Raw genomic sequence first — 144,179 nt, forward strand, 5'->3', positions numbered from 1 at the left:
CATCATCACACATACCATGTTGAACCAAGAAAAGAAAAGCAAGAACTGCTATGCTGTTGTTGGATTCAACACTAGAGACTTCTGGAATCAAATTTACCTAGCAAAGTAAGCTTCTCTCACAGAAATTAGTCAAAGGTTTACTATGACACTTCTAGGTTGTTGGAGAGACATGCTATTTGAAGTAAAAATTTGGTTGCTTCACTCTCCTGTGGTCTGCATAGGACAGAGCACAGCCCAAAGCAGAGAACAATAGGTCCAAAAATCATACAGAAAATCACTATAACTAATGCTGTTATCTATTCAAGGGGAAAAAAAAAAATATATTAGAAAGTTAACAGATTTATTCTGGCAAAGGAAATCTTCTAGCAATACTCACTCGAAGCAAATATTTTGAATCTACTTGGAAGAGAATTTTTGGAATTAGGTAAGATTTATGGGAAGAGGTGACACTGAAAATGAACGTCTTTGCCTTCCGTGGAATCCGTATATATTTTTTTCTCATTGTTACCCTTCCTTATACATTTCTACTTTTCCATTTCTCTTAACTTCGTATTATTTAAGAGGAATCATCACTTTCATCTAGAATTTTCACTTTAAGCCAATGAAAAATCATCTTGAGATTGTTTTGGATCAATGCCACACAGCTGTTAAAAGCCTAGGAGATGCCCCTGTACCCTTCTCCTTTAATGGAGCTTTAAAAATCCCCACTGAGATTAAATAAAACACATTAAAACCAAAACAGTAAGAAAACACTTCCTTGTTTCTTAATTATAACTTGTTTAAGGTATTATCTTTTTAAAAGGCTGTCATGCTATGATTTCATCAGCCAGAAACAAATGGGGCAGGACAGTTGTCTGAGTGCTGGGATTATGAACAACAGTGGTTGTGTTTCACTATGCCATTCCAAGAAGAAACTACCATGAGACTACGCTTTTAGCAATAAGGAGATCTCACAATAATCCTCTACATATTAGGGATGGTCTATCAGTAACGCATACAGAAGACTACTGGCATTTAAGTCTGCATTTTTTAACCCAACAGTCTAATGTATTAGGAGAGTGGCAGATACTGATCTCATAACTAATAATAGCACTGGCTTATCTGAGCCCTCAGATAATTAAAGGCACCACTCTTTCTCTAAACTAGCCTCTTAACTCTTCCACAGACAGCCTACACCAATATTAAGTTTATTTTGCAGTTTATTTTTTTCTCATCCCTAACATCTAAGACAGATTAATCACTATCAATATAACATAATCAATTTAAGTCTAACTTAAGGAGTTAGTCTAACTCCTTACTTATTTTGGGAATACAAATATATCTTTTAAAACTGTTTCACGCATTTAAACTTTTAGTTTACAGAGTTTTTGAAATAACTATAAGGTGAACTTGAATAATACAGTAGTTTTCCTTTCACACAGACAGGTGTTTGCATGACTGCACTGAAGTTGCTAATTCTTTTACAATTGTAACTTAAAGCCTGATCTCTTACTTCTACTAATTTCTTTCATACTGACAAAAAGCCAGCTTATTTTCCCTGTTCCCTTCCATGAAATGAACAACTGTAGTCAAAGAAATTCTGTCATTATTCCTGTGCTGCCACAGACAGTTCAGTTTAAGAAGATATAGCTGTTACCGAAATCAGTGTTGCATAAAATTGCTGACTTATTCACTGCAAGGTGATTTAGAAATCTTTTTTCAAAGAGCTTAAAGATAGCGTACAAGTATTTATATGTAGAAAATAATTTAAGCTACTTGAATTTTACATATTATTTCTGATGATGCACGATGTAGCTAAACAACAACTGCTGTAATTTACATGTGGAACTTTTAACTGAAGAAACTCTAACACCTGCAGAACAGTCAGCTGTTATCACTGCACAGCCACCTATTTCCACTAGAAGGCAATACCAAGGTATTTAAAGGTCAAAATCCCACGAAATTCCAGCAACTCAGATAGATTCTGTAAGTTGATCTGTAAGTTGATCAGTTAATACATAATTATGTAATGAAAAAATGAATAAGAATTTGAGATTTGTTTTTCATTACAGGAACTTCTAGGTCCCACATGGAAGGATTTCACTGCAGTTTTACTTACTCACGCTGACAAGGCAGAAGCAGCTGGATTCAGTGAGGAAGCATACTTGCACAAAGCTTCAAGTACCCTGTTGTCACTACTGAGCTCAGTACAGAATAAATATATTTTCCTAGACAACCAGAAGAGCATAATTAAAGAGGAAAGAACTACTGTCTTAAGAAAGCTTTTAAATTTTATAAGACAAAATAATTCTCGAGTACTACTTAAGCATGACAAGGAACAGAATTAGCTTTCAGGTGATCATTTGTCTATTTTCTACGCTATATAACATCTAATAAAATAGATAAGACAGCAACTTGAATCTTCAAGACCCCTACCAAACACCTCTGAACATACATCTGGAAATCTCTCTTCAGGTTACCAAACTGCATGCCCTTCATAGAGTACCTCACACTACTGAATCCAGAATCCTAGTTTCAACCACGTGAGAACAAGCTAGTACTCAAAATCACGCTCCTAATACGAGTGCAGTCAGTAATAAGATTTTATGCTACACCTTATTATAAATTGCATTTCATACACAACACAGATCTGGAAGGAAAAAAAAAAAAAAAAATCACACTAAAAAAAGCTTTCCAGTATTAAAACTTAAGATTTACCTACTGTAAAGGTGGGTTTTTTTTTTACTTTGATTCAAAGGTTAAAACTGAAATTCTTGAACTTGAAGAATTTTGTTTAATAAGATATTACTGGAGACACAGTTTACAGGCCAGTTAAAATAGCTCCCCATGTGTTTAATGCTATTTAGCACACTTAGAATAATGCGTAGAATAATTAATTTCTGCTGCTTATTCCCAGATACATGAAAAGTTAGCACAGTTAACCGTATAGGCACATACAGAACTCATCTGATAAAGACAACTTAATTTTTTCTTTTGTGTTTGGTTCCTTTTAATCTTATATCATTAGCACTTTGATTTTTTATCTCCCAGCTTACTATATACGTTCAAAGCCTATGAAATCCAGGTAAGTTCCTTACATCAGTGGTTAGAGAAGTGCTTATCATGTGAGTAGTTAGACAGTAAATTAAGTAGTACATGCTGAAACATGTGAAGCATTTCTAAATAGTTACTTTTCAAGTTTTATTGTGAATTTATCTGCAATGGTTATTTTCAGATTATTGAAAGGCAAAAGTTAAAAAGAAGCAACTTAATGATATCACCATAGTAGTTGTGCCTGTTTTAAATACACTATTATGAATAATTCAAATAAAACCTCGAAGAGGGAATTTGTTAAAAAAGATCAAGCATATTTTGAACGAAATATTATTCAAAATGTATATTAAAATGGAAAAAAGATGTGTGTTTTGAACATTGAAAACCAGCTTTTTCACATTTGACTACATTTTCTCAACAATCTATTAGCTACTCATTCTTAATTAGTCATCTCCCTCACTAGGAAGGAACTATCGAGGTTAAAAGATAAAACTTCAAAACTATTTTAGCAAAGCAACATATTTGATACGTCATTTTACATATTCTGGGGTATAAGGGACCATAGTTTAATACTCCTGTTACAACTGTCTGCAGACTACTCAGAAAACACGGCCAAAAACAAAGTTGCAGAAGTTTATAATATATCTGAAAAATGCTTAAGAGGACTGAAACTGTTGAAAGAATGAAAACAGCTGCAGGCTTCCGACCAACTGTTAGCACTGAGTGTAGCACACAAGGAATAGGGCAGAAAGTTTTCCTTATTGAGATGCTCTTGCTTCATGGATCCTCTTAACTTTTCAGTTATCTAGAAAACACGATCATCAGCCTTTAGTCCTTCCATGAATGAGCCTTGGTAATTAACCACTGAGTGGTTAATGACTGCACAGAACACAACCTCAAAGAGGGTCAATATGGAGATGAGTGAATTGTTAGTGTTTCAAGTATAACATTATGCATCTCTGGGAAAGGAATCGAACAAAAAAAAAAAAAAAAAAAAAAGGTATTAGACATGCATTTCAGAGGGTTATATATTCATATTTTTTATTGTGCTCGCATTACTTTCCATTTCAACATCTGAATAAGCAGCTAACAACCATTTATTTAATTCCGCTGTTTGCCATGGTCTCTGCCCTGCAGACTCCTTTTCCTTTCACTTCAAATGGAACTCCTTTGTACGTAGCCACACACTGATCATTGGTATGGAGATCAGGTTGGATTTGCTCCCAAATCTTCTTCTTGGGATTAAGTTCCTTCTCAGGATCTCCTGTTTCAAAACAAAGAATAACCTAATAGCACACAACACATAAGAAACAGCAAGGAGCTCTATGTGAGCACACATTAGTGAGAGCTCACATAGAATCTCTGTACAAATTTTTAACGGAAAGAAATATTACCTGTGAGTCTCAAAACAAAAGCTTTAATTTTAATTAGGGACCGCTTAGAATCTGTCTCCAGATCATCTCTCAAAATGATGGGTCTTTCAGAAGAAAAAGTACTGTAAGTAGCAGACCTTAACTCCTGTCTAAAGAAATCAAACTGTTGCTGGCTGTTGATTTATAAAATTTACCTAAAAGCAAAAGGATTTCTAAGAATTAAGCAGATGCAGACCATAAGAGCATGTAGAACAATATATTGCTTAATAAGACACAGCTTTATCTATACCTTAATTTTAGGAAATAATGTATTTTTAGACCTTATATCAAAGAAATTTGGTAGGTGCCCTCATAGATGAGAAATACATTTAAAAAAAAAAACAAAAACAAAACAAAACAAAAAAAAAGAAACAAGAACACAAGAATCAAACAACCAGTCCTAGATAATATATCCTCTCTGAGATTATCTCAGGGGAGCCAGAAGTTCCTATGGCCAATGACAAGCTCTCTGTGTAAGCATAATGTCAAATACTTCCTTCTTCCACTAATCAGTGTCCCCTGGAAGAGAAAAATCCCATTGCCTAGTACTAGGTGTATGTGGTTAGTTTCTAGTATTCTTCAGTGGCTTCTGACCAACACAAGTATACAAATCACATTAATTCCAACTTCTCTTATTTTCTTCTGATGCAATCTACTCCTGTGCTCAAGTCCTGTAATACTAAGTTACCTCAGCATGTAGACAGCTCTAACTTCTGTAGCTTCTATAAACTGCAACTGTGCAAGAAAAGCACACCAAACTGACTTCTGTACTAAGCAGACTATTGTTGCCTGAGTTTGCTAATTGTATTCCAGTTACTTCTCAACTGTAGTGCATGTAACATTTGAGAGAAAAACAGAATAAATAACCTAAGAGCTTGGAGCTAAATGCGCATTTTCACAAAAATTAAAATTCTGTTCAATATTTAAGTTCACAAAAAAGGACTTAGACCACAGTGAACGCATACAAACTAATAACAATCATTAAGTTTAATATTACACAACCCACTGGGCATTTCCTTCCTTTGTCAAATATAGAAAGTTTTTTTTTCCATTAAGAACAAAATCTGACCTTTACTATAAAAAACATTTTGAATGTTAATAAGTTTATTTGTAATTTCATATCAACTCTTGGAATGTGTGATGAGCACACACTAGATCAGTATAGGCACCAATTGTAAATACTACTCGAGTTTTAAGATGTGCATTTTTCTAAACTTTTTTCTCATTGCATTTTCTTCCCTTCCAAAAATATTCATTAGAATGGTTTCTAAAACTTAAATTTCATCTTGCAATGGCTTAATGAGCTTCACACTATAAAATAAAAAGAACCAAATAAAAGAGCTCAATTCTTGCTGAATGTGTCATCTGGTCTAACAGTTCAAATACTATAGAAGAAATTACCATAATAAGCAAGAAACCTCTTCACACTGTAACAGCTCACCTATGAAATGACCTTATGAAATATTAATACTGCTCACCCTGCTATGGAATATAATCACACAACTGTATCCATATAGAGATAGCATAGTTAAAGAAGCCTACTGAATACAGACTATGCACTGCATTCCAGCTTTAGCACCTTACTTTTTATTTCTAAGAGCTAGATATCGATCAAAATGTTAGATTCTTAGATCAGAACTAATATCAAATAACTTACATAATAACTTGAGGTCCCCGTGGCATTTTTGCATTTAAGAATTTTGCCAAAGCATCAATTATACTGGTACACTGGTACCAGCAAGATTCCTTCATTAGCTTTGAAAGCTCCTGTAACTGCTTTCACACAGCAATTCCTGTGTGGGAGTGCATAGTTTACAGACAAGTGAATGAATAATTTTTCTCAGGCTAATGTGAGTCAGATCTTTTCCACTCCTGTTTGGTATAAATTTGGTAAAGTTCTTAATACAGGAAAGACCCAACAGATCTTGAAGATTCATGTATTAGAGTACAAAATGGTGTTAAAGTTCCACTGAGGACAATGACATTAAGTAAGCCAAGAGTACTTCTCCAGACCACAGCATCATTTTATAATTTTATAAATCTTTCCTCCCCTGAAACACAGAAAATGATTTTAAGAAAATTCTCAAACTTCAAACTAATTGTTAGTTTCTCTAAAGGAACAAGACACTTTCTTTAACAAAAAAATCAACAGGAAAATTAGCTTCTCATTAATACTTTGTATGGTGGAGAAGGTTTATAAAACACATTGATTGCAATGTGCTTGATAGACAGCTGTGTTTTAGCTGCGTTACTGTTGCTGCTGCTCCAGTTGCTTCATAAGCTTTCATACTTCAAACCAGAATCAGATATCCTTACTATTTTCATTTCAATGACTAAGTGTTTACACTTCAAAACTACTCTTAAAAATTACATCAGAACATAAACGATTGCAATTTTAGCAGAGTTACAATCTGTATCAGAATATAAACAATTGCGATTGAGCAGTGATATTAAATGACATCTGACATAGTAGGGTTTATCCATTAGCAGGGTTTACTCTACAGCTTTGAATGGGAGTTCCTACTATTTAGCAACTACTGTAGCCCCTCAAAATTTAGTGCACATTACATGAACCCAGTTTAACCAGTTCCGCATCTGAACTAGCAAGTTTCATGTCTTTCTAAAACAGGCAGCATTTTTCATTTTCGAGATTGATACTCTTAGTAAACAAAGCATACTTCAGATATTTTCAGACATAGCATTAAATCAAAGAAAACTGAGCTTCCCTCCCACTTCCTAAGAAGTTGGATAGAATACTGCTTTCATCATCATCATATGTCAACCAAAATACTTATTTTTAAACAAGCATCAGGTTTAGTAATGAGGATGATATGTTTCTATGTTGAAAACAAATGTTCAATCCTTCACATGTAAAAGAAAAAATATATTTTTGAGCAACAAAGTTATGACACTTTTTCTAGAGGTAGGGCCTGGAGTCAGAAACTTGAGACACTGGGTAAGTTACTTTATATCTCTATGCTTTACATTTGCTAATTGCAACAAGCAAATATGTTTGCTCAAACACATGCAAAACAGAAACACTTGTTAAGACTAACTTTTAATAAACTGAATAATTTTAATACTACAGCACAGCGTCACTTTTAAGAGTATTTCCCTGCATTCTCAAACTTTCAAACTGGTTGAATATTTTCAGTCCTTTATTTACACAATTCTAGCATGCTAATAAAGAGTTTTAATATGACACGTTCTGATTGCTTCAACCAAAATCCAACCAGCTTTGAAATACTGTTCTCTCTACTTTAGAAGTGATGTCACCTTTGCAAAGGTGAACTGCCTCCTATTTCCTTTAATTTCCTTCTTTCCCAAGTACCCACTGCTTACCTGGAAAACCTTCAAAAGTGATTCTGTCTCCAGCTACCGCTCCGGGTGGGGGAGCCAGAATTTCCACTTTTTCTGGGGAGCTGGCACACATCACCATTGCTTGAGATACTACTCCTCTCATCTTTGCAGGCTTCAAGTTACAGAGCAGTACTGCCATCCGATTCTGCATCTTGGGGAAGGAAAAGAGAAGGATGTGAATATTTAAATGCCACATGCTGTGGCATTTTGGGATGGTGGGGAGAGGGAGGAAATGACTAATTTCATTCTAAAAAAAAGAATTACAATGAAGATGCTTCAACTTACACAAGTACGAAACAACAAACGCACAATTTTAATGCCTGCACACCAGCAAGAACATCTAAACTGCTCAAGGGTTAGTTTGTGAGGAATGGTTTCAAGCTACGGCAGGGGAGATTCAGGCTGGACATTAGGAAGTATTACTTTTCATAAAGGGTGGTCAGGCACTGGAATGGACTGCCCAGGGTGGTGGTGGAGTCACCGACCCTGCGGGCATTCAAGGAAAGGCTGAATGTTGTGTTGAGGGACATGGTTTAGTGGGAGCTATTGGGAATAGGTGAACGGTTGGACTGGATGATCTTTTAGGTCTTTTCCAACCTTGGTGATTCTATGATTCTGCATTCGTGTTTTTTTTTTTTTTTTTGCTAATGTTAAAGACTAGTCTCACCTCTTCTTGTTTTTAATTGTACAAATCTTTTAGCAGAATGAAAACACACTCTTATTAACAAACAACAATAAACAGTCAAAGATACTTCAGGAAAGGATGGCTTACGGACAAATATTGTTAGTACCTGATCCAAGGGAACATATTTCACTAAACCACTGACAACGGTCCTTGGGCTCGCTTCTCCAACATCCACCTTTTCAACATACAACGAGTCTGCATCTGGGTGCTTTTCAGCACTAATAATGCAGCCGACACGAAGATCCAGACGAGACACATCTACAGGTTTTGAATCACTACTTCCAGCAGCTGGCTGCTGTTTCTTCTCCTTCTTATCACCTATTGAAATTTAGTTCAAGAAACATTAAAGAAAATAGCATAAAGTTATGTCTGTTACTAATTACAAGGGAAAAGTGAGCTACCATCTCAGAATCAAGCATAAATTCAGTGCAAAGTGCAAATAAGCTGTAAAATTTAGCACCTCTGTTACTAGTTTCCAGAAAATAATCATCTTACATCTTTTCATTTAGATTGTTACTACGAGTTCCACCCTAAGGCAGAGTTGTTTTCTTAATGAAGTCGTTCTGACTTAAAATGTGTAAAGTATCCTCTGCCAAAGGCCACAGTGATAAGACCAAGAGTAGTTTTAATAATTTGTAATTACCATTAAGTTTTGCCTTGGTGTTTCACAAAAAACTCAAAGCTAGAGAAACACAAGTAATAAGGTTACGAGCACTTAACAACTGCTCCTGAGGGTGGGCTGGCTCTAAGTCACTGCAACTGCAGTGTGACAGTTGCAAAGCAACCCTTCCAGATGACCTTAACTGACATTATTTGTTTCACAAATACAAATACATTGTTTCAACTGTAAAGCTTTCACTGCTAACAGCATTTACTCAGTCACAACACAGATGTTTGTTATCACCTACACATACACTGTATACCATAAAACAGAAGTGAGGCAGCATTACACACAACTTCTTAGAAATTTTTGTGACAAGGAAGTTATATCCAGTTTATATAGACTGTCTTGTTTGAACGACATTAACGATTACAATGAACAATGAAACATATGGTATAAAAAAAACATGTAAAAAAGTTGAAATAAGTCTGTTATTCTTACATTCAAGAAAACTTAGCTATCACCATAAGCTAAATTCCCTTCTCTGATGTGAACTAAACTCTCCTTCCTATGAGTGGGGCCAGAGAAGAAAATTACATTATCATGAATCCAGTACAAGGATGAAATTGTATCACGTGCTCAAAGATTTGGGGGAAAAAAAGATTTTTTCTTCATTATTTTTTTGTTTTACTTTTAATTAAGTAATAGCTCTTCAAAACTATTTCAGTTTACGTATGATCAAAAGTGCTAGCATTTACAGCAAAATATAATTATGTGTTACTACAGGGATATGTAATTAAAGATAAATTATGTTTGGTTTTGGGGAGCGGGGCTTGTTTCTCTGTTTATGCGAATATAGTTGGAAGTTCTTAAATAAGGGAGGTCAGTTATATTAAAAGAAATTTGGTGTATCTCACTTCAGTAAGAACTTGCACCTTAACAGCCTTTGTTAGCTACAAGTTCTTCTGATACTTTAAGAGTTAGCACATGACTCTTCTTCATGCGACCATGAGCTGTATATTATTTTTACCACTACCCAGAACAATGTAAAAGCACAAATCAACAATTTTCATGTCTATTGCGATTAAGAAAAAGCAGAATACCTTTTTTTTCTACTTTTTCCTTCTTTTTCTTTTCTTCATCTTCACCTTTAATGTGATCTTTGGAACCAGATGATGCAACTGCTGTGGGTTGTGGAACATCATCTGAAAATGAAGCTGTAGACACAGTTGTACCAGAAGGAACTGCAACCTGTTTTACTAAGAATCAAGAATATATAAATTAGAAGGGGTGCTAAAATTTGGAGCAACACAACATGAAGTTTCCAGTATAAATGAAGTAGAGACGTGAACATTTTGCTTTAAGCACCTAAAAACTCAAAACTACTGAGCAGTCAAGTGCACTACAAATCCAACAACAGAACTCACTGTATATGCGAATCTGATGACTTATTCTGATGACAAGAACGAAGCCTCTGATTATGTATTTTTTTAGATTGGGAAAAATGCTACCCACCCTCCTATTTATCTCATCAGATAAAACAATAGAAACCCATTTCTTCTACCTCACATTCTTCAAAGATCTCATTTAACATATGATTGCACTGTGTACTCATATTAATGACTGACTGACAAAGATGCTGTGTCACTGTAGTTCTGCATCCTGCATACACACTTTTTAAATATTTAATAACTTTTCTGAAGAATTGTGCCCTCTTCAACACAAACGATTTGCACCAATTATTTTTTAAAAAATATCTGAATTTGAGATTTTGTTGCACAGCTACTTGCCATCCAATTACTTCTTGTGGAAAGACAGTATCTCAAAAATCTGATAAATTAAAAGTATTATGGGAGTTTTTTTTAAACATTCTATATTCGTCTACTTTTTTTTTGTTGTTGTTGAAATGCTTCAGACTTGCACAGCTAGAACATACAAATTTAATTCAAAATACTGTATCTGAATTTATTCCTACTAGCTTTTAGGAAAACTAAACTTAAAAAAAAAAAAAAAAAGATGTATGTGAAGCAAAATATTTCCTTATTTTTTACTTTAGTGTAAGCCCATCTTGAAAAACAAGAACTATGCATCTCAGGACTTCACTCTGCAGAGTAAAACAAATTTTGCCAAATAAACCATACCCACTTATGGAGTAACATACAGAATAACAGATCACAGAAATATGAACTAATTATTTGGTTTAGTACATGTGAAGGCTTTATTTTCAAAAGGAGAAAAAGAATACCATGAATTTATAAAACTCAAGACTTTTTGAAAACTCAATGTGTTGTTTTGCAGAAAAAGACTCTGGTTGAATGCCAGCATCTATCCACACTGGCCCACCTTACCCACTGACAGTTTGGGTAAAAATACCAGTACTTGTTTAAGGTTCTATAGAGAGGCTCTATTTCAAAATAATTTTGAATAAAATATGTCGCATATGTAATGCTTCATTTTCACTTCTTCCTTTTTTAATACAGAATTATGGTGTGAGCTGAATTGAGTTGAACAGAAGAATGCAAAGAAAGAAAAACAGTGCTATGAAAGGCAGGTTTTACCAGAGCATTAGTTAAAAATTCAAGACAGTTTCTAATTTTATATTGCCACAGATTTCTAGTAAGTCACTGTCCACCTGTTTGTTGAACAATTACATAATTTTCTATAGGGATTTCAGACAGGCTAAATCAAATATGAGACTATAAAGAAGAGTTGAGCATTCATCAGTTTTCAAAGTATTATAAGTACTTACTGACATCATTCAAGATTGGGACTCATAAAAGGTGATGTTAGAAAAGACCATGCAAGGAGGCAGTTCCACATCTGATAAAGATTTGGCACACACACCTATTACGCTCGCAGCTTACTAAAGCTGTGCAAGTAGGTACCTTGCAATAGACACTGAACCTTGGAAAATTCAGAGTCCGTAAGAGATGCCATAGACACACATACCAAAAGAAAAAGACAGCACAAGACATGGAATCATCTGAATTGGAAGGAACCTATCAAGCCCATTTGGCCAACTCCCCTGCAATGAACAGTGACACCTACAGCTCCATCAGGTTGCTCAGAGCCTCTCCAGCCTGACCTGGGCTGTCTCCGAGAACAGGGCACCCACCATTATCTCTCTGCACAACCTGCTCCAGCATTTCACCATCCTTAACATAAGAAATGCTTTTCTTACATCCAAAAAAAAAAATCTTCCCTTTTAATAGGAAACCATTTCCCCTCATCTTATCACAACACACCCTAAAGAGTTTATTCCCTTCAGGAACTAACTACACATATCTAAGAATTAACTAGAACTTTGTTCCCCAAAGACAGGACTTCTGTCCCCACCTCCATTTCGAATTTCAGCCTGAATCAGCTCCTGTTTCAGCCCTTCGATTTCTTTCTTCAGTTTTGCATTTTCCACACGGAGCTTTTTCTCTTCTCGGAGAGATGCCTGCAAGACTAGAAGTTCACACAATGTTAAAAACAACAACTTTGAATAATTAGCATTTACCACTTGACAAACAGAGGTTTTGTTAAAAAAAACAAAAACAAAAAAACAAACACAACTTGATGTGCCAAGCATCAAAAAACCTTAAAAGAATATATTACTAGCTGTATTTAGGAATCTGCTTTTTCATTGGTTTAAAAAAAAAAAAAATCCACAACACTTATATACTTGAGTTGCCTTTCAACATACTACATTTTCAGTCCCCTAAATTGATTCCTAAGAGGAAATTGCAAGAAATCTACTAAAAGAAGTTTGAACATGTTTGTAATATGGAACATCTTCACTCACTGATGCTCATTTGTATGAACTATCAAATTTGGCACTATGACACACTCAAGAGAATCCCATAGTGGTGAAAAGCAGCAATAGAAGCATGCCAGTGTATGAGTCTCACATCATTCCCAAATGCCTCTCACCCCCCAAAAATGAAAAGTGTCCTATCAAATTACCATAATCTCTTTATGTCATTACTCTTTCATCCATGCTTTTCTATTTCAGAATAAGCAGCTTCAAAAAACTCACAAACGACAAGGCAGTGAGAAGAGGTGCTATGATTATAAGCTTTATCTCTGAGAACTTAAAGGGCTGACAGCATTAATGAAGTTGTTCATGTTCTGTAATTTTTTCCTATGAGCATTTCATTTTAACCATCTGATTAACAAGCTTATTGTAAGACAGAATTCCTTACTAGCTTTCTCCTTGAGCAGGGCAATTTGCTGTTTGAGATATTCAATAACTTGATCAGCCTCTGCACCCTTCTGCTCCAGTCTGTTCAGCACTGCATTGTTAGCTGCCATCTTCATCAAGAAACGGGCTAAAAACCTAAACAAGTAAGAGTTTAAAATTAATTACTTCTTAATTGATAATTAATGTCCCATCTCTTACCACAAGAAGCACTTCTAAAATCCGTTGCTAAGTAAAGAAATCTGCAATTTAAACAAAACAGGCTTCTATCACCTGAAGCAAAGCTCAAACAAAAAGCAAAATTAATGTTTGACAGCTGCTGTTAAATATTACAGAAGCAACTTTTCTTCCTACTGCAGAAAACATTTTCTTGCCTCATAAAGCAGGTAAAATTCTCATAAAAATTTGCAAAACTCTCCAATAAGCTGATTCAGAATGTACTGAATTCTTTATACACTGTGGATACACATACATTAAGGAATTACTTATTTTTAAGCAGAATTCATCAGCATTTATACTCATCTCTGATTAATGCAACTTCTACTGCAGGTTTCTAGCTTCAGTTTTTATTTTAGCACTGATTTTGTTAGCCTCATTTTGTTTCCACTGAAATGGAAGGCCAGGCACCCGGGTAACAAATTCAAGGAACAGGAAATACAAAACAACAGTTAAGTGTAAAAACAAATAAATGCTGCCTAATTTTCCTTCAGGACACACAACTTTTTTTATTGGCTTTCACTACTGCTCCAGAAACAAGCAATGCCTTGTGTGAAATCCTAATTTGTTGAACTCTACCAAGTATGGTCCACTTCTTTCCTTGTGCCATTTGCATCTAAATATAAAGACTCAAATATGATAAACAGCATGATGAAACACAGACACTCATATCTGCAGCAGACTGTGCTTTTACCCTCTGTCCAGTACCTGCAGGATAAAATATTCTGTATTGACAACAATTATCTACAAATCAACCAAGAAAACATTCTAAGTGGAAGAAAAAGATGCCTTGTCGATTTTCACAAGTAACAGTAATATAATTCCTGTGAATTTGCCCATCAAATGCAAAGAGGGAAGACCTAGTAAGAAAACAGTGATCTATATCACTGCATTGGCTCCCAAACCTTTACCAAAGCCCGTAAAAGTTTTTTCTCATATCAAATTGGCAAGAAAGGATCCCATTTTATTGTGAGATTGCTCTGGCACTGCGACTTAAGACTGTTTTTAACATATGAATACTCCCTGCTGGAATTTGCAACAGAAGCCACAGGGCTGACAGAACAACTTAAAAATAACTCAAAGGTAAACAGGCACAAACACTTTTCATACCATTAATGCAGCACTTTAGCTGTATTCTCACTGGCAGCTTAACATTTCATGCCCTATCTACAACTACATAACAACCCAGAGCTATATAGCAGCTATACAGCACTCTTCCCCCTTTTTTTTTTTGAGCAAACTACCAAAGGCGACACTGAATTGGTATCCAGTAGTGAAATTAAAGTTTCTCAATGTAAAATTCACAAAGACAAAGAGACTGCAGTCTAAGCAGATGGTACATGGGTTTTAGTCTTCCTGCAAGTGATGAATGAATTTCCTTCTTTGTAATCTTATGCAATGCAAGCTTGTTTTACACAAACCTATCTCATAAGACAAAAGTATTATTGTCATTCCACTCTCTGCCTGTCCACAAGAGATTTCTTTTTTAAAAGCAAGAAAAACTTATGGAGAAAGAAGCAGTAAGGACCATCTCCTCAGGACAAGTGAAGTAATTTTAATATTCAAACTCATCTCGGCATTGAGAAAATATTTTTTCCATGTGCAACATACAGGATCCATTATTTTTGAGGTCTAACAGAAAACCAGGCACTTAAAAGTGACTCCAATAAGTTACTGATTTAGATGTCAACTGGAAATAAACATAAAAATATTATAGCACAACACAGCACAGTACAAAGCCTGGGGTATTACTGTCAGCATACCAATAAGCTCTCTCGCAAACTACACGCTCTCTCAAGGGAACACAATACTAACAGGGGAAACTCAGCCAACAACAACAGAGATGCTACTAAAACTTCAAAGTGAATGGAATTGGTACATTTTACAGGCTTTAGCCAAGTTGGCTAATGAACTGAAGATCTGGAAATAAAGTTACCTGATTACAATGGGTAGACATTTTCCCACTTGTCAAATAAATTTCCGTAGACCTATATTGCAATAACACAAGCAATAGGTATTTCCGATACTAACATAAAGAGCCAACAGGCCGAAATGAAGTGCTGTGCAGGCACGTGAACGCATAAAGCAGTGTGATAAAACTGTATCCAAAAAGGGCACAATTTGGTTTCTTTAAGATCCACCCTTGCTATAAAACAAAGCACATTAAAATTGTTACTATTGGAACAATCCAAGTTTACACTCTGCAGTCTGTTCTTTCCCCATCCCTTATTTCCTTCGCCCTCTGTTACTCCGTCCGTCCCAGAAGAAAAATGATTGGTGATGTACGAACTATAAGAAAATTGAACAATATAGCACAAAGAAAAGAATCTTAACTTCTTACAGATAGATTTTCATTTGATTATTTGATGTTTGTGTTACAGAAACATTCCAGAGCCAACTGAAAGTAAAGTCACTTCTTACAGTTGTGCCTTACGAGCTACTTTCCTTACCCTGAGCTAGGGTAAAACAGTTGAGAAAAATAAGTCCTGAGTAGCTATAGCAATGGGACAAACCTTCTGACAAGTGTAGCTGCCTAGAATTACCTGGGTTTACTGAGCTAAGAGAAACTGCTTAACCTCAAAGCTCTGATTCCTACTTTTTTTTTTTTTTTTACCTGCAAGATCTTCAGTGCTGCCTCCAAACCAACAGTTTCCCAGTAATGGAACTCATTGATCAAATGAAATATGTAACTTCACAAGTAAGTGTAAGGGTTGTATCAGTATGAAAAGACTGTTTAATTTCTCATCATTCTATTTCCTGACTTTAAAGCACTGTCTATCTTTCTACTTCAACAGAAAGCACTGCTCTTCGTGGTCTCCGAAGTATCTGCAGTCCCCTAGTAATAATAAAACAGGTATCTGTTTTCCAAAAACAGCCAATGCAGAAGGTTCCCAAAAGTGGAAGGCTGTCTACCATAAATCAATATTACCCATATAGCACAAACTACCCCCAAATGTCAATGTTTTATGCTAGTTTATCAGAATTGGTTTAGACATCAGACTACATTCAGATTAAAAAATGAAGAGACCGATAGGGGACTAAAAATCTAAACTTTGTCTTACTCTTCAGTGTTATCTGTTTCCTAAAGAAACAAAAAGCCAAATCCCCCATAAAATTAATGACAAGATTTAGAACAAACTAAAAATTGTTTTTGGAATCTATCCATGGTCCAAACATGGAACCAATTACTTTTTGCTATTGGAAAAGCAATCATTTAACCAAAAAACAGGAATTGGAAGCCAACGGACTCCCAAAACCTACAATAATTAGCTCCAAGCATTCCATTTTCCAGCTGCAAGTTGTGGGTTTTTTTTTTTAAAGCCAGTATTTTAAAGCTCTCAGCTTATCTTGCAATGGTTTTTAATGTCAGCACACAAAGAAAGATTACTAACTATATGAGATCTGAACTACAGGCTGCTGCTCCCTGTGCATGCACCAAGCATATCTGTAATGGCAAAATAGCTTTTATTTTACCATTTTGAAGTCAGTAAGCTTCACATATCTTAACAGGCATTTTATTTCTCACTCTTTCCTACAGGCCTTGGTGCAACACAACCAAACGCATTCCATTGACACTTGGGCATATGTTGAGACAAATGTCAAATTCTGCCACAAATAACGTGAAAACAAAATCATCCTAACTGCCTGCTTCTCACCTCTTCCTCTCCCTTACCTACACTCACCTGCAGGCAATCAGAGGCTGAACTTGCAGAGCTCACTGAGCCAGGCTCCAAAGCATTCCTGCCAGAGCTGAGCCTTGAGCAATGCTGTTGTGCCATTGGGTAAGAGGGACGCAAGAAATGAGAAACTGCTGTATAACAGCTGCTGGGAGAGAAGTTCAGCTGGTCATTGGTGTGAAACCGTGACAAACAAAAAACAACTGTTGATGGAAACAAGTTTGCTTTTTGGTTGAAATGCTCTATTCATATTAAAGTTTGTCATTACAAAGCAGAACCTGTAGGATCAACGTTATTCTAAGAGTTACCAACAACACAAAGGTAACAATTTCTCCAAAGCAAAATATGCTTAGGGCAATTTTTCTTCTTCAGCTTTTGATCTTGAGTTTCAAGTAGTTCTCAAACGAAATTGCTTTGTTTCTTTCATGAGATGTCTCAAGATGCACCAAGGGTTCCAGCTCGTATTGCAACACATTCTACTTTCTGTAAAAGACAAGTATCAACAACCTTTTTGTTTCTGCAAAAAGTGTGTTCAAAGACTTCTCTCTGAGCATCTTTTTCTGAAAGGGTCATTTCTGGCAGACAATCTTACAAAAACTCATAAATGTAACAGAACATGCCAGCTGTTTGCCAGATTCTGCTTTCCTGTGCTTTGCACTTCCATGAACTGTCAGGACACACAGCAAAGCAGACTTAAGAGCCTCACATCACATCTTTTCATTCTGCAAACCGAGGAACAGTAGTGATCAGATCGAAACAGGAGAGTGAAGGTATGCTATCTTCTGCTCAATTGAAAGATCACCGCAATAAAGATGTTCCTGAGAGAAAAAAAAGAGCTTCATTTTCAGGACAAATTTAAGTTCTTCAACAACACAAGTAGGCTATGGCTGATTACTTCTGACATCAAATCTTCATTTTCACTTGAACACCTCCATACCTCAGTCACAGAAGTACAGAGTATGTGCAGCAGTCCAACTTGTCACTGAGGAGGCAATATGCTATTGCATTTAGTTGCACATATGTAGCGATACACTTCTATTGCTTGGACATTTTGGAAACTATATTCAGTAAGTTTCAAGCATATGCCTATTGCTACCATTCAATTCTCTTCTCAAGAAGTTGGATCTTGAATGAGATTCTTATTTTTGTTACACACTGAGAAATGCAGCAATGCCTTTCACACCCAAGCATTCCTTCTCGGGAAAGGCAGCTGTAAAGGAGAAAGATTTTTAGGCGTCAAGAGGCAGAGAGGAATCAGAATTAATTATCTGAAACCACTATGATCACACACTTTCATCCATAGAAAAATTTAATTCCTCAGTCGCAAACTAAAGCGGAACAAAAAGTCATTCACAGAGCTTACAAACCAGAAGTTTTAAAAAAAATCTGCTTTTCAAGTCTCTATGCAAATTAAATACAATTTTTGTATTGCTTGCAATTACTGAATGATCAAAATGATCAAAACTCATTTCTTAGTTCTAATACAATAGAACAGTTGTTTTTTACAACAGTTACAATAGTTCTAATAACACACCCTATTACACTTAAACATAATTTCACCTACATTGAAAAGACAAGTTCATATTAAGGTTTAATCCACCCATCTTTCCGAAATGTTAGCTCTGCAAGGAAAGAACACAGGTTTTCTGAGTCTCACATTGTCAAATTTTGCAAGACTAAAAACATGCTTTGAAATCCCAAACTAAACATGCAAACAACCAAAAAGTACATCTGCACCCATGCTTTTCTTCATATACAGCAAAGGAAACATACAGAAAGTATTTCTGGCAGAATGATGGCAAGCTCTTGAATAGCAACAACTAACAACGACTACATTTAAAATAAAGCTGGACTGTTTACGATGCCAACATTTTGAGCATTATTCATCATTTCAGCATAACACTTCAAAAATCAGGGCACAATTACTAAATCACAACAGAAGCTCATTTTTGGCTCACTGTAGTAGATCAGCGATCACCCACCAGGTACTAGAAAGAAGCATAAAACATCAAATGAAACTTTAATTATTGTCTTACATTTTGCTAAAAGAAAAAATGCTGCTTTTGATATGATAAACATGGAATTACAGCCTTAGTCATAAAAAAAATGCTGTAAAGCAAGGAAATAAAAAGTCCTGCAGACTTAGTACAAACGGACTTAAGAATTCTATTTTCTTTGTTCCAGCCGACAAGCAATTGGTTCATCTGGAGCTTTAAACACTTGAATAGTCCAACCATTGTTATTATTGCTGCTGTTATTTTTGGAGCACTTAAGTACACTTTTTACAGTATTCATAAACTATAAACAAATGTGTAGCCCATACTGAAAGCAAATTGCCAAGCAGCAAATTGTAAGGCATAGTCGTAGATTTCTGCCATATGTTATTTCAACTCACATTTTTGCACTGAGACTCAGAATAATTACTTTGCACATTTCCAAACAACTAACATGTCTAACACCATCCATCCACGAAGCAGTGCCAGCCCTACCAAATGATTTGCCGGCTCTGGAGAACACAGTTCAACTCTGATGGCCGCCAGATAAATCAGGCTCAATCTCAGCTGCAGACAGGTCCTCGAGTAGTCCTAAGAGCTTACTCCTCCCTATTTTAAAGGGCTGGAAAGAGTAAAAACACACAGATCCAAACCTTTGCATACTGAAAAACACAGTATGAAAAAGATGTACTATATTCCATCCCATTAAATATATATAAGAAGCTCAACCACTGGTATCAATTTTGAGGCAAGTTATTCAAGATTATTTTTAAATATGAAGACAAGTCACTCTTGAAAGAGAAGGATGTACCAAAGACATGGGTGAGTCACTGCATCAGTGAGACAAACAGAACCTAAACTATCAGAGGGAATGCATGACAATCTGTCAATTATTTGTTATTACAGACATAAGCAAAAGGATGAAATCCTTCCTTCAAGTGCATGACACCAAGCTTAATGTGAATTCAAGTGAGTCTTTCAGATCTGTATAGTACAGATAGTTAGAAATAAAAGACATTCCGGTATTTCACTCAAGTTCTCATTTTGACATAAAGTAGATGCTACAACATATTAATTAACTGCATCACATCTTAATACTCCACAGCTGGAGCACTAAAGGTTTAAGCAAAGTAAAGAGTAGCTGCAATTTCATTTATATCCTGTGCAAAATACTACTGGCAGGTTCCAGCTCCAAGTGATCTTTGTGAGCACTCATGTTTGAGCAGGCACCCCAAGGATTAAACAAAGCAGAGACATAATTACCAGGAGCAGGTTTGACTGTCCAGGTTAGGACAAAAATCATGAGATATGAACATCATTTGCAACAAAATTCTTCACAGCTACCAAAAACTTTTCAGTAACAATAAAGACTGCATACAAAGTTAAATGCAGATTAATTTCCTAAGCAGAATGGCCAGTAATTCTTGGGTTGCTCAAGAAAAGCAACTTATCTGCACTGCTTGAATTAAGCTCCAACAAATTACGCGTCCACTACATCTGCCAGGCCCCCTGGAAGTTCACCAGAGATTCATCTGGCTGTGCTTTACAGCACAGTCTGAAATTTAAGGAGCAGCTTCTATGCCAGAACAGCTGGACAACCTCATGTATTTTTTCAGCAGTCTCTCTTTTGGATCTTGCTGCATTAATGCTTTAATAGCACTATAAGAATCATACAGTAAACGATCACCACGTGCAGAAGGAATTCTTACATAACTCCTGCAATGGAAAAGATACAACACATACAACTTGATACCTTGTTTCTTGGGCTATAAGCACTGAACTCCAAACCCCAAATGCATCCAACTCCTTGGAACAAAAAGCTTCCATCCAGCTCTTTCACATTTCTTTTACTTTTATTTATTTATAAAAGCTTAGTTTTCCAAAGCACCGTGTATCCAATGGATACCACTGTACTAAAATAAATAAAAAGTAGCTGCTACATATGTCTCAAAATATCCCCATAAAACTTCCTTGACGGGTGATGGATTTCATAATTACACACACATATGCTTATACATTCAGAAATATAAGTGGACTCAGCTGCATCTGAGCAAGTCTGCAGGGTCAGCATATGCCACAGAAGAACTCCAAGAATCTGTACTGTTGCTCATCCTCAAGGGTTTTATGGGGGAGTGAAAGCTTTAGATTACTGTCATAACTAGAGGGTAAACTATCCATAAATCAGACAGACTGCACTGTATTTCTGGATCTTCTGCCACCTGTTGATCTTGGATATTTTTATTGTTTTCTGTAACTTTATACTAAAAAAGTGACTGTCCACACTGCTCGCCTAAGAACATGCAGAGCAATCATAATAAGGTAACGAAGAAATATTTACCCCTCTCCCATGTTTGTTTGAAAACATACATTTTTAAAACACCTCTCAAAATCCCTTCTTTCTTTTGGGTCAGCCTGGGCAATACATGGCAAAAACCTTAGCCGCCAAAAAGTCAATTTAAAGACAGCCTTTCCTACCAAGTCTGGAGAGTTTGGAAAAAGAAGCAATGTATTCACTGTTTGCAAGGGGTGCAAAGCCATTGTATTGATTGGATAATAAACAGGACGATTGACTCTTTTCAATTTAGAATCATGAAATGTCAATTCTCAAGTCTCCTAATGTCAGAAAGCCGCCTGCTAGTTACCTTACAAAGTTCAACTGCAACAACAGGGAATCCTTGAAGTCTTTACTTCTACTTCAGTATTAGCTTCTCACTGGATAGAATTAGTATCTCATAGCAGTGCGAAGACAAAGCAGGATTTAACCATTCCACAAATGGAAGCACGGAGGTTAAAAATAATCATTATTCACTCACAAAAGCATTCAGCACACATACAGATGTACAGCAAGAGGATCAGAGCTCTCAAACTACAACTGCATCAACAATTGCTTGTATTTACTGAAGCAGAAACTCCAGCTATTCTTTTATGTGAGCCAAATAAAAGCTGAAGGAAATTAAACTTGAAAGTGTGCATGTATGTGTGTGTATGTCTGTGTTATCAATGCAAGAACGATGGCAAACATTTAATAGGGAGCAACAAAGCTGCCTTGAAACAGAAAAGCAGTCAGTCCTTATGGACCTTTGAACTTAGTCACAGAATCGTATTTACCTAAGCTAAAACTTCCCACACATGTGACTTTCCCATTTCATTCATCACACAAATAACTGCACTTTCCAGAGTTGAATTTCATCACTTACTACAGCAGAACAGTATTTTAATGAAAATCCTTCATAAAGATACAAACTTAACCAGTGCAGAGAAAAAATAATTATTCAGCTGTGGAGTGAAAAGCCTAAATTAACTTTCAAATCTAAAGTGGGTTGACAGCCACTAATCCTCAACAGCCAGAAGCAGTTACATGTCACTTGAAAAGCATGTTGCAATAGTATATACCACCTCATATTCAGGACATCAGAGCCAAAAGACAGGTCTCTCCCTTTAATCACATACAGAGGGAGTTACAATTGCTAGCAATTACCTCCAACAAACTACCAGGTCTCATAGCTACCTAACTATGCTCCCTTTTGGATCAACTGTTTTAACTTTGGGGTGGTAGAAATCTATAGAGTTTTTTCTCTACAGGAATAAAAAAAGAAGCTGAAAGAAAAAGGTTTTCAGAAGATTTCCATCTGTGCAAACGAAGGCTTTTCTATTCTTAGCACAAAAAACCACCAAACTTTTGAAGTAAAGATGTACAACAACTATCAATTTGCAAAAGAAGGCCAGGAAATAACAATAGAGAAGATACTTGAAATCAGAAATGCAGCTTTGCTGCCACTGAGGTACAAAAAACAGTGGGACAGCATTGTCTTACTACACAGCTACATTACATCTACTACTGCTTTCAAATAAAATGTTACAGAAAGATGCCTGTATCCAAAAAAGTAACCAACACTTTCTCTTGTTCACCAAATACTTACATTTAAGTTTTTTATTTTTAAAATGAGAATCATTTAATTCCTATCAACAGAGAGCCACTGTTCAGACCTTATATGCTTATTTTCTAAACCACATCAGCTGCCAAAACTGATAAATTAAACGTAAACACAATGAAAACAAAAGGTATTTTTAAATGTATTATAAAGCATTTGGATGCGGTGCTCAGGGACATGATTTAGCAGCGAGTTGTTAGATTTAGGGTAGTACAGTTAGGTTCTAGTTGGACTTTATTATCTTGAAGGTCTTTTCCAACCTGAGCAATTCTGTGATTCTATTTGACTTGCTAGTCGCTCTAGCTGGCCTTCCTATATCACCAAAAGGGCCATCCTGAACCACGCCCAAGCAACTATATTCCTCCAGGCACAGTTCACACCAACAGAGTCACTACTCAGTCCATAGTATGTCAATCAAGGTCGACTTCCAAATCATGTTATCTATAAATATTTAAGCACCATTTAAGAAAAAGCACAGCAAAAATTGCATCTTTTCACAGTACCAAGTAAGCTGGCTTGAAAAGACTGCCTTCTAAGAGGATCAGAGCTCTTAAAACTTAGGGAATGCAAGTTATTTTTTCTGCTCTAAACATAGACCTGTGCAGAGCAAGAACAAAGAAAAACATTTTGTATTCATCTTGGACATAAAAAGCAACTACACCAGCTACTAAGACTGGCAGCATACAAGAGTAAAACCCTTGAAGTAGCTATTGGGGACTGGCAGCTTTTCACCTACGGAGTCGACACATCTTATTTCCATAGTTTACTATTGAGCTAATTATGCTTTCATTGTAACCCAAATTAATCTACTGAAAAAACAACCATTTCAAATAATTATTTTAAAATCAAATAACCTGTCATAAGAATTTCAAAAGATGTAAATTGGCAAGAAAGTTCTCAGTAAAATATCATTCTAGAGAAAGTAAAGGTTATTCATGCAAAGGAAAAAAACTCTTCCCAAGTTCTTATCATTAGTGTTATTTTATAGATGGTCGTATGGATGTGAAATTACTTACCCACTGAGATGTAGCAGGGTAATTCAACCCCTAAGAACAGATTAATTTCCCTGATGCACAATTCAGTGTCATATCCTAGTTGGCAGTGGTGACTTCCTCAACATGTGACTGTTACCAATTACCAGACCACTTCACACAGAAGGTTTCAAAGCTTACAGGAGAACGAGCAAGAACGCAAACTTACAGCCTTAACTCCAGAGCAGCTGCTACTCAGCCAAACGTAGCCCCTTTCACATGCCATGAGCAAACATGCACACTCCTGAGGGAATAACAGTCCCTAGCTGCCCCAGCCCACTGAGCTGCTGAGATGATTTGCTCACTTATCTTCTGAGTCTGAAATACGATGCCACTACAAAGCTGTACATTAAAACGTAATTGAGAAACACTCTGGGACATAAACTAGATCCAATAGCCATGGATGGTTTCCGAGAGGGTCCCGAAGTAAGAGCCTAATCTTTAAACTATCAATCCATACACGGTCAATTCTATGTTGGGAAAGCTCCTGATGAGAAGGAAATGGAAATAAAAGTCTTCTGTAATGGAAAATCTTATGCCAAAAAATCACACCAAATGATCTCAAGAAGAGATTTGTGAACACAAGGCAGTTTCTAGGGATGTTTTATGCATTGCCAACTGCTTTCAAATGTAAAAAGCATCTCAGAATCTGTCTGCCTTCAGATAATTAGGATATGAGACAACACACCAGGGAAGCAGTTATGAGAGGAATTCAATTTCCCTCTAATCCAACACAGAATCTCTAGTAGGCTTTATTCCCCAGCATTCTGTGGGAAGAAAAATAGGTTTTTATACATGAAGTGCATTTTACTAACGATCAGTAAATACAATATGGATGGCTTTCAGCATCAATCCTAGTTAAGCTTCCCTGCTGGTTTTTTTGGAGCCAAAGGCCAGTTTCTAGGCTGTCTAGCTATATGGAGTTGGCATAAGAACTTGAAAATTTTATACGAAGATGTGGAGTGTAACAAAATGCAAGAACTAAGTTAACAGAAAGTTGTTCTTTCCTGGAATTTTTCTTTGCTCAGTACCTTTTTCAGATAGAAGTTCCCTGAAATTAGCATGAAATTTCATTAGAGCACCAACAATTATTCTCTTCAAAAATCGCAAACACCAACAAGCAATTACAGCTGCTGTTACAAACCTTCACCAATGAGTTGAAACATTAAAACAGAAAAAGCTTCAGACTATCGTAAGGCTCAAATCGCAAACATTTTTTAAAAGAAACCTCATCCTTCAACTCCATAGGCAGAGACAACACCCTTGTTAATTCACTTTTCCATTACCTCAATCAATAATGTTCAAGTTAAGTACAGACACTAAAGATTTTCTCAGTTGCCCTAGACAAAATTAAAAAACAAAAAACAAAAAAAAAAACCTACTTTTAAGAGGATACAACTAACAATATGCCAACAAAAAAGAATAAAACAAAGAAAAAACAACCCCCAAGCACCAAAGTAAAACATGGGAAAGTGCTCCTGTTCCAGATTTCAAAGAACTACTTAATCAAGACAGTGACCTATCATCCCAACTACCTTCATCTCCCTATACCTGTCCTCATCCCATATTAGGGAGCACAGAAGAATCATTAGATCACAACCTAAAAAAAAATCAAATAAAAAAACATGATTAAGCAGCTGGTGAAGGGCCATATATAACCAGCCCTGGGAACACAGGTGGAAACAATTCACCTGTGCTACCGGAAGGGGCAGACCCTGGCTCACCCCACCTAACCTCATTTAAGGGCTGGCAGCCACAGGGGAAACTTTTATTATTATTATTATTATTATTATTATTATTATTATTATTATTATTATTATTATTATTATTATTACTTGGAGATTGCCTTTTTTAGAGTGTTTGGTGAGCCCTAGTTCTTAGAAAGGGGGTAAGTAGTTCCTTCTTTATTGCTAAATTTTAGTTGCTATCTTTATTAGGTTTAAACCAACTACATTTCCTACCACCTATCCTTACAGGGGGTGGGATTTGTTGAGTTACAGAAGAACAAAGTCAAGGACATTCAAGAGAAATACACATAATCCAGCAACAAATTCCTTAATGGTAAGATATCACCACTAATAATCTTAATATTAGCCTATTAGAATCTTGAAGTAAATTAGCTACCACAGAAAGTTAATTAGTTATAAAGAAACAAATTGAATTGCTCTTTTTAGCTTTTCGTTTGAATCACTTGATCTAGCCTGTTCATTAAAACATACTGAAAAACTGAAATTGTATGTACAAACTAGTGATACAAAAGTAAGAGGATGCTAAAATCTGGAATAGCCATTGTGTGTTTGCCTTAATAAGTATGCCGCTTTTAAGACTCTGAATTCTGCTATCAGGACTGCCAGCAATTGACATACCTAAAGCTACGGTGATAACCGATCATAAACTTCTAACCCTGTTGTATTATAAGTATTTGTCAGAAGCAGTGTGCCTGGATTTTTCTGATATAAGTTTAAATGCGTATACTTATATTCAAAAGAACACAGAAACAATCTCAAATACTGGGAGCTATCAAGCTATTCATGCAAACTATCACACTTGAATTATAATGATGAAGGGCTTTCTCTCATTCTGTTTATCAGATGTAGTTCATTGACTGGAATTGGAAAGGAAACATTTTTCAAGGGGGAAATATGTGCTTGAAAAATGCTTTGTACCTCTTACATACTCCACCATTAAATGTATTTAAGGCTCAGTCACCAGCTGGTTAGTTAATATAATACCACACCACAAACATATTAGAGGAGTACAAGCTCTTCTCTGGAAATTTATTCCCTTAATGTGCTCCTTTCCATCAGTTTAAAAAACAAAAATCTGCTCAAGCTTGTAAGTTCTCTAAAAAAGAAGATAGGAGATGTGAGGAAGTAAAGGCAAGACAAGCAGAAAAGCTTTCTAGCTGTGTCTTATCACAGTCAAAATGTCCCAGCTGCTAAGAGGCTTCCCAAGTGACATGCACATTGTACTCATGCATACCCGAGACTCCCCACAATTGCCACAGATGTGCTTTTGCTCAGATTCTCCTATACTTTAACTTCTAAAAGATACTTCAAAGGAGATCAAAAAGCTTGGAAGAAGTGAAGTTGTTTAGTCTACAGAAGATAGATGGGAGGCTTGGTCTCATTCTTCAAACACAAAGGAAGTTGGTATGAGAACAGGACTAAACTGTTCACCAGGTCTACTGCAGACAGGAAAAAGCAAAGAAGACTTAAGTTAGACATTTGGAAAACTTTCAAGTAAGAGCAAGGGACTGAACAGATTGCCTATGTAAGTTGTGGAATTTCCATCATCAGAGAGTTTTAAAAACAGGTTAGGCATGTAAGTATAACTTGTAGATGAGAATGAGTTTGGCATCTTCTGCTCCCCTTCTGCTAAGGTCTTTTCATTACATCTAGCATTAGAAAAAAAAATATTTTCCTCATTTTATATCCCAGTGTTTTAACTTCTAAAAATATGCAGCAAAATCTACCTTTGTAATTGTGGTATCTTCCTGTATTCAGGTATAATAACTTGGAAGGTCAAAACACAGCAAAGGTTTTCTAACTGTGAAAAACAGGAAAAAAAAAATCACCTGTGAAATACAACATCAACATGTTACTTTCATATTCTGGAGAAATTGGTATATAAATTAATTTGCAAATGCATGATGTTGGTGAGCAGACTACAACACCCTTTCGAGTAGGACAGGACAGGCCCTGCTGTGGGAGGCCACCATCCCATACCCCCAGGGCTGAGCCTGAAGTATCCTGCAGCCACTGAGAGCAAAAAAAAGACTAGCCTAAACACTCCTTATAGGGCTTTTGTTATTTGCCTGACATGCACACAGAGAAGGCACATGCTCCAGTGCAAGGTCAGCACCACACACAGAAGTCTAATGATGGATGCAGCTTAAAATAGACTAAACTCCTTAAAGCACCAAAGAGACATGCTTATTCAACAGGTATTTCATTCCAGAAAGTCCTTTTCTTATAATTAAGCTTCTCTTACTGAGAGAAACTTGTTAGGAAGTTCATATTAGAGCTGTGTCAGCTTTACAGCTTAATGTGATCTTTTCTTTCTTCTATCACATTTTCCCAATACATGAGCAGGAGCTAGTGTGTGTAGCCAGTCTGTTACCACTTCTATCACAGAGCACAGCTTTTAGCTACAGTTCTACCATCTTTGCTTTCTTCCCAGAGTTTTATCAGGATTTCTTTAAAAGGGCAGCATTCAAAGGGAAGGGTATAAGTAAAATGTCACACATCACTGGAATCTTCCTTGCTACTTTTTTTTTTTTTTTTTTTTTTTTTTTAAGAATCACCCTATCTCTCTTGCCAGCTTCTAGACCAACAGAAGACAGCCTTACCATACTAATGAGACTACATAGTATTTACTTTGTATTAGAAAAATATATGCTGTTGATGGATGACACACCAAGCTCCTAATTTGGGTTCTTTTGTATGAGTTTTATAAGTCTAAAATAGCAGCAGGTAAGTTACAGTGCTCATACTGATTCTAACTAAATGCATAATTGTCAATGCACATCTCAAGTCCTAATGCAGCAGCCAATTTGTTTTTCAAAAGAAAAGAAAAGTGGGACAACTGATGAATTACTGATCTATAGCCACCAAGCCTACCCAGTAATTCTTGTTTATTTTTTTTTTTTTCTTAAAAGAAAAGCAGCTTTACATCCATTAAAACAAAAAGTTCAGAAAGCTGCTTTGAGAAACATCCAAACCCTTCTGAGACTGTATTCAGTAATGAGTAAAGATGGCTTTTACTGCACTGGAGGGAGAAAAAGAAAAGCTTAAAAAAAAAAAAAAAGTGCTATCAAAGGAACATTCTGCTACTATTTAATACTAAGGTAACCATGGAGATGGAATCTAAACATTCATTTCCCCAAACCCAAAGGGCAAGTATGACAGGAAATCTAACAAGGAAAATGTATCTTCGTGATGGTAATAAGAACCATACAGGTAACTGTTTTGAAGGAAAACTAAACAGGTTACCAGGGTTTCTCTGCAGGACTGCAGTCACAGAACTCATATCAGCTGAAGAAACTAGAGATGCTATTTACTTTGCTCATGTCTGATGTTCATAGCAGCTGTCTCCTATGCTGGCCATTCGTTTTATCTGTGTTGCCTAGCATTTGAAATTCTTTATGTTTCAGAAAACACTTCTACAGAAAGAGACAAATGTGAATGAAATCTGTACATGATAGTTGTTATATGAAACCAAAAACTCCTGATTAGAAAAGCTCAAAAACAAGACACATCAGATTCTTGTTGCTCCACACTTGATAATTCCTTCTCCTGAGTGAGCTTTATGCTTGCTTCTACTATATATTTTTCACTGTGCTTTTAGGCATTTATAATGCTCTTTCCATTCTCTGAAGTTAGACTAAGTCCTCCAATTAATAGAGAATTTACTGTACATCAACTGCTCAGTGTCATTGAGTATTTAACTCTCCAAAATCAATACAATTTCTACAGTGTACTGAGAATATGACACATCTTCCACTAGCAACACAACACAGTGGTTGACCCAAAAAAACCAAAACAGCAAAAACAAACAAACAAAAACAAAAAAACAAACAAACAAAAAAAAAACAAACAAAAAAACTAGTGAATGTAGTGAGCTCTAAAACAGGATGAAACAAAAGCCAGAATGAAAACAAAAAAAATTTCTTCCTTGTGTGAAGTTCAAATGCATGATGAAGTAGGAACTACTAATGGCCAAGAAACTCAAAGGAAATCTGTTGGAAGACCCACACTTAGGGCTAGTATCCTTATGACAATTACTTTTTACCTAGGAGAGATTTGGTCCATGTATACCTAGGATAAAACTCATCTCCTATTTTGCAATGTATTACGCTATTTTCTTAAAAATTTAAGATCTATTCCTCACTCTGATACCATTACTGAGTTCTTGTCCTCCAGAATATACAAAATACTTTTATGACTTTCTAAGGGCTTTTTTTTTTTCCCAGAAAGGACTGCATTAATATGACAAAAGAAACAAAACCAAAAAACTCCACAAACTAAACTTGCTCAAGTTAGTTGTAAGAGTAATTTTGACTTAATTCACTCTGTCTTCAACATCTTGCACTTTAGGATTCAATGCTGACAAAACATTGAAGCAATTCAACAACGTACTTCTCAGAATCATTTCAAGTCAGGATTACCATAACAAGAACATAGTGTTAATTTGGGATGGGATGAGAGAGGAACATAATATGACAAAGATCCTTTAGGCTGAATATGTAAGAAAACACTCTACCAATTGATAAGATCTGTCTAAGGGGAATTTGTTACTAAGACCCACAGATTATTATAACACCATATCCCTTTCAATAATATTTGACATTAAAAAGCAGTTTTAGGATTTTGGCTTTGTTTATACAGATTTGTGGTTTATTTTCCAACAGATCTTTCAAATAAGGTATATCACTTGAATGTAACCAGAACAAATGAATGAAGAAGACATATGAAAAAAATCATGGAATGGATTGAAAAAGACCACAGTGATCATCAAGTTTCAACCCCCTGCTATGCACAGGGTCACCAGCCACCAGAACAGGCTGTCCAGCCTGGCCTTGAATGCCTCCAGGGATGGGGCATCCACAACCTCCTTGGGCAACCTGTTCCAGTGTGTCACCACCCTTTATGTGAAGAATTTTCTCCTAATATCTAACCTAAATCTCCCCTGTCTCAGTTTAAAACCACTCCCCCCCGTCCTATCACTATCCACCGTTGTAAACAGCCATTACCCTGCTGAGATGCTATATTTGATCACTGCTTTGAACTACTACAGAGTTCACATCAAGTACTCTGAATTACACATATTAGTGAACCACAACAGGAGTATTTAAAAAATCTGAGTTAAAGGAATAGAAAGAGCGGGATATGCAAGGACAACTTTGCAGCTATTTTGCAAAATGAAGAAAATACCACTGCAAATCAACAAATTTAGCAGAAACATGGTTACTGGCAAGCTAGCTCAAGGTGTATGGTATTTCAGTAATTCTGCCATGTAACACTAGTAGTGTGCTGCTGCTGTAACGTAACAAGCAATAAATCATAAGCTTATCCTTCTTACCCGCTCCATGCTACCTCATGCAGAATCAGGAGCTGCCGGTTAAATCCTGCAACTATCTTTACTGAGGACAGTTTGCTGCTATACTACTTTTCATTCGCTGAAATCTCCACTCAAACACCGTGAACCTCATTTGGCAAACCAGCTCCTCTGCAAAGCTTAGCAGGCGCTTTCTGGCCTCCAGGCCCTCACAGCCTTTCCTTCAGCTGCCTCACGCCGCCACTCCAGTGGGCGGGCTGACGGGGGGACACCTCACGCTGCGGACGAACCGCTTCACCTGCGTGCTCCCTCCCTACGGACCACGGCATCCGGACCCGCAAGGCCACGCTCCCGCGCACGTGAAGCCCCGACACCATCTCCCTGCCTCGAACCCTCGTCCCTCTCCGCAGCACACCGCCCGAGATGGCCTCTCCCAGCCCCGCCAAGCAGCCACTCACATCAACCGGGCCGCCGCCGCCGCCGCGCTCCTCGCCTCGCGCACGGAGGAAGCCCGCTGGGACTGCCTTAGAGAGCGCCTGAAGCCGCCCGGCAGAAGCCTCGCGCCCCACCCCAACCGAGCATTGCTTTGGAAGCCCTCCCCATAACTCAACACGGTGAAGGAAAAAAAGAAAAAGTGGTTCTTTGTGTTGTTTGTTTTTTTTTTCAGGCCTAAATAAGAGGAAAACTCAGGCACCTCTCAGGGAGCCTCTGGGCGGGGGCCTGCGGGGCCGGCGGGCGGGAATTACGTCAGGGAGGGCGCCGCCCGCTGAGGTACCCGTGTTGCGTGCTGAGGTTCCCGCCCTGCACGAGCCCCGACTCTGCCCACACGGCTCTGCCCGAGCAGGCAGCTGCACGCCGGGCTCTTGAGGGAACGGCTCAGGGTGTGGGGCTGGGGGACGTTCTTCGGTGGCCGCTAGTGACGGGCGGAGCTGAGAGAGGGCCGTCAGGTGCCCGCCAGGTGTGTGAGCAGCGGCCCGATCAGGGGGTGCTGGGGCCGTCCGCGTGCACCGCCTCGGGGCTCCACTGCAGGCAGGGCTCTCATCTGTGGGGCCCGGTGGGGCCTGAAGCATGCCTGGCGTTACCGGTGTTTCTAGCCCTCCTGTAGCAAGCTTATTGAAATCAATATCGCTTTTATTCGGGTTAATTCCTAAACGCCCGTGTATACTTCTCAATATTGCTGCTCAGCACAAGAAAGATATCGAGGACCTGGAGCGTGTCCAAAAAAAAGTTGTGAGGGGTGTGGAGTGTGAGTCTTACAGGGAGTGGCTGAGGGAGCTGAGATTGTTTAGTCTGGAAAAGGGGAGGCTCAGGGGAGGCCTTATAGCTCTCCACATCTTCCTGAGGGGAGGCTGTGGTAAGGTGGGTGTCTGCTTCTTCTCCCATGTAACCAGTGATAGGAAGAGAGGAAAGGGCCTCAGGTTGTGCCGGAAGAGGTTCACGTTGAATATTAGGAAAAGCTTCTCAGAGTGGTCAGGCATTTGAGCAGGCTGCCCACGGGAGCGGTGGAGTCACTGGCCTTAGAGGTGTTGGTACTTAGGGACATGGTTTTGTGGGCAGTATTGGTATTAGCTGAGTGGCTGGACATCTTAGAGGCCTTTTCTGACCTTAATGATTCTATGATAGTGCGTAATTGAAATTGTAGCAAGCCCCATCTTTGTGAAGAGAGGGATGGTAAAGTGAATTATGCTGTTAAACAGATGAACAGGTCAGGATTAGGAGAAACAAATTTCTCAAATATTGCTCATATAGAACATCTTTTTAATGTTTACTTATGTCTCTGTTTCTCTTGAGTGAGGTGGTGCTTGAATATCACTGATTGGGAAAGAAATTATTACTTAAAATTGTTGTGAAACAACTCTCCAAATGTTTATCAGTCACTTGCGTCAAAATCACCAAGCCACTTACTTTTTTCCCCTCAAAATTTGCATATTTGTTGCAGGTAAGGTTGGAGCCTTGCCAGAATGCTTTTTTTTTTTTTTTTTTTTTTTTTTGCATTAGCTGTTGGTCTCAAATTGAGTAACAGTATAATAATGAAAATTCTGACTATTTATACTATTTATAATTATATAAATAGGTCTGCTGAATTGCTGTAGGTGGAATCTGAATCCAAGTTTTGAGGCTAGTTGTGCCCACGCTTAGGGTGGTGATCCTGGAAATGTCATGGTTTAGCGGGCATGGTGGTGATGAGTTGATGGTTGCAATAGGTGATCACAGAATCACAGAATCACAGAATTGTAGGGGTTGGAAGGGACCTCCAGAGATCATCGAGTCCAACCCCCCTGCCAAAGCAGGTTCCCTACACCAGGTAAGGTGTACCACTTTTACCACTTAGTAATCTTTTCCAACCTTAATGATTCTGTGATTCTGTAACTACCTTTTATGTACAGACTTCATTAGTCAGCCCCAAATATCTATTTTAGGGGACAAGAAAGATCTAAGCATGCTAACTGCTCAGTAGCTTTTTGCACTTGACTCTGTTATTTCTTATTTGTAGGTGGAATACCTCTTAAAAAAGTGTCACAGTAGTTAGGAAATTTTGTAAACAAAAGCATGTTGTTATACCACTGGAGAATATGTCCAATAACATGCAGTGTTGCTTACATTTAGAATCATGGGCAGTCTTTCAGAATGTCTTTCTGTACAACCGTGCTGTTTGCAGTGAATGTTTGTTATGCAAATGAAAAAAAAAAATGTGGTGAACTAAATTTAAAATTTAAAAATAAAGCCGATAAGTGAATATTTTTGTTTATTTAAGACTTTGTGTGCTATGAAGCAAACTGGGTCTCTGGTCGTTGTTGTTATCCTAACAAACTCTTGCTTAGGTATTAAGAGTTACCACAAAAGATATTTTCTTTTTATAAAATGGCCTATTTCATTGCAAATACTGGTGTTTAGTGAAAAGCAGTATAAGTATAGTATGTTCACCTGCTTTCTTGAAATTGTCTTGATTGTTTTAAAAATAATTCAGTAACAGTACTGATTTTAATTACATTTTAATTCTGAAAAACTATGTTAATAAGGCAAGGATTGTGAATACCCATGTTCTGGGAAGGCATTTAGGTAACTTGACATTCCAAATTGCAAAGAGTTATTAACCTGAGTTATTGCTGCATCATAAATACGATTCACAGGATGAATTCATTCAGGTTGGTGTGTCTGTACATGCAGTGCTTCCTTCTGAGCATCAAATGGCTGTGTGTGGCTGACTTGATTGCCTTCTGTTTGAGTGGAAAAATGATGGCTAGTGTTAAACTCTGAATAGAAATGTTTTCTTAGAGCAGTTTGTGTTTAGAGAGACAACAGAGGAGCTTTTTGGATGAACGGCTACCTTTCATATTTTATTTCTTAACGTTTGATATGGGAAGATGGTTAAATAAATGATTAGTGAAATAGTTCTAATCTGAATGTGGACTAGATACTTGCAGAGATCTATTTGCGGTGGGTTTTGCTGGGAACGTTAGTTAGTGTTTCTGTGTATCTTAAAGCTTTCTGAGGGAGATTTGGATGTGAGGAGTGAGCTGAGGAGGGTTATTCAGAAGTATGATGCAAAACAGGCCGCTTCTGTACTTCTAATCGTTGTGCCAGACCTCTTTCGCAGATGTGGCACATTGTCTCTCATATACTCAGTAAATGGTGCTTTGGAAAGGACTCGGTAATTCTACATGACGCTAATAAGACAAGTCATCACTTCCTCCTCCATCCTCACTGTTTTGGATTATCAGAATTGAATTTCCAGAATTCAGTCCTAGAATTGAATTTGCCTTAACTGTTCCTATTGTCAATTTAAAATAATAAACATTTTTTTCCTTTTCTCTTGTTACTTTGCAGTAATAAGAAGGCTCTGCAGAATATAATTCATTCTTATAATGTATAAAATTAATGCAATGCATGTCTTTTCTGTGTAGGAGAGATGAACTTCTGTGAACTGTTATACCCTAAACACAAGGGGAATGTGTAGTGCTCTGTATTTTTCTACCAGATTTTTTTAGTGAAAATTTTTTTAAAAACTCAGGTGAATTTTTAAGATGTGCTTAACATTTATGTTTGAGTTTAGAAATGTCTGTGAAGGCATTAGAATACTTTAGTTGAAAAGAGCTTTTAACTTGAGCTGTAACTGGTGGCCATTCTTAAAGTTGGTGGAAGGACTGAGCTTTAGTTTTGGACTTACTTGATTTAGTTACTCAGTCCTTGGAGTCTATGGAAATGGAGAGTTAAGGACAAGAGATCTGACCTTAACTGTAATAAAGTTATATGTTGACAGAACTAGCTCTTTTCCAGCATCAGAGATAATTTCTTTCATTCATTTTGGGGAGTCAACAGAATTCACTCTGTAACAGGAGGACTTGTTTTAATGCATACCTCTAAAACTGATGATTCCTTTTAGTAGCTGTCAGGGACACTGTCTGTTTTTCTCATTTCTTCTGGTCTGTTCGTTGGTTCCCACCCGAACAAAGTGAGCAATAGGTGTGCAGCTGTCTAGTTGAAAACATTGCATGTGATCTAATTCATCTTTGTACTCACAGTGCATCTAGAACACAAGAAAAGCTTGATCTCTTTAAAAGGTTATTGGATTTTTGATATTTAGCAATTTTTTTGTTAAAACTTCTTTCCAAATATCAGCTGCAAGCGGATGTAATGTATTACTCCACATCTCCACAGTGAAAATGAAAACATCTCTCATCTGAGTAAACATATTAAATATTTACACATATAATCCATCACAATGTTTGGCACAAGTTTACTCCTTCCATGCACCCCTCTGCCCAGACTGTAGTTATGTTAATGTTTCTTTATTTTAAAACAGTTATTGGAGGACTCGTGCCAAAGAAGGTTATAATTCGCTTTCCAAATCCAATTTTTTTCTTCTTGGTTAATAAGTATTTTCTTTCTGAAGCCAGGTAGTTCTTTCTGGCAAACACGATGTTTTTACAGGAATCTGAACCTTGGGTTATTGTAAAGACGCAGTGAAAGCTTCTCCACTGGAACTTGCTGCACACCCATAAATCTTTGTGCTTCCATTCAGTCCAGTCTATGTCTTTCCAGTGATATATTCTACCTGTTAGTTGCTTTTTGAGAATCATAAAATAAATCACCTCCCTAAAACACTAAACATTCATAAGATATGAAGACATTATATCTTTACAAAGATTTTTGATCACAAAAATACTACTATACAAAATCTGTGCCGTTTTTGTATTTTTTTGTCGTTGTTTGTTTTGAAGTTTGATGCCTTGATGCATTCATTCATATTGTTTATGTCAGTATCTGTTAGAAGCTAAAGGACCGTTTCTCACATCTTTGTTTCTAAAGGAGAAATGCCACATGCACACAGATGAAAGCTGTCTTGTATTTGTTTTGTATCTTAAATCAAACTGTATAATTAAAAACAGAAGGTACACTTTGTAATTTCCAGTTGTATAGACTCAGTAAATACGTCTGTTGTATAAGGATCTCTGTGCAACCCATTATGGGAACAGAATCTCAGCTAAGATTCTTAAAAGTGAGTTTTACTGGGAATTTTGTGCAGAGAACAAGGTTGTGATGTTGACCAAAAGGCTGATATAACAGCACTATTTAGCTTCATTACTGATCAGTCTAATTTTTCAATCTTTTCTTATTATTTCTTGAAGCTCCTATGGTGGTAAAAGATTTATCACGTCTGGTTTGAAAGAATTATGTTGCTTTTATGCTACAACTTTTCCCTGCTATTTTTTTTTATGGGCTTTGAATCCTGCAGGTTCCTCCTCTTCTCCAATTTTCCTGGTGCAACTCTATACATGTTTCTCTGCTTAGAAGCTTATAAAGACCTTTTTCTAACTGATGAGCGAGTTGGATATGCTTTCTGCATTAGATGGTGGGCTCTTGCTGTTGATTACATGCACAGAGGCCTCTGGAGGTGAAGCTAGCTCAATGGTAGCCTTCTGCATAAGCTTTTTCTGTTCTGTGGTCTCGTGTTAGTGGGCATGCTTCTCTGTCACAACTTGCAGACCAGAGCTCACTGAAAAGTGAGCTTGGCTTTTTCATCTCTGATTATGGGTGTGCTCTTATACACAAGTATGTTGCGCCCCAATATTCTGTAAATTGCTTCCTTAATTTGTTAGTCAGTGTGGGAGCGAGTAGTACCTGTGGGTAGGAAAGAAATATTAGTAGGACAGAAGACTGTTACTTTGCAGCTTAGACTATTAGAAATGCTATAGTATGTAGATGCTGGATTATCACACAAGCAACGGCAATCTTGATTTGTGGCCTGCTGGTACAAGGTGGTACTTTAGAGGAATGTTTTCTCTTCAGTGTGGTTACTGGTTTTTAAGTACAGAACCTTTATATTGCAGTATTGCTCTGAAGATTGTCTGTGTTAAAGAGTTTGTCTGCTGCTAAACCCAGTTTTGACTGTTAAGTCTTTAAAACTCATTCTATTTTCATGTTTAAATGTAATGTTTATGATGCACCAGCACTGTGTTATTAATATGATGTTAATTATGCAAAAATATCCAGTTTCCCCTTACTGAGGCAGAAAAAAATGTAAGTGCATTATTTAATAAGCAACTCATAAGATGATTACAAGAATGTGTATTGTTTGTGTGTAAACTTTTTATCTATGCTTTCTTTTTAAGGAACACGGCCTGCTTGGAAGAGCTTAAGATTGTGCAGAGAAATGTTTCCTTTAAGAGATACTGAGATGGGTGCTTCCACCTTCTTTGCCTCAGCTCTTCCACATGATGTTTGTGGAAGTAATGGCCTTCCTCTGACACCCAACTCCATCAAAATTTTAGGGAGGTTTCAAATCCTTAAAACAATCACCCATCCTAGGCTTTGCCAGTACGTTGATATTACCAGAGGTAAACATGGTGAGTATCTGTTTAATAAGGATATTTAATGTTTGGTTATTGTTATAATCTCGTGAAAAAATATCTGAAGATGACCGAGCAGAATATTGCCTTTATAGCACCTGTTAAGAAGGTTGCTGGTTTGCAGATTCAAAATAACTGCACACTGTTCTGTAACTGGTGATCTTGGTGCCTTTGTTTCTTCTTTGCAGAGTCGAGGCAGAGGCTCATCGTGTTTTCTTTTGTTATGCATCATGCTAACTGATAAAAGCTAAAAATTCTGGTACTCGGTTGTTGCACCATGACTTTGAAATACATCTCTTTTTTTTTTATGCCAAGCTCCTGTGCTGTGTTTGTGTGATCAGTTTCATATGATGGTTAGATCTCTTGTACGTTTGTAGCTGTTCTAGCTGTCTCAGTCTCAGCTTTCTTTTCCTTAGTGTCTCAGCTTCCTTTCTTTTTTTTTTTCTTTTGATTTCTAGCTGTTTTAAGATCTCTCCCACTAAAAATTACTTTATTCTAGTACGGAGGATTTCTTTTTAATAGCTGTTGTTATATGTATTTTTAGCTGAAATAAGGCTTCAGTTGTTTTTCCTGTTCCACATGATCTCATTGGGCAAGCTCAGTGGGACAACAGCACTTAATTTCCACAAAAAGTCTGCACCTTTCGGTAACACCTGTGACCGAATTCATATAGTTGCCAGTCTCAGCTGTTAAACCAACAGTGGTCCAATGTAAAAGTGCACTGTGTGAACTTATGAGACAGTTTAACTGATCAAACAAAGTAGAACAGGTAATGTATTTTCCTTTAGAGTGCAAAAAGATAGGATGTTTCAGATTTTTAGAGAATTGTGATAATGCCAAGTAAACGTGTTGTGAAGTGTTCCGAGGGGCTGTGAGGAAGGGAGCATGCAGAAGTTCTTTTAGTATGTTTTCATTTGCTCTGAAACTCACAGATTTTTAGATTTCTGTAGCCAGGAGATCTAGCAAGATTGTTTATTTTATCTTAATTTTGCTAGTACCTCTCAAAACAGAAAATGGGATTTACTTATTGTAGTGTTCAAGGTGAGAGATTAAGAAACATTAGCCACCATAAGCATTAGATACAAGAGATATATAAGCAAACTTGGCCGGTTTGACAGTGAAGACACATGAAGGTTTGAGTGTATGGAAATATAAAGGAAAATACTCGATAACTAAAGCAGTTTGCAGAAAAGCAAGTAAAACGTTTAACTGTGAAGCCGCTGTAGTGATTAGAATAACAAGTATCAAAGATACGGCTTTTCTTGCAAACATACTAACATTGATGGGAAATCTTATTCTTCTGATACTGACAGAATTCTTGTTATCCTATGTGTAGTGATTTGATGTTATTTTTCTTCAAAATGTCAGTTATGACTTGCGTGCCTTGAAGTACTTTCTATCTTTGTTACTGTAAGTCTGGTAAGACTACTTATGTTTGGGATAGTTACTTTGGTTTGGTTTTGAATTTGAAAGTTCACTTCTAGCTGTTCTGTGAGTAGCAAAAGCAAAACCTTCCTCCCCTGTGCACTCTCCTGTACCATCATCTTCCTTTTATATTTGCTAGCTTTAGTGTGACAATAGCTTTCAGTGTCCAGAATATGCGCTGTTTTTCTAGGCAAGAAAAACTACAGCTGGCAATGTGTTAGCTGGTCGATCAGGTGAGATTCCCGTGCTCTTTTGAATCCTTTTCCTCTTCTTTTCCTCAAAGTTGATGTTACTTTAAATCTCTCTCTTGTCACCCTGACTGGAGATTTCTGCAAACATGTGGATGCTAATCTTTGAAACCTCTGTTAGCCAAATCTGACTGTCACTGGCTGAAAGGTTTTATAAAATTCTATACTTCTGTGTAAAAAAAAAAAAAAAAGTGGAAAAAAAAAAAAGTGAAAAAGTGTTTCGGTGAGGTTGTCTGCTGTATTTCATAAATGAAAATGGTTGTGATGTACACAACTAGTACATAGCAGCTCAATATGTGTAATTTTATGCACAGTGTATGTCAAAATAGTGTAATGTCTGCCAAGTGGGTACTGAGAGGTCTGAACTCGGATACTTACATACTTTTTCTTTTTTTCCTATTAGAGAGACTTGTTGTGGCTGCTGAACACTGTGAAAATAGTCTGGAAGATTTGCTACGAGAGGGAAAACCAGTCAGGTAAGGTGTCAAGTTAAACTTCTCAAAGTTTGACATATCTATGGCAAATTCCTGGCCTTTTTTTTTTTTTTTTTTTTTTTTTTTTTTTTTATTAATTTAAACTATTTGCTGGTTTGCATCAATTGTATTCTCGTAGAGCTCAGTGTATAAACATTGTTTATCAGATGAACGCATGCCTGGAGTGCACATTTCTGTACAGTTCAAGAAGCTAGAGGAGTTATGGGGGTTATATTGCAATGGAAATACTTTGCAACTCAATCTACTTGTAATAGTAGTTTTGGATTTTCTTTTTTAGAACACAGTCAGACCTCTTTGGGGTCAGTATCTTCCTAATAACTATTTTGAATTTTTTTTGTGTCCCTGATGATGAAATTCTGCTTTCACTAGAAGGGAGAGAATTTGATGCATGCAGACATCTGTTAACTTATTAACTAGAGACTGGACAGGATATAAGATACCTATGCCAGACTGTTAATAAGCAGTTTTAATTTGGGCTGATATAGCCACTCCACCAAGACTTTGGTCCAAAATTAAGAGCACTAGCTTTCATGCTAGAATGTGTAGAATAGTTGAGCTTTATCTTTAAAGAAGCAAACATAATAAACAGAATGCTAACAATGTTTTTAAGCAGAGGTAAATCTAAATATAAAATGCTCTGTTGCCAGTATGTTAGCTTTTGGTGAACAACAGCTTGAATGTCATTCTGTGTTGCAGAGGAATGTTAGACGAATATGGCTTCTATTTTCTTTTTTCAGATAGAGAGGTATTTAAAGATGATGTGTAAAGGGCTTTTCATGTGTGATATAAATTGCAGCCCTTCACACGGTTTTGCATCAGGTTCTTATTGTGCGAAGTTCCAGAAATAGTGAAAGCATCAGAAGCTCTTTTCTTCCCAGTTCTCACACTGGCTTTTGAACATGTGTGTCTTGGTGTCGGATGAGAAGCAGCTCAGTCTGTCTGCTGTCTCTTGACTGTTTTTGTAGCTATTTCAGTTTTCTTTGAATTGCTTGATACAATTCATACGTATGTTTTGTTGCTATGGAGGGGAAAAGTTCTCTCTCAAAATTCTATAAATGAATCTTCATCACACAATGGTTGTGTTCTGTATGCATATCTGTCATGCCCCTCTGTATCAGCTGTGTTTTGTGGCATCCTGAAAGGTCTTTGAGATATTTTTAGGTGGGTTGTCGAGGTACACAGGTTGTTGTTTTGGCATGCCAAGATAAGGTATTTAGTCTGTTATAGTTATCTTGGCTATTTTGGCTGTTGTTCTGTTGAGAAGATGCATAAAGCCTGGCATTACCTTTTCCTTTAGACTTGATATAGTAGAAGATATAGTCTATACATCAGTATAGACTCTCTGATCTTTGTTTCTATGAGTCAGCTAGGATTTTTTCAGGAAGTTGTGACACTTGAGGCATTGGGTTAACATATAGCCTTTATGTATGTTCCTAACTTTCAGACATCAGTGATTTATCTACTGTAGATAATAGCCTTTGTGATAGTACATAAGAGATAAATTATGTTCACTAAAAAATGAAGTTTCTTGCAAGGCTGACATTTGCCCCCTTCCTGAAAGCACTCAAGGCCAGGCTGGAGGGGGGTTTGAGCAACCTGGTCCAGTGGGAAGTGTCCTTGCCTGCAGCAGGGGGGTTGGAACTTAAGGGTCCATTCCAACCTAAACTGTTCTGTGATTCTGTGGTTTTCCCTCTATCTTTTTTCTTTTTTTTCTTAAATTAAAACAGACCTTTTTTGTTTCTTTTGTGAGACCTATAAATTTCTGGAAACAACTTGGATAGACTAATTCCCAGTTACTGGTTATCTGAACTGTCAGTATTAATTACCTTTGGAGGGAAGTATTTGACTTCTTCTATGTGTTTTGATTGCATTTGTCAGTGATGGCCAAGCTGGTTACACATCCGGACTTGATATGTATGCTATTGCAATTAATTTTATAAGTTGTTTATGGAATGTGAAAAGCTGCTCTTCTGCTCCCTAGATTAATTCTCCTTATGCTTGCCAGTAACTTAAGTCCTTTGCACCTGTACCACAAGCTGATGTAAAATCAGCAGGAAATCTTCTATTGTGCTAGTGCAGAAGTTTAAGACGTGATGTTATGGACTGTCCATCTTGGAAAACAGGCCATACAGCTGTCTGGTAGTTATTTGCAGCTAATCTTGTCTGAAGTCATGCATCAAGTGTAGCACACATTCACTAATATATGAATTATAGTTAAAGAAAAAAAATATATATATAGCTGAGTAATTAACCTCAGAGTTTTATCAGCTTTTCCAGTTCTAGTGAGTCATGTGCACATAGGGGCCAAATACTGGAAATCAGAAATACTCTAACATCACCATCAACATAACCTGCTCTGTTGCTGGGCAGTAGGTTTTATTTCTGAGCATATCACCAAAAGTTTCTAGAATCTGGATTTGTGATATACTCAGGAATTCAGTCTTAATACTGTGGCAGCACACTCCAGAACTTGCAGTGATGATTTGCAATTGTCCTTAAAATTAATGTGCTCAACTTCACTTGCAAAATGTAGTGCTAGTAAGTATTTGATAACTGATAGCTGGATAACTTTCTTTTCTGAGTGGTGGGATCCTAAAAGTAGCACGTGCTGTGGTTGCATCTATCATCCAAATTTCAGTAACTCTCCAGTGGATGAAATGAGTAGAGTTCTTGTGATTCTTCTTGTATGTAACCAGATGCAGAAGAGGAATTTAGCAGTTCTTCAGTGTCTTCCATGTTTCTTTGTTTTTCTGAGGGTGGCCACATGGACATTGTTCCCTTCTTGTTTATTCCTAATTTAATATCCTGTTTGTTTTTATTGTGGGTCAGAGAAAGTAAGTACTTAATTTTAGCTAGAAACAGTCATTATTCAAAAACTAGCTCTCAGACATATGTTGAGGAGTCTTATTTTCTTAAGGAGCTAGGAACTCATGTACATAGCAAAGCACAATAGTAAATATCTAATTTAAACATGTAGTAGTTTAGTGCTGTTTGGAGATTTGAAAATGTGTCTTAAAGTCTGGCTGACTTCCTCTGTGTCTCCTTGTGCATGCAAGGATTTATTGTAAATGAATTGAACATAAGTCACAAAAAGTCACGAAGAATTAAACTGTTGTACTTAAGAAGTTTCACTAAGGGTAGTTTTCAAGTTTGTGGAAGCCAAAACTTTACTAGATTTGCTAAGTTACTAGTTCTTTTAGCCCTGGTGATACCACGAACCAGAATGTAGCATGTGAATTTATTTTTAAGATTCTCTGTCTTTTAAACACATTTAAAACTATACCCGTGGGATACCTTTGCCAGACAGTGTTAAAGGAATTATTTTCTCTGCTTCTGTGCTGTTAGAAGAAGACTTGGGAGTTTTGCCTTTTCAGTCACACTTGAAGTGCGTTCATTCTTTCAGGAAGCTGGTCTGCACTTGTACTCATAATAATAAAAATGCCAGCAAATAGTGACATTCGGCAGACTTGGCACCTACAGCTGAGTTTCTGAATTGGCTTTCAATTTGTGGCTTGGGCAGCCTATGCTTATTCCTTTCTTCAGTAAAATATAGTCGTATGTTTTGCAAGTTAGGGTTTTCAGAAATTGCTAGTGAACCATCAGAGATGCAAGGTATGGTGTTTCATGCATACAACTTTTGATTGGATGCAGGCTGTGTCCACAGCTGTTTACTAGTTTGGAGAAAACATGAGCTGAGTGATGCGGATGATTACATTTTATTTGACTGTATTGTCTGCCCATCGATTAAATTTTGTTATGCTGTCTTTGCTGTTAATGTACTTTTGGCAAACTTGAAGTGAAGCTATGTAATAGAAGGTAGTGGTAAATGCAGAGCATGGGGAAAGCAGTTCTTGAGTAGCCAGGGATTCCTCAAAAATTTTGTAAGTCAGGTGCAAATCATCAAAAGGCTGATGGTCTTACATGATTTGACTTGAAGAGCTGCGTATGAGCAGAACTTCAAGGGCAGAGTGCATTCTGCTTTGAATCAAGTCTGTGCTGGAATTTTGCATGAGAAATCCATATGTCGTAATGAGGTTGCATTTAGCAAGGATAAACGGTCAAGCAGTAAAATAGAGTGGCATTAATAAATAAACTTATTTAGAATTAGTTTTTTTTCCAAAGCATGTGTGAGAATCTGATTTTGGGTGTTTAGTGGCTGTTGTTTGCCTGTCGTTTCTTGCCAATGGTTTCTTTCCAAAACTATACTGAAAGATTAGATGTTAGTCCTGACTCGTTTGTGTGTTATTCAATGCTGCTTTTCTCAACATAAGAACGTTTTGATTTCTGTAAGTATGAGGGTTGCTCTGAAAGTAATGCCTTCCAGTTTATGATGCCCTACAACATTAAAGGTGGATGACAGCAGTAGAGGTTGAACCTTCCCACCAATAATCCATTACTTCTTGTTGCTGTGCAATAGATGGCAGCAAAGGGGGCAGTCTTACAGAATGGCAGCTGATGTGGAAGTGTGTATGGAGCAAAGGTGTGAGACTGAATTCCTGTATATGGAAAAAAATTGCACCCACTGACATTCATCGATACTTGCTGAACACTTATGGAGATGAAACAGTGGATGTGAGCCCAGCAATGGCATGGGTGGTTAATATCAGTTGTGGCAACAGCAGTGTGAAAGGTAAGCCACCTTCTGGATGGCCATGCATGTTTTGTGAATGCAACATGCACGCTCTTTTTGTCACGTGCAAAAATGCACAGCTAACTGTGGTGCCTGTGTTGTAAAATAGTGTTTTGTAGCTGAGAAACTACTCTTTCAGCATGACTACAGACAGCCCAGTCCTTCTGTCTGACAGCTTCTGTTAAATGAATTTCTTCTACATTCAGCTGCATCCATCTCTATCTGTCCTTTTGATGACATTTTTAGTTTTAGTTAAAAGGCAGTTTGATACAAGTTGTATGCTAATTAGTACATTTATAGCCTTTAGTCACAGGCATCTGGTTTGGCTACGTGCGAGTTTAGTGTTACCTCTCGATAGGTGTTTCCTGCCTGTTGCAGTGATGCAGACTGCACTATAGATCAAAGTGATGCACTTCTAATGCCTTGAGGAATATTAGTTGCTAGCTACGAAATTTCTAACAGCACCATTGCTTATTGGCCTAGTTGTGAAGTCCCTTTGATCACCTGCATTTGGAGACTGTTCTTCAGTTGGAACTTTCTGTTCTGTTTCACTTTTGCATAGCATCTGTACCATTGATGTAAGGATCCAAACTCTTTTGAGCTAACTACTAAAATGTATCTGACTTCTAACCTTAAGATATTTAGATTAAAAAAACAAAAACAAGAAAACTGAACTGTTAGAAAAGCACTTGCAAGATCTACTGGTTTTCAGGAAATGTCTGGCTTTAAGAGGAAACCTGTGCACTGCTGCCATTTTGGTTCATAGGTTTAAAAATTCTGTTGCACCGTTATAAAATGTTTATCTCTGTATTCTTGTTTATTTAAATTAGGAATGTGGCTTGTTGCTGATGCTTGATGTCATCCTGCAAAGAAAGCTAAAGTGCAGGCAGAGAGATTTGTTAAGAGATTGCTTTGATGCAGTTTTATAAGGATTTGTGTGCTTTTCCTGCTATCCAGTAACTCTTACAAAGAAAGCATGTTTGGTTATTGTTGTACAGTATTGATACTTACTGGAACAAGTGGTTGTATACAAAGTGTCATTTGAAATTACTACAGCTTCTTGAACTAGGTTATGTTCAAGAGGACTATTTTGTTCACAGAAGCTGAATTCTTTAAGAGAAGTCAATTCCTTAATTGTTATGTTTTTGAAGAGGAGGAATGCTTGCTTTTTTGTGTCTTGAGCATTTTGAGATTGTTCTTTTGGCTTGTCGTGCACTGTGCAGTGATATGGGGCGAGTTTAATCTCAAAACAAAGGAGAACATAGATGGATTTTTTTGGGGAACAGAGAAGATAGTATTGGGAATCCCAATGTTACTAACATTTTCTCTTACTGTTTAGTACGGTCAAAGCCGTACTTTATTATATGTGATCTCTGAATTCAAGTGATATTTTAATGGTGCCCTGCTTTGGATGCCTGGGAGCAAAAGCTCTATTTCCAGGAGCTCATCTGTTCTGCTCTCTTCCAGCACAGTGAAGAACGCAGCATCTGTCCAAGCTGGGAAAGGTTCAAAGATAAGGAAAATGCTGGATTGTGCAGTACCTGTTTGTTCTGTGATTAATTCATCTGTGGCTGCCAGGAGTGACTGAAACTTGTGCAATTTAATGATGAAAATATAAAGGCGGACGTGAATTCTTTCCTGACTACTATCAGAAATATTTGCAGTCTGCAAAATAAATCATTCAGATTTAAACTGTGTGAAAGGAAATCTTCAGAGACCTACGTATGATGACAGTGAAAAAATAAGATAAGCACTGGAGGCATATATCTTTATTTAGGGTATGGTTAGCTATTTGCTTCCTGCCGGTGCAAAATTTCCAGCAAATCCTGAGCAGACAATCATTTTATTTTCTAGTGAGTTTTTCTACCCTTAAAATTTGATCAAACATGATAATACATACGAGTCAGCTTTTACTGTTTTACTTGGGACATGTTTAAAGTAGTAAAATACTTGGTTTTGCTTTTCTTTATGGAGAAAAAGCATTACAATCTTGCATTAAACACAATTCAGTCAACAAAATTCCTTATTTTTTGGCTCTAAACTTCTGTTATATTCAACAAATTATTTGTGAACTGGCGGAAATTACCAGGTTTATTTCTTCAAACACCTAAAAGCTTCCTTAAATATTCCTCAGCTGCCTTACTAAAACTGAAAAGAACATTTAGCACTGTAAAATAAGTGTTACAGTCCACAGTGTATGTTGTGCATACGTATGCTCTTATGAGCAAAGAAGCTGACTTGCAAGCAAGTTTGCTGAAGGGCAAGGCTTTTGTGTTGCTGTTTTTTTTGTTTGTTTGGTTGGTTGGTTTTGCTTTACTTTTAAAACTTGAAATGCTTCAGGTAGACTTGAAACTGTGTGTCTTTTTCGCACTTAATTCAGCCCATGCATTTGCTATAACCCAGAGACTGTATATGTAACATAGAAATGAAAGCCCCTGGTCAAAGACTCAACCAAAAGTACCATAGTTTTAAATTTTATTTTTGTGAAGAAAGCTCCCCCTTAGTGATTATATCTCAATCCCTCTGCTCACAGCTGAGAGTCTGACAAGACCTACAGTCTTTTAATAATGTGATTGCAGAGTTTTTGCTACTGGCAAACGTAGATGATGACCCACTCCTTTTTGGAATAAAAACTTCTGTGGAAATCCCACTGTGACATTAATCTTTATGAGAGATAATCTTCACAGCCCTAATAAAATCACAGTTATCCTTATAAGATGGATATAGGCTTATGGATTCTGGTTTATGAGAGTTGGCTTCTGCCTGGATAGAGGCAGGGGTGACAGAAGACTCTTCTGTCATCTTTTTGAGCTATAGAGGGGCAGGGTGAAAAAAAGCTGCTTTGGTGTCTGAAAGTAGCTTACCTTTAAGACATAATCTCTTGTTTTATTAAAACAGGGCTTCAAGCATAGCATCTAAAGTCACCTGCTGATATAGTTCTTTCACATATATGTGTCTGTGTCTTTTCATTGAGAGAATGCTTTCCTTCTGTCTTTGGTCTACAGAAGGAAGCTGCACTCAGTTAACTGTAGAGTGGAATGGCAGATCTGATTATATTCTGCCATCCACCCTGCTTCCCTTTCTTCCTGGCAAAGACAATGTTAGCTAATTCTGTGCAATGTTTTCTGTTACTGGAGGAAAGGAAGAAGCAGGGATTGAATTAATCTGCTGTATCCTGTCAGCAAACCTTTGAAAAGCACTGATTTTAAGTGACTGATGTAAATGTTACGGACACTTAGTGACTTTACAGAATTGCAGTTGAACAAGTAACATAGTAGTTTACATTCTAAGAGCAACACTGGAACCTTTGAGTAACTTTTTGGATATTAATTGAGTGGACTAACAGCACAGGATGGGCAGTTCTTGTTGATTACTCTGGTTTCCGACAGCTCTGGTGATTCAGCTAGAAATTGATTCCTGGAAATTGGTTAGTCTTTATTTTTGTTTCTTAGCACAGATTAAGCAATTGGTAAGGCTATCATTTGGCTGGAAATGTAGGCATAGTGGAATTTCTTATATTCTTAAAATGCTTACAGAGTATGAATGTGGTGACTATAAAAATAATTTTATATTCTTCCTTTTGTAGGAGCATTTTAAATGTATAACACAGCATTGTTGTAGTTGTCATTATGTAGTCACGTAAACTGTGTGACTTTCTTAAATCATGAATATATTTGGGAGACAGAAGAAGAACGGTTTTTCTTGAAATTTCATCTTCGTGAATACATCACTTTCTATTAGAAGAGTCTTGAAATTCTCTGGTAGTAGAAAATGGTAGTAGACCAAATTTTTGTCTTTTAGGTGAATGCACTACTAATGTGGGTTGAGATCAGCAGCTCAAAATAAGATTTTTGCCTGGGGAGCACATTGACTGGTGCCTGGATTTGATAGGCTAACATGCTAGCTTCAGCTATCGACAAGAGTATCTTCACAGATGTAGGAGAACTTGCTCTTGATTGTTGATTTCAGAAGGGATTGCAAACCATGATTGTTTCACCTTCAACTCTCAAAGCTGAAAGCATTTGTGTTGCCTGTGCTAGCTCTTTTACTTTTGCAGTCATCTGTTCTCTATTGAAACATACAATTTTATGTATTTAAGTCTGAAAAGATTGTTAGTATTGTAATGTGATGGGGTGATCATGACAGATTTGTGAATCAGGTAAAGTTTGATCTGCAGCTGTTACAGCTGTCTTCACAAGTGTAGAGGCATGAACCCAACTCTGATCTGCTGACATTTGACAGTTCAGGGTGCAATTAGCAATTGATTTCCAGATATGTCCTTCACTTTATAGCATAGACTAAGGTGGGGAAATGACAGGTGCCAGCAGTGTGACTGTTCATCCTGCATCCTTTGGGAGTTATTTTTCCTTCAATGACTGTGTGCCTTAAGGGTCTGGTGGTGCTGCTAATTATACCTTTTACTGCACAATAGATGTTTAATAGACAAATGTCAAGTTCTGTGTACTTTGGAGAGTTGAAATTTAACATACTCTGTGCCTAAAAGTTTAGATACTGGTGCCCTCAGGTACAAATGAGTGATTATCCTTGTCTAGAATATAGGGTTTGATTTCAAATTTGGAACTGTCATGGAAATGGTTTTTGAGCAGCTGAAGGTCGAATTTAATTTAATTTATTTAATTTTAATACCTTTTAATTTTTTAAAGGAAAATATCCTGACTGCAGTTAATTCTTTTATTGCCTTTCTATATGTTGTCAGACTGGTTTTCTATACCTGTGATTGTGATAGATTTTGCCAGGATTATTGATCACAAAGTATGTGACCTTTCAGAGGCATGTGTATTTGTTCAGAGGATGCAAAGATTTTTATTATCTGACTGAAGTTGATCTTAATTCTACTCTTACAGTTTGTCAGCTTGAAAGCGTGAAACCGTGAGGTGTCACTGCATTAAATGAAATGTTGGCAACATGTGTATAATCTCAGAAGTTGGTGGTTGTTGTTCTGTTAACTTTTGTTGTTGTTTGGTTTTGTGCAGAATAGGAAAGTAAGCTCATTCCACTTGCTCTTGCTTGTTTTTTTTTATTGTCATTGTGCATCTAGTTCTACTCTGCTGTTTATCTACTAATGTGTAGTCTATGATCAGGTTTCAGATGAGGTCTGTTTGACCTTATCACCAGGTGGTGACCGAAACTTTCTCATAGTGCTTTTTGGTCAAAGTAGAAGTGTTGTTCTTGACAACTTGAGGCCTGAGTGACAAAAAATTATTTCTCACAAGCTAATCAGTGGCAAGATCAAAATCTGGGAGTTTGAATGCATCTTTCTCTTTCTGTACATTAAAGCAGACGGTGCTACTGGTTTCATTAAGACAGTGCTTTATCAGGTGTGCTTATTGTTTTAGATGGTCTTTTGTTCATTTGCTCCCCTGGCATATAGGATGAGTGCTGAATATCTTAATGGAATTCAAGTGCTGTGGCTTAAAATTTGTGCTTTAAGAGGAGGAGATGCATTGAAATCATTCAAAGTGATAACAATCTGAAAAATGATGTCTAAACATTTTTGCGTGCATTATGCTGTATATATGAAGTTCTTCCTTTTTATCTATGCTTTCATCCACTGTTTTATGGATTTTTTTTATTGGACATTACAAGTTGAGACCTTCATAAAAATGTAACATCATTTGTGTTGCTTTTAAAATCATGCTTTCAGCTTAAAACTCTAGAAGAGGAATGAAAGGGCTTTCTGAGTTTCCTCAGATGAGCAATGCAAACTTGTTGAAGATATCCTGTGTGAAATACCTCTGTGTGTGAGTTAGAAACTTCCTGAGGTCTTTGTCATAAAATTAATTTTTTCTGTCTTGTACTCTCAGCTTGTTGCATTCCCTTCCAGTTCATTTCGTTCTGATAATGTGAGTGCATTTCCAAGTACATTGGCAGTGTTTACAGTCTCAATCCCTAGTGCCATTTTTTAATCAAACATGTAATAAAGTGCTAAATAAACCATTCCCACCTGCATCAAACTCTTTATGTTCTATATAAGGTATTTTGTAATTTATTTACCCAGGAAGACCCAATTCATCTGCACATCTGTTTTTCGACCAGTCCTGTTTTTTATCCAGTTTTCCAGCTGGTCTTTTGAGGCATGAGAAGGTCAGATGGCTTTCTTGAGGTCAGCGTAGTGGTTGTCTCAGCTGGGATTATACCCAAACTTCATTCTTTGCTGTAACCGCTTGGCTGCACTGCTTCTAACCAATGTGTCTGCATCATTCACTGTAGTAGAACTCCAAATGTTATTTTCTTTGGTTTGCAGTTTTGATTGTGTTAAAGTATTGTAATTTTTATGAGTTCGGAAACATTACATCTGTTCACAACCTGATTCTGTTCCACTTTGAACAGACACACTTTGTTGGGATGAGTCTCCTTCCTGAATTCTAAGTTCTTGTTTGTCTCACAGGGTCTGGAGTAGTGATTGATGGCTTTGCTGGTTCATGTCACACTGGTGTATTTTCCTGTATGGAAAAGGAATCTGTCTTTTTGCTCCTGTATACCAGTGTCATAAGCCTCTTAACACTCCTGATTTCTGAGATGTTCTTCCTTCAGTTTTTACTTTTTCAGCAAGAATTTAGCGTTAGAGAAAGACGCACAGATTGGATAAAGGGCTTCTTAAGCATGCATCTCTATGTATGTCCCCATATGTTTGAAGTCTGAGGAAACAGATATGCTTGAACGTGGTATAATCAGCATACCTTGCTCCTCTTGGTTTTGTTGTTCTGGAGGACAGTCAAAATAATTCTAGTTTCAGCTGTTATAAATTCCCTCTTGCCTTGAATTTCCACTACAATGAAGAAGCATTACTTCTAACCCTAACTGACATATTTATCTCCAGTAGGTGCAAAAATTACAGGGCTCTCTACAGTTATCTAGATAGGAAGGCTTTTTTGTGATGCCAGTCTTTTGTCAAATTCTAGGTGGACCTCCGTTAATTTCACAGTATGAAACACTTTTTCAGAATAGCGCACGAAGCTTTTTGGTAGATTTAGAAACCCAAAAGCTGCCGTCACCAATTAAAAATACCACAAATGCAATCGTGACAACCAGAAGGATTTCTCCTGCGCCAGAGTTATGCTGCTGCCTCCATTTTTGCATCGAGCCCCAGATATCTTTGTTCCCTCAATTGATGTTCAGGTGTAACTGCGTGTTCTGGTTAACCACCCTGAAATAGCTACAGCTGCCTGTGTTGAAGTCGCCAAAAAAGAGATTGCTTTCTTCAGCAGAAAGTGTAACTGTAATCAGTAAAGAGGGAAAAAGATCTTGTGTGCTACTTGGTTACTCTTTCATTTTAAACTGTTTTGGTGTAGCAGTAAAGAAGTATGGAGAAGTCATCTTTCCAATTAATGATCTGAATGCACTTTTGCTAAGGATGAATACAGTGAGTTCTTGTGCAGATGGGCATTGATTTGCCATTCAACTGAAGGAAGGGAAACCTGAGTGAATCTAAATTCTATGATATTGAAACGAATGCTGACCTTTTACCTCTTCTTTTCATTCTTCTTTTTTCTCTCTTTGGAATTCTCTTTTTCCACAGTTTAATAGGTCAAGTCTCCCAACTCCACCCACCTCTGATTTCCAGCTGTATGATCTACAGTCTTTTTTTTTTTTTTTTTTTTTTTCTTTTTTTTTTTTTTTTAAGTATTCAAGGCAGTAAAGTGGTTTTTATTTTATTTTCCCCTCAGCAGTCTGTGGTATGCAGAGGGACTACTGCTGCTGGCTGTCAAATGGATTTTTCCAAAACCTCCTTCCCTACTCTGCAGTTTGGCAATCATTTTATTTGCTTCAAGCTGAAATTTCAAATTATTCATCTGGAATTTAGAGTAATAGGACACTCTGTAGAGAGCCCTTTGATAACATAGCAAGGAATTCTTACAGAATACTTGGTGGCTGTGGATTTTCACAGCAACTGACAGGTCCTTTCCTGTGAATGTGGATGAAGGACTTGGAATATTGGATTCTCTGTTACGAAATCTGTTGAGGCTTGCAGGGATTACTTTATAGTCAGACATGATTGGATACGATACTTGAGGAAATTTATTTGTTGGTTTTTTTGTGTGCTTTTTCTCAGTGGTTGGTTGGTTGTGTTCTTTGTTTGCTTTTTGTGTTCTGTTTGGAAGCCAGGAAGTATCAGGGAACGCTTCATATACACTTGTTCTGTACCCTCCCCTCAATCCTTTCCTAGGCATCTGCCTATCGTCTTTTTAGGAAAAAGGATACTGGATTCAAATAAGTTCAGGTTCTGACCCTTTAAAGTGTGAAAGACCATTGATTTTTGGCCTAAAATGGTAATAATCCATTGCAGTAATTTTTTACCAGAGCATCATATCTTGGAGATTCTGGCTCAGTTTCTTACATGTTTCTTGCAGTTTGGTGGGTTTTTGTTTGTTTTTTCAAGAATTCAGAATCCTTCTGTCTTAAAGTTTCTGATTTCCCTTGTAAATGTGTACATCTTCTTTAGTTCACTCCTGTACTTATGCTGTTGTCTTATGACTTGGGCAGCTCTCCATATAATTTGTTCACAGTAGTGCTCATTCACTGCTGAATGAGTATGCTCACTCAGCTCTCGGTTATTTTAGGAGCGTGTTGTCTTTATTTAGTCACTGATAGATCTCTCTTCCCCACTCTGATCGTTGATAACTCGTCCTTTGAAGAAAGACAAGGGTGTAAGTATGCCACTTTCTACTCGTACATATTTTCCCTTTCATCTTGGCCCAGGTGCTTTTCTCAGTCATAAGGAAGATTGCAGTGGGTGCAAGAAAATTTGCAAAAAATGATCTTTTTTTTTTTTTTCTTTCCTCTGTCTGAAGCCAGAAAGTGACAAAAGTGTCCTAAGAAATCAGATAATCACGTCAGTGAGTCTGCAGCACCACAAGAATTTGAAGCTTTGCTAGAACATCTGTTTCCTGTGACACATGAGGTTGATTGAAGCAAACTTTGAGAAAACAGCTACATCTCCCTAGCAGTAAGAATTTAACAGACTGGAGATCAGGCTGCCTGCTAAATGGAAAAGTTTATTTCTTTTTGTAAAGCCACCTGTGTACTATTAGTGAGTGGAAATTAGTCATTTGTCTGGTATAGCTTTTGGTCTGACAAATTCCTGGAGGTAATAAAACAATCCTCATTTTTGTGGGTTTTTATGTCTTCTCTTCTGTCTTCCCCCACAAATGCCATGCACATGCCTCTCTTAACCATGCTGGTTTTGTACTATTGGCTGAATTAGCTTGTATCGATTTCTAGAGTATTTTTTTCTCTGTTTACCAAAGGGATATCTGAGGAAGGAATTGAGTTATCGTTGTTTCTTCCTTTCCTGTGCTTCAAGTTCCAAATCCAAACCCAATATTGGATTAATCCTTATAGAATCTTTCAATTCTTCATTTCTAAGGTGGAGGAATACAGGTTACCCCCCTTTCGTGACTACTTATTTTCTTTGAAACAGGAGTAAAAAGGCAATGATTTGATTTTTATATTAGTATGCAGTCCTCTCACATGAAGATAATCCTTTCTTAAAAGTAATTGAGTAGATTGTAACTGAGTAGGTTTGTTGGTATGCAAGCTAAGGAAAAAAAGGAGAATTAAAAATGAAGCCTATTCCATGGAAAAGTACTGATAGATATAAAGATATATCCTTTTTTTTTTTTTTTTTTTTTTCCCTTTGTCTGTGTAGTGTTTCTTTTGCAGGTAAATTCCTGCTGCTTCTCTCTGTTTTTCCTGTTAGTGGAGAGAAGAAACTTAAAACATTTTTAGGAAAAGTAGAAGCTGAAGATGATTGATATCCCTTCAGATCTTCAGGTCAGTTTTTGAAGAGAATGTCAGACTTTTTGCTTTTACTGAATCCTTCCTACCCTACCTGCCTTGAGCAATGGAATAATTTGCTCCACCACAGTTTAAAGTTGCCATCATGACCTTGATGAGATGAACAAGGTTTTTTGTACCACATAACTTGGATGCAGGCTCTTGTTAGGTCAGTGGTGTAGCAGCTGTTGGTATCAAACCTAATATGCTGTTTTTTGTGGGTTTTTTTTGTTTGCTATTTTACAAATCATATTATTTCTTCTTTCTTCTCTTCCTGCCTCCTGTTAAAGGATGAGATACTGCTTGGTCTATTGAATAATAGGCTTCTGGGTAATGAGTAAAAACTTTAAGAATCAGCACAGACTTCACTTCCTACATTTGGTGACCTGAATGTCCTCCTTGTTTAGGATTACATTTTGTATTTTTTCGTTTTATTTTTGGTTCTGTTGGTTTTTATTCTTTCCTTAAAGGATGGATGTACCTGATGCCTAAAAGCAACTTCAAGACTGTACCTTCTGCACTTCTAGATACTTGCTTCAGTGCTCATGGTGGCCTTAGAAACTGTGAAACTAGACTACTAGATGGTAGTCTAGCCTCCTGTGAGGCATGGGAGTTCACTTGAGCTTAGTTGTTCTCAAGAGGAGAGTTTGCAGCAGAGAGATGGATCTCGTGCTCAGCAATTGCATTTTGGTTTTTTAGTTTCAGGCCCTTTGCAATTAAATGCAAATGTTCTGGGTAACAGGCACAAACAGCGTGTTCTACTTAATAAATGTAACTAGAACTAGTTAATGGGAAACAGCATTAAAACGGCTTGTTATACAGAATTCTTTTTCTTCTGGGGAGGTGCACTTGCTTCAACTTGACATGATATACTGGACTGAACATTTCTCCCTTTGAGGATAGCATTAAGAGTGTAAGACTGAGAAACCTACATAACAACAAATGCTTGTCATTCATGTGTTGGTTGTCAGTGCAGTGCCATAGACGATGTATCGTAAATAATGAAGAATCCAAAAGCAGTATTTTCGTGTCCTTGCATTGCACAGTTTCTGTTTTATGAAATGTGAGAGAATGCAGAGAATGAATAGGTAGCTGAGGCCGCCTACTGCCAACAGCGGGTACTGCAGCTTTCGGGCGCACAGCTGCATTTTTTTTTTTATGTATCTGCAAAGAATTTGCAAAGTTATGCAAAAGTATGAAAGAGGATTTGATTTGCAATCGTTATTGGTAATATAAGTGGTACAAACAAAATGACAGAAAAACTGAAAGCCTGCAATGTAGATTTTTACCATGGTTATACGTTTGCCTAAAAATTACTGTGGTCCACACTACATAGCTAACAGCTTCTAGTGCTGTTATGTGTGGTGTAAATTGAGGATAGGAGGGAGGGGGAAGAAAAAGTGCCAGTGAGGAAGGCGTGAGGTGACTGTGGGGTTTTGTTTTGTTTTTGTGATCATTAGCAGCATGGCTTTGATTGAGTTGCTAAGGCTTTGAGAATCACTTCCAAATGCTACAATCTGAGTAACAGTAGTGTGGATATATGTTAGGATAGATTTCTCTTGTGATTAAAATTTAATTGAAAAGTCTGTGTTCACAGCTAGTGAGAAGTAGTACAGAGTTTCTTCTACGAAAGGGTAAAGACCAGAGAATAACTCCATGCAAGCTAACTGAGGGATCTTAATAGTCTATTTTTAATGTAGGTCTTCTCAGTCTTTTTGTGTTGCAGTAGCCTGTGAGCATTTCTTGAACTTGAGGCTTTTGTCAAAATGCAGCTATTTGCTCTAATGACAAAATTCTGGCTTTTTGATAGCAGTGAATAGCTAATAATGGAACTTAAATTCATTTTGGTCTTAGGTAAACTAAGTTAGGTTCCCACTCCCTCCGCTCTGTAACGTCCCCCTTCGTTTTGCTGTTGTGCATATTTTTTATGTTCTTCTCTTTTGTTTTCAGTTCCTCGAAGATTTTATGTATTGCGTATGAAGTTTTGCAAGGTTTGCAATATATGAACAAACATGGAATGGTCCACCGAGCACTCTCCCCTCGCAATATTCTTTTGGATCGAAAGGTACAGCTACATGAATGAGCCTGTGTTTTGTTTTTTCTTCCTCCTGACAAGTAGCATGCTGTGTTATATTTGGAGACTCGACTGTGGCAGCCCTTCTGATTAGGGTGAGTGGGGCAACTATATATATGGGGAAAGTCTAGGGGTTTTTACTAGTTTCCCCTTTTTTGTAGATCTCAAGCGTAGTTCAGATTTGTTTCTGTTCCCACCTTTTTTTTTTTTTTTTTAATCACATACCATGTTTTTTATCCTTCTTAAAGTAGAGATGGAAGTCTCCTTGATTGTCAGCATTATAGTTACAGGGTCTTACTAATTTTTTATTAGGTATGTATTTTTTTCCAAGCTAGTTTGCAGTTCCGTTAGTTCCCTATGTGTCATGTTGATCTGAAATGTTGCTTTCAAATATCAACATATTTCTTTGTCATGTTAAATTATTAAAATTGCAATCTGTCAATTCTATTCTGTCACGGACTGCTGGGTTGGCAGTGTGGAATAAAGGTTCCCCTCATAAAAGATGAGCAAACCAGTAGCTACTGTTTTATTCAGGGCCATCACCGTATCTGAACTGACAGCTAAAATGCTTAGCCTATATGAACAGCCCCTCTCTCCTTCCCCTTCTTACTTGCTTTAAATACAATAGCTAGTTCTGTCCTTGGAAGGCAGAAAGAAAAGAAGAGAAAGGAGGTGAGGAACACTTACCGATATGCTCTTGTATAAATTACTTGTAAACAAGTGTAAATCACAATAATGCACTAACAAGCAAAATACTTACAGGTTGAAGGCAGTTGAAGAACAAAAGGGGTCGCGAGGCCATAGAATTCCAAGCTTTTTCCCTGCCAAATTGCTTGCTGATGTAGCCTTTACTGTTGCACCATCTGCAGGCTGGCTGAACACAGTTCAAAATACAGCAGAAACAAACCAGTTTAAATTCTGTGCCATTTTTTATATTTTGATTTTGGTGTTGCATTTCTGCCTTCGCAGAATAAAATCCAACACCTGCAAAGCATGTTTGGTTGAGATAGGTATGGAGTATTAAGGAGAGCAAGGTAATGAATTGATGGTCAAGACTGGTGAAGTGAGAGAACAGTGGGGCTGCTTAAGGAGTTCTGAGATTCAAATGGGATTGCAAAGAGATTTGAAACAGGAATTATGTTCATTAGAATATTTAAGCTTTTTAAATCTACTCTGAATATTGTAACTTTCAAAGTTCTGACTTGCTTATGTGCTCCGAGTCATTACTTCATGCTCATAGAAAGTAAAAGCACTGGAAATAAGCACCTTACTAACTTGCAGTGGAGATCTGCTTAGGATAGGAAACAAAAACAGAAAGAGCTGACTTCTTATGAGTGTCTGTCTCAACAGCTAATGCAGTTTGCATGAAAGTGATTCTTTAATAAAACTTAAATACATGTTTTTATTATGTCTGATACTGATGCTCTTCATTTTTGTTGTTGTTTTTTGTCTTGAATTATTATTCTCCTTTCCAGGGACATGTTAAGTTGGCTAAATTTGGACTTTACCATATGACTGCTCAAGGTGTTGATGTTGATTTTCCTATAGGGTAAGAATGTAGCTGCTTAGCATAAACATATTAGGGATGTATTCATTTAGGTACACAAAAATAGTGGTGATGCTTCCCTTTGAATCTTGTTTTCAGATTTTATTTTTTAATGTATTCTCATGAATAGTTGAAGGGATTGCAATTCTTACTGATAACAATATTTTAATATATTTATATGAATTACTATAAAAGAAGGGATAAATGATAATGATATTTTAGATTGATTTAGCAGTAGGCAGAATGTGTAACGCTTAGTTCTTGGGTTGTTTTTTTTTTTTTTTTTTTTTACTAAGTCAATAATTATTTGATGGGAATGATGATAATGGAGGGGGACAATGGGTCTAGGATATTTATTTATTGTACTAGTACATTTATTGTACTACTTACATTTATTTAATGTACTAGTGCTAAAATTCAAAATAGGTTTACTTTGAGATATGTAGATATATATACTGCATTGAGAATTGATGATGCTTCCTCTTATAAAAGACCTAGTAATTAAAATTTGATCTTTCACCTGGTAGACACTTGTGCAGTTGGAAGTGAAAGTGCTTCAATGCTTGTTTTGGCTAAATAGAAAAATTTGCATTTTGGTATAAATTCTGATTCTCATAATGCAAAACAATTTTGATTAGCGTGTTTGAATGGTAGCTTTTTGGGCAAACAGACCATTACTTAATGTTACTACGTTTTTGTAGGTACCCGTCTTATCTGGCACCTGAGGTAATTGCGCAGGGAATAGTCAAACCACGTGATCACACTCAGTGTGAGAAGCCTCTGCCTTCTGGCCCTAAATCAGATCTCTGGTCTCTTGGCATAATACTATTTGAGCTTTGTGTGGTATGTAAGAGGGTATTTTTCTTCGTTGTGACTCTTGGGGAATGGTTACGTTAGCATGATTGCACTTTGCCTGTCGTTGGACTCCAAAAATCACACTACATTAAGCTTTCTACATGATCAGCGTTGGTGGTGGTGGTTGAAGTTACTGCATGCATGTTGGCTTGGTATGAGTACAGGCGTTACTGTGCAGGGCAGCTGCTTGTTAAGCCATGATGATGAAATGCAATGAAAAGCCAATGAAGTTTCTTTACTATGAGAGCAGCAGATCTACCTTATTATCAGAATCTAAAGAGCTTCAGTAAGGAATAAAAGGCTTATTTTGAAAATGGTTATTTGGCTTTAGAAGATGGGATAAATTAAGCCCACATCATCTTTACTACTTCTAAATGTGAAATTACAGTTTTTCATTCAAAGACAACATTGTACGCAGGAACAAGATCTAGCAAATGCGTTAGTACTGATGTCTAGTCTCATTACACAACTAAATCATCTAACAATTGCACGATCAAGAGCACGTTGTGTGTAGTGAGTACATCAGGATGTGGGAATTGGACTCATGCATATTCTGTGCTTCTGTAAATTCTCAGAAAGTTCATAGATCATTTGTTGTTACTCCTTTAAAACGTATGTTTTCTTAAAATCTGATCAGGACATTTTGGAAGCATTTTAAAACAAAGTATAGATTATTCTTCTTAAGTACAGTGCAATACAAGCTGTGACTCTTAAACGTGTGATGATCATGAATATCACCTTTGATTATGATCATGTTGAAAAAAATAGTTTTTGAATTGAGTTGCAGAATTCATAGTACATTTGTAGGTTTTCTAAGGCAACTTGGGACTTTGACTTTGTCTTGCACATTTCTTGTTTGATTTCCCTCTGTTCCAGGTAAGAGACATTATAAATCATGTGTTTTTCTTTGTGGTGGTGTGAAACAGTGTCTGGTATATTTGATGTTTTGTGTTCTTATAAATAGTTTCTCCAAATCTTCCAAAATTAATTTTGGAAGCTTATTTCACTGTCTTTGTAGAGAGGTGGATGCTGTCTGTGTATGCTATCTAAATATTTTGATGTAATAGTATTGATATATTTATTTGATTGGGTCATATTATTCATTTAGGGGAGAAAATTGTTCCAGACTCTGGAGATAGCAGAAAGGTTAAAATTTGTAATTACACTAGGTAAGTAGACAAACCAATTTTTTTATTTTTTAGTTTTGGGGCAGTGCTGTAACTGGAGCTATGCAAACTAATCAGCTTGTGGTGCTCAGACCTAAGGCACTTTACCTTTTGTCTGCTTTCATCTCTGGAGTTGAGAGTACATTTGAAGAATAGTTACTTGCTTAGGGAAGGGACAGAGATGGGTGCCAGTTGTAATAACTGCAGAAGAGCCGTGTGTATCTTTGAGTATGGGTAAGATATGGAAAAGCGTGCTCAGGTAATTTTGTCAGTTAATTGTTGTTCTATGTTGTAGGCATCTCTGAAATGACTTAGGAATTGTGTAACACTAAAGAAAACTGTCACTGCAGTAGCAAGCAGGGAAAATCAGGACTCAAGCAGGAAGATAGGAAACTAAAAAAGAGCTGAGAAGCATATTACTAAGATATAGAGTGTAGGTTTTTTACTTCATCTACACTGGAAAAGCATTAAGCCAAAATTTCAAGTCTGTAGTGATGTTAATGAATCTAGAATTGGGACTATTCTGTGGCATTTTAAATTGGATTCGGATGTGGATGTTATGTATAAGCCGGAGGAAGGAATGTTCAGTATTTGAAGCTTTATGCGTGAGTTATTGAATTTATTCAGAACAAAGAGCAATACCATTAAAGTTAGTTACTGCCAGTACAAATGTCTTTTTCTTTGAGCAGTGAGTACTTTGGTGTTGAAATTCTCACTGTTTTGCTGTGCAATTTATTAGCAAGGCTTTCTGAAGGGGTTGAATTTCCTTCGAGTTGAAAGCAAGTCATTATGAACCTTCATCACTGAAAAATGTTTATATCCTGACCTGAGTATTATTATCTCAGTAATATGTTGAAAATAAGTTGTAAAATACTGCTTCTAGTTGCAAATAAAAAATACTAGAAATAACAAATAAAAATAAGTACTTTGAGTTTCTCTGTGCAGGTATTTTTAATTTTTTATTTATTTATTTATTTATTTTTAGTAAGCACAAGGACTGAACTTATTTGGCACTCTGAATTACTAAGCCTGCCAAGAAGACTTTTGCTGTTAAATCAAATTCACTACCTAGCTTTCTTAAGCTTCTGTTTTATTTCTGCACAGGGGAGAATGTGATTTTCATTTCTGATTTCGAGAGTTCACCTTCAGTTGATGTAGCAGTGTCAATTAAAAAAAACAAACAAAAAAAAAAAGCCAACAACAACAAAAAAGCAAAATGTTCTGTTTTAAGGTGGGGTTTTATCTGATAATCCTGCTTAATTGTTGTATGGGAAGTGCTGAGTCACGGCCTGAACCTCTGATGGATCACCTGAGGCGAGCCATGAGTCAGCCAGAGGAGCACAGCTGAAGGCAATTCACCTGTGCTGCAGGAAGGGGTGGAGCCTGGCTGCACCCCTCCTAGACCTATTTAAGAGCTGGCTGCCAGGGGGGAAGGATCTCTTCTGGAGATCTGCTCTGCTGGTGTTTTGTGAGTGAGCCCAGGATAGGGGTAAGCTTTCTATTTATTCTCTCTTGTTATCATAGTCTGCTTTGCCTAACTCTCTTGTTTATTTTGTGATTATAACATCCTAATATTCTTTGATTATACAATTGGTATCACTGTTTTCACGTTCTTTAACTTTTTTTTACTGCTGTGTTTATTTTTCAAAGGCTATGTAGATGATATTGTGACTGTATTAGCTGAAGAACACGGTTGCCTTGATATTATTAAGGTTTGTGAAACTAGTTTACTCTTCTGTGCTATCTTATCCAAAACTCATTATTATTGTTGGATTTCATATGGTATGAAACATACAATATACATATATCTCTATTTCATGTATGCAAAAAATATACTATGTAAGAAATTTTTGTTTACGCTTGCTCATATGAAAATAAGCTTTTCTTTCCAACATAAAATAAATAATCTGTTTTTATAGTAATTCATATAAATATATTAAAATATTGTTATCAGTAAGAAGAGTGAAGTATAAATAGTGAAGTAAAAAAATAATTGCAGTATTGTAATTATATACATACAGACGCATGTATTTTACGAAACCAAACTGGTTTAATCACTTGCATGCAGTTGCAATAGACTGCAATACATGTGTAAGATCCTTTCAAGCACCCAGTGCCAGTAATGCTCATTTTCTCCTAAACTTATCATTAGTTGAAGTTTTAATACTTGCTGATTATTCACATAGTTGTTAATTTTCTTTAAAATGCTGCAGGTTCTTTCTGTACAGCTCAGGTCCTCCCCATCCATAAAGTTAATCACTGAATTTTGGTGTCTGTTTTGAACGTTTTGAAACACTGTGCAAAAAGGATTGACTGTTACCAGAAGGGAGTTCCCAAGAATTGCCTTATTTCAAGCTGGATACAGGATGTCTGGATTAAAAAATAAAAATAAGTGTCTGGATACGTTGCTAGTTCTCCAGACTTTTTCCCCTGTAGCCAATATAGGGGGCAGAATTGGTTCCCCACGCCATTTTGGTCTTACACAGCTAACCATGTGTGGGCATGAAGCTTTATTGCTTTCAAAGACAAGCCTGTATATTGAAAGCTAAGTATGAGTTAAGCAGCTTGCTGAATTAGGGCAGAAATGAATGGACCTCCTCCACATTTTTTCTTATGTTCCAGGATCTTTCTGAAAATGTCATAACTCTGCTGAAAAAATGCCTTACGTTCCAACCTTCTATGAGGTAAGTATTCAATCTGAATGCTTAATGAACTCCATTAGAGTAAGAAGACCAGTTGCTGAATGTTTTTTGAAATACCGTTGGCTTCTATTATCTGTAATAGATAGCTAGTTGGTTTTAGCACTTCGCAGTATTTGAAAGAAGTGGTTTTGGAAAAAAAAAAAAAAAAAAACAAAACATCAAATGCACAAATCTTTGAGATTGTTGCAGAGTACTTTTGTGGGAAAGCTCTTCAGTCACATTCAGTTTTAGATTTCTCAGCTTTAATGCTTCCATTTCTGGATGTTCATGAGACTTGCGACTTCCTTCAAATCTCTTCTTCCAAAGTACTTTTTTGTTATGACAATCCACCGCAGTTTTCATCTGAAAGCTGTAGTAGGCTTCCGTTCTTCAATCAGAGCTTTGCACTTTTTTCCATATTTGCTTAGAGAAATAAAGAAAATAATATTCATTTCACATGAAATATCAAGTTAGGGCATAAACAGACTGCAGCACGTTACAAGTTACGAACTGAACAAAATTACCAGGTTTCTTCGCTTAAAAAAAAAAATTCTGAAGTTTGACGTAACTTACTAGTATTTGTTACTGGGACTGTTTGTTACTGAAAGCAAGCTCTTCTTGTAAGTGCTTTACTCTTAATGTTGTATTATCTTCTCTTAAGGCCAACTCCAGAGGAATTGATGCATGACTGTTTGTTCAGTGAAGTATCTTTGGCATACCCTCCATTTCACAAACCTGCTGGACTGTTCTCGTCCTCTCCAAGATGTGCTGACTTAACGCTGCCTGAAGACATAAGTCAGTTATGCAAAGGTAAAAGCAGATAGTGGGATAAATGTCATTGGATGGGAAAGGAATATACAACATCCTTGCTTTTTCTTTCAATGAATTATAAACTATTATATAGTTTAATATTCCATTCTCGTAGTAGATTGTTTAATGGGCGAAGATAGAGGCAAACATATTTAGAAGGGGTGTGTTCAAATCAAGGATGGTATCTGGATTTTTATGCTTTTGTCTCAAGGAATGAACAGTTATTGTTAGTATTTGAGTTTATGTTGAGATACCTGTATCATCATCTGCCTTTGTAATTTGGATGTGTACAAGGTACTGATTTTTCCCCCCCTCCGTGATGTATTGTCGATTAGAAGCTGAATTCTGTTGAGTAATAGGAAGAGACTATTTTTGAAAGTACTGGCAAACTAAATTCTTATGGAAGAGGTTGTATTCTAGTATAGAACATATTTAGAATTTTTTGAGTTTAAAACTGGAGTATGCTGAAAGTATTAACTCCTCATTTTGAACTCTGAGATAGATACATATTTAGTAAATCTCGTTGTAAAGTTTTTGGGGACTGAAACTGTATATCTTCTTAGAAAGTACTTGGTCCATGAAGGAAAGACATTGTAACTACTCTGTATGAGTCATCAGTTTCCTTGTGATCGTAGCACTGTTGTGAACAAAATAATGTGGGCTTTCTGTTTGAGGGGGAAAAAAAACTCAAACGTACAGAAAGCAGAAGTCCATCCTTCAACTTATTTATCTGATTATTTCTATTTTTGGGCATAAAGGAAACTGCAAACTGTTCTGTTTTTGTTTTTTTTTCTGATGCATTCTGTAAAACTCCCTACAAAGAGAGGATCACCTTTGCCTCTAACTTCGCTTTATGATGTAGAACCTCTCCAGTGTAGTAACTTCTCTTCAGCAAGATTTGTTCTGAGCGATAAGAAGAAATACAAGCTGCCTAAAAAGCTGTAATTTATATTTTATGTTTTTTTTTCCTTGTAGATGAAGATAATGATTACTTAGCAGAAAGATCAATTGAAGAGGTTTATTATCTCTGGTGTCTGGCTGGAGGAGACTTAGAGAAAGAACTTGTCAACAAGGAAATCATTCGATCAAAGCCACCTATCTGCACACTTCCCAAGTAAGAAAATAGAAGCATTTAAGGGAAGGAGGATGTATGGAGAAGTGATTGTGAAAGAATGTTTTGATTTGGTTTTTGGTTTCGACACCTGTGTACATTTTTAAAAACATTTAAAACAACATTCTTAAACAGCAGGAAATCACTTTACATCTCAATTAATTTAAGGCATTATTTGAACACTTCGTGTTTGTTACTTACGTGCTTTTCACATTGCTTTCTGAAATCCAAAAAAAAAAGGTTAAGTGGTGAACAATGAACAGGAAGATCCTAAATTTAGCATCTTTTCCATCATCGTTGAACTTTGATTTAAAATAAAAAAGTCTCACTATGCTTGAGCACTATGTACTAATAGTAATTCATTCTGTAGCAAATTCTCACACTTGGAGTTCCATTTCACTTGGAGTTTCCATTTCATCAGTGCTGAATGGTCATTCATTTCTTCAGCAGATCAGCTGGTTTATGTTTGTGTGTTTTTCTTTTAAATGCACAGTTTTAAAAATTGTAGTGCTGTTACAAAATTACTACTTTTATCTTCCTGCTGCACATGTTGCAATTTGATGCGACGCTTTTAAATATTTTGATACCTTAATCCTCCAGTCTGATTTTTAACAAACAGAATTATGTGTTCATAAAGATAAATTTGCTGGATCTGGGATTTAAAGTCACATAAAAATAGCCAGAGTGCAGTATCTGGGGGTAGAAAAAATTAAGAGCTTGATCTTCAGTGATCACATGATAGCAAATGTAGTGTGACATTTTGAGGTACTGCCTGTTCTGTCCACTTAGGTGAAAGCTTGGGTTTCTGATTTCTGTGGGGATAACAGTTTTAATTATGTAAGTATTAAGAAGATGAAATGTCCATTTAAAAATGTAATCTTACTCTATCTTTTAAGTCATCCTGAGCATGTTAGCATAACTTGAAGAGATGAATTTGCTGTCTGCTTTAAAATAACACCAAACAGGCAACCTGTATATACTCTTTCTTGGTTGCATTTGTTAGTCCCCTTAAGGTCTGGGATTTTTTTTTGTTTGTTTTTGTTTTTTATTTGTGGGAAGTGGCTTTTAAATGACAGCGCTATTTTATTTTTTGGGTCTCACATGAAGTGGCAGTCATAGTCTTTGCCAGTTCAAGAAATAAAAGCAGTATTAATCCCGTATCTCATTAGTCTTCCTCTATGTGCAAACTAGAGTTGTGGAAAACCTGAAATGTGCAGTTTTAGACAGAAGCTGTTTAAATAATTTAAGGTGATTGTACATTCCATTGAGAGCAGGCTTCATGCCTTGCAGAATCAATGTGTTATACTTCTAAGAGCTAGTGTTCTGTTTTAAAGAAGAAACTGATTGATGTCAGATGTTTATTTATTTATTTTTCCTAACTCAAATCTTATGTTATAAAATGACCTGAATTTTATTTTTTTTCCTTTCGTTTTGAAGCTTTGTGTTGGAAGATGGTGAAAGCTTTGGGCAAGGACGAGATAGAAGTTCCCTTCTAGATGACACAACTGTGACTTTGTCTCTGTGCCAGCTCCGAAATGTAAGTGAAATGCTGTGTGCAGGTGCATGTGTCCCTGCTGTGGAAACATTTGTTTAAAGGGAATATGGAACAGCAGCTCCTACTTCTGCTCCTACAAAGGGACAGTGTTAGTGATTCTCAGAAAACTCCCTGGCGTTTGAGGTCAATTCTGATTTACGCTATCAAATTGCATTTCCCATAAAAGCTTACTAAATTTGATTAATGTTCCCATCCTCCATCCCCATATTTTTACTACCTGCTTTTTTTCTGGTGAAGCTGCAATACTTTGGCAGTACCTGATGTTCTGCATGATTGCTGAACTGCCTGGCACAGTGAGTTGTTTTATTCCTGTAGGTGGCTCACGGCATTCAGAAGAAAGAACAGCTCAATTCAGTTGCAGCTCCTTAATATCTGTATCCTTGGAGCTGAATGCTAAACTTTCAGTAGTTTACTGCTAAGCTTTGGAATATATAGCTATTAATTTGTTTTACATTATGCAATGCCTATTTTAAAGGTAGCATACACCACAGCTTCTAATTCTGTTCCTATAGAAGGGCAGTTTTTACAGCTTTCTTTTAAACTTTTTAATCTGTAGTTTTTTATACTGGTGCCTTCGTGTATAAATGCAGCAGCAAATAAATGCGTACTGAGTTTTTATTTTGGGGAGGATACAAGTGAGAACCTTGCGATGTTAGATGAAATAAATTTTTGAAGTTAAGCACTTCTTCAAACAGGTTTCATGGAGCAGAGCATGATGCTTGAAATCAAAAGAGGATCAGGTCTGAATGAACAGAGAACGAACTGTTCTGTCACTCCCAGGAGAAGCAGCCTGTGTGCTGTATGCCTTTAAGTTAGAAATAGAACTGCAAAGCAGAATACTGCGGGGAGGATAATATTAAACATTAATCACAATGCAGCAAAGATATCTGAAAATTTCAGACAAGAGTCCAGGTACGCTTGTCTGTCATCTTCTCAGAGAGCGTCTGTAATTCTGCACAGCTTTCAGATGCTGATACAAGAAGAAACTCAAATTTGAATAACTCTTGAGCTGATTAAAAAAAGTAAAAACCAAGTTCTGTAGTTGCTTTGCAGCTGCTTAGATAGGAAGTCCATATGAAAAAACGAGGGAAAGAAGGAAGCAATGGTAATACTGTTGATCAATTAATTCATGGCCCATAAAAGCTTTTTCTGTGTGTACAGAAAACAGGCTTTGTGCAGGAGACAAGAGAGTTCTCTTAAGATAGAATACATTCCATGATGTCTTAAGAAAATAAGATAGTCTGTACTAGGAACGTTTCCTAGTCTTAAAGATTGTATGTTTCCTTATTGATTGAGAACTGAGCTAATGCTTAGACAGGTGTCAGGGTGAACCATTAAGCTTAGAAGTGAATTGCAAATTAATAGTTTTCAGATTCCACTAAATTTTTCACATGGTTTCTGAGCAGCATTCTGATAATGAATTGTCTTTATTGTCCATTTTAGAGACTGAAGGATGTTGGTGGGGAAGCATTTTATCCATTACTTGAAGATGAGTAAGTGTGTGTAAATTTGTTCCCATCTAAGTGACCAAATGTTGCAGTGTTAGTTTTGAGTAGCACAATGCACAGCAAGACAGCTGTCTACCAAGAACAAACCTTACATGTCCTTGTTTGGCCCTTAAAATCAGTGAGAGCTGATAGGTGCTCTGTACTGGTGAACTTAAGGCCCTGAATCCAAAATTAGATTTTTAACCTCTTTCGACATGCTGTGAATCAGCTGTTTGTGCTGAATATTTAAAATGATCCATTTATACTTCTAACTCAAAAATGCATTGCTGAATATTTATTTTGCACTTTGAATTGTATATTTTGCTCTTTACTACTACAGTCCTAATTCTTTTCCCAGCCAGTCAACTTTACCTCATTCAAATAGTAGCAGTGAGCTGTCTGCAGCTGCCAATCTACCTCTGATCATCCGGGAGAGGGACACAGAGTATCAGCTAAACAGAATTGTTCTGTTTGACAGACTCTTGAAGGTATGAAATCTCTCTGTTGGTTAATTGGATTTGGTTTGCTAATTAGAGGGTGTTTGAAGGACAAAGTAGTTGAAAAAGAAGCAGAGATGAAAGCAACAGCAGTGGAGAGGGGAGAGAAAACTCTTACAAAAGTCTAAGAGATTAAAAATGTGAGAGCTGCTGCTAAGAACTGTTTACTCAAGAAACTAATTCTGTATCCTTTACTCATTACTAATCTATTATAGGTATAAATATACCAGCATCATCTTTGCACTTCCAAGCAGTAAGGTTCTTGAAAACAGTACGGCTATTTACTGTAATGACACCATGATAGAAACGTGGGTTTTACTTTAAGGGGGTTAAAATACCAAACCCTAATTTACATGTATGGAAAAAGATGAATTCTTGGTGAGGAATGAAAGAGGGCTGATGTGTTAATAGGTGCAGTACTTAAGGAAGCATAAGCTATAAATGTCAAACAAAAGAAAGTTGGATAATTATTATGATAAGAAACATGTAATGAAAAAACCCACATCAATTTTAATGATTTGGATTGCTACATTTATATGTTCAATATATACCAAAGTATATGAATGCATTCATGTGGAGCAGTGGGTATTTCAGTATCTAACAGTCATCTGCCATCTAGGTCTTCCAGTTAGGAATGAATGAAACTTGCTTGAAACAGAACTTGCAATCACTGTCTAACTGACAGATTTTTTTTCTCTGAAGAAACCACCTTCCCAGAGTTGGGATTAGATTTGTTTCAGTTAAAAGGTAATGTTTTTGCTATTAATCTCTTCTTTTTGAAGGCCTACCCTTATAAGAAAAACCAAATCTGGAAAGAAGCCAGAGTTGACATCCCTCCTCTTCTGAGAGGCATGACCTGGGCTGCTCTGTTGGGTGTTGAGGTAAGGGTGATTGGAGGCCGTTTGCAGAAATTCCATTATTGACTGAGGAAGGAATTGGGTAGGAATGGAATGGACAGGGAAGCTGGAAAGAAAGTGAAGTTTGGCATTAGAATTAGTGCAGATTTAAACAAAGGGATGCATGAAATCGTATGAACTAAAACAGTATTCAGACTCATTCCTGATTCTGATATTTCGTATCGGAGAATATTGGCTTTGATTGACTTTATATTTAATTTGATTAGGGGATAAAAAAACAGTGCACACCCACTAAAATTTTGCTATGGTGTGTAAATGCAACTGCTGCTTAACTTTTCATTTTTAAAGTTATTTTTTATAAATGCAGTTACAGTCTTCTGCTTCAACAAGCAAAAGCTGGGTAACAGTGTAAAATGTAGCAAATGTATTTTATTTCACTATTATCCAATACACGTCTTCCAAAGATTGGAGAAAAAATAAATGATGTAATCCTTCCGGACAAAGGGCTAGAAAGGACTGTCCTAGAAATTGTCCTTGAAATGAGGACCCCTCTTACTTGATATCAATTACGTGATGACAACCCAACTTTTGCATCTGTTCTGCTTGTAATCCTCAGTCATGCAGCAAAGAGGTTCTTACGGGTTACACATTCTGAGTTTTAGGATGTAGCTTAGGATGTGGACTTCTGAGTATCTTCATATGACAAAAAAACACGTAAGGAAAAGAGTAACTGGTGGTCAAGAGTGTGTCTTGGGAAGTGAGTGAGTTCACTTTATCAACTTAGTATCTGTACATTGAGGGCGGTCCCGTAACATTAAGATGCACTTTTTAGAATACTTCCCTTGGTATTTAGACAAGAACTGGCTGTTTAAGAGTAGTGTATGTTGGTAGTATCAGTATTTAATTAATAGGCAGCCTTTTCACAGATGATGCTGAAACTTGACAGCAGCAGAGGTATACTTTGAATTTAAATTGGTAGTTTCAGTTAACTAAAAAATGGAAAACTGGATGAAGTATATTCCTTGCTTTATAAGCCAGAGAAAGTGACTGAAGATAGTGGGAATACCATTGAAAGTTCTATATATCCTGAGTTACACTCGAATGAAGAAGATTTTGTTAAAATTCAGCATTGAGAAATTCTCTGTTTGGGAAATGCACTAAAATATGTATTCAGAAAAAAAGTTGATAGCTGGAACATTTGATAAAAACAGCTTTTGTATATAGGTATGTACATTACAATATGCTGTTACATTAGTAAGGGCTTTCTATTTTGAAATATTCTTCCACATTTAGGGTGCCATTCAAGCAAAATATGATGCCATTGATAAAGACACACCGATTCCTACGGACAGACAAGTAAGACCTCCAGTTTTTACCGAATACTGTTGCCTGAAGTAAATCAAAGATCTTTTCAACCTGTGGGTATCATTTTGTCTATTACAGCAGATGTGGTTGATAATAGTAGAAGGTTTCCCCTGCCCTCTAAGCTTTCTCATGCTGTTGCAAGAATCTTGCAAAACAGTTTGGGACCATTAGTTCAACTCAAATTAGGTTATAACCTCTGATGAGCAAAAATCTTATTTCAGAATCACGTTTCTGTTGCAACACCAAGCAGTATAATAAGCAGTATTACTGGTGTGTTGTTACATGTTCTGTCTTTATCGATTCTTTTTTTGGGCCCCTTGGACCTGATGCCAGATAGTGTCAAGTACGCTGACATTCTGAACAGTAAGATGAACTGTACAGAAATGGGTTCTTGAGCCATTAAATTCGCCAAGAAGTAGTACCAAATGTAAATAATCTTCACAAGGAACAGCTGTTCCATCAGATGGCTGAATTAAATAGATTCCATCAAGTTTTCTGAGGTCTCTGATTATATTATCCTGTAGAAAAAAAGGGGTACTAGCACCTGAAACTAGCGCAGAAGTTGAGTTAGAAAATACTACAGTTGTAATCTGTTTTGTTTTTAGAAAGTCTGCTTTTATTTGTTTAAAAGCCTTCTTTTAAAAGCAGCTCTTAGAGCCCTCTCCCTGTCCCAGTTCAGTTACTGATCTGAGAGCAGTGGGCAAAACAGACTGATTTTGATGACGATGATCTGACTTCGGTTGTCTGGCTAACTTCCACCACTGCCATCTGTATTATTACACAACTGCTGTAGTACTATTTCATTTACCCTGGTTTCTCTGTACATTGTGTATTTGACTGTGATACAGATTGAAGTTGATATTCCTCGTTGCCATCAGTATGACGAATTGCTGTCATCACCTGAGGGTCATGCAAAGTTTAGACGTGTATTGAAGGCCTGGGTTGTTTCCCATCCTGATTTGGTATACTGGCAAGGTGGGTTTGAGTAACTAGCAAGACATTAATGGGAAAGCTATGTCTAAAAAAAACAACCGAACAAAAATCTTACTTGGAGAACTTCCTTTTCCTCTCTTTTGAAGAATGAATAGGTGAATTACTGAAAATTTAGTTCCTAGTGATTTATATTTAATTTGTAATGCCAAATTGACTGCCTCTTCCATATGCTCTTCAGAAATTTTGATCATTTCAAAAAAAATAAAAAAGAGGAATCTGTTTCTTTCTGCTGATCAGTTCAAAGATAGTGCTGCAGAAGTTATTGGGCAATTTCATAGGACTGTGAATTGGATTTCTTGAAAACTGTGACAGAATAGTCAATTCAGCACTATCATTTTAACAAGTTTAAATCCTCTTTGTTTGCATGTGTTGATTGCATACTTGTTCTCTGCATTGTGTGAAGCCTGGCATTGCAGGTGTTATAAAAGTATGCAAAATGTCACGGTTAAGTTATTGTGTTGAATAAGACAAATTCATTAAATGAGATCTTTATGACATTTCTTCATGGCTCTTCCCTCTTTAGGCCTCGATTCTCTTTGTGCACCATTCCTATACTTGAACTTTAACAATGAAGGTGAGCACTTTTTTCTGCTGGGAGTGAGGGGAAGCACAACCTGTTCATCTAGTTGTCTGCAGATATTTGTGTACCACATATTTATGAAAGAATTCTGTAACTGAAAGGGAATTTTGAAGCTGATTTTGCTATGACTCAAAAGAAGTGATCACAAATAGCTATATAAAAACATGCGTATATAAAAGATATGCATATTTAGTACTTCTGCTTCTCAGTGCAGCTCTGGATTAGCCTTTGGTAATGTGAATGTATTTTTTTTGTTAACTTATCATAACCATTAACCATACAGATGAGCAGTATTCAGAAAAGTTGGTGTTGGTCTTAACTGTCTAAAAGGTAATCAGAGATCAGCTTTGGACTGTGATTTCTTCAGAACAGGCCTAGTCCAACTTTCTATGTTTTTGTACACAACTTTTTCATAACATGTTTGGGTGAAAGATAGTTTTTCAGGACAGTAACTCTTACAGTGGGCCTACTGTGCACCTTTACATATTTCTATCAACAGGTCCCGAACACATCCATATGGTTTGATTCTGTAACAGTTTTTTTGTTATCGAAGCAAAGTATGATAGTGAAAACTGCAATTCCTTGTGACCTGGTTTATGAATTTAATTGAATACAGATAATTAAATGGTGGTTTCAATGCCAGAAAATTTGCAAACTTGAATTCATTTCTAAGGAATGCTATAAATATGATGCTTTGCTTATCATTTCCATAATGATGAACAATTTATTACAGTTTCCATTCTATCTCTTACTAAGACTTCTTGTCAAATCAGTGGTTTAACAACATGGCTAAGAGTTGTATTAAAATAGGTAGACTATCTCTCAGCCAAATTCTTAGAAATTAATGAAGGGTTAAACATTATGTTCTTATCCTCTAATCTCTACATGGTATGTTTGTGAAGAGCTGCTGAGAAATGTTTTAATAGTATTCCACTGTTGGTTTCCTGTGAATTCTGTCTTCAGACTCTGAGCTGAAGAAGGGGACCAGATAAGAGTCTCGTGGGGATGTAGACTGGGCCTAAATTCTATGGGAGAAAACAGAAGAATGCAACAATGCAGTTGTCTGAAACTGTATCTTCAAAAGCTTTGTTCCATCAGGGAGCTTCCCTTTTCAATACAAACATCACTGTGGCTTTGTCACTGTATGGGAAGTGCTGAGTCACAGCCTGAACCTCTGATGGATCACCTGAGGTGAGCCATGAGTCAGCCAGAGGAGCACAGCTGAAGGCCATTCACCTGTGCTGCTGGAAGGGGTGGAGCCTGGCTGCACCCCTCCTAGACCTATTTAAGAGCTGGCTGCCAGTGGGGAAGGATCTCTTCTGGAGATCTGCTCTGCTGGTGTTTTGTGAGTGAGCCCAGGATAGGGGTAAGCTTTCTATTTATTCTCTCTTGTTATCATAGTCTGCTTTGCCTAACTCTCTTGTTTATTTTGTGATTATAACATCCTAATATTCTTTGATTATACAGTCACTAAGAATTATGGAAAGAAATTGGGAACAAAGAGCGTCCAACCAGATTTGTCTTGTTTACTTAAGTGATAATAGAAGCTTTTAAAATTCATTAGAGAGCGTTGTGCACTTCCTATGTTCCTTCACAATCATTTTTCTTTATGGTTTGATTTTAATATGTGTCTTTTATCTGCTTAATAATAAGCACTTGTATTTCTATCTCTGCATTTGTTTTTTCTAATTTTTTTCAGCTCTGGCATATGCTTGCATGTCTGCTTTTATACCCAAGTATTTGTATAACTTCTTTCTGAAGGATAATTCTCATGTTATCCAAGGTAAGTGCCTTTAATTTTTTTATTTGTTCTAAGGGGGCTTGAATTAAGTCTGCGTTTATAAATACACTTTTTCAAGTGGTTATAAATGAGGAACGTGCTGTCGAAATATTCATCTATGTATTTCAGAAGGCTTATGTGAGATTAAAAAGAAAAACAAAAAGCAAAAAACACCACCAACTGTGCAAGGAAAGTAGGAACAAGATAAACAGGTAAATGCTTGGGCTTAGAACAATGTTGTTTGCGCAGGGAGGTTGGAAAAAAAAAAAAAAAAAAGCTCCATTTGTTTCCAAGTTGAGCATCAATTGATTTTGTGAAGTTATAAGGTGAGGAGAAGGTCCTTGCAATGCTATATGATTAAAAACTGAATAGCATGATTTTAATCATATGAATGTTACAGGAGCTATCTTTACAGTGAGGGACAGTAAAGAGCAGGAACAGTACAAGTTCAAAACTCCCCAGAAATTGGTGTTCGGTTACTTGGAGACTTGAGAGGAATTTCTTATTGAAGAGAATACAGGACAGGATTTGGTATCCATGAGGAAAAATGTTGCATAATTGGGTCTTCAACAGCTCTGCAGGCGTCTCAGAGAAGTCCAAACAATTCCTGGGAGATAAATGTCTGTTCTACCTAAAAATTAATTGTAAATATCAAGAAGATACAATGAAGGAGTTTTCTGGAACTGTTAACTCATCTTGCTACTGTCTGGGTTGGTTAGATAATTAGTCTTGTAAACAATTGTTAAGAACAGAAAGAATCTGTTTGAAAAGCTGTGGCTTTATCTTTCCAACTTAAAGCAAGTTAAGTGGATGTCAAACTCTGAAGGAGGTTCCTAATGTTTATTGCAACTTACCTTGAGGACTTGGGCATCTTTTTCCTTCAAGTATTATTTGCAGTAGGTCTGTGACTTGTTCCCTTTGTGTTCTTACATTGTTTCTCAGTTCTCTTGAGATAGCATCATAGCTTTTAACATTTCTAAACCTAATATAATTATTCTACAGAATGATTGTTCTTAACTTTGTATGCTCAAAACTGGAAGCAGAGTAACATTCCCTGTCTGTCCTCCTTCACTCAGCTTGATGTCTGAGCCCTAATTACTCTGTGCTTGAGAGCATAGAGAAAAAGCAATTGCCATCTGTTCTGAAATTGCAGTGTTACTGACTCTTCATCTTCCTTCTAACAAGGCACATCACAATAGGAACAAAACTAAGAGGTTAGAATAAATAGAGAAGTCTGTCGGTGTCTCTGTTCTGTTGTCTGTTTCTGTTCCAATTAAAAGCAAATGTTAATTAGACAACTTAATTAAATTGTACCCTTCAGCATGATGTGCTGTGCTGATGATCTTATTACATTTTATCTTTACAGTAAGTATTTTCCCCTTTATTCCAGAGAAGACAAATTAAGAGGTTACTGATGATGCAGGTGCTACCTTAAAACCTCATTGACTTCTGGATGACAAAATTTAACTATTGAAAATAAATACAATTGTTGCAATCAAGGAGTATTTCACTCAGTTTGGGTCTTAAAATTCTTGAAGTATTCTTGTTCTAACTTCCATCAATATCCTGTGGCTTGTATTCACACAAAAAGTCTAAATTTTTTTTTTTAAGAATGTGTCCTTTCTTTCCTACAGTTACTATACAAAACAACAGGATGTTCTGGCTTGTGTTTTTGACAGTGATCTTGAATTTGTTTGTTATTTCAGAGTATCTAACGGTGTTTTCTCAGATGATTGCATTCCATGATCCAGAGCTGAGCAACCACCTTAATGAAATTGGTTTCATTCCTGATGTAAGTGCTGAGCACTCTTATCAATATTGCTCAAAGTAAAAGAAGGAAAAATTAGCACAGTTAGGATGAGATGCTTTGCAAAACTGTCTTGGCAGCAGTTTACCTGGAGATTTGCTTATTAATGAGATTTTCTGGATATGCTGTTAAAATGGTTAAGTATTGATTATTGTTTTAGGTGCCTCAGTCCTTGCCCTTTTGTTAACATGGTACAATACAAATATTACTAATAAATAGTTTTAACTTAGATTGACCTTAAAATATATATGTAATTTGTTTTAAAAAATTTGGACTAGTATACAAAGAAGAACGTGGCTGAGAATGGCTAATAGAAATTTTTCTACCATCTAATTAAATGCAGTCGTTTAACTCAACAGACACATTGATTTGCAAATAATACGAAAAGCACGTGCAAGTGATGGTTAATCTGTAGATATGTCAGATTCTGGAAAATGCTTAGCAATCACTTGTTGGAATCTATCAAAAACATTGGGAAGATTATAGCTTGTATGCAGGTTTTATCCCTTCATTTAAGGTGGAGAAAAATGGAAACTGTGGTCATATCCAAAATGTAGTAGAGAGGGCTATAGTGAAAAAAATAAAACAAGGCCTTCTTTATAGGGCCCCACTTTTATCTATTGCAGTAAACAGGGAAACTTTTTTATCCTTCATTTAGAGCCATGTATAGTCTAGAAAGCCAGCATAATCAGGTGGGAAGGCCAAGCCTGTGAAGATCATTTCTTGCATGCAATTTCTGGGTAAATTTGCTTCAGAATGGGCTGATGCTCATTAGTACTGTTTGCAAAGATTGCAATGGGAAGAAAATGTATATACTTTTCACTTCTAAAGGCCTTTGTGATGTAATAATGTTTATAATATAAATGTAAAAAGTTACTGTGGCATTTAAAGAAGCAAAAGCAAAACCCAATGTATTGCGATATAATCTGAGGTGTTTAGAAACTGCATGTATTGCTAATAATCCACATCTGAGGAGGAAAAGGCTGAAGATGAGAGAATGGTGGGGAGTTGGGAGGATATTCACATTTTGAAAGCATGTAAATTTGAGGACGGAATAAAGGATGTGGGTAAGTTACTGGGGGAGAATCAAGTTTGCAGCATCACCTGCAAATGTAAATGCACCTGATATTTATTGGCTCTAATAAACTTTCAAAATGCAAGTCAGATGGAATAGTTAAAAATCACCTTTTTGGGTATATTTTGTATTTTGTTTCAGGGTGGCTGTTAGACAGCATGTAGTCAAACGTGAGCCTTGTATCCTAAGTGTTATAGCCTAGAAGAGGGTATGAGTATGTAATGCAGCAAATAATTACAAAACAGGAGTATGATTAAAAATAAAAATGAAGAATTCTACATTTGAATACCAATGCTAATTCTAAAATTAACACTAACCTCTGAAGAGAAGTTGTCCTTTCTAAATCCTGTCATTAAAAAAGAAAAGTTGTTTTGTCTTCCAGATTATTGGGAGAGGGTTTTTTGTACCTCTTACTGCACAGGATCTGTCAAGGTGAAGGATATGCACTTTGGTAATGAGATCTGAACCTGAGTTTTGTGCTTGAGTACTAATCCTATCAAAGTAAACTCTGATTAATCTTTCATCATCGAAATGCAGGCTCGTGCTGCAGGAAAGATTGTGTTTCCTGGCACCCTTCCCATTTGCTTTGGGTCATGTAGCTCTCAGAATATTGAACAGTACTGAAACTCCAATAATTGTGAATATTGTTAGCTGATGTGGTGTCTGGATTAAGTACATTGCAGTGGCTTGTGTGATTTATGTGTAAATAGAGAGCTAGGTATGGTGAATCTTTTAGTTCTTTGCTCGCTCTCCTGCAGCTGATAATCTCCACCGCTCTGTATAATATTTTATAGCCTTTGTTCTATATTCTACTGAATAATTCTGACATACAAAGCAGACTATTTTAAACAAGAAAAAAATGCTACTTTACTAAAAGGGTAGCTGTAGGCATAAATTATTATAAATAGCTTTCACCTGCCAATTATGGCTGCTAGGTGCAGTTGTTAGCAGGCCAGTGAAAGAGATGACAAAATCTGGTTGCAGTTGCTTAATAAGCTGCTGTCTCAGGCGTAGTTTTCCTTTGGTGATGTGCAGGAGGTGCTGTTAGTATGGCTTCATCTAACTGAACTGAAAATCCCGTGATTGAAGTACTTCATCTCCATTTGTCTCTTCTGTTACTGTTAGCTAGTGGTGAAGGTAGGGGAGAGATTTTTTTGCTTGTATTTTGATCTTACGAGAAAAGTGATCGTTCTTCAAATTCTGCGTAGGTGCGTGTAGGTAGGTAGAATCTAAATTTAGAAATTGGTCTCAAATTGCATTACTTTGGCATCCCTAAATGTCAAAACATTTATGTGCCTTTCTGTAGCAATTGAACATAGAATTATCTAATAGGCTTGAGGTATGTTGCATGCATTGTGAAGGCAGAACCCTTCAATGAAATGAAGAGCGTTTTATTCCTTATAAGCATATAGTAAAATAAATGTTATGTACTCACATAGTAAACATGAAGTATGTTGGCATCTTCAGTGCTTTGGAAATTCAGATCTTCAGTATTAAATAATGCATAGTTTCACTGTAGCTTTCTTACGATGTTCATAACATGCTCCTGGATTGTAGCCTACAAGTGGCCACGTTATTGTTACAGACTTTCAAAACAGTAAGAGACTTTTGGTTATTTCTTAACACTCTCTAGGATCTCCTCCAACAAATACTAGTGTGCATTTTTGCCTTGCTTGCTCTTCTGAATTGTCTTTAGAAACAAAAGCCTCTCAACCTGAAGTCTTTGAAACTATTGCCTTTACAGCAGAAATCTCATCTTCTATAGATAAAAACATGTAAAGCTTATCTTCCAGAGGAGGATTCAAAGAATGAAATAATGCAGAGAGAAATAACAGTAACATATAACATGGAAAAGGCTTTCACTGAGATTTGAGGAGGTTTGAGTTTCTAGTTCAGAAATAGATTGTTTACCTACAGTTATGACCTAACTTCACTCTGTTGAAAAGCAGTGAACTGAGTCTTCAAGCTCTGATTTTGAGCAGTTTGTCATAGCAGCACACTACTGGAGCTTCAGCTAGGGTTAATGGAAAAAACTGAGAATGAAACAAAGTGGGAGGAGAAGATTTCACTTTTAACTAAAAACATTGTGATGGCTTTTATTCCAATTGTTCTTCGTATGTAAGAGATGTCCTGGTACTTAATTGAAAGTACCAAAGAACTCATATATTACTAGCAAAGCAAAATGGTAATTACAGCACTGCTGATCTTAAGGTCGCTCTAAAAAAAATCAAGTATTGACTTTAAAGGCTTTCATTTTAATGTGACTTTTTCCCAGGCTGTTCTAGTAGTTCAAATGCTGCTTTAAAAAACTCAGTGTGGTCAGGAAATATATGTGATGTTAAGTGTGAATGAAAGTCACAACCTTATTATGTGTCATGGTTCTGTAGTAAAGAGTTGGAAACTTTTTTTTTTTTTTTACTACAGAAGCACGGCAAAATGCTGTTCTAGCTAATGATCGCTAGAGGGCAGTATGTACTAATACTATATTAAAAATGCAGTCATTTCTCTAAAAATATTTTGTATCCTATTTATTTGAGGACTTCATGTCTTTGCAGTTCTTTTTCTCACCTTTGTTTTTCAGTTTGACTTGCATGGTGAAATAATACTAATGTTGTCTCTACTTTGCTTTCTCAGTAATATTAATCATAACCTCTTCGGGTTTGCCTAGACCTTCTTACATTGGAATATTACATTTTTGAAAATAAGACAAGAAAATCTCAAAAAATGTTTACCTGATACCTTCTAACTTAAATAGTTTGACTTTTCATATTACCATTGATAGGTTTAGTAAGGATGATTTAGAGCGAAGAAGTGCTTTGCCTTGTAGTTACCTTTTAATAATATCTTCACTATTTCAGTTATGGTGGCTCTTCTTGTATTTTTCTATATGCATTCGAGATACAGATGTCTGTATGTGAAATTAGGAGCAAGCATGGAGCTGCTTAGGGTAAAACATTGTAATCAGGTGTATGAGAAGAGGAGCATTAGGCTTATTTTTCTGCTATATGGAAAGCAGTATAATGCATACGGGTAAGCAGGTAAATGGGAATTTGTTGATCACAAATGTTATTCCACAGATAGACATATACTGAAAGTGTTGCGGAAATGTACCCAGGGTAACAGGAGTGAATAATGAATCTGAAATGATGGCATGTAGTGATTTTTATTTTTTGAACCTTTAAAATCATTTGGAAGATTGTAGGCTAAGCAAAGTCTGTTCATCATAGCTTGTAGTTTTATGTGTAGTACAGTTTAGATGCTATTAGATACTCAAATGAAAGTGTGGAACTCTAAGTTAGAGAGCTGTGCTGGGGAACCTTTCTGCATGTGTGTGTGCATCATTTCATCAGTGCCAGAGTCCAGTTAGGAGTTGATGGAAATAAGAAGTCATTTATTAACATAGTATCGATTATATTTTTCTGCTGCTCATTTGCTTACTTTCAGGGCAAGCTTAATAGGAGTACTAATTTGCACTTTTTATGAGCTAAAACGTAATATATTAAGCTTTATGTCTAACTATAAATCTTCAGAAATGGGAAACAAAGCACATGAGCTGTGCAGCTGAATAAAATTTAACAAAGATAGACTTATTCTTGCATTCGTAATGTGTTGGGACTTTCTGTAGGGTGATGTTTGGTGAAAATAGATTTTATTGCTTTCAACCCACTAAATGCTTCATTAAAGATTAAGAAACTCTAAAGGAGTCACAAATGACTATCTGTTCTAACACATTCTGAATGTTTTGTATGTGGTGTAGTAGGTATTCTGACAGAAAGCTTGCAGAAACTTTGTTTTCTGTAGCCATTACAGCAGCAGAAGTTAGACAGTCTCAGAGTAATATAAGTGGAACCTCAAATTCTTCAGATGGCACGTATCCTTAAAGGTCATCTTATGCACTTACGTGGTTTTAATTTGTTGGTAACAGGCATTGTATGCTTGAGTGACTTTGGAGAATTTAACTTGTTACTTCCTTTCAATAAGAAGTATACAGTTGAATACATGCCAGCATATGCAAAAGATGTAGGTACCATTCCTTTTTCCTTTGGAAGTTGTGATTTGCACTTTTACTTATAATAAAAAATATTTTTTTCTGAGTCAAAAAGGTACCTTGAATCAAGTTGTTTTATGCTTTATTCAGGCACTCTTCACTAATTTTTATTTAGTAGCATAGAGTAAGGGGAGAACTGTGGCAGTTTAAAGGAGCAGCTGGCCATGATGCTAATGGTCTTTGTTTTCACTAGAGGATCACAAAACAATAATGTGGAAGGAATGAGAATGGTGACTTGGAGTGAAAAACACTTCTTTTGATGCTCAGGGATGTGATTTAGCATAGGGTTCTTAGAGTGGTGTGGTTAGACTTTTCCAACCTGAGTGATTCTATGATTCTATTGTTGTAGTTTTGCCACTCCAGTTATTTCTTGTTTTAAATGTGTTAATGTCAAGCATTGCAATTTTTATTGCAATTAACAATTGACCTAAGCAAAAAACTTAGATCTTAAAAAAAACATGTTTTTTTTTCTCTTCCCTCCTGCCATGCCCCACCTTCTGCAGCTCTATGCTATTCCGTGGTTTCTTACAATGTTTACACGTGAGTATACTTTTTCCAGTTAAATGTTGAATTTCTTAAGGGTAATTTTTTCTCACTTTGTCAGATGAACCCTTCCTAATTGATGTGATATGTGTCATTTAAAAGGTCCTTTGTAATTTGCAGGGTGAACTTACGACTTGAGACTCGACAGTCCATGTCACATTGTGCTTTCTGCTCTTCCTTGAGCAGATAATTTCAGCTTTCTTATTTCTGAAAAAGAACTATGTTAAATTTGAACTGGATTATGTTATGCATGTGGTACTTAAGAAAGGTGAAATGTAAGAATTTATCTACTGGGTAAAATTACAATAATATTAAGATACACCTTCCCTCACTCCGCAAGTTCAGAAATGTGGAACGTGGAATTTATTTATTTTTTTTTTTAAGGCCAGCAGAACATGCTTTATGTTGTTGCACTTGACCACACTGTGGTATTTGTTCATGAATATTCGGAGCAAAAAGAGCTTTCTGATTTGGTGAGCTGTCAACAATAGACATGGGAGTTAGTAAAGCAATTTGTGATTTTTCTTTCTTCAAATACCTAATGTTTCTTCTTTTCATGTCAACATTAGCAGATTACTTCTCTGAAATATCAAAGGATTTGATGTGAGGTTCTCAATTGCATTTGACAGAGTTCTTGACTGTGAAGCACTGGCTGATGCAGTTGCCCATTCTTTGAAAAACCTGTTATGAGAATCGCTACCTCTGAAAAACTGAGGAGGTGGTTATCTTAGCAATGAATTAAAACAAAATGTTAGAACTTTGTAGTTGAAGGATAGTGTGTTTCAGGAGAGCTACCTTTTGACGTTGTATTTCAAATGGTGCTGTTTTTGTTAGGCCTTGATGCCTGTCTGTCTGTCTCATTCTGACAGTTTTTGCTCTATTCTGCCCACTTCCTCATTTAGTTTTAAGTACCTGAGCTTATTGATTCACTCATCAATGTCTTCATGCTGCTGGAAGTAACTGATACGTACTTCTTTATGCATAGTTATACTATACCAAAAGGAAAAGAAATTGCCTAATTTCATGTGTGTTTGAAATGTGGAAACCTATATATTTCAAAGCATTTAATAAAGAAAGAAAATACTGATTGTTTCTGGAATAGTCTGTCTATGTATGAAAATAAACCTGTACTTAAACAGGTTTTCTGATTTGCTCTCAAATAAAAAAGAAATTACCTTAGATAGGAGAGGAAAATGTGTATGACTGCCTAAGAGTGTTTGTATTAATTTTGCTTTTTTGTGTGTGTATGTGTCTGTTCATTATGCAGATGTCTTTCCTTTGCACAAAATTTTTCACTTGTGGGATACATTATTGCTTGGAAATTCCTCCTTCCCATTCTGCATAGGGGTGGCTATACTTCAACAACTGAGGGATCGTCTTCTTGCAAATGGATTCAACGAATGCATTCTCCTTTTCTCAGACTTACCAGGTATAGAAGAAACTATTTTTTTCTCTTTGTGCTTTCATCTGAATATGTACTACAAATCTTTCATGTGTTGAAATAATGTTAGATTTAGGTGAACTCCCTGTCCCTGTGTGTAGTGCCTACCTGCAACTTGACCAAGTTAGCAGAAGTCCTTTTGCTGTCATCACCATGAATTAGGTAAGATCCCTGTCATTGCCTGGGGAAAGTTGCAACAGTTCCTTGTGAAATTTAGAGCAATCTTAAATAATTCATGAGCTACTGTTTGTAGACGTACTACATCGAGACAAAATGCAGATAGCAGGATCACTTAGTGAAAAAAAGTATTGGAATTCTTAACTGTACCTTACCACTTTGATGCCAATACAAGCATGTTTTCCTTTAAAAAACAAAGTTCTGCTATGAGAACAGTTAATATAAAATTAATATATTATGAAAATCAGTGTAGGTGATGTTGGTGCTTTAAATCAGTTTGCGTTTGAAATGTATGGCTCTCAAAATAACCCTAAAAAGCCAGATGGAAGGCTACATGAGCACTGTTGTTGACTTATCAAATACGAGTACAAACAAGTGTTCCATCTGCTATTTAAAAAAAAAAAATAAAAAAAAAATTGCAGTTAACCGTCAAGTCTGACTCTTACTCCTGGCCCATTCAAGTGTAAAATTGGGAATTAGCCTTAGTCTCCTAGAACATAAACTTTGAATTTTGCTGTAATTTCATTTCTTTAAGATAAACAGGCACTCTTCTAGGGTTTGTGCTGTAAGCCATTGTCTATACCCACACTTGTAAGGGGGACAGAAACTACATGTATCACTGTGCGAACAGGAGAAACTTAGTTTTCTTCATAAGTCAGTCACAGTTCCAGATTTTAGGAGCAATAGCGTCATTCATAATTTTGATGTGCTTTAGTAGTATTTATTTCTAACAATATTGTAGTGTTGTTAATATAGATTTCCTAATATTTGTCAAAATAATTGGCTAATTAGGAACATGATAAAATCCCTCTATTGTAATAATGTCTTAAAACCTGTTAAAAATGTCTTAAACCCTGTTGAGGGATGTACAAAGGGGATATTTCAGCAACTGCAAACACTTAAAATTAAATTCTTTAGAACATTGTTACCTATTTGATGTGCAGGAGAATATGGCAGGGGAAATAGGAATGGCACTACTGATATGGTGCCAACATGAGAAGCAGGACTCTGCTTTCAAACCAGTGCTGACCTCTACTGTTCGGTTGTGGCTGCATCTGCTGTATAAATTCTATAGCCTAGATGGCCATGCCATGCATTGAGGACTGGCTGCATAAGTAACTTTACTCCAAAATGTGCAATTTTTCTCATATATAATTGTTAAAATCTCAATGTTAGTCTGTGCTATTGAGTTGCATGATGTACATTATGATTATTCTAGCTTTGTTTGATTACTGAGTTTCTCACCCACTTTACCAGTCACTAGCAGCTAGCATCTTTGGAGAAAACAGACCAAAGTATGAAGCATTCAGATATATACAGGCATTTGCAAATGGTTGGAGGATCATGTAGACAAATTCACTGATTTAGTGCAGTGTAGGGTCTGGCAAGCAAGCAGACACTCTTCCGAATGTCCATGGAGTATAAAGTTAACTGAAACATGGAGATTTGTTTCAGATTTGAGAAAGGATGCACTGATGTAGATGATGGTGACATATGCTATAGAGAGTAAGTAAACGCAAAGCCCAGGCATGAGTCTAAACGTGCTGTCTTACAAGTAGATATTGCAGGTTAGCTCATCTTTAAGGAATGAGGATTATTTGTGTTATTTCTACACACTTTAGGACAGTGTCTTTTTGCTGTCTTCAGGCTAGCAGTGCTTTTAAGGGAAGAACTCAGCCTTAGAGCCCAGGAGAGCTAACTGTTGGAAAGAAATCTGGTACAACTAGAAGCTACAGTAAAACTGCTGAATTGGAAACGTAGAGAATTGTCTCTGTGAGTTACAGGCATGCGGGTTTAAGCTGCTGCATGTGATCAAATATATAACTATGGGAACACCACAAAAATAAATGATTCTCCAAGGAAGAGTTTCAGTTATATCTTTCCTTTGTAGCAATGTGCCAAAATGGTAACTCTGTGAAGGTGAAAATTGTGTAAATGCTTAGGATGATTATATCCAGTTCAGATACGGACTGAACAGGGAAGAACAGTGGGAATTCTACACTGGCATTGTATTTTATATCATTTTTGAGTGATGTCTTTAGATACATATCTGACCACTGGGTAGCTACTGTTTTACTTTTCATTGTTTTTGTTACAAAAATACATTTTCTACCCACACCTGCAATTCATACACCTTTATCTTGCCAAAATTTCTGGTGGTTCAGTGTTTGTTTACTTAAGAGTTGGCAGACAAAAGAAGCTGCATTTGTCCACCTAGCCCACATTCAGCTTGTGGTTGCATGGTGCCTATTTCCACTTATTTCACCACTTGTTGACTAACAATGTGAACTTTGAGGTTAAAAACTAACTGAATAGATGGGAAGAGATGCACAAAAATGTCTTCCATCTTTGAGAAATAGAAAAACCAAGGCAGTAAACTGCTTTGAATAAGTTTTGGCTTTTTGTCGTGCAGTTTTGACAACATAGTATGGCTCCAGATTAAGGCTCTGGGGAAAAGAGGTCATTTTTCATAAATTCAACTAAATGTCAAAATATTGATGTGTGGCTTTGTTTCAGCTAGCCTAACTTCAAAGCTGTTGTCCCTTATGGAAGGGGATGTTGGAAGTTGATTTATCGTGGCATTAGTGAAGCTGATCTGCTTTTTCAAATTGGTTTGTATCATGTGAGAGAAACCAAATGGTTTCTCTTCAGATATGCATTATAGTGGTGCTGTAACCATAACAAAAAAAACCAACATTAAAAACATCAAAAGGTATCGAAATTAAAAAAAAAAAAAGCTTAAAAAATTGCTTTTCAGTTTTTTTTTTTTTTTTGTTTTAAAGGTGTAGATCAGATTAATATTTAAGGAAATATCTTTTCAGTGTATTCATCCTTGTTGTGTAAGATGGCTTTTTAAGATGTAGCTGTCAGATTTTACACTGCAATCTGCAAAGATGCATATTGTCACTAAATAATGACATAGATGAAGCAGAAACATAGAAAACTAGCTGCATAGCTGCTAGTAAGTGTGGGTGGTTGGGGTTTTTGTTTTTTTTTTTTTTTTTGCTGTTTTTGTTTTTCTAATGGCTGACAGCCAAGCCTGGGTTGGGAGCTGGCTTTGGTACAGAAGCAGAGTAATTTGGTAGGGCACACCTGCTCACCAAGGCTGTTTGGTTGTGTCAAACTGTACTATTGATATCATTTCACCTTTGATTATTCATTTCATACCACTTGTAGCTACATGAAAAGCATGCGGTTCTATTTATAGATTCCACTGTGTTGTGAAATGCTGGGATGGGTGAAATACTAAAGAAAAAATTCTTTATTTTGTTCATATTAGTGTTCTTGCTACTCTAGTTGGCAGTAATAGAAGAAAACAGAATATGTATCCTTCAGCAAAGAACTGTCTAATGCTGCATTTTATCGAAGAGGAGGAAAAAATGAGTTCATCAGTAGAACTTTATCCTAATGTCTTAATCAGTGAGGGCACAGCTTATGCCATTTTCTTGATAAAAGCTGTATGTATTCATTGTAGCAAAAGGGGACTTGAATAATACACTTGTTAGTCACACGGGATTTCATGCGCTTTTTACTCTGGAATAAAATGCAAGCACATGTAGATAGACTATCAAATGTTTGTGGGCACAGAGAGACAAAATTTAAGCCACTTTTCTTGGAGATTTTCTCCTACAGGTAGTGGGGGAAAAAATATATATATATATAAAATGGACATGCTTTGGGAAAATCTTTCCCTCTTATTTAATTTCATTAGGATTGTATGCCAACTGCCTCAGGATCAGTGCTTAGAAAGCAAGAATGCTGTATATTATTTTTTTTCTTTCCTCAATTATGGGAAATGCTGCTGGCAGAGCAAGGTGCTGATAGGATATTTGCTAATATTTTTGCTGAGCTGAATGTTTGCCTGTACAGTTATTCCCTATGACCTTTAGTTCTTCACTTCTTAATTAAGGAGTATTTTATATTGAGCTGCACAAATAGAATTAACCAATCTTGTCAAGGTGACTTTCCCGGATGTTGGGAGTAGCAAAACTCAGTACCGTTTTTCAGTGTGGAAACAGAGTAGAATTCACTGGGGTGGGTTTGTTGAGCTGTTGCTGTGTTTAGGCAGAGCTGAGAGGTGAGCTCTGGAAAGTACTGCATTGTTAAAATTAAAATGTGCGTTAGCAGCACATATCTATGTTTTCATAGATACACTTACGGTGTTTTTAAATCCAGCTTTGTTAATAGTTACACACATAACTACTTAAATACAAGATTGGAATGGCGGTGTAGTCTGAGAACCAGCAAAATCTTTTTGTAAGAGTGAGGAATAAGGTAACTTTAAGGGAGTTCTCAGCTCTCTTGCTGTTTTGAATATCTGATGGGTTCCTTTACTTTCCAGTGTTCAAAGAATTTAAACTCTTGCTTTTTAATTTGCATCTGACTTTTGATTCTATCTAAATTTCTTCTTTTATTTCTTTCCTCTAGTAAGAGCTATATTCTAGTAGAATCAACAGAAGGAACAAAGCTAATCATGGAGAACTAATACAAGATTTGTACATAAAGCTAAGACTTTGTTGGTATTGCAAGCTCAGAACACATTTCAGGACTAGATTGCTAGCAGGTTGTTCAGGAAGGACGAATATCCCAACTGTGAAAAGCTCACATTGTAAGTGAAGAATACTGTCTTATTTTCTAAATTGTGATAAATGGACTAAGTACACAGGGTGTGTCATGTGAAACTTTTGAGAAGTCTAGACGAGTATCTGTAGGGCGTAGGTTAGTCACATTCGATTTGACTTCTGAGCTAGGCAAGTGTTTTTGGTAAAATCTGAAGGAATGATTGAGCTCACATCTGCGTGAGAATGCAGAAGTTCTTCATCTCCATGTGTTTCTAACAAGTTCTTCCTCTAAGCTGATCTCTGATATCTTGCAAGCATGTCCTTTTGTACATTTTCTGAGCAGTGAAGTTATGTTCTTCCTTACTATTTGGCTATATTCATCCTTACTCTTACAGTGTATCTTACTTTTTGCGCAGCAGCATGCATCTGACTATTTCCATTTTACAGTGTTGATTTTAGCCATTAGACACTAGCCAGTATCCTAAAGTTATGTTATGGCTGGTTCAGATGCCTTGTACATTTTGTTGGATTGTAGAAACTTTTGCCATGTGCTCTGGCACACTTCATATAATTCTTTAAAACAATTTTCTGTTGGAGCATAACAATGAACCAAACTAGTCCAAGCTGTATTACAGACTGTATGTATTCCGTTTCATTCTTCCTTTCTAGTATGGAGTAGGATGTAGCATTTTGAGATTTTTTTTTTTATTTCAAGGTACAGAAAGAAATTACAGAGTAATGTATTCCCAGGCAAGGTAGCCTGTCAGTGCAGCATTGAAATGATTGAGCCTAATTACAGCCCTGCAAAATATAACCTGAAGAAAAAGTGCTATGGTTTTTGCCTTGGCTTCTGCATCCAACCATTTCTCTAGCTGAGTGCAACCTCTGTAAACCTGCTCTGCTACATAAAGAAATGTGGTGGTCCCTTGATTGACAGCACTTCTCTGAAATATGCACACCTTGCATATGTGTGTGAAGAAAAGCAGAGCATTCTAATTTATTAGCTGACAATTTTTTAAAATGAATGAGTGATGTTTATGTTGCCTTTGAAATTCCTTTCTCAGGATGCATTGAAAAGCATGCTGATGTAAGAGTAAATGACAGGCCACAAAACAGTGAAACAGCACAATTATCCTGTAGTGTGTGAAATAAATTTTATGAAAAGAATAATTCTGCATTGACCTTTCAATTTATTGACCTTTTAGCAGTAATGGATAGATATTGGATGGAAATGTCAATTCTTTTACTAGATGTATCCTTTTAATTATCTAGACTTAGTGTATCTTTTTATGTGTTGCAAAAAAAAAAAAAAAAAAAAAAAAAAGGTTTATGGCCTTTCCACCCCTATTTCTTCTGAGCACAGGAATCATGAGATCAAACTGACTGCCCTGTTCGGCTTCCCTGCTTATACTGCACAGAGTCTACTTTCCTATTTATTTATGTGGCTATGTGTGGAAAGATGATGTTGCTTGGCAGAGTAGTAATAAAGTATTTGTGATGGAGAGGTCAGACAAAGCCCATAATTCTGGGCTGCATCCAGGAGCAGTTTAATTTGGCCAAACTTCTTAACTCATGTCTTGTTACCCGAGGAAAGGCCTCTGGAATTCATTAATTACACACAAAAATTTGGTCTGTATACATTTTTCTTAAGAGCAAGCCTTTCATGTATCATTTTTCCCCATTCATTACTTTCACTTGGTGGGTTGAAAATTTGCACACCGTTTTGCTGTAAAAATAAAGTTATGTGTGTGCTGCTATCACAGGTGCTTTTTAACTGATGCTTTAAAATATGTATTTCAAGAGCTGTCTACTTCTCTGCTGAATCTATAATAACAAATACCAAATAGAACTTAATGAGGTGAGCCAGCCATTTCAGTTGAGATTGTTGACAGAGGAAGACAGACTTCTTACATAGTGTAGTATTTTAGAATGAACAGACTAAAGTGGGTAATATCTTAAGGCAGCAATAAAGTTTAGCTCAGCAAACTAAGGCATTTTAATAGCTTAAGAGTAACAAACCTAGGATATTAATGTTAGATTATTTCCCCCTACCCACACACCTCTTCCAATTCCCATGGGCTTTGCTCATTTAAAAAATAAGGAAGGAAAAGGCTTTTGATGCCAAGCAGTAGAGTAGCTGGCTGGTACCACGGAATTGTTTCCTCTAAGATTGATTGCTACTTGACTGCTCAGTTGATCTAGGACATCCAGGACTGGTGTTTTGAAATGAAACTTACCGGTTTTAGTTTCTAAATACTTGGGTACCAGTTTTGACTTTTTGAAGTGCAGGTGCTTTGTACTTTATGAAAAACAGGCTGCTTTGAGATATACATGAAGTTGAGATGAGAACTTATTTTTATAGTATTTAGATTATGTTTTTAAGCTTGTACTTAAATTTTTTTTCAGTGTGTATTTCACGGTTAATGGCTTAATGTTATGTCAGCACATTTTGATTATAGATTTTCCAGCAGAGTAACTTGCAGAGTAGAAATGGAAGGCACATGCTGCTTAAACTACAAAACAAACCACTGCTGGGAGCTTAAGAGAGCACAGAGCTGCTGTGTGTTTATCTTTGTAAGTGAGGAGGCCCTCCCCATTCTTTCTAGATATTTTTGCTCGCTTTGTTCTGCCACTTTGAGATTTATTCAGAGCCTTCTCTCAAAAGGATGTTCTTCTAAATTGTTTGCGTATGACAAGTAGTCTGGCATCCTGGTGAAGTACTCTCTGCTCATTTGTTCACAGTCCTGATCAACAGTCTATGTATTGACTTCATATATTTACACATCTGACTTACCGGCAGCGTGTTTAATAATTTGTAAGCTTCTCACTGGTAACAGAGTAATGCTTGAGAACAGGAAAAGTGCAAGAAAGATTAATGCTATGCAGATGCAAATCCTTGGTGTGAAAATAGAAATAATAAGAAAGGACACTTAATGGACTGAATCATTTTCCAAATGTTTGTAAGGGCATGGGAAGAAATCAAAATTGAAGTAATGCTGTAGACCCTTATTAGCAAAAGATAAGGGAAAAGACCTTATTCAGTAAGGCTGTAGGAGACTGCACTGTATTTTCTTTACTGATGGGAAGTGATCTTTCTTAAACCAAAATTTCAAAGAAAGGTTGAAGTTAGTTCATGTGCTGGGACTAATTAAATATTCTGTAAATTATTTACACCACTTTAAAATTTTCCTAAGTTCCATTGTCCTGAAAGTAATCAGTTTTTAAAAAGAAAAATGAGTAAATGCTTTTGCTACTGATGGTCTTTTTTGCCTTGTTGAGTGCTAGATGTTGATCTTCCTATATTTGCGTGTACACTTATATCTGTATGCGTACACAAATATTTTGTTCTCTGTGGAAACTGCAGTCTCCTTGGTTTTTTTTGTTTGTTTGCTGGTTGGTTTTTCTTGTTGTTGTTACTTGGAAAGCTATTAATTTGCTGGCAGACTTCAAATTGCTGTTAGGTTTTGGATGACCTCACAAACCATTTAAAATTCCCTATTGTTCCATGGGGTTTTATTTTTAGGCATAGCCACTGACCACCTGAATTGCTGCTGGGAAGAAATTACAAGTCACGCAGCCAGGAATTGCGGAACAGCAGACTCAGGAATTTTTTTATTCACACCTTGAAATTGGGCAGATTTTTTTTTTTTTATTTATTTTTTAAATAAGGAGAATCTGTTGCTGAGTTTTTCATTTATCATCATGGATTCCTTCTAGAATTCTAGAACTTGTTTCTAGGAAAAGTATTTTTGTGGTTTGTGCCAGTGCTGAACTCCGTCAATCTCAATTCCTGCTTTTATCTTTTTCGTAACTTTCTACTGCATGTGAATTTCCTATTCCATTCCCCCCAGTTCTTTGCTTTCAATTTCAGGTATTTGTGGGCCATTATGTCTTTTCACAGCTGAAAGCTGCTCATGCTAGTAATTATTGTTCATACTTTTTTTAAAAAATATCTGAATTCTGCATTCAGCTCATTTATTGCAAAAATAGAGACGCTGCTGTAACTCGCTCCAGAGTAAAACAGAGAAGCAAGAACAGTCTTAAAATGATCGTGTTTTTACAAGTCATTTTCAGAATAACGTAGAGAAAGTGTGACTGTAATTAGTATGCTGAACTCTGGAAGAAATAACCAGTGAAAGGTCCCTGCTGTTCTTACTGAATGTCGAAATCACTTGGTAGTTTTCCAGTTGTCAGGATTTTCTTTGGGGAAAAATTCTAAATATCAAAGTTCTATTATAGTGTGTTGAAAATGAAAAATGTAATAGGATTTCATCACAAAATGAAAAAGTTGTTCATTACTCTGGAAATGCACGCTGTTCTCTCTGGTATTATCCAAGTAGGTAGGAAACCTGATATTTTTAAGAAAAATTTTGTTGTACTTTTTTTTTTTAACACAAATGTATTGCCTTCACTAGGAGTAAAGCATACACTAAAGGGCAGTATCCTGCCTGAATATGGATGAGCTAACTGGTCTTCTTAAAGTGATAGAAAAGTAAATGGTTTTCTTTACTCTTTGTTAGAAGATTTATGAAGGATCCTTGTTATGTTTGTTGCTGCAAAGGTTGTGTTTATTGTAGGTTCTCCTTTTTCTTTTTTTTTTTTTTTTCTCAATATGTTTCGTTAATTTTTCTTTGACTGCAGCTTATTTTTAGGATGCTTCCCCTGTAATGGTTATCTGCTTTCCTCCCAAGTTGAGTAATATTTTGTTGTGTATTACTTTGCTCCTTTGGCTCAGAGTATTCCACTCTAAGTTGCAGTTGGGTTTTCAACTGCACAGCTCTAAGAGAAATACGTTGTGTGCAGCACTGTACACATCAAGCACAAAGTAATGTTAAGATTCCCTGTTTTCCACCCATCTGATAGCATATGACTTTGTCAAAATGGCAGGCTACACAAGGTTCAGCAACACTGAATGCTTTCACAGCAAAGTTGTCAGCCTTGTAACAGGTATATCTGACAAATGGCACAATGTTGATCCAAAAATCCTAATTTCAACACGCTGCACGAAATATGCCTTGGATGTGCTGCATGCATTTATATTTGAATCATTAGCCTGCTTTGCAAAGGAATTTAGTGAAGATGCATTACAATGACTGCGTTTCAATTATATTCTTCCACTGTATTGTTAATAGTTGTGTTACACTTCTCTTAAACAGCTTGCAATGTTATCATGCATACTTGGGCATAAAACTAAAGCTTAAAATGTCTTTGCTAGTTTTTCATAAAAGTTGCTGAGTATTTGAATGGTGAGGTGTTTTTGAAAATTGTGCTTTTTAAAGGAGAGAGACAGCACAATAGATGGATACCTATGTATTTACCTAGCAATGTCATAGCTGGATTATTTGGTTTTACCGATATATTTTTTTTTAACACTTTTTTTTTTTCCCATGACCAGAGATTGACATTGAGCGTTGTGTTCGTGAGTCAATCAACCTGTTTCGCTGGACCCCAAAGAGTGCTACGTACAGGCAATATGCACAGCCTCCTCGGCAAGCCAGTGAGAGCAGCAGCGCAAGAAGTTCAATGTCCTGCTTTTCTGTAGATTATCAGGAAGCACCTCGAGGTGACCTGGTAAGTGCCCTAACAAACGGAGGGGGGGAAGATGAGTGATGCAGCCTGAGGTGAGAAAACAACTTTCCACTCCCCCATTATCAAATGCGTAAGTGTTTATCCTTACCTTGTTTTAGTACAAAACTTCATATGTTATGTATGCTTGTTTCTTTCCTATAGTCCTTATCTGTTCGTTTTTTCCTCAATCTATAGTACTCATGTAAGAATTGCAATTGGTAGCTCATACATTTATGGGGGGAAAACTGCTGTTGTCATTCCGTGAAGGTAGTCCAACTGAGTACAAGTTTTAGGAGTCTTGTTAGTACTGATGTTGTCTGTGTGTGTTTTTATGATTTTTTTTTTGTGACATTTCATCATTTGTTTTTTGTCCTTTCTTTAATAATAGAACAACTTTGCTTTGCAGTTGTATAGTAAAAGGGCCTTGCCATCTACTAATATGTTTTTGATCTGGACATTGCAACTGCTCTAGAGCTGGCTTTTTTACTTCACTTGCGTTGTGAAGGGGTTTCTTGCAGCCGTGGACTGACTTCTTTTTTAATTGCTTTGTTCTCACTGGACTTTCTTCTAGGACTTCCTTAATTCTTCACTGATTTTCTACTCTTTTGATAAAGCAGTAAGGAAATATCTGCTAAACTTCAGTCACAGGTATTTAGATTCTCACTACCAAGCACAAGGATTGGATGCCTTCATCACATACTCTGATTTATTTATCAGCTAGTGATGGGCTTAGAGTCTGTTCCTGGTTATTAATTGTGATGAAAAATCCAGTGCAGTGAATTCATCTGCTCTGAAATGTAGTTCTTCATTCTCTGTTTTGTTTTTCTGAACAGGAAGTAAAAAGGTTTTTTGGTCACACAAGGTATTTTGTTAGTTTTGTTAAACTTCACTGCTTTGAACTTAAACTTCTTTGATGTACCTGCCAATGAAATCATTTATTTTTGCGCCAGATCTCTGCCTCTCCCAGCTCCTCCTCCAGCTCCGTGGTGTTCTTTGTTACCACAACAGACCACTATCCCAGTCTACCTGTAGAACTACAAACAGCCTTTTGTCTCAGGAGAAAAGTAATAAAAAGAACATTTTCCCACTAAGAACTAGGTACTTGTAAAGTGATGCAGGCTGCACTGATGGTTTTTTCTGTCTTGGCATGCCAGTTTAAAGGTATGGCTCCAGTTGTTTTGAGAGGTAGTAGGTGAGTTATGTGTTGGCAAGGAAAAACTCGTGTATAAGATTATATCTGTATAGCTATTAATTTCAACAAAAATATTATTCCTTTTTTTCTACTGAGATCTGATGTTCGTTTCTTTTGTCAAATACGTTATCTGTTGAGTGCTGCTGATTTTAAATTATTTCTTTCCTTCCTCTCAACACTATAAATCTTGTTGGTCTTTTAAATGAATTAAATGTTTGGGTGTTCTTTATCTTCTGTATTCTCCAATCCAAATTCATTCATGGGTACGTTACAAAAGTAGGGGGACAATATCCATACTATATACTTGCCCTGTCTATTTTGCCAATTGCATTAGGTTTATGTCTTTCTGTCAGTTTTTCCCAACTTCTACAAATATAAGCTTTGTGTTGTCACTTCCCTGTATCTGAATACTTAAATAGTTTTTAAACTTGAGTATGATATTCTATCATCTTTTTTCCTATACTGCAGTTTTGTTCTTATTTCTATTACTGTATTTTCTGGAAGTCTTAGCCTCAAATCCGGACTCCAAGAACTAGACCTGCAAATGCAGAGCAAAAAGAAACTCCAGAGAACTTAGGAGATTTAAGAAAAAATTAGTAGGCGAGATAGAAGAAAAATGAAATGCCACAAGTACAGGTGATTGTCATACAGAAACTTCAGTCAGCACAACTGCTGCTATGTTGTTCTGGCGATGCATGAAGGGGATTTCAGAAGGAGCTAAGGGCTGCAAATTCATAGAATAATTCAGATAGGAGTCATCTGGTACAAATTCCAGCAGAAAACAGACAAAACACTGAATTTAGATGCACTTGCCAAGGGCTTTGTGCTGTCATATCACAAAAACTTCCAAGGAAAGCGATTATGCAGTCTGCTTTTATAGCCTGATCCAATCCCTAACAGTCTTAAATATGAAGGTGTTTTCATCTGTGTGCTAGCTTTTCTTAATGTATGACAAGATAGTAAATAGACTAGTTTCCACAGTCTGGTATGTGCTTCTTCCTTTCTGTGTCTAGGCAAGAGTGAAGAGACTTGGAAGGAGCACGGAGGTGAAAGGGAGAAAGCAGCAATGATGTTCTGAATCGGTAAATAGAGCAAAGATTTGTATTTGTAGCAAAGAAAAACATCCATTGGTTTGGGTCAAGCAAAGCTGCTACCGTTTCCTGAAAGATGTGTTGGGGTCTTTTTTTCTTTTTCCCGATAGTAATTTTATTTTCATACCAGAAGTGATTTTTGTTGATAAGGCTGGTAACTAGGCTCTTCCATCCCATGATTTCCAAGAAATCAAGCTGATGTTTTCACTGTGTCATGCAGAAGAAAAATAAATACAGCAACTTTTATTGCCTTCAAATTTGGTTCTGCTTTTTTGCTTAGCAGAGGAACATTTGTGATTCACTGCAGCATAACCGATGGTTTAACCTCTTTTGAAGTTTAGAGATCTACTGTAGTTTGGAATTGTTGGATTTTTTAGCTCATTACTAGGAGGAGTGCTCTATTATTTATACATTAATGTGTGAACATTTTAGCTTTTTTTCTATAGATGAGAGGAACTAATCTCATGGACAGGAAGGAAGCAGGTTCAATATGATGTTCTGGGCTAAAAACTTTTGCTCTCATTTCTTTTATTTGTATGTCAGATTTGGAGACATGTATGTTTATATTAATGTTCTTGTTACTGAAATACTCTTTATGCCCAAAGGTTGTGGGTATTTTGGTTGTGTTTTTGTGTGTCTGTTAATCCTGGAACTGTGTGTTTATTACAGTCATGTCCTCTACTAGTGTTTGTTGCCTTGGGAAAACTTTTTTCTACTTGAAAGTGGTGGAGTCTGATTTTAATCTTCAGTACACATAGCCTAAAGGAGTTCTCTAAAACTCCTCGCTGTGTCCTTGCTGGTCACTCTAGCTCTTAAAAAGTACTTTGTTGTTTTCTCATCTGTTTAGCTTCATGTGGAACAAGCAGTTTGTGCTACACTTACATCCCCAGTTTTATATTCATGGGCAACCTCTGAATTTAAGGATGGGAAGAGCAAGAAATAATTCCTCTGCAAACGAAGTGTTTAGTTAATTCTAAACGCGATCTTTCTCCTACTCATGTACTTGTATTTTCTTTTTAAGCTGCTTCAGTTTTTTTCTTAAGTGCTTTTTATTGGCTACTCAAATATTTGTGTATATCTGCATGTTACAGTTATTTGGTTAATAATAGCATGAGAAGAATTTGCCCCTGGCTGAGCACTCTTCTCCCTGAATCAGCAACCAGTAAAGCAAACTGTTGTGACTCTTTTTTTTTTTTTTTTTTTAATTAGTAGCCCTACTTAGTTTTCATTTTAGTGACATCTATTTGCGGCTTTGTAAATAGGCTCGGGTGTTCTCCTCTCTCCCCAACTTAGTGTTGCTTAATCTTTTGCTCTTTCAGCCAGTAAGTGTATTTTTACTGAGATAAAATCTCAAGGAGGAAATAGTTTCAGAGAGAATGAACGTTCATCTTAAGTGGATTAGCATGTGTATTTTGAGAAAGATAGGATGTCAAAAATAAGAATTAAAATCTTTTAAACTTATTCCTGAATTTTAATAACAGGCTACTTAAATTTGTCTTTAACTTCTTGACCAGTACATGACTTTTTTCTTTCTTACCCTGTTGCATGAAACTTGCCTTCATGCCTTAGGAAACCCCAACATGTTGTTCTTAAACATCAAGGAATCAGAGACAAATACCATTTGTCATGTAAAAATTTTCTGCTGTGCCTCCATTTCTCTTCTTATTGACATGGTAGATATTCACACTCTCTCCAGCTACCTGCATACTTGCGCAGGATACAGTTCCTTTATCTCTCTGTTTCTGTGCTAAAATGTGACACATGAATTCCCAGAAGTCTCCTGGCTGTTACCACTGTGCCTTTGTCTTCTTTCTACTGCCCATCCTTTTTTCAGGGATGTGAGTTCTTGGTAAAATATTGAGGAATGAAAGCAGTCAGCTGGGGAAAAGCTACTGCATGATTATTGATCTTCAGGTGTCATCAGTTCAGTTTTTCCTTTTTGATGAAGCAGAAGGAGAAAAAACTTTGTGGAAAGGCAACTTAATGTTTTGTTGAAATAGTACAAACAGGAAAGCTGTGGTTTGTATCCAAAATAGTATAAGCACACTTTCTTAAGGTAACTGGATAGGTTGAATCCTATCCATGTGATAAGTCAGTGAGAAGTCAGGCATACATTTTAAGCTTATGTGCTATTGCCACTTGCTGTATTTTGCTAAAGCTCCATTGCCTATCATTTCCTCCAGTATTCACATAGGATACAGTTGTCCTATAGAATCTGTTGGCTATGTTTATATTATAAGTCCTTTGTGTGTAATAATCGTTGTGTGCAGTCCATCTCCATCAGAGAAGCACGGTAAGTAGTGTGTATACCAGCACTTCAGTTTCTGTGTGCAGACCAGCAAATATCCAAGTGCAAGGTCTGTGCTGTTTGCTATTAAATGCATTCAGGCTCAAGGGTCTTCTGTCTGCCACAACCAGTTCCATGTTTATGTTTGGGCTTCTTTTGTTGCTCTCCAACTCAGCAGAAGATTGCACTTTGAATTTGTTGTTAATACAGGTTATGTAAAGTGTCAGCTGATCAAGATACAAATGAGTTTCTTGTTATATGTATATAAAATACAAATTTGAATATGCCTCTGCTTCTGTTTTTCTGATTTCCTGCTAATAGCTGATGTAAAGATTTGGGTTTACTTTTGATTTTCAAAATGGCTTGGTTAAAATATCTTCTGCAAGAAATTTTTAACTAGGCACGTGCTAATTAACTCATCACATTCTGGAAAATAGTCTTAGGAATTTTTAAAAGCTTCAAAACTTCCTGTATATTTCGTAGCTTTTCAAAGGAGTGGTTTCTTGTTTGTGACAAGAAAATTTATAAGCCAGACAGCCGTCAGCCAGTGCGAGGAGCGTAAGTGTAAGGAAACCTCTGCTTCCAGCATGCTGCTTTTGCAGATAAAATTTACTGAAGGAAGTCTTGCAGCACTTCTTTCACTCAGCTTGATTTGAAAAATATCAATGTATTTTATCACATTTTAGGACTTTTTCCAATAGAAAATAAGACATTGCTTCAATTACTGGAGTAGATAAAGCAAGAAATAAATTGACTTAGGAAATAAGTGATGATAAATGTTAATTTTAGAGTCTCTAATGAATGTTGTGGTTGTTTGAGTTCTAATATAAATAGTAATTATTTTAATTGAATGTAAGCTGATTGTAACAAATGTGCTCTATTTTTGTAGCTGAGATGGAATTAAATGAATATGTTTGTTAGAGTGTAAATATTATTTAGATGAGACTATAATAGTTTGTTAAATGCTCATTTAGATCATATTCAGATATTGTAAACATTTTGTACAGGAGTTTTCATTTTAGGAGTCTCCTTGGGACGTGTTTATCAGCTGTGAATATAGATGGGACATTTGGAGCAGCCAGAGAGCTCTCTGCAAGCCTTAGCCTCAGGTTCTGGATTCACTGATTTTCCCATCCCATTCCTCCTCACAAACCTTAGTGGTTATACACACTTTGAAGTTGAAAGCTGATTGTCTTTGACCTTTTCGACCTCTCAAAATTGGGATTCTGTGACTGATTAACAAATACGCTTTTTTTTTTTTAAAGTATAAAATAAATCAAGCAGGCAATTCTTTGTTTGAATCTTCAGGCAAGTTCTTCATATTTAACATCATTCTCATATGATGTTTTTAAAATCATTTCTGGTTTGAAAATTGTTTTAAAATCAAAATTGAGATTTGATAATCATTTTAATTGATAATCATTTTAATTAAGTATTGGGAGTGTCATTTTTACTTTTTTATTTTTAAACACTCCTGTGCTTGATTGTAACTCCCAGAGGAGTGTTTCCTGTGAAAACACATTGATGGAGATGCATGTGATACACTGATAAAGTAGCCTCTGCTCAGTCATTACCGGAGTAAGTTAATAGGATATTGAAAAGCAAAGCACAGGAAAAGCAGAGTTTGCAAAGTTTCTTTGGTGGTGTTAGGCCTTCCCATCTGTGCTCACCACTCAGCTGCTGCTGGCAGTTCCTACAGTGTCACTGTAGTTTTTATCTGTGCTTCTTTGTCCAGCACTGACAGATGCCAATTTTCTGTATTGATTACTGATGAGTGATCTGTGAACTGTGAGGTCTGATATGGCTCCGTTCTTGAGTTTGGTCTTGCATGAATGTTTCTTTCCACAAGTAGTGCAAGAGCAAATCCTGGTCCTAGGACTAAGTTTTAACAAGAATGAATTGCTTGCTTTGTCTTACTGAAATTCAATAATAGTATTTTCCAAGCTCTTCCTCTTTTTTTTTTTTTTTTTTAAATTCCATGCGTGGAGAATAACCGGAAGCAGTTACCTCAGTGTTTTAATAATTGTACTGGTAATTATTTATCAGTTTTCTTAACTACATGATGTAAGATATCATTTAGATTTTCCTCTGAGAAATGAGTGAAGAGTCAGCTTGCGAGCTCTTAAGGAAAGAGAAATTTCAGGCCATAGATGTCCTGAATTCCAAGCTGTCTGTCTGAAGATGCTGTTATCCAGTTATCCTTTTTTTTTTTTTTTTTGTTACACGTTTTAGCCCCAGTCCTTGTTTTCTCTGAGTGGGAAGACTGCATGAATACATTGGAAGTGTCTTTCTGGCAGCCAGCATAAATAGTTGGTGGCATTTCCTGTGTAACAGTTTTATTTCATATTTCTTGAAAATAATCCGTATTTTTTTAGGAGCTGCATATGATTTTTGCAGTGTAATGTGCTTGTGAATTTATTTTAGGAGAGAAGCAACTCTCAGAATGAACTCGCCAAATGTACTAAGTCCATACTTTAGTACCAGCTTGGTTCTTCAAAGCTTTGTACTTCACTCTGCTTCCAATTGGTATAACTAGATATTGCAGAGAGAAATATTCACTTACTGTGGCTTTTTTCTGTTTGTGTGCTTGTAGCGTTTGGAGGCAATGGAGTTGGGCAGAAATATTTGAAGCTGGGTTTTGAAAGAAAAGTAAATTCAAGGATGCTGGGGTTTTTTTGCACACAAATGTTATGAAATGCAAGGCATAGCTGCATTCTGCCAGCCCCTGCAGCACTAATTTCTTCTTACACTAAATTCTGTATATACCTTATATTACTGCTATGAAGGTTTTGTCTTAGAGCGTGCTGCTGTGTAAACAGTGATACTAAAAAAGTGTAATAAAAAGGAATTTTCAGGGTATGGGGATGGCGTGTAGTATGTGGGAGACAAAAGTATTTCTGTTGATCAAAAGCCTAAGCTTTGGGTTTTGATTTGTTCTTAGTCCAAACCCTGGGTTTCTGTCATACCCTATCTTTTTCTTCTCCAACTATCCTAGCCCTTGCTGCCTTTGATAATACTCTTTTAGAAAATAATAGCAACCAAAAAGATTGGTGGTGTTGTGTTTTGTTTTTTTTTTAATTATTATTTTTTATAAATCAAAGTTTCCAGACCCCGAAGTGACAGACGTGATCACACTGTGAGGGAAAATAAACTCCTTTTCTGGTTGCAGTTTGCGTTGAGATGTGATACTAAGTTCCTGTTGTTTTTGTTTTTAAAGAGGACAGGGGTATCTCTGGCAGCTGGTGTACTTTAGAGTCAATAACTTGGTTTTCCACAAAATATTACAATTTCTTGTCAAAGGGACAGTATCTATCAAGAGAAAATCGCATGCACTGATAGAAATTGAGGAAGGCATGCAAGACTGTTCTTGTTGCTTTCTAGTTTTATGTCATGTTAAAGTTCCTTGTGGATGTTTTCAGGCACAACTGGATTACAGCTATAATTTAAAGTGGTTCCCTGCAGTGGTGAGAAGTATTTACCTGTTTTATCACATCACAGACAATAACAAAGGAAACCTTGCAGCATGTCTGCCTGGCTGCGTGCAGGGAATAACTTTGTCTTTCTGCTCTGCTGACTCACTTGATTCACTCAGTTATATTATTCCAGGGAGATAAGAGTGAGGCTTCGTTGATAATAAGCTACTTAGGCAAGCAGAGCCCACTTATGATTTTGTAGATTGCTTACAATTGTGTAAGGAAGATGTTTGTGAATGATGACAAGCCAAGCATTACTGTTTGTTCCCTCCCTAATCCTTCCTAGCCACTGTTCTCATCTCTCTCTGCAGCATCAGCTCATACAGAGGGGGATAGGAGATGGCCAGGCTGCAATGTGGGCTGGGTCTGCCTATAAAATGTTCTTGTGGTGCAGAATTCTACAGACTGGATCGTTTTTTTTTGTTTGTTTGTTTGTTTTTTTGTTTGTTTGTTTTTTAGTCTCTGATAAAAAGCCGAAGGATCTGGAGCTGGGAGCTCTGTGAGAGGGAGAGGACGAGTATAGGAACAGGGCAGATACAGCAAATAGAGAGTGTGGGGAGACGGGGAGCATAGAGAAGGTGGGATACCAGTGTCTTCGCTTGGAAATCTGCAGATGTATGATGGCAAGGGAGGACAGAGTCTGAGGCATAACAGTAAGTCTGTTAGTGAGGTTGCATAGAATAATTTAAAAGAATGACATTGAGGCCTTATTCTTTGAGTCTGTGTTAATAGTGGTCATAAAAAAGTTGTTTGTGGCAGTGAGAGCTTGAGACAGCATACATGTACCTTGTTTATTTCCTAATATTAGACTACTCTTTTGCCTCTGTAGGTGGCTTTGTGTCAGTAGCAGTGGATTTATGCATTATTCTTTCTGTGGGGGTACAGGACTAAAATACTTTTCACTATCAGAGCTGTCATTCCGTTTGTTTAAAAGCAAACCAAAAAAAAATCTAGCAAATATATATGTAAAAGGACAGTGATTTTAGGGATTAAGTACTGCCTTCATCTACTCATTTATCAAGGATAAAAAGAAAAACAATTGCATGGGAAATATAAGTGGAAACGGTGGATATGAGTGTTTTCAGTCATGAAATTGTTTTAGATGATGGTTAGATGACTAAAATCCAGAGTGTTCTTGCTTGATCTTGATCGTCTTTTCAGATAGTTCCTGAAAATTGGCATTGTCTGTCAGGAAAATTACTTTTGATTTAAAACATGGTAGTGATGACTTCACCTACTTGGTAAGGCAGCTACAAATCTGCATGAAATGTCATTTCTTGCTTTTTCTTCCTCTTTTTTCTACCTTTTTTCATCTGACTGCTATGTTTTAGTTTGTATAAAACAGTGCTACTCTGTATGAATATATTGACCCCAAAGCTTCTTCAGGAACATGACCTTGAATACTGTATTTAGATGGAATAGCAGTACATAAGCTTTCTTCCATTACTGGCACTTCAACTAAAACTAAGCACAAAAAGCAATGTATTTGCTAGAAACAATGTGACCCTTGATTCAGAGTTGCATCTTTTTGTGGTTGCTGTGTGAATCTGCTTTCTTCTGGTTTTGTTTGATCAATTCTTCAGATATCTTCCAAAACTCTTTTCTTCTAGGCTGGTTTTAAAATGTTATTTCTGTCTTATTTGTGGTTGTACGTTAATACATTGATTTCCGAAACAAAACATATTCCAAAGGAAGGGAGTGACATTGTCTATGAAGAATGCTTTTTCATGTAGGACTCTAAGAAATGAGTATTTTACTTGAACCGTAGCTTTTAACTATATAGACTTTCAGGCTGAAGTTCCTTCTCTATTAAATTTGTTGCAGTGAACTATGCCAACTTCAAAGACAAAAGCTGGGGAGCCCTGCTCCTACTTAGATAAAACTGTCATTTATGCGGATAAAAAGTTACTTTATAGCTCCTGTGTTTATCAGATGGGACTGTTAAGTTCAGGTTTAGCAGAACTATAGATACTTGCTTATTTTCTCAGTAGTGTATATCTTCATTTAATAGCATGGATGAAATGCCTGTAAGAGATTACTGCTAATGGAAAAGTAGATCGGAGTTATGATTGCACTAGCAATCATATGTGTTCTGAAATGCTTTAATCTTTCTGAAGCTTGACTTCTAACTTGAGGATGCTTAAGCGGCTTTGATTGTAATATTAATAAGAAAAAAAAAAAAATCGAAATTGTTAATGACTGTTTCTTGTTATTAAGAGCAGTAAATGGATATGGCTTAGCAGTTCCCAGACGTATTTAAAAATGGGGTGAGCAGAATAATTTCTTCAGTCTTAAAGTTCTTAAGATATCATCAGGGGAACTTCTGGGAGGTAACTAGACCTTAAGCTTCAGTATAAGTATTTTTTTTGCTATAGGATGGTAGTGATTGAGCAGTCTTTGATGAACAGCTTCTTATATCTGATTAGTCTAAATTAATTTTCACCATTGAAGTTAGTAAATGCTAAAATAAATATGTCTGTGTGTGTCAGCTCCTCTTAAATGATTGGCTGGCCTAAAGTGAAGAGAGTAATTGCTGAGGTGTGGAAAACAGCAGCTCAAACAGGTGAGGAGCAGGGGAGGTGTTACAGGTATAGAATAATTTGTGAGATTTGGGTTGTTAGTGGCTGCGATAGCCTGAAGTCTGAACTCAAGTCCAGTGCAAAATTGCTGGTCTGTTTACCAGGATGGTGGTAGGAAAACGAAGCGTGAGGAGGATCTGGTAGAAGGATTGATGTATGGGTGTTAGCCTTGTTTAGCTTGAGCCGACTGATAAGCCATCAGAGAAATCCTGTGAGAAAATATCTGATGTGAAATATATTTGTTATCGGGTACCTCAAGGAAAGTCACATCTATGTTGTCATTGCATTTCCAGCTTTTTCTATTCCTTTAACTCAGATTTTGTTAGTATCCCCATTGTAGTTCACTGATAGGTGTGGTTCATGACACTTTATGTGAATTCTGTAGCCGTTCAGAGCAGTGAACTAATATAGCATCTCATCAGGGAATGGCTGTTTACAAGGGTGGACAGTGATAGGACAAGGGAGAATGGTTTTAAACTGAGATGGGAGGTTTAGGTTAGATATTAGGTGGAATTTTTTCACGCAGAGGGTGACACACTGGAACAGGTTGCCCAAGGAGGTTGTGGATGCCCCATCCCTGAAGGCATTCAAGGCCAGGCTGGATGTGGCTCTGGGCAGCCTGGTCTGATGGCTGGTGACCCTTCCCATGGCAGGGAGGGTTGAAACTAGGTGATCACTGTGGTCTTTTTCAATCCAAGCCATTCATTCGATGATTCATGATGAAATGGCTGTCCTTTTTATTAACGTTGTCTTCCACAAGAATAAGATGTTAACATAGTCTGAAGGTCTTTCAGAAGAGGATCCCTGTAACTATTCCTAGCTATTCTGTTTGTTCCTCTTAAGACAGAAGAGTTCACTAAAAACAGCTGAATGCTTAGTCATAAACAACTTTTGCCTCTGTTTGACCTCCTGTACAATAGGAGCTTTTAATGGTTGCACAAGACAAACCAGTCTTGTTGTAAGATGACTAAGCTTTGTAAGTGTATCTTCGATGCACATAACTTGGAGTATGTTAAGTTCCATAATGGTTTTTTGTATGTATAACCAACCTGCTAACTCTGCTGAATTAAAGCATAATTTCTAAAATGCTCTAAAATTTACCTGCGATTTTTCATATTGAGATAACAGTGCTAACAGAAAATAAGATGTTGCTGCAGAAAGTTATAAATCGGTGTTTATTAACTATTTAACACCATTGTGCATGCTGATGTATATTTAATTACACAGTGTATGAAAGCTTTCAAAAATAGGCACTTCGAATGGTTAATTAATTGGCAGTTAGCTGTAATGACTCAGGAAGGAGAAGTTTGATTTCCATTTAACCAAATTGTCATACTTTGAGGTTGTCAAATAAATAGATGTTGCAAAGAATGTTGTGTCTTTAACTCTTTAATCATCTTTATTATTACTTTTTTTTTTTTTTTTGAAGTCTAGAGATTCTATCAAGTTGGATGACCTGAAGGCAGAGGTGTCACCAAGGATTTCAGCAGAAGATCTGATTGATCTTTGTGAACTGACAGGACCAAGTCATTCCAAAACACCTATAAAAAAAACAAAGTCTAGCAAGCCAAAGTTGCTGGTGGTGGACATCCGTAACAGTGAAGAGTATCCTTCAAATCCAAGTGCTAAGCTTGACAAATCGTGCTTGTATCAATTACCTTCTTTTTGTCTGCAGGAAAATGATAACAGAACAGTTTGGTTTTTTTAAAAAAAAAAAAAAATTGTGTCCAGTACAGTGAAAGAACTAAAGGTGTTCTTTGTTGTTGTTTTTTTTTATCATAGGTAGTCATGGTTTGTAAAGGAAATCACAAATTTGTTCATGTATTCTTGCTTTCACACTTGAAGCTGTGATTGTAATGAAATCACATTGTAGTAACAGCACAAGTGCTTTAATGCAGCTTGCTTTTTCGTGATAGATATTGTTAGTACACCTTCCCCAATATTTTGGAATGCTTTAGCAGACCAGTATTTTGAAAATGTGGGAGACTTCCCAGGTAAGTGGAAGGGAAATGGAGAACTGTCAATGGCTCGCATGCTTTGCCAGTCCCTCAGTGGAAAAATCAGTTCCTATGGAGTGCCTTCTCATACTGCAGGTAGTGCAGCCCAAATAATAAGGTATCTTGCTTATCTGCTTATAATCAGAAAAGACTTAAAGGTATCTAGAAGCTGTGTTTGTATCAGAGTTGCTACTCTGTCTACACCTTACTCTTTTTTTTTTTTTTTTTAATACATAGTCTTTGCCTGCGGAGTGTCATTTACTTTTGCAGCCCAGCTTTCTATGTGACAGTTTGTAACAAGCAAGCAATATTCAATTAAAAAAAAAAAAATCAGGAATTGAGTCCATCTTCTGCTTCCAAAAAAAGCTGGACCATTCCTGTTATTTATGACTGGCTTGTTCTAAAAGATCTCCAGTTACAGAGATTCAGCAGGCTCTCAGTAACATTGAAAAAAATGTTTCTCTATCTGGTCTAATTCTAATTACCTCACATTTATGAGAAAAGAGTGAATTCTAATCAAGGTAATATATAACCAAGAGTTATTTGCTTCCATAGTTCTTAAGAAGCACAGTCAGTGTTAAGGCACTTCACTTGATTGCTTTATTTCCCTTTAATGGTGGATTGATGCCAAACATTTGAGGTAAAATGGATAGTAAATATGTAAATAACTCCATTATATTTGATTTTTCAGCACTGAGGAGGTTGTTGAAGTACAATTTTATATCCAGAAATGTAATTTCTCAAATATTTTAGCAATATTTGTGACAAAGTATGGTGAAGTAGAGAAACAAATATTTTTAATATATAAATAGAAATAAATTCATTACATACATAGTACAGAAATAGTATACATTAATTAAATAACTACCTGAAAATAAGTTTTTGTAATTTTGTTTGCCATACTTAAACTTGTTTTGTGTTCTTCTACACCAATTGGTCAAAGAAACACAAAACAATGCTTTTTTTCTTTTCCTTGCATCCCTTTATTTCCTACCTCACTAAAGATTTCCAAGTAACTAGAGATTCATTTACCTGACTAGTTTGACTTTATTTTCTAGAGTCCTGTTTTACTTATGTCCTGGAATTAGACTGAAAATGTGGTCTGCTTTTTTTGAGGCTCTGTTCTAAAAGATTATTTCTCCATCAAGAGATGATAATTATTAAATTCCAGTTAAAAGGAGAAGGTCCTGGAATTAAATGATCTACAAGTTCATTACTACTGCATGAAAAAGCCTTGATGCTATGGTTTAAATAATGTTTTTATTACTGCATGCATCATTGTGTTTTTAAGTAAGCCACTTACTAGAAATTATCAAAGACAAAGCAGGTAGGGAGCAAGTAACACAGAATGCCTAGACTATAATAATTGTACTATCATCTGTGTACAGAGATGGATTTATTTGTATTACAACCAAGATCAAAGGCAAGGCATTTGCTTAAGTGTTTCTGTAGCTTTCCTAATAGCTTGATAATAGTGGGACTGCAGGTAAATGTAAACAGCGGTCTTTGTTTGGGGATCTGAGTGCCTATTTATTAGAATTTCAGGGTCAGAACTGTAGGGGACTTGGGAGAAGTTGTCAGGAGATTTTAAGAAAATTTCCTAATAATCCCTATTTAGCTTTGGTTTTCATTGTAAGTACTATTGCATAAAATTCCTTAATAAGAGATGCCCCAGCTGCTCACTGGTATTTGATTCCTGTGGTCAGAATAGAACTGGTTTGAAGTAAAATTCCCTGAAATGTGCATATTCTGGATGTTAGGTCTGGAGCATGGTTTCATTCATAAGCTCTTTTTTTGCAGTGCCTATGAAACAAATTCTTAATTCTGTCCATTTTTCTGTGTAGTTTCAGACATGGTTTTCTCTCCATGTATGTGGTAACTGAAGTTTATCAACATATGCTAATACAAAAAACCAGCACTGGTGTATTTCATCTGCCAGGATGAAGGACATGTTCATTCTACAGCTGTGTGCTCAGAGCGATTTCTTTGCCTTGCACGTGTCCTTAACTGTTTTTCCTAAGCTTTAACCGTGGCCACATCTCTGGCAGCATCAACGTCCCATTTGCATCAGCATTTACTGCAGAAGGAGATCTCATCCAGTGCCCAGCAACTGCCACGCTCCAGAGCTTTAAAGGAAGAGTTGTGGTGATTGTAGGAAATGCAGTGAAGAACACAGCTGCTGTAAGTCTGTAGATACAGTGGATATAATGTGTATGTTTATATGTAGAAAGGCATCGCAAAATGAATGCATACAGTGGTAGTAAATACTACATTCTGAGTAATTTATATATTAATAACTTGGGGGTGGGTATCACTATAGGATCTGGGGGAATTTTTTGTTCATTTCTATTTCTAGGCAAAAACATTTGAAGTAGTCAGCATCAGAGGATTCATTTTGAAATGAATCATTCAACATTTTTTTCACCTTTAAAATCTTTCTGTTGATGGGTTATGAAAGCAACATCAGAACTTCTGAAGTTTGTCAGTAAGATTTTCAAAAATCATTTGAGTTTAACAGTTGTTTTTTGCCATCGTGTTAAGGATATACAAGGTAAGTAGGGAACAACATGTGTGATATGAAGTCCAAGGGAAATAGGACATAGTTCATATTACTCCAAGTAAGAAAGAAACAATGTGTTGGTTACGTGTATTTTATTATAAACTAAATCTGCTCAGTTAAGGGGAAGAATGATTCGTACATGTGACTTCTATATGATAGTTTGGGTAGATGGGGAGAATAATCAGACGTGCCTACTCATTTCTATAAATATTTAATGGTGTTGTGAACCAGCAGAATAATTAGTAGAATTGCTACTTCTGCTAATCTTCATCTCGGGAAAAGAATATATTTTTTTTTAATTCAAAGGTACGCTTTAGGTATGGTAGACATTTAGTTCAACTGAGTCTCTTTTCATTAACCTATGTTTCATGAGTTAAAAAATTGACTGGTGTTTGTCATATCTTACACTGTAGTAAGGTAGTGGAAAACAGACCATAAAGCACATTGAATTGTTTCAGCCAGTGAGTCTAGGTTTGTTCACTGGATCTGGGTGAATCCATGATACATATTTCACATGCAATCAATCAATTTGAATAATTACTACTGCTCTACAAAATGTTGAATGCATATATTCCCCCTTAGAGGAATAAATACAAAATGCATACAATACAGTGTGCCAAATGGAGATGATTTAATGGATGCTTGACGCATTTGATGGTGGGTTAGAACAGCAGCTTTCAGTAATTACATTTTAAGTTACTGAACATATTAATTTATCCCAGTAACAGTCTTAGCATTTTCTCTAACCTCCTGAGGAGTAGGAACAGGAAAGACAAACTGCTTTGGTATTCAGTAATGAGTGTCTTTATGGGAGATAGCCCATTTACTAGGAAGTCATTTTCACAGAGTTGTTTTCCAGGACTGACCTGTCTAAAACAGAAGGAAGAAATAACCTGAAATGAGTAGCTGTAGGAAAGGAAAGACAGAGGCTTTACAGTATGGTTGTGGGTTGCACCATACCTAAGAAGAGCTAAATTTCTCTTATAATGTACAATTTTCATGCCAACTTGTATTTTTTGCAGCTTTTAAATGTTTCAGTAGATGGAAAGTTAAACGTTTCCTTTGCTTATGCTGCTGTAGAAAACCTAGTGTGCTTTAGTGAGTCCAAGCACTTCAGCCATGTAAAAGGATGTTGCATTACCCTTAAATGCAACTTGCTAGACTTGGGACAGTAGAAGAAGTACGTATGTTTACATGCAGCTATGAATATTACAGCTTTTTATAAGGAAAGTAATAAATTTTTTGAAATTGTATTAAGTAATCTAACAGTATGAAAAATTGCAGAAGTGAATGTGTGGAAACAGAAACAATGTTTCCAAAGAAATGTTGTGAGATGTTTGACCTCAAACATTTATTTTCTAAACAGTTATGTATCTCAAACTGGAATTTGCCACAGATCATGCCCTCCACCATAAAGGAGTTTGTTGTGTTGTTTTTTTTTTTTTTTTTTGTAAGAAGTGTTGACTGATATTTAAACCATTAAAAATACAGAAACTGGCTCTGTTAGTTGTGTTACTCAGATTCATGCAGCACTAAGTTCTGTAGGGGTGAATGTAGGAAATATATGTTGATAATTTATGAGGCTATTTGTAATTAGGAGATAAAATCTTTCAGTAGCGTTTGCGTTGGTAACCTGGCATCATTTCAGTAATCAAATTAAAATTGGCTGTCTTGAATGGACATACAGGAAATTCATTTTTGCCCTTTTTACACCTTTTTTTTTTTTTTTTTTTCTATTTCTGCCTTGTGTGTTTGATTTGGTGCCAGATGATAAAACACTTAAATTTGAAAGAAAAGGCTTTCTAGAACTCAATGGGCAATAGGGGAAAAACAAAAACTCCATAGTGGCTCAGTTCCAGGAGGAGACACTGAAGCTAGCAGCATTACAGACATCATCTAGCTCTGGCTTTAGTTGAACACTTCCTTGAAAAATTAAAAACAGAGTAAATCCTCCTTGTTCAGCCATTCAAAGGTCTAAAAGCTAAGTTAATGAATTGGTTGATGTACCGGAGCCTTACTGAGCCATACAGGTGTTATGCTGGAATTAACCAGCCTGATTCTGTTTTGATTTTTAACTTACATATATGAAGTGGCAGCATCTCTAAAGTGCATTAAATTCTCCATTCACGCATCCACAGAAATATAATTACCTTGAAATTTCCAGTTCAGGCAAAGGATCATCACAACTGGGAGTAAAATGATCTAAGTGCTCAAGAGCAGGTTTGTTTTTTGGTTGTTGTTGGGTTTTTTGTTTTTCCCATGTGTGGCAAATAGCATTTTGGTGCTCATTAATCCATGTCTCCTGGTTTTTATAATTTTTGACATCTATGATAACATGTGAAAAGATATGTAGGAATTAGTTTGTTTTTTTTGGAAAAGGTGACATTAGTTCTTCATTTCCCATCCTTATAGAAACTTTGAGGTGTTATTTTACCTGCTTCCATTTCCAACTCTTTGTCCATACTGTTGCAAGTTGACTGAAATTGGAATAGGGGAAATAATTTATCTAGCATTAGGTCATGTTCCAGCAGCTCAGTTTTAACATTGACTAGCTGTATCATGTGTGCTATGATTAATATTAATGCTGTCATTAATATTAACATATATATTATGATTAGAATACATTTGTTTTTTGATTCAAATGCTTTAACAGTAAAAGACATAGGACTCCAATATTTTGAATAAGTAGAAACTCACTTATTTTGTGCCTTCAGAAAACACAGAGAACCTGTGAGTCAAAACTTTAAAGAAAAATTAAAAAAAACTTTATATCGAGGTTAAAAGAAAAAAAAAAAAAGAAAATCTAAATTGGGATGTTTTCATTCCTGAATGTTATTTTTTTTAATCTGGCTTAGTTATGTTGCTATAAAAAGATTGTCTAGACAATTTCTGCAAGTAACTGATGCAGAGTTGTAGTTCTCATTGTGTCACAGAGTAGCTAATAGTTAAAATATATAAATTATCTCTGAAGCAAAGATAAGCAGTTTTGGTTTTCTGTGAGATCTTTCTGACCCTTTTCAAGGCAAGAGAGAGGGTCAAGTTAAAGATTCTTTTGTATGACACAGTCCTAGCCTGAAAAACACCAACTAGTTTTTTCTGTGTTGGAATTTCTCTAAATGTGGGTGTTAATCTATGAACATAAAATCTTTTCTCTTGCTTATATATCTGAGATTATAATAGCGTTTGTTTTGTGGTATGGGGAGACTGAGGCAAAAAATGAATTTGTTGCTTTTTTCTTTTATATAAAATTTAACAGTGGTTATAAACTGGTTATGATGTTTTAAGGAAAAAAAAAAGTCTAGAGAATGTAAAACTAAGAAGTCTTCACACATTGGTGTTTAGGTTTTTTTTTTATGTGAAAAGCAAGTTCTTGCATGCTCAAGCTGATTTCTTGTTGCAAACCTGTCTTGTTTAAAAAAAAAAAAAAAAAGGCCACAAAATTTCATTGGTTGGCCTGAAGATTAGATATTGCGTAGAATAGTCAAGTGGAGACGCATAGGTGCTTATAAGGACAGAGTACCTAATGAAACTTCCAGAGTGAAAGGAAGTAGAAATCAGTCAATTAACTTCTTGAGATGTTTTCACTATATGTCTTCTATATTCTTTGTCTCCTTGTAAGTGTTACTTTGCAGAAAAGTGATTGTAGAGAAAGGTGGGTTCCTGTTGATTCTTGGAATGATTCTTCCGTCCTGTTGATTTGTTAAGGCACCACCCTACACTCTGAATTTAAACTTGGAGCCTACTGGCATCATCAGGTGTCTCTTTTCCACCTTTAAAGAGGAGATCAAGTTTGTGTTTTGAAGAGATAGTTGCATTAATCAACAGTGATCCTGGTTGCATCTCTGCCTGAGACAAGCTGTAGTGTTGTCTTTAAATTATTCTATGAAGTCTGCCTTATTTTGTTCAGTTTGTTTTAGTTACTGTGCGTGCAGATTTTCTCCAGTTGGCAGAAAGATAGCCCAGCTGCTGCTGCCAGGACATTGTTTTTTGTACAGCCCAAGAAAGAAGCCTGGGCTCTGAGCCAGCAGTTGTGCTGCTGTTGTAATTCTGCCCCCATCTGTGTGTGTGCTTAGTTTGCATGCCTAAAGTATTGCAGAGATAACCTTAGTATTCCCCTTTCTCACAAGAGGAAGAGGGGAAAATGAAAGGAGACTCAGGAGCAGAACTGTAATGTTCCCTTCCATTTCTGAAGTAGGTGCCAAGGAAAGCAGCCTATTTCTAAAACTCCACATAGATTCTTTTCTTTAATCCATGTTGAGACTGACAGTTACAGTTATGGGAAATTGTTTTGTTGGTGCAGAAGTTCAGAAGTTTAGTCCATCTGTGTGAATGTTTCTGAGATGAGCAATTGTGGAATAGCTTTTCCTATCCAAAAAATGTCTGACTTCTTGGAGATGCTGATAAACAAGATCTCAACTTTTCTCAACCATCTAGGAGATCTGTATGGATTGGAAAGGCTGGAGATGGTGAACCTGAATCCTGGAGTAGTGCTGTTAGACTTCAGTACTATCTTCAGTCATGTCAGTCTTGGCCATGATTCTACTGTCTTTGTCGGCTGCATCTCTGAAAGAGCATCCTTGTCCTTGCATGAGCTTGCGTGAATTAGGTCATATCCATAGTATTCAGTGCTCTTGCATAACAAAAGTGAATTATTAGAGCTACAGAGCAGCTTCAGAAACTGCTTGGTATTTTCTGGTATTTGGGTTCAGACAATCTGAAATAATGTGAAATGGCGGTAACTGAAATATAGATGAAAATGTACTAGTAAGTGAGTGTTACAGGGACACAAATAAGGATACTGCCAGCTAGAACAGTATGGGTGAATTTGACACTTCCAGTATCCATATGATCTCTCTGGGGCAGATGTTGTTTTACTCTTCCTGAAACTTTTAGTCAGTCAGTTTTTGAAGAGAACTGACTGCTTGCTACAGGAGGAAGGTCCAAGGATTTGTGTCTTGGCGTGAAGGCCAGTTTAAGGCCAAAACTGGCAGTGTACGCATGCCCTCAGAATCATTTAAGTGTTGGTAGTTCGTATATGGATTTGTTATAGTCTGCTTCATTGGCCTAATTTTCAATTAAAAGAGATTTGAATTTGAGCAGCATTAGTAGAAAGTAACGCAAAGCATAAGAAAAGATTTTGTATTACCAAGGACTTATTTGAATGTTTCGCAACATCTAGGACAGACTTGAGGAGATTTTATAAAAAAGCCAAAGCCATCCTAAAAAAGAAGTTGAAGTGAGCAGTTGCTTTTGACACTTAGGAGTGAAAGAGAATCTTTCAGAGAGATTCATACTCTTTTCTGTATTCAGACTGACTGTTCTATGCATCTCTTAAAAAATGCGTATTTCTGTTCATTAACAGCTTCTTTTATTTTCTGTTGAATCAAAAATAGAATAGATTTGCTTTCTGCATTATAATTTTACAGTCTATTCAGCTGTACGGGATGCATTTCATGTATTTTGGTTAGTATAAACTGTGCTAACAGCCAAATTTCTACAATTTTTTTCATTTTCAAGTTCTCACTTTCTGCTGTGTGGTTTGTGTGTGTGTGTGCAATATTACATTTCGAAGTGGAAAAATTTAAAAGGCAGGTGCTAAAAAGTTACTACTCAAAGAAATATGAGTGTTCACTCTTACTTTCATGCTATTAAATATCTGTTTGTCTAGGCTTACTTTCAAATCTTTGCATGTTAAGTGCTTAAAGTTTCTGCTGTGCTTTTGTATAATGGGATGGAAAGTGTTGCTTTTTGGCCATGTCAGCAGGAAGAATTTTTCCTTGTTTTTCTTTGATCTTGTTAGAAAAGTAAGTAGCTGCTGCTGCTTTTTTAATATAATATATGTAATATATGCTTGCACCAAGTTGTGCACCTTGTGTTTTGCACTTCAGTTTATGTGAATACCATAGCTTTTTACCAGAACTAATTAGGCACGTTTTTGTTGCTTTGGGAAACTTTTCGGTCTACCACCTTGATGTTAAAGTGCCATTTCATTTATCGGGAACATTTTAATTGAAGAAGTACCTGACTAAGAATAATCGTGTTTTGGATCTGCTTTGTGACATATGGAAAAGCCCTGAATTGAACACCTTGCTTTCAGAATGGTGAGCTCTTGCCTGAAATCATATGGCAAAATAGATTGTGGTTCCTGAGAGGTTGGTGCAGTATGTGCTTACAAATGGAAAAATGATGATAATCTTGTGGCTATGGGTGAGTGTTTATTGAGTTTGATAAAGGTTCCCTTTTCAGCTTCTACTGTACCTCTTTTGTCTCTTTTGGCATACATTACTTTTGTACCCTGATGACATTGATCACAGCAGTCCTTTTTGGTGTTCTAGCACAGTAAGTTACTCTTTCCCTCCCAACTTGCCCTTTAATTACTAGCTGTCACAGGAATGTCTGCAAAAGTGAATAACGTATGCTTAGCAACCATTATGGCTGGCCTGAAGGGAGCTGGGAATGGTGCTGCTCAAGCTGTGTGGTGTTATTAGGCTCTATTCTATACTCAGTCTGCAAGTGTGATGTGCCTAGTGTAATACATTCAGCAAATTTGAAAGCTGTGATTTTGCTGCTTTGGAACACGGTAGTAGAAATACTTTGATAAATGCTCCATAGGTGAATATCAATTTACCACCTTAAATTATTGAGGTTCCTGATACTTAATGGTACTAAAAGGAGCAGCCCTGACAAGCTGTTTCAAGAGCAATATCCATGCAGGGTAAAATGTTTTAAATATGCCCAAATTTTAATATAAATTTGCTTTGATGTCTGTGTTTTTCGAAAGCTTGACTTTGTGAGTGAAGAAGTCTTAGCTTACCACTTTTGGAGGCAAATTACATTTTTACTGCTCATTTTCATTCACTGGGAATGATGTCTATGACTGACACATTAATTGAGGAATGGTGTTACCAAAGCCATGCCATAGGAGTTGTTAAACATGTCACCTACATATTCATCTTTCCCTATTTCATATTTTCTATGAAACCAGGGAAAGGAAGTCCAATTTAATCTCTAGATGTAGCCAGTAAAATCACAGTAACCTTACTTTCTTGGGATCTATGTTTTTGAGGAAAGGCCACCTGAGGCACATTTCAGAAAGCTTAGTCTTCTGGCATCTTTTTTTATCCTCTCCCTCAGATAAGCAGTAACACCATTTCCCCAAGTAAAGGCAACAACACCTCATAGCATTGTAATCTTAATGAAAACGGAAGCATTATAGGGGTCTGTGATCTACTGGTGGTATGGAGAAACAGATATGTTTCAGAAGTCAGTGTGTCAGTAGAAGAATTTGATCAAGTTGAGCAAGTGTAATCACCGTCTAAATGACTGAGGTTCTTTTTTCTCTTTTAATCAATCAATATAATGAAAATCAAATTGTGAACTACTTCTATATGTTTAAGAAAATCTCTACTTGAAATGCAGATAGCTTACAGGTTACCAGAATACTGTAACGTGCTTGTCTCCTCATTGTGTTATCTTCTGTCTTAAGAGTACCTCTGTAAATCAGGTTATTTACTGAAATAAATCTGCATATTTGAGTGACTGTTAAGTTTCTAGTTTGACACTTCAAGATACCGTTTTTGAGGGAAACAAGTTCATGTGTGAAGTCCAAGATGACACTTCTGCTTCAGAATCAGCTATGATATTAACTCTAAAGGGCACAATGAGCTTTTTTCCCTTATCTCTCTTAATTTCTTAGCTCCAAGTTTCTACATAAACGTGGGTTATGTTGGAAGAGAATTTTGTTGGAGCTGTTTTAGATAGTCCTTCCTCTCATGCCTCTGTGTCAGCATACAAGCCAAAAATAATACTTTTGTATTTTCTGAAAGTATTAGCTTTGGTATTTTCAGACTTCAACAAGGTATTTTGGCAGGGAGGGAATGCCAGGTGGTGCTGGAATGTTTCAGGAACATGGAGAACAAGCTCCTGTTCTCATCTGTGGCCAGTGAACTCCTGTCTGGGAGAGAAGACCCAAAAATGTACTTGAACAAAACTGTAGAAAGTCAAAACTTTAGAGTGAAGACTATGATGTTATTTAGATGATTTATAGGTCTGAACTTTGCCAAAAATTACTGTTTTTATTTTTGAGTGGCTCAGTATAGGAATGTGGAAGATAAAGAGAGAATGTCTTTAATAGGTTGGTTTGAATTAACTTATGAGTAAAACCTTGACTCCTTTCTTTTTTGCAGTGGCAGGTGTATTTGCAAAGTTCTTGGGTGCTGATATTTGGAGTTTGATAGCAGCTCTCAGCTTTTGGCAGTGTATAGTCTTCTGGGCCTTTGACTTGCAGCTAATTCCTGCAGTAGTGAGGTACCAATTGTAGTGCAACCTGTGCTTGCTGGACATTCCCTGTCTGAATGTTCAGACACAATATTTTGAGCCGTATTTGCATAGTAGACAACTACAGACAGTTCCTTAAGGGAATGTAGGGGAGAAGTAACTGTTTTGTGCTCTTGTGCTTTCTACCTACCATTCACCAACAGCCACAGAATCCGCAGTGCTGATTTCTCAGAGTCTGTGTGAGGCATTGACATATTCCACACTATAAAGTTGTAAAGAAATATTGTCATATGCAGTAAATAAAAGTTATTTCTGTCCATACCTTGGTAACAAAAACTGTTCTAAAATATGGTGGGACATAAACCATAGTGCTCAAATCTGAAATACAAAGCAGTTGTTTGGGTTTTTTTTGGTTTTTTTTTTCAGGTTAGGTAGAATGGTAATGTTAGGTAGAATGGTAATGGTATGTCTACAGCATAATTACATATGTCTACATACATCTTGGAGAGTTTATGACTTACTCTCAGAAACGGAATCTCTCTGCTGACACATGGGATGTTGTGCTGAGTCAACAGCATGACTGCTTTCTGTCAGTCCAAATGCTGGTTGTCAGTTTTTATTTCTGTCATCAGAAAATGTGTGGCGTTGAATGGAGTCCAAGATAGAGCTCTATCGATTCTCCACAGTGAAGTGAGAGGTAGTTGGACTCTTAATGTTTTGACTGTGCACAGTACACTACTTCTGCATCAGAAAGCCTTTATAACAGCATGGCATTTACTTTCCTCGTGCCAACTGGCATCTGCATATGATTTAACTTTTCTATTATTTTTTTTTATTGCTTTATTGTGGTGTTTGGTTACTGGTTTGTGTTTTTTTGGTTTTGTTGTGGTTTATTTGTTTGTTTGTTTTTCCATTTGATGCTTTGAATCCTCCCAAACTAACATGAAGAGATTATCAAATTTACTTTTTATCTTAGGCAAGTACCTCAAACAAACATGAAAGCCAGAATTTCTCCAGTGGATCCAGTAGGGCTTCTTAGTCTGCCTCACAAGTCCTCAGTGATTGCAGATCACATACTGGCTACTTACTGCCTGGTTCAATTCATCCTGAAACGAGAGAAAGGAATGCAGTAGCTGTTTGACATGTAGATGTACAAAATGGATTCTCTGCATATATAAAATACCTTCAGTGTGAAGCAAAATTTCCGGCTGCGGAAGAGGTTTAAAATCACTGTGAACTCTTTTAAATAAAGTTATTTCAGTTCTTGCACTTCATCAGGAAATCACATAGTACATCTTGTTTCGCCTTAGTATCTGTTATGTTCATTCTAATTAGCTGTGAGAGTAGAAATGTAAAAGATGATCCAGTGTACCAACGTATGTTGGCGTGGCACTTGGTGCTGTTCTATAGTTGGTAATTTGTTTCTGCAGAGTTAGTTATTTGGACATCAGGCTTGCACTTTGTTGTGGAATAATATCAGAAATCATTTTTAAACAGTCGAAATGGTAAATCTGAGTATGTTATGTAGCCCATTTAGAAACACTTGCCATTTTCCGGATGGTACTAATTTGTCAACCAGATATAAAGCAACAATTTGGAAGACTAGAACAGCATGGCCAGTCTTTCTTTCAGCTATTGGAAATAAAGTAAAATTGTTGTTGTTTTCTTCCAATTAATCAATTTTAGTGGCTTGCTTCTTAATGTACTGCAATCACTATTCAAAAGGCAAGTTTGACATATTACGCAGAAATTGGTCTTCCTTTCTAGGCTTCAGAAGTGTAGCAATTTTTCACTGTTGCTACGTGCAAACAGACAACTCCAGTATTTGGTTTACAGAATAGATTAATGGAGGATTTCAAGGAATAATTTGTGTCTGTGCTTGCTCTCTGTAGCCTGTCCACGGGTAGACTAGGGGAGGAGGGAAGGAAAGGAGGGAAAGAGAATACAAATACTGGGCTCCAAATTACTGATGTCTCTGAAATGAAGTAATGTTAGACTAGTTTGACAGGTAAGCAAACGGCTGTCCCATCAAACTTTGATGCTTGTATGTTTGGGAACCTGTAGAGAACACCTGGGAATAAGATTATTCCACAGGAAAATACATGTTAATTTACAATTTCAGAAAAGTTCCAGTGATTATTTTGGAGGGGGAAAAAAAAAACTGATAAAATTAGAAAAATCTTACCTAAGCAAAGATAAGTAATGTTAAGATGTGATACTTTCCTGACCTCTAAATTCACTTCAGGTGCTGCAGCAGACAAGCCTAGAGTTCCTATGAAGGACTCCTTGGTTTAAAAAAAGAACTTAAAGAATCTGATGAACTCTCCTTTTGTTTAACTTGTCTTAGTATAGTGTCATTTTGAGTAAAGTCATATATATATATATATATATATATATGTATATGTATATATATATGTATGTATGTCATAAGTCATATATGTCATGCTAATGATATGCCTACTTCAGTTTGCAGCTCATCTGGTGAAGAGCAAGTACCCACGGGTCTGCATCCTAGATGGAGGAATCAACAAGATCAAACCAACTGGTCTCCTCACTGTGCCTTCTCCACAAATATAAATGACTGTAATGTTCAGGATGATTTGTCTGAATAGGCAAGTCTTGCAGTACAGCATCAATATTCAGTGACTCTGTTATACAGTTTTTGGGTGATCAGTATCTCACCTTGCACATCAAGAGCAAAGGAATTATGATTGTTCTTTGACATAGAGCTTCATCTGCCACAGATGAAAAATGTGAATCTTCCAGTTTTCTGAGTAACTTCTTTCAGGGGTGATGTAGTGCAAAACTAGCAGAGCTCACCTGAGCTCAGCTAGTGTTCGGTGTCTTAGAAGTTTTTCTGCAGAATGGCATATACTGGCAATGGATAGCCCTAAGCTGTACTTAAATAGATTGTTTTTCAAAAGTATTTTACTGTGAATATTGAAAGTAATGAGCTGAAATTGTCATGTGTATCAAAGAAGGAAAAGATGTGTTCTCTCATTTTAAAGAATAATTGCTGTATCTTGTGACCTATTTTTTTCTTACTTTTTTTTTTTGAAAGCATTTTTCATCTGGATTGGAAATAAAGATATGTCCTAGATTGGAGATTGCTGTAAAAGCTGCTGCTAAGTCAATCCAAGCTGTATCATGTACTGCAGAAGTGGAGAAGAGTTGCTGTTAAGTGGAGAATTTGACATTCAGTTTCCTGAAACGTGGCGAATATGACTATTTCTTAGACAATTATTGCAACAACAACAGACTATTGACAATGCTTTATCTGTGACAATAGATTGGTTACTCCACAAATAATAGAGTTTATCTGTGTTAGAAGCTCACACCTTAACGAGAAACAATACACTTTTAATTTTCATATGGAAACAGCTTAGAGAAATCTTTAATACAGGAAAACAAGGTTGTTAAAATGTATGTTAAAAGATAGACAGTATGTCTTTGAACTTAATTTTTTCCCAATTCTCACTTACTTTAGATAGGCACTAAGAAGAAGCTCTTCCATTTGTTTCTACATTTTTCAAGTTTAGAAAATACTAGTATAAAGCTTAATAAGCACTGAAACTTGGAGTAGAAAATATGATTTGTAGAAAGCCTGGTTACAGTTGCGCATTAGTTTCCATTGTGAGCTTAACACCATGCTCTTTGTTAAAACAAAAACTGTGAGACAATACTTGACTTCATACAACTTCACTGTTAGGATAGCAAGGATCTGCCCTGAGAGGTATGGCTACTTATCACACACCTTAGTTGGGGATTTTCTATCGTGATTGGTTTATAGATTGGCAAATAAGAACATTCAGTTAACTAACTTCATTTCCTTTTTGTTTGTCACAAGAGATTTCCAAGACAAAACAGTTGTGAAAGGGGAGAAGAGGTCATGGAGAAGGTTGTGGACTCAGCTCATGAACATTCTCTGTAGATCACAGGCAAAATGATTACTTATAATATTTTCTGTTATTTTGTGTAACTGATACCATGGAATACGAGGCATTGTGGAAGGCGTTGAAAGAAGACTTGTTTTCTTCTGTGCAATGACCAGAAGATTTTAATCTGAACCTTCAGAAGCTAGTCTCTCTGGAGTTGGTACTGTTTCTAGGGATGTTTAGTCTTACTGCAGCTGTTACTTTGCAAACCATAGAGGAAAAGTATGATGAGTGAGAAGAATATAGGGCAGAAAAAAAAACCATAATTCACTTCTCCAATTCACCTCTCCTTATCTTAGCTGTGATTTGTCTTAAAAACAAACAAACAAAAAAGCCCCAACAGTACAGCATTACAGTATGCTAATGTGTACGTGGACTAGGGTCAGCATCATATCCTGAAGCTTTCAAGAAGATTTTACTCTTTAAAAATCTAAGATCTTTGGTAGAGTGACTGGGTAAGGAGATCAGAAGACAAAGCTAGGAGACAGTTGATCACGTTTCTACATCAGCAAAAGCTTTCTGCAAGAATGTCTGGCAAGGTCTTTTGAGCTTGGTTAACTTTAAAAGTGATGCAAAAGTGAGAGAACTGGGCAGGCAACATGCTTGCTAATAGGACAAACCCATTGTATTGATCAAACTTTTGTTTGGCTACTTGGAGAAAGAAAAAGACTTTCCAGTGCCCTGAAGAAACAGTTCTAGCCCTAGTCTGTGGTGAATTCATTGATAGATATCATCTCAGATGCTTAACAGCAACTGGAAAGCTCACCCGGAGTGTCAGTGACTGTAATGGAGGGAATGAACAGAACAAGTTACTCCATCACAGAAATAAACTTCATGGTATGTTTTAAATAAACACAGTGGCGTTATAATTTAAAAAACAAAACAAAAAAGAACCAACAAAAAAAAACCCCAACAATAAAAAAAAAAAAAAAACTGCACAATACAAAACAATCATCTTCATAAGATCATTGTCTTCTAAAAAGAGGCAACCTATACGGAATATTCTCCCAAAAGTACAAAAGTACATCCTTAAATTGTGGAATTTGTTCCCAGAAGAGACCAGAAGTGTAAAAATACTCATAAAGAGGGATCAGAGATTTGTGGGAGAGCTGAGTCTTGGCCTGTTAAACACAATGTTTTATAAACAGTCTTCAACTCAAGGAATTTTTGATCTGTTGATTAATTGAGACTGAAAGAATATACCAGAATAAGATTTCACACTGTTTCTTGAATTCCTTTTTCACGTATCTGCCTTTAAGAAATTTTGGAATATACCTAATACAGCAGTTCAGGTGATGTTATATTTATTAAATAGATTGTATTATGAAGATATAAAACAACGTTTTATGTTATATATTATGGTATAATATATGTATAACTATAAAAAATATATATTTAAGCCCATCTTGTCTTTTCCATCTCCTTTGTTACAGGTATTCAGAAAAGGACTGTAAGCCCCAAGAATAGAATGTCTTTAAGAAAACAGGATATTTTGTGTCCCCAGTTCCTCGTTCCTTTAGTAGGAAAGGTAGGAGGTGTTCAGTATCACCTGCAGCTAGTATTTAGATTGAGAAGCCAAATTATCTTTTGAGTGAAACAGATTCAGCACTTCCTTTTTGACTAATGCATATGTTTTTATTATTTAAATATTTAACATTATAGATTTCATCCACAATATTGCTCAGTTCTAGCTTTGAATTTAGCTAAGTAAGGTTCGAGTCTTATATATTCCATTTTTGTCTGGATATATTTTTGACATGGAACTTAAAAGCTGCTACTAAGTAAGAGCTTATGTTACAAAGTGATGTTTATATGTATTTTTCATGAGAAGTTGTGAGAGAATGTGTGAAAAGCAGGGTATGTCAAGAACTACTGAACAATGCTGACTTTTCCCACATTAATAGAACTACCTGGAAAGTTCTGTAGCTAACAGTTACAGATCTGCCAGTTGCTGGTATACCTATACTTACCACTTTAGTCAGAGTTTTTGAAACTGTGCCTGTAAATAGGCACACTATGTCTGGATTCAGTTAGATTAGGCAGATGCACAGTCACAAAATTAATTTTAAACTCCTTATCCCTAAAAAATGCTTGTGTTTTGTGGTAATTTCTTACTAGATAATTTATCTTGGTTTTGTGGTGGTTATGCAGTTTAAGAAATGAGTGTCAAAACACTTTTACTCAGTTATTCTGCCAATTTTGGCAGTTTTCTGGTGGAACAAGCAGTTGTCAGGTTTCATAGAGCTCTTGAGAGATTTCTGGAGGCCAGGTTATTTTATCATGTATATTTCTGTTACCATTGCTTGGCCAGCAACGCTGTGCTCATTCTTTGCTTTAGACTACAGCTATATACCAGGGAGATCTAGTAGGGGCAAGCAACTACCAGTCTTCTGAGCTGATGTTTTCTACTGCTAGAAGAAAAATATCCCAGCTGAATATTTCCCACCTTTTGGACTGGAAAATGCAGCCTTCCTCAAACTTTTTTTCTGTCCTACAGTTTTAAAAACATTCTGAAATTGCTCTAGCCCCTTAGCCCATAGCTTCCTGCCGGGGCAGTCAGGAACCCATGGAGTGTTCAGGTGCGCGTCTAGGGACAACAGGGCAAAGGAGATTAAACCCTCCTTTCTCAGTTTTGCATCTGTTGATCATTGCAAACAAATAATTGCTGTTTAACTAGGGTGTCTTTTGAGAATGTTATTAGACTTTGTTTCTGCATCATTTGGTTTTCGTTCTTTCTAAAGCAGGTACCTGTTATTTTTAAATTTTAGCATGTTTCCTATTTTAGATTTCTGTTCTCCCTGTTGCCAATATAGAGTATTTGGTAGACAGTCTTTCTAATATTTCTGACATAAAAATTATAACCACAGCATCTAGGCACATAGAGGTTTGTATTCTTGTACTTAAGTGATTTCTTTTTCTGATCTCCTAATTTTTTTTATAGAAGTGTGATGGACTCACTAATTTGTTGGAATGGACAAAGGTTTAATTGTGATCAACGTCCTTTCCTTGTGTCTTTTTCAAGGCTTTAAGCTATCATTGTATTGTGCAGGCATAATACAGTGGTGCAATGTTTTTTCTGTGACCTTCTAGATATAGTTGAATACTTACCAAATTTTTAGATCTGCCATCCCTTCTTTATGAGTATTACCTTCCATAGGAAGGCTTGTCTTCTCCCACCTTTGTTGTCTTCCTAAGAACCTGCTGTAAGAGTGCCTGTGATTGGGTTCTTATGAAATAGTTGTATGTTACAGTCAGTGAAGCTACTCTTGCTGCTCGATTCAGCTAAGGAAGATGAATATTGGAGTATCTCTTATATGGAATGCATGACACACAGCTCAAATAATGTTTCACAAAGGTAGTGTGGTAGTTTTGTGGCCTGAGACATACTTGCTGTTCCTGTTTGTGGGGCATTGATGTCCAGAATATCCATTTTGGAGATTTAATTTTTGTTTATTACTTTGTAATACTTAACTTAATATGTACTGGCTGAGCAAGCACCAGATTTGTGTATTCAACTAGCTAAACTGTAGACTTTCCTTTTTGTTTGAATCTCAAGCTACAGTGTTAGTATTGTCATTCTTTTAAATTTCCAGTCTTGGTAAGGATGTCATGCCAGAAAACATGTTCTGTTTTGGAAGTAGTGTTTCATCCGCCTTTCATCCACCATGTGATCTAAAGATTGCTAATGGTAGTGCTTTTTAAGCAGTCCCACTGAATACCTGTTGGACAGTAGTCTGCATTCTGAGACAACAGCATCTATATTCTGTGAAGTTAGGTTCAAAAAAACATCTCGTACTACCATCATCATGTTGAACATATCTCAGTATTGCACTGGGGCTGACTTTTTTTTACCAACGTTAAATGGACCAGTGTTACACAGTGTTTAAAGAGAAACTGGTTGGGAAGAAAAAAAAAATTATTATTGCCATTAGATCAACTTGTAATTAGCTCTTGTAAAGCTTTCTCTAATACTCTAATGCATTTAATTGTGATGTAATTGGATATTCAAGTTAAGCTCTGGTAATGGTCTTGCATGTGTTGATAGAGTGACACAAATGTGTGCACTGTTAGAATGTATTTTTTTTGTCCTTTAGGACAAAAGCATTAGTCCTAGTGCTCTAGGAGCTGTATCCCATAGTGTATAGATACTGAGTTTCCAGACTCAGTAATCTGTGTGAAAGAACAGACACAGTTGAGCAACCCAGAGATCAAGGTGGTAGTCATTGTGTTTAATGGGAATAACCAAGAGAAACGTTGTATACAACTGTATTGTTTAGTATTTCCTAACTAAAGCAGTATTAAATTTTTCTCTTCTTTCTTAATCTGAGCTTATCTTTGACATCGTATCACTTTAAAGAGTCATTGCATCTGGTGATATCAGCTCTTCCAGCTGAGCTAGCCAAGGAAATAAACCTGTGAGTACAGAACAGGTATACTGAACAATTTATTTTCTGTTTTAGAGAGAGATTGGGTGAACACGGCAGTAGTTTGAGTTGTTGGGCTACTAATGTGTGCCTTGATACAAACTTTTGATGTCTTAGGTAATCTGAGGAACTCATTCCCCTTACTAAAACGGGCTAATAACGCTTTCTAATGTTACTTGGTTGGGACAAAGAAATACAGTGAGTACAATGACCAATTAGAATGCTAGGGTACCAGGACAATGCAGAAACTTAAGAGTAACTTTCCTGGGAACTAAGCTGTTTCATGGGAAGGACAAAGATAGATGATAAAAATGAATTCTTCATGATTAATTTTGTAAACTATCCTTTTCCTAGTAAGTGTTACTAATGAATATGTGTCAACACCGTAGTAACTATTCACATAGTCATTAATATTATTGGTAGATAGCAGTATTTATGAAGGAGCCTTTGTATTGCAAAGCTTACTGTACTTGATTAGTTACATCCAGCTAGTGTATACAAAATATTCTTGTGCAACTAGGGAATAATACAATCTGATCAATTGTCAATGACTGATATTTTTCTTTAATGTTACTCTAAATTGGAGCCTTTTGTAAAACTACCTCATGACAAGATTTACAGCGCTAGAATATCAACAGTAAAATCATAGCTTCCTTTATAAAGCAGAATCAGAAGCATAATAAGAATATTTCTATTACTAACTTCAGTTCTCTTTTAGCAATTCAAGCAAGTTTGTTTTGTGCAGGGAAGTTACGTGTAGAAGAGGGAAAGCAGATCAGTTTGCATAACTCTTTCATGTCCTTCTACGGTTATTAAGGAATAAGAACTACTGCATCAGCAGTACTGAAACACCAGCTTCTTTTTGCTTTTATTTTCTCACAGCTTCTCAGTGAGGAAATATAGCACTGAGGCCAGCATGCTCTTTTTTTGCTCTTAGTTTTTGCTCACCTTCCCTGTTGGATTCATGTGAGAGATTTTCTTTCTCAAAGAGTTTTTAATGCTCTCATTGTGTGACCTACTCCTGGAAATTGCTTGCTCCTTATTAGCAGATGCCCAAAGTCACTGACATTAGCATCCCTTGTAATGAAGGGAGATTGCTGCCATGCAAAGGGAAAGGAGAGAGAAATGGAAAATTCCTCTCAGTGCCTCCCCTGGAAAGGCAGCCTTCTCATAATGAATCACCAAGAGAAGTCTTCATGATGATGGATGGGGACCAGTGGGGGTGGCAGGAAAGAGTTGAAGGCAACAGGGAGTTATTCTCTAATTATTCTTTCCTGACAAGATAGAATAACAGACACATAGGGCTGTACATCAAACTACTGCTTCTTGCACTCTGCTCATTACAGAAGCACCAGCATCCCTCATGGGCTGGAGCTACTCTTGGGATATCACACCCTAAGACAGTGGCTTTAACTGTCACCTCCCATTGTGGCAATGACAAGATGGCTGGGTTGGGTTTTTTTTGGTGAAGTAAGGGAAAAAAAAGAACACAGTGAAAGAAGTCAAGCTGCCCTGCTGTGTGTGCTACACATAAAAGCTGCACGAGCAGTCACAGGAGCTAGTAATCTAAGCATATGGATGTTAGTAACCTAATGTACTGAACTTGAAGATTTCCATTGTTTCTGGTGGTTATATGGTAAATGCCAAAAAAAAAAAAAACAACCTTCTTCCATATCTTCTCACTTAATTGATGCTTCTTCCTATTCTGTTTCATCTATGTGATACCCTTCCATATGAATGAATTCTGTTAAGCTTGCAGTAGAACAGAGTTCATGTGCTCATCGAACTTGCTGAGTTCAGAGTACTTACAGCTGAATAAATATTGCGTTCTGGTGAGGACTGGCTGTTCACCATGATGCTGTCTTACAGAAAGGAACTTTACTGTTTTGGCAAATGGAAATTTTCCTGCTGCTGAGTCCTCAAACTCCTTTGCCTTTGGGTCTGGGTGCAAACATAAATATGTGCATAAATGTGCATTAATAGTATGTTTTGCATTCTTGTATATTATGTGCGTGCATCCAGGGAGGAAAAAGGTATATATCTAAAAGCAGAAGGAGAATTGATAGTCCAGGCAAACAGGCCACATCCCTTTGCCTGTTGTGAGAAGCCAGGGCCATTATACATCTGTTCAGTTGCTGTCATGTTCTTTTTGTCATGTTGAAAAGCCTCACTTGTTGGACGTGTAATATCCTTGTATATTGTTATAGTAATGATTTATTGCTATTTTGTGCAAAACCTTGCTAGCTTTCTGTGAGCAAGGTTAAGTAAAGTTTTCTTTGTGCAACATCAGCTGCTTGTTGTAACATAGCCGATTTTTAGAAATCTTCAGTTATTTATATATAGGTCTTGTGAAAACCTGAACCTGATGTTAAATGAGACCCAGATTCTTGAAAATACGGTCTTCACACTCAGTTCTAAATACCTAAAAAAATTGGACTTGAGCTTGGAAAATTTGTCCTCATAAAGATCAGGATTTACATAGAGCTTGTTTGTAAATGGTTTCAGTGGGAAATGCTGGCAGAGCCATCCCTTTAGTGTTAATTGTTAACCTGTTTTGCAAGCCACCCATTCTGCTGGTGCAATAGAATGAACCTAAATGGAACGGGTCATTCATTGCCCAGATTATCATTACTGATACTTCTTAGCTGAAAGGGTGAGAAAAAAAAAGCTGTCTCTTGCATCTGTTTTCATTCTGAAATCTTAGGCAGGCTACAAAATCCTTTTAAAGTCTCTGCTGCCTGTTTCAGATTTCATTTTCAAGGGAAATCTTAACAAGTTCATATATTAGCAAGCATGAAGCTTTCTCTGCACTCTCTTACTGATTCAGCAAGATACTTATGCAGAGGCTCCATCGGGTTGAAGATAATGTCATAACTCCTAGCTTAAGCTAGGCATATGCCTTAAATACCTTAAATACTTTATTCAGATCTGGCTTGAAAAAATTATCAGGTATGATCAAAACATCAGGCTTTGCCTGAATCCAGTCAAAGACCTGAAGGCTTTCTGTTGTGTTGGTATTTTATTTTATTAAATCAAAATTAAAAATACATCCTGTTGCTGGGAAGTCTTAATCAGGTTAAGAAATACCAGATAATAATGATAGTGGTACTTCAACAGAAACAGATGAGGGAGCAGAAACGATCAAAAAGGAAATAGAGAAAGGCCACCCACCAGTGATGTGTTGAAGGGATGTAAACAGCCTCAGTAGTATTCACGCAAGCCCTGGAACTGCTCTCATTCACATAACACGTCCCCCTTGTGAGCAGTTACTGTCAGAGAGAGGAGGAGCCTGTCTTGGCTGTAGTTGCTGAGCTGCAGTCTACTGCTAGATAATGTTTTGTTTCAGGGGCCTGCTCTGTGGGAGGTACTGCTTGTGCAGAGGCTGTCTTTGCTCTTGGCTTTAGCAGTTGCATAGCCTCCATGGAAAAAAATTATCTCATTAGCTCTTGGCAAGGAGATGGTGTGCAGCCAGAGCAGTCCATATGTGCACAGCATGGTCTTTGTCATACTATGCAATTTGTAATTGCTGATTGCTTTTTGGCTGATGTTGAAAACCTGCCTGTCAATCCCCAGTTAGAGTGCAAAACAGTAAGTTATCGTCCTCCCTCATCGCCAGTCTAGTTCAGCACAAGCTCTATTGATGAGACTGTAAAGTCTCACTGCAGGAGAGGTTCATAACCTTTGGTCATATACAGCTTTCCAAAAATATAAATTAAGTAGCTGAGGGATCATTCTGTAGTGAAATTCTGTGTATGAGTGCATACATACTTAATGCATCTCAGAAAAGCTTTCTCCTCTCTCTTTTTTTTTTTTTTTTTTTTGGCCACTTTTTTTAATGGCTTTTCTTTCCTTCTGTGTGTGTTTTGGTTTGGTTTATGTTTTGTTTTTTTTAATGCTATAACCATGGAACTTAGTAAGTGGAGGGATTACTTATACCTAGGTATAGTACAGGTACCTACCTGGCTACCTAGGTAGGTACATCCAATGTAGTGGTGTCTTGTAATCTGTTAGTAACAGCTATCCAAGCACACTTTGAAATACTTAAAAGAAAAATGTACTTGGAGCAAAAGCTGTTTTTCATTTCACCTTTAAAAAGGTAAAACGTATTAAGGGAGTTGAAGTTATTTTCACCAAGATGATTAAAAGCTTGGAAAGCTGATAGCACTGAAAACAAATGAGCATGCAGAAGAGAGGTAATAAAGTAGAACAGATGTTATATCCAGATTTGTCAGTGGGCGAGTCAAAATTGTGAGATTTAGAAAGGAATTATGATTCAGAGCGCTCAGCTGTGGCTCCTTCTCAGGCCTGTCCTCTAAGAACCCAGTTTTCATGTATTACGTATCTCTCTTTACTGGCCTCCTATGCCTGTCTTCCCAGGTGTGTGTGTGGTCCTGAAAGCAGAAATGATACTTTTAGAAAGTGTGTGCAATACATTGTGTTATCTGTTACTCCAAGTGGGAACTGATTTATTTTTCTGACACATACGTACTTCCAAACATAATGACATAACAACCATAAATGGCAGACTGTCTGAAACCGAATTTAAAACTCTCATGCAGGAGAAGGAAGGAAGGAGAATCTGAACTTCATATTTCCCGCATTTCTTCAGGATTATCTCCTCAAAACTGGAAATCCGTGTCTTGAACAAACTGAAGAGTGTGAACCTGCTCATCTCTGATATACTGGTGTCCTTGCCAAACCAGACAGTAGTTTGTAAGATTCTCTATTTCTGTACATTTCCAAGCACAGCAACCCCTGCTTTGTAGTAGGATGGTTGTAGGTGACAGTCTATTCTAAAAGCAACTAGCCTTACACCGACAGTCCTGTCAGAAGATGCTCTCACCTGTATAAATGGCAGCTATTAAGAGTGAATGCTGGCCAGATCAGCGGTAAATGCCTGTGCTTTTTGGAATCTGTCATGGTTTTATGATTTTTGGTCATCAGTATTCCACACCATAACATCATGTAATGCACTGGGGGTGGGGTTTGATATCTGCCGAATGTTCGTCCAACGGAGAAGAACTGCATTTCCCCAGGAGGCTTTGCGGTCAGCAAGGGGATATAACTCCATGCAAGGTCACCTGATCCTTCTTCTTCGCCTGCGCTTCGCTGTCTGCGCTTCGCTATCTGCGCTTCGCTGCCTGCGCTTCGCCATCTGCACTTTGCCGTCTGTACTTCAGTCACTCAACTGGACTGCACTTCTCACCCCAGCATTGTGGTGAGGTCTATACAATTCAAACAGATTCTCTCTCTCTCTCTCATTGTATTTTACTAATACTGTATTTAGTAAAATCATTTGTTCCACCTCAGATTAGTGCTGTTGTTTTCAAGTATTTTGGGGTCCCCTGCTTCCCCTTTCCCAGAGGCGCGGATCCGCAGATCCCTCCGCCCTGCTGGTCACAGAACTGGGCCGGACCAGCCCATAAACCGTTGACATTTTTGGTGGAGAATGCGGGCAACAGTTGCTTTCTAGCTGTTTAGACTCTCTGCTCTCGGAGAGTTCCGTTGGGAAAGCTTATCTGTTTTACCGCTACTCTCTGAAAACGTGACCTTGAGAACTCCAGGCGGACTGCCAGTATCGTAGGATATTTGTAAACTCTGAGCTTTACTATCTTGCCTCTGTAAAAAAAAAAAAAAAAAAAAAAAAAAAAAATGCTTTCTGTAGTGAAACTGACTCTTAAAGGGCTGCACGCTGCTGCCTCTTCTTTCCTAATGCTCAAAACATACTGGGCATTAATTAAGCTGGCCACCTTGCTCTATGGAGCAATTGTCATATACAATCAATTGAAAACATGGGTGGAAATATGGACCTGGCACGTTCGTACAATGTGGCTTACAATTCCGGAGACAGCTGTCAATTTTACAGGACTGGGATTTTTTAAGGTTTCCAGTCTCACCTTTCAGCCTGTAATGCAGTTTTTGAATGAACACCTAGTCGCATTACTAATCTCCCTGAATGTATTGCTCATCATTTCGCTCAGTATTAGTATTTATTATATTTTGAGGATGTCCTCCCCAAAACCAGAGAATACTGAGTGGCAGGGAGTGTGGAGAGGTCTGGGAAAGACTTTAAACAGATGGAAATCTTCAGTCTCATGGAACTTTACTCCAGAACACCTGAAAGACCCCGAGAGTCTAAACAGCTATTTAAGGCAGGAATGTTGCGGCTTGGGCAGTTCTGAGGAGGCACATATGATTTGGGGCCTGGCTAATGCTTATCGGGCCTTATTCAATACTCCTGGAGAGAGAGAGAGCTTCTGAAATTGAAAGGGAGAGTCTCAGGGAAAAAGTTCAAAATGAGCGAGAGAGTCTCCTGCTCCAGAGGAAAAACCTCCGATCTGAGAGAGATGCCCTCCGAATTGAGAGAGACTCCCTGCAATCCAAGCTCGACAATCTTCAATCTCAACAACACATCCTCCAATCTGAGCTAGATACTGTCATAATCGAACGAAACAAGCTCCAAGCTGAACTGGAGGATGAGAGCATTGGAACTGACCAACCTGATCAACCACAGGAGGCACCACAATCGATGTCAGTTGCCCCTGTAAGAGGACGGAAAACAAAGCGAATCTCGACTCAGTTAGAAGAGAAAAAAGAGGAGGAAAGAGGTCCAGAGGAGTGGCTCCGAGGGCCAAGAGAAGCACCTCTGAGTCCAGGGGAGGGGCCCTCAGTAAGACCACGGTCACCAACACCTACAAGGGCAAGAAGTCCTGGAAGAGCAAGAGGTGAGCAAGATATTGTTACCTTTGTTGATCGATCTCTGAAAATGAATGAAATTCGAAGTCTGAGAAAAGACTTCTCACGCCACCCAAATGAGCCTATTGCTACTTGGTTACTTCGATGCTGGGACAATGGGGCCAACAGTGTGTGGCTAGATAGTAGAGAAGCTCGCCAACTGGGTGGCATTGCTAGGGACTCAGCCATTGACAGAGGTATTAGTACATGCCAGAACCAGGCCTTCACCCTCTGGAAGCGGATGTTGTTAGCTGTAAAAGAAAGATACCCCTTCAAAGACGATCTGATGCCTGAGAAGAAGAAATGGGCTGATATGGAAGAAGGCATCCGTTATTTGAGAGAATGTGCTGTGGTGGAAACACTACATAGCCCCGATTTCATTCCTGATGAGCCAGACCAAGAGCATGATCCCGAGAGAGCCAGGTGTACACCAAACATGTGGCGTACATTCACAAAGACTGCACCAGAAAGGTACGCCAGTACATTTGCAGCTATGTATGGCAGAGGGGAAAGAAGACCCCTTATAAATGAGTTGCTTAATAAACTTCAAGACTTTGAGTTACATTTAAGCCCTCTACGAGCTTGTGTTTCAGCCATTGAAAAAGTAGCTGAAAAGCTGGACAGAATGGAGAACAAACAAGAAGATATAATAGGTAAACTATCAATCGTGCCTGATGCCGATGAATACATGGTGGTAACAGATACATCCAATGAGGAACAGAATTCCCAAAACAGCCTACTTGAGGGGCTAATCAACTTGATTTCCTCCCAGTCAGTGTCATCCAATGTCTCAGCTATCAAAAGAAGACGTCCTCCTGCTCGAACAAGTGACAACAGTAAGACCACGTCACGTTTTGCCTTGTGGCATTACCTACGCAACCATGGAGAAGATATGAAGAAGTGGCATAAGCAACCTACTCCAGCACTTCAAGCACGGGTAAAAGAATTACAAGACAAATCAACCACCAAGGTGAACTTCTCCAGAAAGGTGATTGCTCCAGTTGCTGCAGACAACGGAGGTAACAAATAGAGGGGCCCTGCCCCCAGCCAGGGGGGGGAAAGGGATAATAGAGTTTATTGGACTGTGTGGATTAGATGGCCTGGCACATCAGAATCACTAAAATATAGGGCCCTGGTGGATACTGGTGCACAGTGCACTCTAATGCCCTCGAGTCACCAAGGGACAGAATCAATTTATATTCATGGGGTGACAGGAGGTTCCCAAGAACTGACTATGTTGGAGGCCGAAATCAGCCTCACTGGTAGAGACTGGCAAAAGCACCCTATTGTGACTGGCCCAGGGGCTCCATGTATACTTGGTATTGATTACCTCAGAAGGGGATATTTTAAGGATCCCAAAGGGTATCAATGGGCCTTTGGAATAGCTGCTGTAGACACAGGTGTTAAGCAGTTATCTGTTTTGCCTGGCCTATCAGAAGATCCATCTGTTGTGGGGTTGCTACAAGTGGAAGAGCAACAGGTACCGATAGCTACAAAAACGGTGCACAGACGGCAGTATCGCACCAACAGGGATTCCTTGCTCCCCATTCAGAAGTTAATTCATCAATTAGAGAATCAGGGAGTGATCAGCAAAACTCACTCGCCTTTTAACAGCCCCATATGGCCAGTGCGTAAAGCCAGTGGAGAATGGAGGCTGACGGTGGACTACCGTGGCCTGAATGAAGTTACACCCTCATTGAGTGCTGCTGTGCCAGATATGTTAGAACTCCAATACGAACTGGAGTCAAAAGCAGCTAAGTGGTATGCCACCATTGACATTGCTAACGCCTTTTTCTCCATTCCTTTGGCCAAAGAATGTAGGCCACAGTTTGCTTTCACATGGAGGGGCATTCAGTATACCTGGAACCGTTTGCCCCAGGGGTGGAAACATAGTCCAACCATTTGCCATGGGTTGATCCAAGCTGCACTGGAACAGGGAGGTGCTCCTGAGCACTTACAGTACATTGATGACATCATTGTGTGGGGCAACACAGCAAAGGAAGTTTTTGAGAAAGGAGAGCAAATAATCCAGATCCTTCTCCGTGCTGGTTTTGCTATTAAGCGAAGCAAAGTGAAAGGACCTGCCCAGGAGATTCAGTTCCTAGGCATAAAGTGGCAAGATGGCCGTCGTCACATCCCGACAGATGTGATCAACAAAATCACTGCCATGTCTCCCCCCACTAATAAGAAAGAGACACAATCGTTTCTGGGTGTAGTGGGTTTTTGGAGAATGCATGTTCCAAACTACAGCCTCATTGTAAGCCCACTTTATCAGGTGACACGGAAGAAGAATGATTTTGTGTGGGGTCCTGAGCAGCAGCAGGCTTTTGAGCAGATTAAACAAGAGATAGCCCGTGCTGTGGCCCTGGGGCCAGTACGGATGGAACAGGATGTGAAGAACATCCTCTACACTGCTGCTGGAGAGAAAGGCCCCACTTGGAGTTTGTGGCAAAGAGCCTTAGGAGAGACCCGAGGCCGACCCTTGGGATTCTGGAGTCGAGCCTACAGGGGGTCGGAGGAGGGCTACACTCCAACTGAAAAGGAGATCTTAGCTGCGTATGAAGGGGTTCGGGCTGCTTCCGAAGTAGTCGGTACTGAAACACAGCTCCTTCTGGCACCTCGACTGCCAGTGCTGAACTGGATGTTCAAGGGAAAGGTTCCTTCCACCCATCATGCTACTGATGCCACTTGGAGTAAGTGGGTTGCACTGATTACACAACGAGCACGGATGGGGAACCTCAGCCATCCAGGAATCCTAGAAGTCATCATGGACTGGCCTGAAGGTAAAAAGTTTGGAACACCACCAGCAGAAGATGTATCTCGTGCTAAAGAAGCCCCACCATACAATGAATTACCAGAGAATGAAAAGAAATATGCCCTGTTCACAGATGGATCGTGTCGTATTGTGGGAAAGCATCGCAGATGGAAATCTGCTGTGTGGAGCCCCACACGACAAGTTGCAGAGGCCACCGAAGGGAAAGGAGAATCAAGCCAATTTGCAGAGGTAAAGGCTGTCCAACTGGCCTTAGATGTCGCTGAACGGGAGAGGTGGCCAATGCTCTATCTTTACACTGATTCATGGATGGTAGCAAATGCCTTATGGGGGTGGTTACAGCAGTGGGAGCAAAATGATTGGCAAAGAAAGGGCAAGCCTATTTGGGCTGCTGACCTATGGAAAGATATTGCTACCCGAACAAAAAATATGGTTATAAAGGTGCGTCATGTAGATGCTCATGTGCCCAAGAGTAGAGCTACAGAAGATCAGCGAAATAACCATCAGGTAGACCAAGCTGCCAGAATTGAGGTGGCTCAAGTAGACCTGGACTGGCAGAACAAGGGTGAGTTATTTTTAGCTCGGTGGGCCCATGAGACCTCAGGTCATCAAGGGAGAGACGCAACATACAAATGGGCCAGAGACCGAGGGGTGGACTTAACTATGGATGCCATTGTACAAATCATTCATGACTGTGATACATGCGCCACAATTAAACAAGCTAAGAGGATGAAACCTCTCTGGGAGGAAGGGCGATGGCAAAAATACAAATATGGGGAGGCATGGCAGGTTGATTATATCACCTTGCCACGATCTCGCAATGGTAAGCATTATGTGCTCACCATGGTGGAGGCAACAACCGGGTGGCTCGAAACATATGCAGTACCCCATGCTACCGCCCGAAACACCATATTAGGTCTGGAGAGGCAAATCCTGTGGCGACATGGCACCCCGGAAAGAATTGAGTCAGATAATGGGACTCATTTTAAAAATTCACTTGTGGATACTTGGGCCAGAGAACATGGCATCGAGTGGATTTATCATATCCCCTATCATGCACCAGCCTCTGGTAAGATCGAACGCTACAACGGGTTGTTAAAAACCATGTTGAAAGCAATGGGTGGCGGAACATTTAAACACTGGGAGAAGCATTTGGCAGAAGCCACCTGGCTGGTTAACACCAGAGGATCAATCAGTCGAGATGGTCCTACCCAATCCAGCTCCCTACATATTGTAGAGGGAGATAAGGTCCCTGTAGTACATGTAAAGAACATGTTAGGAAAAGCAGTTTGGGTTTTTCCTGCTTCTGGGAAGGGCAAACCTCTTCGCGGAACTGTCTTTGCCCAGGGACCTGGGTCCACCTGGTGGGTGATGCAGAAAAACGGGGATGTTCAGTGTGTACCACAAGGGAATTTGATGTTGGGGGAGTGCAGTCTGTAATCCCATGTGTTAAGCATGATGTAGTGATGTAGAATAAGGGGTGGAATGTCATGGTTTTATGATTTTTGGTCATCAGTATTCCACACCATAACATCATGTAATGCACTGGGGGTGGGGTTTGATATCTGCCGAATGTTCGTCCAACGGAGAAGAACTGCATTTCCCCAGGAGGCTTTGCGGTCAGCAAGGGGATATAACTCCATGCAAGGTCACCTGATCCTTCTTCTTCGCCTGCGCTTCGCTGTCTGCGCTTCGCTATCTGCGCTTCACTGCCTGCGCTTCGCCATCTGCACTTTGCCGTCTGTACTTCAGTCACTCAACTGGACTGCACTTCTCACCCCAGCATTGTGGTGAGGTCTATACAATTCAAACAGATTCTCTCTCTCTCTCTCATTGTATTTTACTAATACTGTATTTAGTAAAATCATTTGTTCCACCTCAGATTAGTGCTGTTGTTTTCAAGTATTTTGGGGTCCCCTGCTTCCCCTTTCCCAGAGGCGCGGATCCGCAGATCCCTCCGCCCTGCTGGTCACAGAACTGGGCCGGACCAGCCCATAAACCGTTGACAGAATCACAGTTAATTACTGAGTTGGCTCATTATGCCACTGTGCTTTATAAAAATAAGCCAAATTTCTTTGTTGGAGAATGGTATGCAGTTATCCAGAACTCATGGCTGATAAGTCAAGACTCAAGAACAAAGAGGCATTGCAGCAGAGACCAAAGTTAATATCTGTTTTTGGAGGAAGACGTCTTTCTGGAGATGTCTAAAGAGTCTCAGTGATGATAATATTCTCTGGAGCCAATCTGTCTTCTGTCAGGGTTTGCTTTTGCTTAAGATTGGGATTCATGTGTATGTTGTGTATCGCAGCATTTCTGTTTTGATTAGAGTGAGTGTTTGGGAAACTGTACTTGCAGGCTGCATTATTATGGTGTGATAATTCATACTGATAGACTTGGGCATGATCTGAACAGTAAGTCTTTTCTCAGGGGAAATCTGAGATAGCAAGGTAAATTAATGCTTTCTTTGCAGATTCATTATACAAAATTATGCTTAATTAAGAAGAGTAGTTTACTGTAGCGTACTCCAAAAGATCCGGTGCTCCCTGTGGGCTTCTTGAGATATCAGTAGGGTTGGAGAAGCAGCTTACGATGTACCAAGAACAAAGGGATTGACTTCAAGTGTTGCTGAACAAATTTGCTTACAGAAACTCTCAACTGAATGTAAGTCTGGAATGCATCCATTCTCCCAGTATTGGGGTAGTGTAATTATTTGTTTAAGAGGTATTCATGTGTTTACTGCCTTTACTGAAGCTGATGTTTGCTTTGCAGTGACCTACTGGTAGATCTGGCCTCTTTGTGAAATCTTGGGCACAGCCACGTGTGAGTGAGGTACACTTTTCCTTCAGTGAGCCAACAGCCTAAATTCTCAGAAACCATTCAAAGTATGCCATGCAGTACATTTCCTACAAAAGAAAGGACTATCAGATACATACATATCAGATACATACTTATGCCTGTCTGGACAGTTGTTTTATGTGACAATGGTACTGTAGCACATTCCACATGTGCATCTTCTGAGAAATAAGCAATTTATTTGTTATAGTGTAGCAGATTCTTCCTTTCAGATTCTTTGTCTCCATTTTTGCAACCATCAGTTATTACTATTTACTATGTGTATTGCAAATGGCAGCATTTTGTTATTTTATCAGGCCTAGGGTTTTCTTTTTATCCAGCTTTCATATTCTGCTGTTTCCCTTACTGCCTTTGGGATTTTTCAGGTTATGTCTCATTCCTTGTGGCTCTTACTAGTATTCATGGTAATTAAAATTTTGTAAGAAAAGACTGTTTGAATCCAGTCTGCCCCTATAGGATCACTAGGAGATGAGACTCTGAAGCTGGTAGTAGATAACATTGTTTGTGGGTTTTTTTTCTAGAAACTTGAAGTCTGAGCTGTAGGAGGAAATTTGGCAGTGTGCTCCAGTGTCTGATTTCTCTCTTTCCTGCTTTTTAATAGGATAGCAGTCATGTATGTTCTGCATGACTTTTGTACGTTGTAAGGACTTGATTTTCTGTCATTGCTCTGATATGCTGCTGCTCCTGCAGTCAGTTCTGCTGTTCTTATCTCCTTCGTTTTGTTCCCCAGGGTTGTTATTTCTGCAGATTTTGGGTACCTGCATTTATGACATTTCTCAAGTGTATTTCAGGGGGTGTATTTTAGTGCAAGTTGGTGGGGTGAAGTAATAGTTTATCATTTGATACAATGATTTTGGCAGAGTTCTCTGAGCATGCAACTATAATAGACTGGATAGTAAGGAGCAATGTTGAAGTTTCTTCATGTACTATGAAATGATGTTTGTGTGAACTGTGAGAATTCTATTTCTCAAGCTGTGCTGAGCTGAAGATGCTAAGCTTCGCTTCCTTTTCTTGTAACTAGAGAGACAACGTGAGCAAGTGTTTTGGAGAGACTGACTGTGTATTCTTGCCTCTGCCACTGAGTTGACACTGCTCAATTGACTTAATCAAAGCTTTGTGTTTTTTTTCTACTGTACTCCCGAGTGCACTCTTTAGAAAAACATCTGGGAGATGGATGTGTTTTACTTTATGTTCAAGTGAGATACAACTGCAATTGGTTTTCGGGTTGCTGTTGTAGTTAGAACAATAAATACATTACATTCATTATTGAATATATGAATGCAGTTTCAAGGTGTTTACTTCTGTTCTGCTAACTGTAATGTGTTATGTTTTTTTGGGATAAACCTGTAAGTTAGTATGTCCAGCAATTAAGTACGGGGACTATCTATCTAGTCATTGATTAGTACTCCTTTAGTATGGTTTGTAAGCAGAGAAATATAGCACCGCTGGTTGAATCATGCTGTTGTTCCTGTGAAGATCCTGAACTATACATTTATCTGTTTGTTACACTACCTAACAACGTAAATATAATGGCAGTAGCTTACAGCTGTGGCTGTCACAGAGATACTGACTGGGAATCATGGATGCAACAGAAGGGTGCTGCCCCAGCCAGGACAGGTAAAGACAAAGCAAATCTTTTGATCTAACAGTGCTTAGGATTTTTGGGAGGAAGATTTTATTCATATTCACCAAGTGCCCAATGCTTTAACCTTCTCTTATTGACGTGCTACAGAAGGAATCCTGGAGGTGTGCTTTTTGAAAGAGCCATGTCAGAAGTCATTTAGACAGTTCTTTGGTAATCCAAGAACATTAAAAGTTACTTCCAGAAACAATCACCTTTTCAAAGTAGTTTGTGGATGAGAAAGTGCTACTTTGAGCAGAGTAAACGTGTGAGGTAGGGAAGAAAGCTTTCCATTGTGTGTTACAGGCAGCGTACACTCAGGAGGACTGAGAGCTTGCATGCTGTTTCAGTGACAGGTCCACAATGAGCTCATATATTCAAAGATCAAATTGTATATGTATACTGAAAGCCTTTCTTCTTGCCTTTTGTCTGATTTTAGATATGTTTAATTAAATTAAGAATCTCTCTTGCAGAAGTTAGATGTTGTTCAGACATTGGGTTAGATCAGTAGCCTCTCCCAGCAGGCAAGCAGAGCTTCCCACTGGCAAGCAGTTGCAGTACCAAGTTGTGTCTGGCTGTGTAAAAGCATGTGCTGCCCACCTCATTTCCCAAAAGTGAAAACCATGGATTGACTCAGCTGCTTTAATCAGGTGTAATGGTGGAAGTGTGATGATAAGTACGTTTCCTCTGTGGCTGTGCCAGTGCCGCTTTGTGGAAAAATACACCCACTCTGATTGTAATATAGAAGCATCATAAATCAGAATTACTATTAAAGCAGAACTGAGTTTAATTTGGCTGAGAGACAGAGTTTTACACAAATGGAGAGCTTTCCTGTGAGATTGAATTACTCCACACTAGAAAACCCCTTAATTTTTTTCAGTGTAAATTTTTAAAGTGGATGGTGAAGTAGTGGAGCTCTAGCTAAACGTGCTAGTGCTGTGTGAGATCCACCAATGTAGTTTCCTTATGAATTGTCTCTTGACACTTGAAAATAAGCTTATTTTTGTTTTGCAGTTCTTCTCTTGAAAAGGGTTTTTTCAAAGGTGACAGCTTTTCAATATTTATGAAATAAAGTTGTCTTTATTTCTAAGTCCATAAACTCAGGAAAGAGCTCTTTCAAGACTAGAAGAATATAGCTGCTTTATAATTTTTTTATTTTACTCTAACCATAAGGGTACTGCATGCACACAATGCAGAGGGGAGATGGTGTAACCTTCTCTGTTATATCACATTAGCACCCGGAGACCTTGCCATTGCATTGCCTTTGTCTGCTGGAGGTGCTGTGCAAGTGTGTGAACAGACAAATGGAAATTAATAGGCGCCAAATTTGTTTTGACATGGATGAGCTGTGTGATTCAGAGGGGAGAACTGCAGGCATAAAGCATTCAGGAAATACAGTGAAGCAGTCAAAACTGAGAAGCATATTTAGATGTCAGCATCTCTGCCAGGATTCAATAACATGTACTGTTGCTGAAAATGAAAATGGGTAACGTTTTCCATAACTGAAGGCTTGTTGGACACATTGAGGGCAGGATTCAGAGCTAACTAGACTTAATTAGTTGGTTCTATCTTTGTGGTACAGACAGGAGCAGCTGGACCAAACGTAGCTGGTGAAACTCAGGAGGCTGACACAGAAACTCTACAGATACTGTGCAGCGGATGAATCCTGGAGGTGCATTTTTTAAAAGAACCATGTCAGAAGTCCGTTGTGTGCTGTTCTGGTAATCAGAGAACATGAAGAGGCACTTCCAGAAAGCAGTCACTCTATAGTGAAATAGTGCAGCAGGGGTGAGCTTGCATGTCTCTTCCTGCGTGTATCAGTCTGTCTTCAGGTATGAGTTCTCTGTTCTGAGCGTGACAGGTTATTTCTGTGAACTGCTTCTCTTTGATTATGAACTTAATTGAGTAATAAAGACATTTTAGGGATTATGTAGATTACTGAATTATAAACAATTTCTACTACGAGACTCCACATTTTTGCCGTGTAAAATGTATGGTAGTTAAATCTCCACAAAATATGTTGTTGCACTTTATCAGGGCAGATACACATTTTAGGTCAACCACTGTGAAAACTTAAAGAACAGATTAAGTATTCAAACTGGCCCAATGTTTTCACTGGCAATGTGATAACAGAGATAAACACTGCTGTTATTGTTAAAGATATATCCATTTTTAAGTGATAAATAATTCTTAGGGAAGATATTCTGAGGAAGAATGTTATGACCACATGGACCTATTTTTGTTGTTTGGGGTGGGAGGGTTAGTGGTTGGTGGCTTCTCTACTTTTGTTTTGCTTTGGTTTTGGTTTGGGTTTTTTTTTTTTTTTTTTTTTTTTTTTTGCTTCCTTTCCTCTGTCTTTCTCCCTTCCTTTTTAGTTCCTGGCACTTAACCCTTCCTAGAGGAGGTGGATGTGACAGCGTTGTTCTACTCACAACAGCTCCTCTACTGCTGATTCTGTTCTCACGTATCTCAAACCAAAAGTATGTCGGGTTTCCAGTGTCACTACTTTTCAGGGGAGAGCAAGAACAGTAACCAGTTGAAATCAAATCCTGCCTGCATTCTGAAGAGTGACATTTTAGCATATGGTATGTTAGCTGTCACATTTCTTTAGGTGTTAGACAGCAAACTCGAGGTGCTTAAGAGTATTCCCATTAGACCAAGAGCAAAAAGAATATCTGTCCTGCATACATTAGCCTTGGCCAGTCCTGAAATGAAACTTCCAATCTGGAGACAGACATTTTTATAATGATAGTTGAAGAGAGCAGTACTGTACGTACTGTCAGTGGACTATACTGAATTTGTCCAGCTTTGTGAAAGGTTTCTTATGGATACTTTACACTGCACTATTGTTAGAAGGTAGCTGCAAGTTAAAGTAGTTTGTAATAGAGCACTGTTTCCATAAAAGGAATCTGTTCAGATGCAGCATATCCTAAAAAGAGATAAAAACATTTCTTTGCAGTTTTTGTTTTTAGAAAATGTCATAGTAAGTGGGATTCCCCTGAATAGGAGTCTGCCTGTCTGTATAGCAGCTAATTTAAGATAGCTCATTGTTCAGTATGGCACAGTATGAAAGTTTATTAGTTATTATTATAGTATCATCCTTAGACTTTTCAAAAGTAATTGATATATTATAGTGGTATGGGATATCCTCCATCCATTCTTTAGATGTTTTCTAGTCTGAGAGCCACAAACCTTCTCTCTCTCTACTTTATGGCATTCCTTGCATCAGCACAAATGTAGCATGAAACAACCCCAGATCCAAAACTCAGCTCCTGGCATTGAGAGTGTGCTGGTTCTAATATGACTCCTGTGCAATGACTCCTGTGCAAAAGCAGCCTGAAGGCATTGCTAATCCAGGGCTACTGTCAGGCTTTGATACATTGTGAAAATGCTGCTGAAGTGTCATGGGAGTAGTCTCATTGCTTGGCAATGTTTTGTGCAGTCTCTAACATTCTGTCATTTTATGCATTACATCAGTGATATACTTTACATTATGTCTTTAATACCAAATAGTGCTCTGCACCTGTTTAATATTGGCAAAAACTTGGAATGTGTGAAATCTGTGTAACAGAGGTGCAATACCTCTAAAGGTGGTGGCTTATGTACATCAGCTGTATGTTGTCATTTGTCCTCATCATTTTCTTTTCCTTTCTGTAGCAGTCCCTCCCTCTGATTCCCCCAGGGTGTGGGAAATAGGAGTGATATTTGGGAATGGGTTTGGTAATAGAACAGCGAGCTGTAGCACAGCACAGGCAGACGTTACCTAGCTAAAATTTCTAAAGCAGCCCAGCAATAGGCAAGAAACTCAGCACCAGCACCTGTCTTCCTGGTGAGCCCTGCCTGAACGTTCCACTGCCTTTTCACCAGCACAGCTTGTTTAAAGCTGGCCCAGCCACTTCACTTCACTGCCACCTGTGGTGACAGCAGTACCCTGGGATGTCTGCCCTCTGCTCCTCACAGGGCTGGCTGCGGGAATGTGCCACTATGTACAGTGGCAACACTGCCTGGCACTCTGTGGCTGGCTGAGGCAGGAGGAGGCTGCTGTACACAAGAAGCATCAAAAATGGCTTGGGAACAGAGATAATTGATTGACCCAGGGAGATCAAAAGAATTAAGTCTGGACAGACAATTACGATGTGACCCTGGGGCAAGGCAAGGCAGTGGAGCAGAGACTGTTATGGAGGAAACTGGCAGGATAAGCTACTAGGCTGTGCAAACTTTCTGTGATTTTGGCTTAGATTGGGGTGAGTGTGTACACTGCATAATGTTTAACTAGCTCACATTTTGTTTCCCTGAATTCTTGTAAAACATCAAGAGACTGAAGGCTTTTGCTAAGATGAAGGGAGTCTGACAACTTGCTGAGATGTTGCACCTGTGAGCTGGGGGAAAACTGCCACAGAAGGTTTCTGTTCCTTAAACGCACCAGTACATCACCAAAAATACTGGTGCCAAGAAGTCGAGGCCCTGGATTCTTCTCGAGCAACCTTTGAATACATATCTAGAGGCATCATGCCTTTACAAAGGAGAGACTGCATCTTGCCATGTTTGTTGCCTGCCAGAGCAAGTCTGCCCTCAATACATAAATATTTGTGGTTGTTTCTGAGTCTCCAGAGCTCTGCACCTTGTGGCCCTGCAAGTGTAGCTGTGCACATCAGCAGCAGAGGAGAGGACAGCCAGCTGCAGATGTGCTCTGGCAGATAGCAAACATGGCAGGAAGCAATTTCTTCTGCATGATGGTGTGATGGCATTGCCTCATCTCTTGGATCAGGCAGCAAAGAGCTGTGAATGTAAAAGGATGAGAGAAAGGAATGGGGTCAGGAGCTGGGAGCAAGAGGTTGATTGCTTGGGTGTGCTCTCCCCAGGCAGGGACCGTGAGCAAGCAGAAATAAATTGTGTTTGTGAACAGAAGATAGATGTTATCTGACCTTGCTTACTGGGGAGTTTAATGAAGGTTTAGAAAGCGACACTGGTGGATGAAAATATTTGCCCTAATTTTAATCTTTGTTTTTCTTTACATATTGTTAGAAAAAATGTTGCTTTGGATTTTCAACCAGGGAACGAGTACAGAGGAGAGGGAACAGCTGGCTGCTCTGGATATTGTATTTTAACCAAGCTTATATGGACTTAGCACTCTCATTAGAGTTACCAGACAAGTGAGTCACAAGCTCAACTTGT

At 37.3% G+C, this 144,179-nt stretch overlaps 3 protein-coding genes across 5 annotated transcripts in view; 2 read left to right on the forward strand and 1 right to left on the reverse strand.

Annotated features, from left to right (window-relative positions):
• The window catches only part of GIMD1 (GIMAP family P-loop NTPase domain containing 1), a gene marked incomplete at both ends in the record, with an annotated part of 2,896 nt that extends 569 nt beyond the window's left edge, over positions 1 to 2,327 (forward strand). Inside the window, one exon of the mRNA XM_079534078.1 lies at positions 2,052 to 2,327. Coding sequence (XP_079390204.1) covers positions 2,052 to 2,327 — 276 coding nt within the window. The remainder of the gene's footprint in view (positions 1 to 2,051) is intronic.
• A 1,803-nt stretch (positions 2,328 to 4,130) lies between these two features.
• Positions 4,131 to 13,405, reverse strand: AIMP1 (aminoacyl tRNA synthetase complex interacting multifunctional protein 1; the record flags this gene model as incomplete). Its single annotated transcript, XM_079534426.1, has 6 exons — positions 13,279 to 13,405; positions 12,428 to 12,541; positions 10,195 to 10,350; positions 8,597 to 8,808; positions 7,788 to 7,956; positions 4,131 to 4,297 (listed from the first exon to the last, which is right to left on the reverse strand). Exons 1-6 carry the CDS (start codon positions 13,391 to 13,393, stop codon positions 4,131 to 4,133), a joined length of 933 nt encoding a protein of 310 aa, XP_079390552.1. The 5' UTR covers positions 13,394 to 13,405.
• Positions 13,406 to 37,838: 24,433 nt separating this feature from the next.
• On the forward strand, positions 37,839 to 119,240 carry TBCK (TBC1 domain containing kinase; the record flags this gene model as incomplete). 3 transcript variants are annotated; one of them, XM_079534963.1, is made up of 25 exons in its annotated part: positions 37,839 to 38,031; positions 40,111 to 40,183; positions 56,580 to 56,694; positions 58,179 to 58,252; positions 58,951 to 59,092; positions 60,213 to 60,273; positions 61,921 to 61,982; positions 62,893 to 62,954; positions 63,613 to 63,761; positions 64,737 to 64,875; positions 66,310 to 66,409; positions 67,871 to 67,920; positions 68,273 to 68,402; positions 69,194 to 69,292; positions 70,562 to 70,624; positions 71,482 to 71,608; positions 72,150 to 72,200; positions 73,906 to 73,989; positions 75,693 to 75,778; positions 81,420 to 81,456; positions 82,727 to 82,888; positions 93,035 to 93,210; positions 105,259 to 105,434; positions 107,848 to 108,007; positions 119,130 to 119,240. In XM_079534963.1, 25 exons carry the CDS (start codon positions 37,839 to 37,841, stop codon positions 119,238 to 119,240), a joined length of 2,682 nt encoding a protein of 893 aa, XP_079391089.1. The 3 variants fall into 3 exon arrangements, with proteins under 3 accessions (XP_079391089.1, XP_079391090.1, XP_079391091.1); XM_079534964.1 differs by having other exon boundaries at positions 58,951 to 58,975; XM_079534965.1 differs by lacking the exons at positions 56,580 to 56,694; positions 58,179 to 58,252.
• Between the last annotated feature and the right edge of the window lie 24,939 nt (positions 119,241 to 144,179).

The sequence above is a fragment of the Tetrao urogallus genome, assembly GCF_951394365.1.
Source record: "Tetrao urogallus genome assembly, chromosome: 4".
In the NCBI taxonomy this organism is placed as follows: Eukaryota; Metazoa; Chordata; class Aves; order Galliformes; family Phasianidae; genus Tetrao; species Tetrao urogallus.